Source organism: Seriola dumerili, unplaced genomic scaffold (assembly GCF_002260705.1).
Source record: "Seriola dumerili isolate Sdu_G_001 unplaced genomic scaffold, Sdu_1.0 BDQW01000413.1, whole genome shotgun sequence".
Lineage (NCBI taxonomy): Eukaryota > Metazoa > Chordata > Actinopteri > Carangiformes > Carangidae > Seriola > Seriola dumerili.
The window spans coordinates 715,519-837,865 of NW_019174668.1; the positions used below are offsets into that span (position 1 = coordinate 715,519).

Genomic DNA, 122,347 nt, shown 5'->3' on the forward strand with positions numbered 1-122,347 from the left:
TTTTTTTTTTTTTTTTTTCAACTTGATGGATTCATGGGTATTTTACAAATATGACTATCAGCCATGCTCGAATAGGCTGATGGATATTGTGAAATCGAATAAATAGAAATCCCTGTGCCAATGTGTAAAACGTCTATCACTATTCTTCAAATTCATGAATTTGATATTGAAAATAACCAGATCCTCTGTAAACCAAGAAATAACCTAATTGCAAAGCTTTGGGTGGGATTTTCTCATTGAGACAGCTGCGATAAGTCTCATTTCAAAAAGAACAAAACTGTCAGCACTTTTGACTGTATCCCCAGTGATGGTTTGTGATTTTATTTGGCCTAATTTGGGAGTTATCAGACTTATTTCCCCATGAAATCCCTTCCAGTAACATGAGCACACATTCAAAGCAGTGGGAAGGGGAAATAATGAAGTGTGTGGACAGAAAGCCAGTCACAGGGGCTTGAGAATGTAGTATAAGCGGTTGTTATCACAGCTAATTTCACAGTGATCAGTTCAGAGAAAATTCTGCATGAATTAAAATTGCATCATGGTCAATATGTGGCTCATTATGGTGCGTCGGGTGGAGGACCGAAAGTTTATTTACAGGCGAGAACAATGAGTTAGTGTAAGCAATTCTGCTTGTAATATATTAGTTGGAGCTTAACAACCTGTTTTACAAAAAGGTAATTTGGAATTACTTTAAACTGAATAACATAAGCACAGCTGGGAAGAGTCAGTGATAAGAGAGGATCTGCAGAAGGAAGTGAAAAGGCATGTCATTTAAGTTGAAAATGTATCAATGGGTGTCAATGGGAGTTATTTTTATACAGCGTAGTCCTAATACAACTGCTGCCAAATACGTCCAAACTTTAACATTCAACATAATTAGCAGAAACCTTTGTGGCTAAACAAAGATTAGTCAGGTGTGCTGTTGTGCTTATTGTACTTTTTTTTGTAAGGCAAGATTTTTCAAAATTTTAAATAAAGTGCAACAAAGTCTTTTCATTGGTCTCTCAGAGGAATGTAACCTGTTGTCTACAGCCACACTAGCGCCTCTGTGAAGCTGCACACCACAGTACGTGGAGCTGAAGGCAAACATTACCATGCTAACATGCTGATTTTTAGCGTGTACACCATGGTCACCACTAAGTTTAGTCTGTAAAGATGCTAGCACTTGCTAGTCACTCAACACAGAGCAAGGCTAAGGCTGATGGGAACTTCATTAGTCTGTAGGTTTTTGGTTATACACCATGCATATTGATTTACCTGTTGATGGCACTAGGTGAAAACGCTCCAAAAATCAACAATTTATAATCTAAATCAGTGGTTCTCAAACTTTTTCACATCAATTACCCCTAAACTGACACAAATTAGCCCACAGACCCTTATTTCAGAGGATTTTATCCCAGGGTCTCCCACCTGGTAAGATTTTTGCTTTGATTTGATTTCCTAGATGTTTTATTACAGAAAGTGTTTGAAACGCATCACAGAAATCACACATTCTGTCATTGTGTTACTTATGGATGGAAATATAGTGAAAATAAATGATTCCCCTTTTTGCTGGGGATCCATAGGAACCCCCCTTAAGGGCCCCTGGCGGTCCACAGACACCACTTTGAAAACCACTGATCTAGAAACCTTGAGTGCACAAAATTTAATGGCAATCCATAGGTTTTTCAGGCATTTCAGTCTGGACCAAAGTGATGGACCAACCCAATGAATGTATGTAAAGATGAATGATACAGCTCTGCAAAAGTGAAGCCAACACTTTTTGATCCGCCCCCCCCCCCTGGTGGTTGGCTGCAGTATAGGTCATAAACTCCACCCCCTTCATGTTGGCAGATAGACATGAGCCGAACTAACAAATCAAAGGACACATCAAATACATTTTTCCCAAAGATGGTTTCTGTCATTTTAGGTAGCTCTTACCACACTGTGTAACATCACGACTAACAGCTGTGACTAACTACTACTACTGCACAGACTCTGGCTCCAAATGACACCACCAGCGCAAGATGGCAGCGCTCATGCCCAGGATATTCTGGCTTCATTTTTGTACAGTGGGAGCAAGTAGAAATGCGTTGTCCATCTTTATATACAGTAAATGGACCATCTGATGACTTCATGCCTGGCTAAGGGCTGTGAGCATGATGAGCTAATCATCATGCTCATTGTGTCCCAGCTGAACCTTCGCAGACATTGTCCTCAGAGGGAGTCAGTACTCCTCCTGCTCGTCTAGATTTGATGTTTTGTTTTGAATTTAATTTTGTGTGTGAATCACGAGAGAACCAGCTGCCTGTGATGTGACGAGAATCCATCCTGGACGTTGTTTGAGACCCTAAGGTTTGCACAACTCTTTGTACACAGATCTCATCATCATGCTCATTTGGGATAGGTTAAGCAAACTCCAGGCGCAGACGACTGTTTACACTGAATCATAATTGAGATGTTATGTTGCGCTTGTTATCCGCCGCACTAGCTAAAGGGAGATGGCGAGGATAATCCATTTCCTGGCGTATTTCTGAAAACATTTACAACAAATGGACACGCTTGAAATCATTCTTTAAGCTTAAGATATCAATTTACAGCTCTGCATAACACACCATGAAGAACCAGTTTGTGATGTGAAAGATGTTTTTCCCTCTTTTGTCAAATTAACATGGAACCATCACTTGACCTGGCAAACTGTGCACAAGTCATTGAAAGTCCTCTCCAGATAACAATGCTTAACATGCTTCAGTGAAATCACAGATTCCTCAGGTACTTGGCATGATCTCAGATTGCGCTAACGATGGGTCGTAGAGTGAGAAATTTTTTTTTTTTTGGGGGGGGGGGGGGGGGGGGGGGGGGTGGGGGGGGGGGGGTTGGGAGGGGCTGATATCTACCCAGAGATCAAGCATCTTAAACGAGTTCTGAACCAGAGCGCTTGTCAGTCATAATTGATCTTGAGTAGTGTGGGTGGTGAGAGACGAGGCTGAAGACACGCAGAGAGCGAGACAGAGGAGAGAAGGAGAGAGCGAGCATCTTCCCTGGAGGCTACAAGCACCTTTTAAGAAGCCAAGGCCCAGAGGACTCCTACGCCCTTTCCCTGCCTCAAGATCAAACCCATTTCTCCTCCATCTCTCTCGCCTCTCCTCATCTTCATTATCAAAATTCCTCTTCATTATAATCAGTGTAAAAGAACCTCTTAACAGCTGGAAATGAGAGCCACGCATTAGGCAGCATATGGACAAACTTCTATTCAGAATTCATTCTGAAGTCACAGGGGGGCAGAGAGGAAAATAAAGAATAGACACTGGCTGGCAATGATTCACTTTTATCTACACATTGAAATTCCCCCCTATTTTCTAACAAGAGAATGTCTTGTACAAATGCATTAGCAACTGCTTTTGTTCAGCTGTAGTCTGGTGGAAAAGGCTTATTATCATAGATCTTACACTGTCACTGTAATTATCTTTAGGAGAATCTCCGTCAATGGCTTTTTACCCCCTGGTGTAGTTTTTTTTTGCTCTGTTAGGCTTTTTCAATATACTCTACAAATGTCAAGCTGTAAGAGGGGAACTGTAATAGTGTTATATTGCAAATCTTCCACGATAGGGACAGCATGAGGCAAACATGAGGAGAGGACTGATGACACGGAATTAGAATCTTACAGAAATGACTTTCTTTTTAAGTGTATGTATATTCACTTCTTATAACGCATCCAGTCAGTCATTATGCTCCTGCAGGTCCTTTCTTTCATCTAAGACCTCATCGTTTATGTTAGAGATTCAGTATCTTTATCTCTCTCTATAGTGTATGTCATACACTACATGGCCGAAAGTATGTGGACAACCCCTTTTGGTACATTAGTCCCTAGGAGGTCAGGAAGTCACTGGTCCCGGTCAAAAAATAGTGCAGCACATAGATGCATAAAACCACACCGTGTCCTTTTAATACTTTTTTTTTTTTTTAAACAGATACAACAAACTAAATATAATGTGTTCATTAGTGAACTTTAGGTGTAATGGTAGGCATATTTTGTTATGTTTGGACAGAGCTGGGCTACATGTTTCCCCCCTGGTTTCAGTCTCCATGTGAAGCTAAGCTAACTAGCTGCTGGCTATAGCTCTATATTTAATGGATACATAGGAGAGCAATATCAATTTTCTCATATTTCCCAAAATGTCAAACTATTCCTTTAAGGAAAGTCTTAATGCTACAGCATACTTTTATATTTTAGACAATAATGTGCTGTCAAAATTGTGGAAATATTAGCAGCAGAGTAATACTGACATGATGGATGTAACCTTTGGGGACCCTTCATTCTGAAACCCCATTACAATTTCCCAATCACTAGGGATGGACATCGTGGATAAAAATCTATCAAGGTTTATGTAATTGCATATCTTGATATTGATACACCATATTACATAGTGATATAGTGCATATATAGTACACACTCAATTGGGAAACTGTTTATAGACACAGCAGCCAGATGAAAATGTCTGTTTTTGGCTAAACTACAGAATGAAATTGCTGAAACATTAAGATGCTTCATCTCATTGATGGAAAAAAATCCAATATTTCCATAAAATAGTCCTGCTCGTTCATTGGCACATTGCCTGCAACGGCCTAACAAAGCAAAAGATATTAAAGGGACAGCCACCTACCATCAGTTTGCAGTCTGTTCAGACAGTCTGGATTAAACACATCATAGAAGACAGTTTCCTTTCATGTAATTACTAACAGAAGGTGTCTGGGTAAGTATGATGTGAATCATAGTGCGCCACTTTGACAATGCAGCCTTCATTGGATGAGATGCTGCTCACTTTTATTTCACATTTGCTTTAACTTCACAAGTTTCTTTTTGTCAACAACAGCTGCATGTCAGTACCCACCCCTGCATACGCTGATTCAACATTTGCAATTCAGAAGCACACTCAACCAAAGAATCTGAGCCAAGCAAATGTGTTTCCTTTAACTTTATCTCTTACAATACAGTTGTGTTCAGCAGGTTGTTTTGCTGTTAATCAGGGTGGGAGGTAAACTCAAGGCAGATTCTGGTGAAGTCTGGCGTTGGCTGGAGTTTATTTAGCTCAATGCCACTTTGGCAGGTATCCAGCGCTGGTTTTCGGAGGTTATTTTTAATCCAAAAGGTCAAACATTGCTTGTGAATTTGGGACCTGGAAGCTGTTTTGGCCCATTAGCAAAAAATGTTAATTTCTTGCCTGATGTGAATGTTCATGTATTTATGCAGATGAGTCAACTTGAACCTTCTATGAGTTCCTCTGAGGAAACTGTACCAGGAAATAAGACTAAACTGCAAAGAGAGGAGCTGGTCAGTTGCCAGAGAGCCACACAGAGGGGCCCATTTCATTTTCTTGCGCCCCTTTGCTGTCCCTGACACTCCCTCAAATGAAATGACCACTGGCAGGGATCACGGAGGATGTCTTTTATGAAAGAGTAATACTGTTGCAGCATAAACAGAAGAAAAGTTCCTGCCAGTGTCACCCCCTCCCCAGTCTCTCCTCCTGGTTAATTTCCTTGGAGCCTGCAGGGCCAGCCAGCAGGGGGATTTGACAGAGGACTTCTGACAATCCTGAGGAGAGCTGACACCGAGAGCGCCAGTCTCTCCATCGCTTGCGGCCAGATTGGAAGATGCTCAGCATGCAGAGAGCAGATGAGACAAACCAGAGGAGCCAGGAGGGCTGTTCGTGCAGAGCTGGCTAAGCCTGAAATGTCTGAGAGGGACACTGAGCACACACTGCCACACAGAGGCTGTAACTCGTACCTTGGTCAGAGCCCGCAACTAAAAAAAAAACCTGTAGCCACCACAATTCTGCCTCAATCTGTATGTTGTTCAGAAATGTGATAACTATTGATTAAGTAGCTGAATACGCAAGTAGGGACACCACAAAACCAAGGTGAGCACCCGCTGTGATTTTTTTGGAAACAGTTTAGTAAAATGCAGCTCTGCAGAAATGTCTGGGTGTCACCTTCGTCTGATATCAAAGGCGATATGAGCTCAGTAACTGTGTAATTTAGCTTCTGGAGGCTCAGAAGTCGGGCGCCAATTGGCAGTCTGCAGCTCACATATTTCAGCCGTGTCTTTGTGACCTTTCACAGCAGACTTTACATTTGAATTTAAATAATAGGCAAGTTCACAATTTCAAAGTGATATTCTGAGGCGAAATTCATCCCAACTCTTTTCTCCACTCTGTCCACCATTCTGCCACTTACAATATAAATGGGACAGAGGAATATGTGCATGCAGCCATTTGGCCCGATCAATGTCAAATCACAGCGCAGTATTCCTGAGTCAAGGCAATGAAAGCCTGTGTTTGGTTCACACAAATGTACAGTATAGGGAGAAGAATAGAGACAGGCGAGCTCAAACAACAGCATCAGGAGATGCTGAGGGTCTCTGGGCAGCAAGAGGAAAACATGTCACTCAAGTTTGTTTGAGTTTGAGATGAATTTTTAGTGCTGCGTTGAAGCTTGGCAGATAACAATCTACATGTAATAGAAAGTGCTGTTTTGATTCCTGCGAAGAAAAGTGTGGAGAAAAATCTTGACAATTATTCAAAGGGATATTTTTTCTGTCCCACAAAGTTGCATTCTGTATTCAGTGAACGCCACCAAAAATGAATCAGAAGATGAATAAAGAAAGACTTTGACGTGCCAGACACTCATGAATCTCCAGTCGTCGCAATCATTGCCCGAGCCAAGGACAACTTTATCATAAACCTTGTAGCGGACATACCTATACCCAGTATTTTAAAGCATTCAGACGCCGTAAACTTGGAAGGAGATGGAGGGCCGAATGAGTTCTTCATATCCAGAGTAAATAACAATTGAGTTTCGAGACAGCACAAGGGTTTTTGTGACAAGCAGCAAACCCAAGTGTTGTTGTGTGAAATTTTGCTGTAGTGGTTAAAAGCATGGTCCCAGAACCCCTGCTGGGTCACTGAGAGAATCTAGTCCTATTTAGTAGAAGTTAATGGACCAGACTAGTGATTTTGCAGGTTGTAGCCCATTTACTACAAACAACGTAAACTTTATATTAGTGCTAACCATTTTCCAAACACTGATGTTGTGTGTCCGTTCGTTTCCATTCATTTCCACATGGCCTAAAAACCAGGCTCTTGAAACTTGCTTGAGTTGTATAATCCAGCACAGTGAATCCTAATAGTGTATTAGTTCTGTCTTGTGTCGACTTTTTAAAAGTTCCAGATTGTGCAAAGTGAGCAGGTCTATGTGCTCTATAAATACTGACGAAGTATGAAAATGCTCAAACCACAGAGAAATGCACACAGCCTGTTTCCAAACTGTGGCTTAAAAACAAGCCGTCAGGACGTCTGTAACTTTGTGATGTCACAATGAAACAGTCACTGTCCATGCACCCACCATCCAACCTTGAAGAATTTTGTGTTCGTATGAAATCAGCTATATCTTTTATTTGATCTCTGTTAAAGGGACAGTTAGGTTAATTGTGGGCTTGTGTGAGATTCTTATCTATAGTCAGTGTATTACCTGCTGTAGATTCTGATCAAGAACTCTAAGTTTAGAGAAGAAGACTATTTCACCCTTATCTCACCATCACACAGCCTGTTGAATACTTTCCCTGGTTATGTCATCACCACTAGAACAATTACAGAAGGTTTTGCTGAGAAAAAAAAAAGATTTAGAAAGAGATCCCAGCTGTGTTTGGGCTGGACTACATTTGTAATGTTGCTTTTATATTATGATTGTGTGTCTGGGGTTTAGACTTTAGTCGTTGTTGAACAAAACAAGCGGTAGTATTTTTCTGACATTTCAAAAACCAAAACAATTGATCAATCAATATCTTCATCAGTAATGAAAATAATCAGTTGCAGCCTGAGAGACAGTAAATTAAAAGGGTTTGATTAACTGGTGTTGAGTAGATGGTTAAAGTAGAAAAAAAAACTGAAATATTTCATGTCACAGACCACAAACTAACACATTCCTGTTTGATTTTGTCCCAGAACGACAGATAGCAAGAAGATAGTTGTTGATTTAGTCAGTGGTGGAAAGCAAGCAAAGTACATTTACTCAGGTTCTGTGGTAAAGGACAACTTTGAGCTACTACTTTTCATTTTATGCTAACTTCCAGTCCACTACGTTTCAGAGGGAAATATTGCACTTTATACATTTATTTGACAAATCTAGTAAACAGTTTATTTTAAGATGAAGATTTTACACAGTGGGTAATAACATGCTTTTAAAATAAAACGCAGTGTTAAAGATTAAACCAGTGGTTTCCAACCCTTTCATACAAAAAGCAGTGTGTAGTCATCATCACATTTTAGATGTTGATGAGTAGTTAACAGCTCCACCAAATACTGATTTTCCCTCTATTTTTCTGATATAGTTTCATTTTAATAAATATTCACTCGATCCAGTAACTCACTAAAAATTGTGTATCAGAATTTATTTTCCCTCCTCCGTTAATCATTGCACGACCCCTCAGATCTGTCTGGTGTCCCTGTATTTAAAACTGTATATAGTCTAGTTCAAACTAACTTTAGTCCCCCTGAATAAATCAGTCAGGGGGACCAAACCAGTACTTTACTGGTGTTTTTACTTAAGTGAAGGGTCTGAATACTTTTTCCACCATTGGATTTATTACCGAATTAACTTTGGTCATCATTAATGAGGACATGATAGCAGAGAGAATGAAACCTCATCAGAATACTTCTTCATTGCTCTAATTGTGATCATTTCTAGTGAATTGAATTTCATTTGTTAAACTACTCCTAATCCTACCAGAAACCTCCTGGATCCCCCTCCAGGATCCCTCCTGGGGGTCCCCAGATCCCACTTTGTGAACTGCCCTCCCTCCACCCCCTACTCTCCGCTAATCTGTGAGACTAAATTATTCATATTCAAACCTGATTAAGAGCTGAGGTTGTTTCACATTCAAATAGCAGATAGTGTTGGTAACAGCCCCCATGAGGTCGTGGAGATGTCTCTCTCTCTCCCAGTTCTAATTCTATATATTCACATCTGGCTGCCAAGGTGAGAGAGCTGAAAAGAGCCAAATAATGAAGTGTGGGAGTGAGAATGTGTCCAGGGCAGCCCTGACCACTGTTCCTTCGACTAATGGTGGCCATGTCCAGCCTCTGATTAATTAAACATCCCTTGGGGTCAGGGAGTCATGGAAGGCAATGTAATTTATCATCTGGCTGATGTGTAATGGAGTGTGGCCTACTGCAGAGTCTCTCATTAAGAGTGATAAACTCAGTCGTTGCATCCAAGGCCTCTCCACAATTCAGTGAGGCCAGGGAAGGCACAGCGCAGGGACGTGTCGTCTCACAGAACTGCTGCTATTTGCTAATGGAAACCAAACGAGTGTAATCCTAATCGCCTGCTTTCACCTTGAACTGAATGGAACAATAGCGGCTTTCGCCAACTTCAAGGACTAACAATATAGTCTGAAAGCTTTTGGGGGATGTTTTGCCTCCAGTGGCCGTTTGCAGAGGGTAGAATAAATAATATAAGCACTAAATTTGAAGCAAATGAATCACCTTTACAAACACTGCTACGACTGTGGGTTACATTAGTTTGGATGACAGTTATAGCAACATCTGCATGTGTCTGTCAGATCTCTGTTAAGTTCAATTTGTGAGCAGTCCTCTACTTTGATGTTGCAGTTTGTGTTTGTCATATCCACTCCTGATTTTTGAGACAATTTGACCCCTTCGGAGCCTCAAACCCAATCATGACTCGTCATTTCTAGATTTATTTGACATTAAACTATAACTAATGACTGAATTTTTGCAACATGGGGGCAGTGGAAACAAACTGTAAACAACAATGAGCTATTATCCCCTTTTCGCAGAGGTATAGTGAACTTGCTAGCATGCAGTTGTCAATTTAGACATCTTGCAGTTACCGAGCAACATTATCGTTATCTGTAATTGTGTTTCTGTCCACCTGCTGAGTGCAATTCCAATATTCACTCTCCTGTTAACAGTTTTCAGTCTCCACTAACTCCTGAGAAAAATATCTGGATCTTTAGTTGCTGAATGCTTCACTATGGTCAACAGCTAGTTGCCTCTTGGTGCTGATGCTATAAAGCTCTGTAAAGCTTAGAGGAACTGCAGAAAGCAGATAATTCTCATCATAAAAAGGACCCCTTTTTCATTTCATATATACATATACACTCATTTAACCAATTGTTATCATTAAAAATGTTGAATATATCTGCTTTAAACTTGCTGAACTAACTAGTCCGAAAGTTTCCCGTAATCCAACTACTGCAGGTTTGCCAAAAAGAGGATTAAGAAAAAGCAGGAAAGGTTTAACATTTCTGAACTACGTGTACATTAAACATATGAAGTGGCCAGCTAACAACTAACACATAGCAACCACAAATGCATACAGATATAGGTCGTACAAGCGTTGACGACATATGTGACGCTTTGCATTCGCTGCTTCCACTAGTGTGTCTATACCCTGTATTTAGGTGCCGTCTCAGAAAATTGTCTCTTCTCTCTCTCTCTCTCTCTCTCTCTCTCTCTCTCTCTCTCTGTGGCTCATGTTCTGGATAAACAGCGATAAGCAAGTCCAAAACCACAACTAGCCGTCTTCCTCTGAGACAGCGAGAAGCTGTCTAACTTGTTTAGTAACACCAGATTCTGAAAATCCTTCAGTGGACTAAAGTAGAGCTCAATGATCTGACACTAGCCACGGTCACATTCCTCTCCCCACTTTTCAAAACTTAGCTCATCTACTCTAAATAATGGAAATGTAACAATACTTCAGTTGAGACGAAGGGATGAAGAGGGACCAATATGATGTAACTATTACAAGATAAGAGACTATGAAATCTCTTTCATCTTTGTGTAATGATGTGGTGTGAGAAAAACCTCACCGTGGACTGGAGGTTTTTCCCTGCTCGGGCATTATCTATGATATGAATTATTGAAAATATTGATTATATTGACAGTTTTGCTTTCATATGCAATCACAGATTCACCTGTTGGATTGCTAAATCTCAGCGAACTAATTAATCAAGTTTCACTTTCTGTTTTTCCTCTTTCATGTGGACTCAGATCTGTCAGCCCCCTCATATGAAACAGATTACTTTGTTCTTGTTTTGTAAGGGCCAGAAGCCAAAAAAAAAAAAAGTGCTGCCTTTTAACATCTATTTGCACAGCAGCAAAGCAGTGAGCGAGACGGAGACCTCCTGACACTCTATAAATTAGTACAGTCTGTGATCAGCTCTTCCCTCTTGCCCTCGTTGGTAAATGCAGCAACGTGACCTGAGGAGCATGGCGCCGCTCATCACCTGCCTTTTTCCCGGCTTCTCCTGCTGAGCTGCGTAGGCGTGACTCAACTGAACTTCCCCCTGCCAGGCAGAGAACAGCCATGAGGCCCCGCAGCTATACTCCTGCCGGAATATCAGAGCATCTGTCCCCCCTGCGGCTTGCCTTTCAAACAGCGCAAGGCCATCTTCTCCCAGCACCAGCATTTTTCAAAGGCAGAGCCAACGCTTGGGGAATATATTATCATCACATCCCGAGCCCATCTGGTGGCGCAACACCTGGGAGGGCGTTTTTAACTGATTCTCGAGCCCACACCGAGAGAGAAACTCCTGCCCAGCAACACTAATAAAGAATACCTCTGTCAACGTGAATTGTTAATCATTAAAATTAATTTTCATGCACCCTCTTTTCACCACCTTCCAGAGGTGAAGAGTAAAGGTGACATCTGATAAGAAAATGGCTTTTTTTTTTTGCTTTTTTTTTTGCTTCTTTTATCTGAGTTCTGATAGCAGATATTAAAGAGGATGAAAGGAAGCAAGAGCTATTTCCTTGTGGCCATTGCACAAAAATCACAAAGGTGCGGCAATGAATAGCATGCTGGGTTATAATATGTCAGAAGATCTGGCAAATTTTCATTTAGAATAGATGACAATCATAAGCAATAAAAGCTGTGAAACTCCAATATTTCCTTAAAATGAAACCCCCCTTTCTTTCCTCCTGAAGGATGTTTTGGCTGGATTTGCTGATTACATGGTTCACATAGCTTTGACAAAAGAGGAAATTGGTTTCTTCATTATTCTGTTCCACTGGGACACAATGGGTCTCAAGTGGACAAAGATGGTCTTGACCTGACCTTCGTAAATATTCAGATGTTGTGCATTCCTAATGAGGGACATGAAACAAAGGGACGGGCGACAGAAATCACCTCAGCACATCTGTGCGTTTGTTTGTTTTTTTCTCCAAGAGAGAATAAATTAGCTTCCTCATCACCTTTGCCAAAATGTGTATGTTAATTACAGGATGATGCAGCTCTGGTATGTGAACACAGAAACACACATTTGCTCATTAACAGGTGCACAAGAACTAGAACACTTATTGTGTATTGATCAGCTAAGCTGGAATAGAAATCATTTGTCTTATAATTGACTCTGATTCATTTCTCTCTGTGTGAAATGAAAGAAAGGGACGGAGCTTTCTGCTGTGTGTGCAGGAATGCTGTTAGTTCAGACATGTTGGAATACAAATCAGATGTCAGGGAATCAGTCTTAGCCAAAGTTCAGTTTTCTCATGCACGCTTCTTTACGTCTACACATGTAAACTGCGTGCAGTTACTCTATCCTTCTGTGTCTTCGCGTTTTCCCTTTGTTTGCTCTCCACCAATTAGATTTTGCCAAGTCTGTCGTCAACCACCGCTGCTGTCAGATGTTAAAAATGTTCTTTCTCTGCAGTTTCTAGGTGTCAGCTCTGGGCTATAGTTACGTGACTCACCTCCTGTATTCATCGTGAGCCAAAGTAGAATGGAGCTCCAGGTGCTGCTCAACATGCTCGTCAGGAAGTCCCGCTCCAGGTCTCTCCAGCCTTTCAATTGAAGACCAACACTAGGAGGAGTGTCTCCGCTCAGCACAGGGTCATCAACGTGTTCCCAGGGTTCTCTGTTCACACAACATGGAAAATGCTGTCTATTACTACCTGGGTCTTTTTTCTATCAGTTGTAACATTGTACTCACCAGTTTATTTGGTGAGACACACTGATGGCCACCATCATTTTTTTTTCTTTTGTTTTTATTGAGTGACTTATTTGTTTCTTAATTTTTCCATTCTTCCAGTGATATTAGTTATTATGGAGCATGTTTTAGGTCATCTTATCATCTCAGCCGCTGTTTTTCCTCCCATCATGTTCAACTGTTTTAACAAGTCTGTTCAAATAGAGGTGGACGTGGTGTGAGAGGTAGTCTGTGCTCTAATCATGTGTCATTATTCTCGTATTCAGCAACAGCACAGCGTTTGATTTATAAAAAAAAAAAATAAAAAAAAATGGGAAAGAAGGATGGAGAAAGTAGCAATCCCTGTCTCATCTCCCTGTGCAAAGCAAAACCTGCTGATTATCCCTGTCACTGTGGCGATAGGCAAGTTGTACATTTGCTTTAAACTGTTAATAAATGATTTACATATGTCTGCATTGTGGCAAACTGAAGCTTTTCTGCATCTAACAAGTAAATTGTTCCCTTGCTGGCCTTTGTGTCACATGTGGTTTTACACTGTATCGCCTGCTTGTGTTTATACTGGTCCTCATTTATCATAAATGGTTTAATGGTGTCTATTCTATTAGGAAAGACTTTAATAATTATTCCACTCTCTGTGTTAATAGTAATGGGCAATAGCTGGAGGGAGGTGGTATCTTTGTCAGGTTTTTAACAGCGTTTTACTTCTGGTATCATGCGGGTGTAATGGGATTTTGAAGTGTGATTTTTTTTTTTTATTATTATTATTGTTATAACATGAGGTGAAATGATGGTTTAACTAAAATGTGTCAACATCACCTGTGGTATATTGTATATCACTGCAAATGCACAAGCTGCTGTATGAATATCAAAATGGCAGCATGACTACCAGTCTAAAGCTATTATGTAACACCGCATATATTAGCAACACGCATTTTAAAATCTCCCATATTTTTGTTCCTGATATTTGTGCAACACAGTTATATTTGAAAGCATCTTGTACAGGACATAAAGTTTAAATATTACTTGCATAATATCTATTATACAATTATGTATTTTTGAAATATAATAAACCTGACATATGTAGATTATGACCTTTTGTACCGTATGTTTAGGGAACATGGAGCTGTTCTCAGTTTGAAAAGATAATACATGCACTGGAGGAATACAGGCCCTGGGAATCGTACAGTAGGTGCACTCCAAGAAGCCATATGCTCAGTTTATTCACCACCAGTGTGCAGATTCCAGAGGGATGGAATCATTAACTCTCGATGGGGTCCAATCACTGAAGAGTATCTGTTTATGTCTCTGCACTAATGTCATAAACACAGTCACACATCGCTGTGTACCAATGCAAACAACACTCCTCTCTCCTGTTTGAGATGTAATTCAGCCCTGAATCTGATCTGAATTTTAAATGGTAAATTCTAACAAAAAAAAAAAACTAGAGCGTGTTACTTAAAGCTGGTGTGGAGAAGCTTCTGTGTTGGTTGACGAGGCCTTTTTGATTACAAGTGAGAAATGTCATCTTCTCCTTATTACCTCTGTATTTATCACTGGTAGGCAGACTGAATGAATATCGACTATGCCTGGAATAACAGCTTACAAAGCACAAAGTCTGGGCTATTCAAACATTGCTCCCCTGCAAATGCAGACTCATGAGCTCCACTGAAATCCTCCTCCCAATAATTTAATTTCCCTCCTCCTTTTCCTCCACTCCTCCTTGTGCGTCCTCACTTCTCCTGATCCCTTTCTCGTCTGTGGTGCTGCGAACCCCGTGTTCTTTCCCTCAGGATCCCCCACCATATGCCGCTCTATCCTTCCTACCTTCAGCATCACACTTCTCTGCTGTGGAATTAATATTTCACAGGCGGCTCCTCAGCCATTTTTCTTCCTGACGAATTGGAGGTGAGAAAGAAAGTTTCCGACCAGCCACAGAACAATAAATATTAAAGTGTTTCCCTTGGAAGTTCTCCAATCTAGCGCTCCTTATGTACACTGTCAAACACATGCTCTCGTGCCATTTCTCTCTTTCCCTGTCTTTCTCTCGCTGCTTATCTATCCATCTATCCCTCCCATCTCATCTGCTGCACCATCTGTGCAGCTGTAATAAGCAAGACTCCTCATGTGCTCTCTTTCAGTCCCTTGCTTTCTCTTCCCTCCTGATTCTGGCTCATCCCCCTCTCCAGGCATGGCCTCCACCGCCTGGCTGTTTGACTGACTTGTCTGTGTCCCACGATGGCCCTACCACAAAGTCAGACTTGCCGCGTGTAAAAACGGCTCAGACGCTGCTGTCACACACTACGTTCCTGCCATTACGCAGCAAGCCCCATCAGTTGACACAGCGCTGCTTTCATCTTTGGTTGAAAGAAAGGCTGCGGGCGTAAATGTGATAACCTTACATGTGCTCTCTCTGTGGCACGTACAAGATGCATGATCACTCTCAATTACTCCGGCAAAACAAAACCATCTCCCTCTCATGGTGAAGAGCGAACAGCCCTGGATCTGACAATTCAAGTCCTCACCACCAGCACACTATCGATCCGAGTCAGTCATCATACTGACATCCCACTCAGCTGGATAATGGAAAAATCAGTGTAACATATTGTCTGTGATTCTCTTGGCTTATGGGTCAAACACAACAAAAACATCTTCCAAGACAAAGTCAGAGTATATGATTAGTTTTTTTTTCTTTAACAATGTAAAGTGTCTGGTAAGAGCCTTCCATCAGCAGGCAAGGACACTGTGCCACGCTGCAAATGGCTGATGGGCTTTTGTGGTGTCCATATTGATTGTATGCCCGCCAGAACGAAATGGCATGACCAGGAAAACAAAGCATGTCATCCAAAACGACAAAGAGCTCTGCTGCCTCACAGAGGCACGTTCGGGCAAGAGTCCTAAATATTATGGATTTTAAAAAAAAGAAATTAGAAAAAGAAACCTGAGTTTATCCTGCTGAGATGACGGGATGGTTTTGGTTAAAATGGGTTTGTCTGACGGAGGAAATTGGTTGAAACACAAACACAGCAGCTGTGCAATAAAGGTTTGTTGAGCCTTTTCATTCATTTATTTTTGTATAAATTGATTTCTTATTTTAATGTACATTCACTTAATTTTCAAATGAAGTGGGATTCAAAGAAAGGGCATTAACAAGTGAAATCAAATGAACGCCAGATATAAATTCCTTTACAACAAAGTTTAGTGCTGGAAAAAAGCAAACCATAGTTGTATCCATTTCTAGGTAACTAGAATCTATTGTTCATTGTTTTTGTTTGACCATCTGTCTGCCTGTGGCACTATTGTTCTCTTTTTAGACTGTAAATCCGTATATTTTAGCTAATTGTATGATATTGTCAATTGTGTCATCTCTTTTGTGTTGTTTTTGCTGTTGTATGCGTCTCTTACTATACATAACAATCAATGCATTTCAATATAGTATTTTACTCTACTTTCATATCTGTAGTGTATTCTGGTTGTATGATAATAAAAACTGTGTTTTAATTAAACTAAACATGTAAAAGCCCTATAAAGGGACAAGGGTTAAAAATTAGCAATAGCTACTGTATAAATTCTCTGTGCAACACATCAATTTCATGCTTTGTATGGGAACTATATTAAATTGCATTGCCCCTATCAAATAAATAAAGAAAAGAAAATAGGTTCTCAGGGCCTTTGGTGTATGTGAAAGTGGCTTTTCTTTCTTATTCTGAACGATATGATTCCAGTTAGAAAAGAAGTTCGAAAGGTTTTGTTTATTTCACACCAGAGGAAGCTTTAATTGTGTTGTTGTGTGTCTTCTTCTGGTTGGTTTAAAGTGGGCGAGGCTCAGTTGGAGAAATGTGGTATTTCATACTTCTGTTCACCAATCAGGTTTTAGCTACATTTGAAATAAAAAAATATGACGATAGATGTGTTGTGCTTGTGTTGCGAGTGCTGTCAATTACATTTAATCAAATCACACCCAAACAGTTCTGAAGAAGCAAATTTGCTGCATTTTTGAATGTTAAATTCCTTATAACTAACTTTTATGAATTTTAGTTGTTGCATATTTAGTCATAAATACTTGATGTAATAGAAAAATACTTACAATTTAAACCCACGTTTTCAGGGTCTTTTAAGCAGCTGAAATTTCAAATACAGACAGAAATATAAAGCCAGAATGTATCCATAGCGGCACTTGACAATATTAAACAGAAATAGGTAAGAGCCAGCCAAGAGCCTTGTGAACTGCATAAGCAAGGTGAATTGCTTTTGATACAGTTTTTTTTTTTATTTTCGAGAGGTTCCTCCTAGTCTCAAGTTCAAGGTTGCAGATCAGCTGAGACAATATTGCGTTTTCTCTCACTGATAGCTCCTTCCTTTAGATTGGATTTTAAAATCTCCTCTTAAGCAGGAGAAATTCTATAGCAATGATTCTGCCAGAGTTATTGATTATAAAAAGCCTGATATCTCCGGACAGTGCAGAATCAATATTACTAAGCTATCTCATATCTATCTGTATAACGCCTCCAGTTAGCCAATCCTTCCAGTTTAGAGGTCAAGGAGTTGGTCAAATCTCCAAACAATTTAGCTGCTAAGCCAGAGACAAAGCAATTTTTTGAGGCGGCCGCGGTCATAATTAGGCAAATACATTACACAGGGAGACAGGCATGATCCCTCAATGAGTTATTGATTAGAGCATATTGAATGGGAGTCAGTAGTAGCTGAGGAGCCATCTCTGGCTCTCTCATCCCCACACTGTGGGTCTTCACAGACTGCGGGGATGTGGGTGGGTGGGTGGGTGGGGAAGGGGGATTATCCTGGCAGTGCGGAGCAGGGTTCCTGCAGCATCGCGCGGGACTCAGCGGCACCACGAGGACTCAGTGGATAATGAGCAGTCTTTATGATGTGTGCTACAGGGGCTAGTGAAGGCTGAGCCAGGGAACAGTAATGAAGCGCAGGCCTCCATCTAAAGCAACACACACAGTCACAGATAAGAATGCACCTCTATTGTCCTGCTAGCCTACATTTCTCCCCACTTTCACTGCTCTTTCAGAAGATTTCACACATTTCTGCAAATCATGCTGCATCTTATTCTCATCATGGAAATCAGGGAAAGCCTCAGACACAATAATATGTTTTTACCATACCAGAGGTCATATGTACATACAGTAAAGAAGATGTGTAGAGACATGTAGAATTTTAAAGACACGAATAAATTAAACAGTGTCCTGAATAAAAATAAATAAATAAAAAAAGACTCCCCTGTCTTTAACCACATCAAACATCTTCTCTCTGTAAACTAAACCTTGATATTCTGGGTTTGATTAAACATGTGAAGCACTGTCAGGACTAAAAATTTACATGTTAGTTTGTATGCAGTGGCAGTTACTGGCTGACTGGTGAGGACAAGACAAGACCCTGACCTTTGCTTCCACAACAACATGTAACGCACTTGTCACCGCCACTTTACAATTCATGGGCTGCACATGGAACGTGCTTCTCAGAATAACCTACTCACATTTATGTAATTAAATGTGTACCCACGCTTCACAAACAAGGCACAGTTTTCACCTCATCGCCACTTAAGTGCCGGACAACTTCTTCCACACTTTACAGCTCAATCTCATTAACTGAACACAACACATTTCTGCTAAAACGGCTCAGTAATGTGTGAGTTATCAAAAGGAGCAGGTTCTACTTGAGTTACTGCTGTCATCCACGGCTGAAAACATAATGACTGCTGCTTGCTGCTTAAACCTCTCTAAACACAGTATCACACACACGACTGCTACTGTATGGGTGTCACAGTTATGCATGGGGGTGAAAAAAAAAAATGCCACTGATATGACTTGTAGATGGAGGCTCACAATAGCATATTACTAGAGTGTGATCTGCGGGGTTGCACGGGCCGCTGCACCTATTGGTCCTTTGCCCATTTAAGTTGCACAGTCAATCTGTTGTGTGCACTCAGGCTAAAGAGAGAGATGCAGTGAAATCCCTGCTTGGGCCTCATATCTTCACAGCCAAGAGGAATCCAATTTCTCCTTTAAGAAGCAAATTTCTCATCACTGTTTTTTTCCAATCATTTGAATATCTATATGGACTTAATTTCATGCTTGACCTGCACATCACCATGGAAGTAAGCAGAAGTGGCAAAGAGAGAATGACTTCCTCAGAACAATCAGAAATGAAAAAAAAAACAAAAAAAAAAAAAAACTGCTGACTTGTCTTTGTTTCTTTTTAAATTAACGCTCCTTTTGTGTGAGTTACAATCAAATGTTTACATGTTTTCAAGCCCTGACAAGCCCTGAGTCTGAATTCAAACTGAAGGGAGAGTATTGGTCCATCTAAACCAGTGGTTCCCAAACAAGCAGCAACCTCTGGGGCTTAAAAATGAAGCCAACACTGAAGTGCTAGAAACTGCAGTTCCTCGAATGACCACTTGAGGCTGACTCCAAAAGTAAGTCAATCCCCATAGACTCCCATGTTAAAATGTCCAACTTTAGCTATAGAGACTGAGACTGTTTTTTGTAACAGGCTGTGAAGAATGTTTTTTTCTGCTGTATTTCCCCCTCATGACAACTGTACGGGGATGAATTCTTATACAACTCATCTGTTTAAATTTTATTAAGGCTTGAAGTCATACATAATTGAGGTCGTGCTGCTTTGAGTGACAGGTGGGTAAGCTTATACCTGAGACAAGCTGGCATAAACCGAAGTTTCGGCTTCACACACACCCCACCTCTTTGCCTACCTCCTGGGTAATCAAAAAATGGGTAGAGTAAGGTACTGCCAAGATGGCAACGGTGGAGCAGCTCACTCTGAGCTCCAAAACAACTCTTCAGAAACCTATGGGTGACGTCACATCATTTTAGTCCTGAATGTTCAATCGTTATCATTACAGTGCTCTGAGAATGCATAATTTGGCCTCTATACTGTTATGGGGTAGGATGTGAGGCGCCAATGTTTGAGATTTTTGAGTGGGCCATGAGTTGGAAAAGGTTGGGAACCACTGATCTAAACACAATAACCCATAATGTCAAACTTTAAATGTCAAATTGTGTCACTGTGGTGGCCTTTAGGTGCAACGCTGAACATTTCACAAAATGGTAAAAAATTAGGTGCTGACCATCTGGTCATTCTCATTTATAATACTTAAGATTTTTGATAATACTGTATTTAGTCATCATTTTTTGTGTCTATATAGCAGTCTCCCATTCCCATGCTGGATTCACATTTCTGTCACATGCACCAGGGATTCACACAAAAGGACACGTGCATGTAATCCAGCGTAATTTTATCTCATTGATATCACTCTCACAGTTTATTTTTCACTCTCCCTACACCGTGTCAGAGCTGCATTAAGTTACCACCTAATGCAATCTCAACATCCTACTGCTGCTGTTTAATATTAAAAAGCTTACAACTGAAGCAGCCACAAGAAACTCAATATATTTTTCACTGCGGTTGCCAACGTTGTGTTCTCTGTTTGTTTGCACCACATACGTCTAGTCTGTGCTAGGGAGGGAACAAAAGTAATTTTCACATGCAGCGTTACATCGAGTGTTGTCTAATGAGTTATGGGTTTTTTTTAAGTTTTTTTTTTTTTTTTAATTTGCTGCATTTTTGGTAAAAGACCATTTAGGCCTGATGAAATGACCAAAACACTGCATTTTAAATAGACTTATCAATAACTCTGTGCAGGAATTCATCACTATACAGGATTTAATATGTGACATTACAATACCAACACCATCTAAAACTCTTTAGTTGACTTGCAAAAAAATTGAATAAAAGTGTCACGAGGAGTCACATATAATAAAGGCTACTACATTTTAAACATTATTAATGCATTTCACTTCAGAGTTTATTTCACAAGCTCGTTTACAATGCAAAACAGAAAGCCTCAGTGGGAGTTAGGGTACAATAGAGCAATAAACTTTATAATTGAATTAAGTGAATAACTTTTTGTGATGTCACTTCAATATCTGAGACAACTTAGTGTTGTGATCCGAGCAGCAGCAGTGAGCACTAACAGGCTGTATTACTAGAGAGAGTCCAGAAGTGCCTAAATAATCTGCATCTTCTCATAACGCCAGAGATGATGTAGCCTACCTCCGAGGATAAATACTAAAATATTCATCAAAGCAATTCTGAGTTATGATAGTTAGGATCATATCCTGTTCCTTCTGCAAATAAAATTGATCAGGATGTAGAAAAATATCTGATTTTTAACGTCATTTTGTGTTTGCTTGAAGTTTCGTCAGTGGACGGGAGCGATGTAGTGCAGTGAGACTGAGAATAATAAAAATCCAGCCTCCTGTCAGGCTCAGTTGTCACCTCTGATTCACTGGAGCATGAGAGTGGCTGAGATGACTAAAGGCAGCAGGAGACCAGAAGACACACGTCTGCTTCCTGAGGTGAGAGTTGCCCCATACTGGTCCAGGAGCTGTAACGCCACGCCATTGGTCCAACCAAAGCCCAGCTACAGAAAAGGGCAACACAGCATAAGAGATATTTTTCAGTTTTTAATTTAATTTAGAACATTAGAAGAGCAGCAAAACACAGCGATAAAATCAAGAGATTAAAAACACGAAGAACTGAAATTAGTGATTACTTTGTGCCTAAAATAGATAAGAAAGCTTGAAAATGCAAAATGACAAAGTGAAGAGGAGTGAGAGTATATGTGCACGGGCATGCAAATGTGCTCAAGTTAAGAAGCAGAAGTGAGGTAAAAAGAATTGACAGGGCTTCGCATGAAATTAGAAGGACTAGTGAATATAAGCACATTAGTTTTACACCATCACACACATGAAAGGAAATACCTGAACTTCATATTCTCCTCCACCACCAGGTTTGCCATCTCCGTTCACATCGTACTGTCAGGAGGGAAAATCACAGATTCTGAGCCAGCTGCGCTATCGCTGCGCAACACAAGCCCTGAAACACTAAAACCTTAAAAAGACTCACCTTTTCAAACATGGCGTCATACTTCATGTACGCCAACCAGTTTGTCTTGATCCAATGCTGGGCCAAGTCAAATGCTAGTTGTTTAGCATCCTCTGAAGGCAGTTTGGATAAACCTGGAAATACAGGAGGATTTCATCCAAGAAAAATCTTCTTAAACATGAGGGAAAGTATTAGATGCAACTTGTTTTCCATTGCGTTGGCTCCAGCAGACTGGATACTGAATCTGTGGTGAAGTCATGGCCCTGTAAGGATTGATTCTAGGTAATACATGGTCCCATCAGTTTTAGGGAAATTTATTCATTCAAAATCATACAGACTAAGAAACCAAGGAGTTTTCATTCCCTGATCTCTCTGATCGTGTCAAAAAGAGACGCTGACTACAGCTCAGAGCTGGAAGAGCATCACTAGGGTTCCTTTAAGGGTGTGGAAGTAAACACCTTCAAATTAAACCTGAAGGCCAGTAGCTTTAACCTGGTTCGTTTCATTTCAATTCCAGTGTGCTGGAGTACAAAGCACCAATGTGTATTTTCAAAAAATATTATGCAAAGACAACCGAGCAGCGTAACAGTTGGTGAATCATCACTATGGGTTTAAGGAAATTCTCATGGTGCCAGATAATTCACAACCACCTACCACTGATGAGCACGTGTTGTAAAGGAGGCCATGCGTTAGGATAGTCCCACTGCTGCCCAGACTCTCTCAGTGATGTTGGAACTCCGTTGGGGAACTGTAGAGCGCCACTCCCCTGCACGCACACACACACACACGCGCACACACATACACATACACACACACGAACAGTTAAGAGCAACCAGAGGAATGAGCCCTGTGCAGTCTGTGTGTGCCATCTGCTGGAGCAAACGAACACTGTTCATACAGCACGTTACATCCTACAGGGACTGTGGGGGCCTCTGAGCAGAGGGGCGGGTCAAAATGCTGGTGGGGGAAATCAAATGAGCAACAATCTCTCCTCCCTCAATAAATGTCAAGAAGCACTTCAGCAAAATATTTAAAGCCTGAACTGTGGAGTGGAGCGGCAGTGGCCATTCAGAAGAGGTGACGAGTCACGCTGCGCAGCTGTTTGCAGGGGTGGGTGTGTGCAGCTGTGTTGACATTTGTGGAAAAAAGTCATCAGTGCTCATTCAACCTTATCTTGATAAATACAGGCTAAAGGGTTATTTCACACAAATAGCATAAATACATAATTTCTCACTTACCCCTAATGTTATCCAGCCACACAGTTTTGGTTTTGAAGTATTCTACTGCCACCCATTGGTAATTCCTTTTTTTTTTTTTTTTTTTTTTTTTTTAACTGGAGCCAACTTCCAACTGAAGAAATTGTCCCTTTAAAAACTACTCACATTCTGTTCTGTGATTCATCCACAGCCACTGGAGGATTGCTTGTGTAAAAACAAGTTGCTGGTAAAAAAAAAAAAAAAAAAAAAAAAAAAAAAATTTGAAATGCAGTTTTCGATGCTTGGATGCACCTCAAACAAAACCCTATGCTCTTCCAGTGTACTGGGCAGATGCAGAAATCTCAAAGCCTGTGCAAAATAAAAGCACATCTGCAGTACAGTATCTGCAGAGGCAGATACCATTAGGTGAGTGGGGAAAATATGCATATTTTGTAATTTAGATGACTTGATTCCCTTAAAATAAACAAAACAATCTTCTCTTCCACATTTATTTGAGATTTGAGAGCACAATGAAGCTTACAATGTCCTCCAACCTTCAGGTACTGTACCGCCTTCTCTCCCATCTCAGGCCGAGAATAGCACTGAGCCCAAACAGGTGCCAGGTTGGAGGGGTAAAACTCAAAGTGTTTCGAGTGTGTCAGTAGGTTGTAGTCAAACCAGGCTCCCCTCTCAGCATCCCACAGCACGGACTCCACCGCCTCCAGTCTGCGAGCTGCAGCCTGGTCATACAGTGCAGCTGAGTCACCGTCACCTGTCAGGAAACAGCACATCACAATTATATAATACCAGTAAGGAGCTAAATGCAGTGTGCAGACCAAAGTTAGTTCCAAGGTCAAAAGGCTGCTCATGCACTCACCCAGTATCCTGTGAAATGAAGCGAGAGTCTTCTCATTGAGGCACAGCAGAGCATTGAGGTCAGTGGGCAGGATCTGACTGGTGCGGGTCTCTGTGAGGGTGCCGTTGTTGTGGCCGTCACCATCTATATACCAGCGAGATGTGAAGTCCCAACCAGACTCTGCACCCGCTTTCAGATCCATCCACAGCTGCTCTTTGCGGTCTGAGGGCAAGAGAAAATATGAAATCTCTGGTGGAGACATAACAAACCAGGATATAAAATATTAGACCTATTGGTGTATTTCCTCACATCCAGTGAGGAAGTAAAATATGCAGTCACTGAATAACACTTTCTGATTCAATTTTGTAACATTTTTCATTTCTCTCTCCTAAGGAGGAGGAAATAACTGATTGACCTTGACAATTTCTTTTAATCTTACATAAAAGGGAACAATCTTCAGAAATGAGAGAAAACCCATTTTGGTGGAAGAAAACTTTTTAGTGAACAAAAAAAACAATATCTTCCCTTCAAACAGCTTTTCATAGAAGTGTGGTCAACATGTTCACAGGTGATGTGAAAGAATCAATGTGTTTAACATTAAATATTCATCACAACGTGGTACTGGGGTATTTTCAGAGCAAATTTGTTGTGTACAGATCATCCTTGAATCTGAGGAAATATATTCCACTTTTCTGCTGAGGAGCAATTATAAAATACAGTGCATTCATTCCAGGATTGAACACCCCACAGCGTTATCTTTCTTTCATGGAATGAAATGACCGTAGCAGGGTAATATTTCTCATGCTCATAAAAGGGGGATTCATTCAGCCACCAATGATATGAACACTAATAAGCCATTACCATCAGTGAGCCCTTCAGCTAATTCCAGATCATCCGTGTAGGATTCAGGCCTGGAAAGAACAGAAGACATGTTAATGCAGGTGAAGACATACCCCCACAATACCCATGTTCTTAAGTCTTTTTTTAATCATTAGGTAAATTTCTGTCAGACGTACCTGGGCAAGCCCACCTGCACATCATACCGATTCAGTTCATGCTCCGCCCCCTTTACTTTCACAGCCACAGAACGGTTCTGCATCCAGAAGCGGTACTCCTTCTCCAGAGCCGGTAAAGCTGCTCTGAACCAGCAGGAAGCAATGTTTCCATTCAGAATGCTTTCCACAGTCTTTAATATCATTATACACAAAAGTTGGGGTGTCACATTCTAATTAAGCATGTTAAGAAAAAAAAAAACACTGGAGGCACAGAGAGACACGAGCACTGAGGTTTTTGATGTTCACCGTGTCCTCTTTTCTATTCTGGGAGAGACAGCTGAAGAATGATAATGTGTCTGGCAGGCCATCAGCTCAGGCCTAAATATCACCTGAGGAAATCTTTATCCTTGGTTGCTTGATAGTAGCTCTCCACCATTAGAGTGAGGAATGGAGGCTGACTGCGCCTTTCATAGTAAATCCGCCCACCATTTGGAATGAAGCCATATCTGTAGGAGAGTTATATAAAAAAAAAAAAAAATTATTCCCCAAATCTTGAAGCCCCCCCCCAAGTGCTCCATTTCCAAAGTGTACAACTTCGGTTGCTAAATGACTAATTATTCAAAATGAGTATGCCTGAATCACCTGCAGCGCTAGACTTTTTTTTTTTTTTTTTTTTTATAATAAGAGTGCTATTAAAGATGAAAGGTGCTTTTGAGGATCACCTGTTGACAAGGTAGAGGAAGTTTTGAATCATCCCGTAGGCCGTGTCTGTCATCTCTGACAGCAGGAGCCCGTTGATGACCCAGTAGGAGTCCCTGTTGGACACAGAGCAGCTCACGTCACTGTCTGCACATGGCACTGAGGTGGGCTCTGAACAGAGACCCCAGGCTGGGTCTGGCTGTGATCTCTCCTCGCTCTGACCTGGTGAGACTCCACTTTAGCTGTCAGACAGCTGAGCGACAGGCTTCATTGTTCCCTTACCAATAGTAGAGTTCCCTGAAGCGCCCCCCTGGCACGACAACAGGATGTGGGGTATATATCTGCGAGTAGAGCTCTGGGTGATCTTTAACGCCGGTGTGGATCTGGAGGAGAAATCCCTTTTAGATTTAAAACCCTTGGACATGTAGGTGGGTGTTTGAAATGTAACAGGAACAGTTTGAAAAAGCACATTAAAGCTGCAACTAATGATTACTTTCATTATTGATTGATCATTTTTTTTTTTAAGAATCATTGGGTGTACAAAATATTACAAAATAGTGAACATGCATCACCATTTCCTAAAGCCCAAGATGTCTGATCTAACCAACAGAACAAACTCCACAAATGTTCACTTCACTATCACAGAATAAAACTGTCAAAAATTCACATCGGAAAAACTTAAACTTGGGAATTTTTGGTTTAAAAAAAAAAATGAATTAAATATTTACTATCAATCTGTAATTTTATTCATTTCAATTCTTCTTCCTCACCTTCCTGCCAAGAGACTTCCACAGATGATGTATCTTTTCAGCCCAGTCACGTAGGTTTTGGTCTGCGATTCCTCCCAGGAACTTTGGCCTGCATATAGAAGTCGACTCATGTCAACCATGCACCACTTAACATACAGTACGATCTGAACAGGAGTCCTCAGATAGCTGGATCTCACTTGTCGTGCCAGTCCGGTGGCGTCCATGACTCAAACTCTGTCCCTGGTTTCTCAAAGTACACACTGAGGAACTCCTGCAGTTTGGCAGGCGGGACCTTCATGTCTGACGTCTCATCTGAAAGGTTGTGAAAAGCCGACAACACGACTTCTGCAGGGAACAGAGGCAACCTCATAAAAAGAAAAAACTAAATAAAAAAAATATATAGATCATTTACTTTGACTTACCGGGCATTACCTTCAACTTCATGTCAACAAAGTACTTATCATCATCAAACAGTTTAGCTTTCTGTACCTGATCCAAGATGGGCCCAGTACAGTATATTTGACTGAAATAAATTTAAAGAGTTGTAAATTATTAAACAGCCATCATAAAGGACATATGCTTATTATTACAACACACTCCCATTTTGTTACAGTCCTGCAGGGAAGCAATAAAACCATATCATTTATAAAAAATGTGCAGTTGAGGCCAAAGGTCTGCAGATAACTTCATATCTGCAGGAGGAAGTAATTATACAACACAAACATGAGGAACTTCTGTTTAGTGGCTGCTGTGGATGCTGGAATCAACATATTTTTATAAAGAAAATCTAAAGTCGAATTTTCTATTAAAAAAAAAAAAAAAAAAAAAAAAAAAAAAAAAGTCATACAGTAGGTTAATATTTATGGTGGCAAATCTTAAAGTTGGACAAAGAGAAAGACATGTTTTAGATTAACTGGCCAGTCTCACCAGCATAAATTAACATGAACTTTCTTATGAAAACAGAATATCAAAAACAGGAAGTGATCTCAACACGGTCCTTCTCAGACACAAACATTTCAAGGAAAGTCTTTTATCTTACCTGTCACACGGTGGTGGAAAAGCACTCTTTACACTGGCCAAAAGAGCAACTGATGAAAAGCAAAATACCATCAATCCATGCATTTTGAGGTATAAACTGAGGTGACACCAGAGTATGAGTAAGACTGTGGTCTGAGAACAGCCTCTAGGTCAGAGTTTATATAAACACATGAGGACAGAACAGTGGCGACATACTGACACCTAGCTTTGAAACAACCGTTTAACAGGACACTGCAATGGTAGGCAAGGAAAACAAAACGCTGAGGACACAATAAATTTCAGTGAGCTTTATTGTCAACAAAACGTCCCCAATAATATTCATGACATTCTTTAAACTTAAGTCCATTGTAAAACTAGCTTCACTGAAAATTCTGCCAATTAAGTAAAGACCAATTTTCTGACCAAAAAACAAAAAATGAACTCAGGCTTTAAATTCTTCTCTTAAATTTGGATACTTTAATAACGTGTACTTCACTTGAACATTTCATTTGAAAAAAAAAAAAAAAAAAAAAAGAAAGAATCCAAATCTAAGGGCAACTTTTTCAAACCTTTTTTTATACCCATTATCATAACTTTGGATCGTTAGATCTTGTCATCCTGTTTTGTTTTTTTTTTTTTATGCCCAGAGGCTCCTCCCCATGTTTTTTTTTTACTGATGCATCAGTTTTGAGAGAAATCCCTTAAGGACTCCTCTCATATCCTCCTCAACAGATGATTGATGGAACGGCCAATTTTTACACAAAAGCTGTGTGATCGTAAATATGTCACAACTATCAAGAGAGGATGAACATGTGCATCAGGGCAGCAAGTGCACTAATTTAACCACCCCATAATTTAAAAAAAGACCTTAAAGAATGAGACAATTTGGTTACATGAACTGTCCAATTAGTCACCCAATCCAGGGCAAGATGCTCTTGTCTCAGTCTTTAAGGTTCTCAAGATGCCAGCCACTGGCAGTAAAGCAGCATCCCATCAAAAGGTAGCAATACGCCAAACCTTGAAAGGTCCTTGATTTTAGCCTTGAAAGTATTTGCTGTGGCAATTACTGTCAGTGGGCTGACAAAAAACAGACAGCTGCCAAGTGCCTGCACAATTAGATCCCTGTTCACTTAATTAATGCATAATTAATTTGGATACTTTTAACAGAACCCCCCACCCCCCCAAAAAATCAGAACAGCCAAATCAGATGTGCAAGTATTTCAGGGACAACAGCAGAATTAAGAGAACAGGGATCAGAGTCCTAACCAATGAGAAATAAAAAGGGTTATCTTTAACTAATCAACATTGTCACACTAATCTTTTAAAAAGAGCTTAAATTAAATGTGCAGTAACACTTCTCATTGATTAGAACAGTCAAGAGAGCATCTCACCGTAATAAAGGGAACCTTGTTCACAAGAAGGTTCTGACTGAACAAACAAATGATCAGAGAACCTTAATGCAAATCAAGGTTTTCATGTTGCATAAAAATGCAGAAGGTAAACCCAAAATATATAACCCAAACCCAAAGCAATAGAGGGCAGAAAAATAAGCCATAAACTCAGCAGTCTGAGGTGCCCACGTTTTTTTTCTTTTTTTTAAACAAGCAGTCCGACTAAGTAATTTTGTAATCCTTCATGCCCATTCCCCCTCCATGGCAATTTTTTTCCAATGTTCTGCACCAACATGCACTTCTCTCCCCTCTGGACATGAGTACAAAAAGCAGTGCAGTCAGTGTTATTGCCTGAACCCATCTCTGTGCATTAAGTGCAGCCCAACCTGCTCAGGTTGTTTTTTTTTTTAGCAAAGCATCTTTTGTTAGCTGCTTTTAGGAAAGCCAACTAACTTGCAAAGCACAGAGAATGAATTCCTGCTACATTTTAGGTCAGATGGTTCATTTTGATGCATTTGGCCAACATTCTTCAAAAAGGGGGGGGGAAATAAAACCACAGCATTCTACCCAACATTTGTGAAGTAATGAAGCTGTGCTTAAAGAGCACAGATCAACGTAACAGCTAATACCTCCCCCAGAAAACTAATTCTCTGCCAATTCAGCTGCACTGCAGCAAGTAGTACTACTACATGATAGAATAATATTTTCTCTTCCAATAACGACACTCACTATAACTGGAGATCTGAGTGTGTGTCTCAAGAGCCAGTTTCACAAGTTAACAAGTTAAGGCTGGTGACAACAAAGATTTCACTACTCAAATGCACAAGCTTAACAAAGCCATCTGCCTAGAACACTTGTTAACACTGGTAGCAGGAGAACGAGGGCAACAGTTTAAACAATCTCAGTTTAAGTGCAGCTTTGAAGAATTGCACTAGCCATCAAATTTGGAGGGGCTAAAAGATTGTGAGTGATGAACTCAGCCTCCAAAAACATTTCATGCACAAGGTCATTTAAATGTTTTAGATTCTAATAAATTCTGCAATTTTTAAAATTATAAATAAAGTCACAGGCCAATATTGCAGATCAAACAAACTGGCAGTTAAAGAAACAGTCTCCAGTGCTAACAAGAGAGAAGAGGGGGGGGGCGGGGGGGGGGGAGCTTTGCAGTTTGTCAGCCAGCCTTTTGAACTTGTTTAAAACAATCTTAAAATGAAGGTATATACACAAGGTGTATGGTGCACCCCACGTCTGCTGCACGTCTCGCAGGATTAAGTATGGCCATCCATAGGAAGGTGAAACACAGGGCAAAAAAGAAAAGAAGCGTTCCCTCCAATTATACTCCACCAAAACAGGAATCCTCATGACTCATGGTGTTGAGAGGCTGCTTATTCATTTTTAGTGTTCTGATGCTGAAGAGAGAGGAAAGGGTCTGGGTCTTTTAGAAGCACAAGCTTCTTCACAAGCAACTGGACAGTCTGGCTGTCTCTTGGAAAAAATCCAGCATCTCTGTCCATGGAAAATCCAAGTGTGTCCTCATTTATCAGCCAGACTCAAGTGCATCTAAGCCAGCAAAAGGATAATTCGGACCAGCCTCCCTCCTAATTATCTCCATTCCTTTGCAAACGGATGACAACCAAAAACAGTTATGCATTCACCTGTGTGGTCAGACATTAAATTAGTGTAAAGACTTTTCAATTAGGTGAACGTGTGTGTGGTATGAAGTGAGCAAGATGGTGGATAATGCAGAGTTATTACTTTAGAACGAGTTGAACTGCTTGTTAAGGCACTTGATACAAATTGGTTAAAACTTCCAAACTAAAAGTGGAGAATGGAGGGTGTCATATAGGGGTCTGTTGGTGCTGGCTTTGTGTCATTGGTGGATATGAATCGTCACGATGTGCATTGATATTTTCAACTTGGTCCCATGCTTTCCTCCCGGTGCTTATGTCTTCAGATGTGGTGGTGCAGCAGAGCCCTATAAAAAGGCAAATGAGTTCTTCCGAAAAGCGTCCATCAAAATACACATTCCTTATGGTGGCATCCAAAAAAGGAAGACAGACAGAAACTGTACATTTAAAAAAAAAGAAAAAAGAAAAAAAAATTCCAAGACAGGGGGGCGGGTGGGGGATGAAAAAAGGTACAAAGGGGAATGGAGGATGGACTGATCTGGAGAGAAAGAAAGAGAGAGAGAGAGACAGAGAAAGAAGAATGAACTTAAGTTAGGCCTGATTGTTTTCATGTAACCGTTACTCAAGCCCCATTTACATTACCGTGCCTTATTGTTATTACAGAGCAGTCTAGGCTATTTTAAGTGCATCAGATGAATGTACTTATTCTCATTTTTTATTCATTGCTGCACAGTGAAATCACTGCCACACCATCATGTGTCCCTTGACATAATGATAAAAAGACAAAGTAAACGATCAAATACTGATCCTATCTTGCAATTATCTTTATGTATTTTTAGTCTTCAACAATACATTCATTTTGACTAATAACACACAAATCATTGTATTGTGCTTGTCAATAATGAATACGTCATTAAATATGCTTTTGGAAAAAGTATGTGTATTCCTTGGATAATGACATCAACAAAAGCTAATCAGAGTCGAATCAATGAAACAGGATTGGAGGGGTGGATTAGAGCTACTTTGATTATTTCACTTATAATCACTCAAACATATTGAATTTGCCATTCATAAGAAACATCCTGATGTGAACCATGACTTGCAAAAAACGGATCTCATAAGACTTAAAGTCATCTCAAAGAGTTTAGATATTCATTTTGTTCTCTGGCTATTCTCCATAGGAGTGGGCATCCAGCTAATATGACTCCAAAAACACAATGCAGAATGATCAGTAATGTAACAAAGAACCTAAGAGTAACAAGAGCAACAGCTAAAGGCTTACAGGAATGACTGAAGCTAGTTAACATCTGCTCATGAGTCAACCATCTGTAAATCATGGGCATGGTGTCGAAAGCAGGACAAGCCGCTTTTCTCAAAAAACACAAAAAACAAAACAAAAAAAAAAAAAAACAAACAAAAAATGAACATCCCTGCACTTGATGTTTGCCAAAGAGCAGCTTCACTCTCCACAACACTACTGGGAAAATGTTTTATGTGCTGATGAAACTAAGGTTAATTGTTAGGGAAGAACATACAGCGCTATGTATGATGTAAAAATGTCACTGTGTGCCAACATAAAAACATCATCCCCAAGGTGAAGTACAGTGGAGGGAGCATCATAATGTGGGGCTTTTCTGCCTCTGGGCCTGGACAGCTCCACATTCCCAAGTTTATCAAGGCATCTTACATGATAATGGGAGGGTGGCCATCTAGCTTCTGAATCTCAGAGGCAAGACAGTGACCCTAAACAGCCTACACAATGACTTCAAAGAAAGAAAACCAGTTAGTATGTGCTGGATTACGGTCTGGGCTCTGTGAAATGACCTGAGGAGAGTCAGTCACAGCAGACATGCTGAGAATATGTCTGAGCTGAATCAGTTCTACAAGTAAAAATGGTCCAAAACTCTTCGTGATCGTTGAGCAGGTCTGATCAGCAGCTACTGGAAGCTCTTGTTTCATGTTATTGCTGCCAAAGGCGGATCAACCAGTTATTAAATACAAGGGTCCTCTTTCCACCGGCACTCTGAATGTTTAACGGGTGTGTTCAGTAAAGACACAAAAGATTGCCCTTTTGCATCAGTATTAGCTTAAGCACACTGTGTTTGTCTATACCACTGGCTTAGATGAAGATCAAATCACATCTTATGACCACTCAATGCAGAAAACCAGGTGATTTCAAAAGGTTCACATATTTTTTTCTTGCCACTACACAACTTGAAATGAAGACATGACAGGGGTCATTAATTGACATTGATGCCATGAGTAACTTGTTGACAGAGCAAAAGTTCATCCATCAGGTTTGTGTACTCTCTGCAGCTGTTGTCTGTACTCAGCCAAGGAGTGTTTGTGAGGAAAGAAAACCTACTCTGCAACACCATCCCACAGTTTTAAATCAACCAATTATGACCCAGTAACGGCACATATCCAATATGAAAAAGGACTCAGTTCAGGGCAAAAAAATAAAACCTTGATTATTATCCCCTGGATTTTAGTTTTAGGTTTTCTTCCAATAGAAAACTTGAACATGACAAAGAAAATCCATCCTGATGCTGGTAGAGATTGAGTGTCTGAACCAAGGACGTCTAGACCTAAGGCCAAACACTTTCTGTCAGTTGAGGTTTGAACACAATCTTTCAGGTAGAAAAACTGCAGCCTCGTCACAGCATAGGAACAAATGCATTAAAAGGACGGTTTTAGAACAACAGGAGTTATTGCTCAATTTCCAACATCTTTCCTGTCAAAACTGAAGATCGCCTTTGTCACATTTAAAAAGGTAACACCTTCCTCACAGAGGACCTTTTTACTTGGCAGGAAAAGCAATGTCTAGGTAGTGACAGTAATGACGGATAAATTACATTTAGTTGTGCCAGTAAGTTCTATCAGTGACCCAGCTTGAGCAATAACAGTGTTACGACACAGCAAAATGTAGTGGCTGCCTTTAATCAGTCAAATGATAAAATCTGCCCTGGCCTGTGTGTTTAAGTCGTTACAGTGACATCAAAAGACAGACAATAGGGAAACAGAAAAGCAGTTAAATCATCCTGAAAAAGTAAGTGCTTGTGTGTATTGCCAGTCAGTGTCTGTACTCACTGGCTCATGGCTTGACTTCTTCGCCACTCTCACTGTGGTACTCTGCCACATATAAGCTCTTGTCAATGATGCCAGGGATGGGCTTGATCTCTGTTCCAAGCTGCTCCTCAATCCCTTTCAGGTTGAAGCGATCATCGTAAGTGATGAGGTTGATGGCAAGACCCAGATGTCCGAAGCGGCCTGGATATTAAGAAAGCGAGGGTTGAAATTGTTTATCATCAGCAGCAGCTAAAGAATAATTCTTTGTACTAAATAGGAGGCTCAATAAACATAAGAGATCTGGGCTCTTACCAGATCTACCAATGCGATGAAGGTATGTTTCTCCCAGCTTGGGAAAGTCAAAATTGATCACAACATTCACAGCTTGAATGTCAATTCCTCTTGTGAAGAGGTCTAGAGGAAACAAAACAAGAAATCAAAACCTTCACCAACATCCTACATCCTGACCCAAATGTATGTAATTACCTGCAGAACAATAAACAGTAGTTAATTACAACCCACGTAAATCACTACAAACTGAAAGTAAAAGATGTAAATATTAATAAAGAGTTCCATTGCCACCTCCACAACAGAAAAAAAAAAGCACACCGGCAGAGCAAGTAGAGTGAGAATTTGTGTGCATGTATTGTCACAACTATACAGAGTCTAAATTTCGTTTCACTTTCTTTTAACTCTCACAATCCTATCATGGTAGCAAAACTCTCCATTTACCAAAACCAAAGCCAACAGCACACTCCAAACACAACTGTGTGCTGGTGTGCTCCCCACAGGCAACAGGAGCCCATTGTGAAAACTGTGGCACTGTAAACAGATTTGTGGCAGCCACATCTAGTTTACTTCTCTATGCTGCCTTCAGCCTGAAATTTCATCGACATCATGTATACATGTCTTGCTTCAGTGCTACAGTCTTGTTGGTTTGGCTTTTGTCTGACATTTTTCTCTGTGCATTTTTGTTTATTTTTGTGATTTGAACAAGTACTGAAACTCATGCTGTAGAGGATCCAATAAACAGTTATTTTCTAAACTACACAAACATCACATCTGACATTTCAGACACTGTGTCTAAGAATCAGGGTTGATATTCAAATGGCTCAATGGTGAAGTTCAAAATCTGAGAAGTGAGGTGGTACAGAGCAAGTCTGTTGGTCATAATATGCAAACAGTCTCACAATAGCTGCCTGTTGCAAAAAACTTTAGAGTATTTCACAATCCTGCTTGTAAAAGCAAATGTACATGTCTCTACCACTCACCAGTGCAGACAAGATTCCGACACAGGCCATTTCTGAAGTCGTGGAACACACGGTTGCGATGCTCCTGGAGAGCAGAAAAGAGCAAAGTGCATTTTGAAACCACACACACTCATACGCGCCTACTTCACGTAAGATACACAGCAGCATATAGTGCAAGCCTCATAAGAAGGGTACCCATGTTGTGCATAAACAAGTTCAATGACCGGTGGTCATTTAACACATTCACATTCTTTTTTGATCACTGAACTGAACAAATCAGTTTACAAATGAATGCCGCTCACGTGGTACAACAGTTTAACAGCACGCCGCATGAAGTCTCCAGACACGACTCAGCTTGGCTGGTGGTAGCGGTACAGAAGGTACAGACGCATCTACTACTGCTGAAGCCAGTTTGTTGGAATATTTGAAGTAGTTTTATGAACAAACAAGTGAAGACTTAGAAAGATTATATTTATATACGGATTTTAAATGTAACTCATGTCTGTGATTCTTCAGTGGTATACATTAATTCCTTTAGTTTGGGAGTAGCAATGATTTTGGGCTGGTGATGGGTAGAAGGAGGTTGAAAAAGAATATCGGCCTTTATTTAAAAAAAAAAAAAAAAAAAAAAAATCGAATGAACAAATGACTGTGAACTAGTTCATTTTTGTGTGAACTGGCATAACACTGGATGGTACTAAACAGTACTGCATTGTTATTGTCTGTAAAACTTGACTATATACAGTAAAAGCTGAGCTGCAAAACAAGGTTGTAAGGTGAATACATTTATCTTCAATGTAATCTGTAACAGTACATGACAAATAAAACGGGACAATCCAGAAGCTGTTTGTACATGTTGTTCAGTTACCCAGGTATCAACACAGCTGTTTGTCGTCAGGAAAAAAAAAAAAAAAAAGAAAGCTGGCAGTGGCAGCGGTACTCCAGAAATAGAGCACTGGTGTGAACTGTAGCTGCACATCAAGTAACGGCACATGTACGTCTATTCGATGCACTTCTTTCATGCACACTGAAAGTAATAGTAGCAGCTGTTCTGGCATGTATCCATTGCTACCTGTGTATTTTGGTCTTAAGCTGGTAAACATGTATTTCTGAGGCAGTGCTTTGAGCTGACCTGTCTCATCTTGGCATGAATGTAGAAACATGAATAACCAAGCTGGGAGATCTTCTTGGCAAGGAGCTCCACTCTCTGAGAGGAGTTGCAGAAGATTATAGACTGGTTGATCTGGAGCTGAAAAAAAAAAGAAAAAAAGAAAAGAATATTAAATTCTGGTGAGATCATTGCTTGGACTGTAAGGTTTCCAGCCATTTATTACAAGTATCCAACAATAAACAGTTGTAATGTCCAATACAAGATGTTAGAAAGAAAATACTCAACAATATAAATGACATCATTTTTCAAGTTTGCATTAAAAGTCTGCAGTTTGCTTGGACTTGTACAGTGCTTTGTTCATGACACAGCTAAAGTTAGTTCATTAAAAACTGCATCAAGAAGTGCACAAAGGAAACACTTACCCTGGAGAACAAGGTGTTAAGGCAATGGACCTTTTGCCTTTCAGTTACGTAAGCATAATACTGAGTCACACCCTTCAGTGTAAGCTCCTCCATTAGGTTGATCTCATAGGGTTTCTGCAAGTGGGAATTCTACATCATAGATACAAGAGAGGAGTTATATTCTGGTTTTGCAACACATTAAAAAGGTAGATGTGATAATAAGATAATGGAAAATAATGAGTAGTGAAATGAAAATAGTAAAGTACCATAAACTTCTGCACACTGAGAGGGAAGGTTGCAGAATAAAGCAGAATCTGCCTCTGTTTGGGCAGAAAGCCCAGTATCTCCTCCATCATGACCACGAAGTCCTGGGACAGAAGTTTGTCAGCCTGTGGACCAGAAAGACACGGAGGGAAAGGTATATTGAGAACTATCTAAAGCGAATATTTAAATTCTTTAAGTCACACTGGTTTATTAAGAAAAAAAAAAACACAATAACTTTTTAACTCACTTCATCCAGAACAATCATCTGCACTTGATTGACTTTGGCCACTCCTTTCTTGATGAGGTCTAAAATCCTCCCAGGAGTGGCAATCACCACATGTACTGTAAAACAAATAAATACATGGTGAAAAAAAAAAAAAAAAAATAGGATTTGCATTAAAGAATGGCAGTGTTATGACAGAGTGCAGGATCATGAATGTAAAAATCACATCATATTGGCAATATTCAACCACTGACAACAGTGCAGTTCAGGGGAGATTCTCCAGTTATTGGGCAATATTCACTCTGCCACACAACATCAACACCCTTTGCCTTCCAAAAATGTAGCTGCACAAACAATATTTATAAAATAAAAAAGGTTCAAGACACTCAAGAATAATAAACAATGTAGTCAATAAATAGGGCCTTCAACAAGGAGAAACTAACAACCACCTCATTGTGGTTTTGTGATGTGACCATTAAGTAACAAACAAATGCTTTTTGAGAAACTCAGTGTGAACAATATCCAACCAAATGACATAGCTCCTTTGCTATGTGTGTTAGACTCTGATACTAAGACTTTCCAGACTTAATGCAGAGCCAGACTGATCCATCATGTGGGCCTCAAAATATTGAAAAAATAATAACCTTCATCTTCTGCACAGATCTCAGAGCAGGGTCCAGAGATATAAAACCCCAGCTTCTACTTTAAATTACAATGCCTTCATTTGACAGGAAGCATAGAACAGATGGGGATTTCCATTTGCTTGCACTGAATATTATGTAACAATCAACCAACGCAAACACATTCATTGATTTTCACCCAAATGGAAAGTTTAGAATGAGAGCTTAAGTACCAACATTAATATTTTACTATTTAATAAGTCATTCAAGATGGATATTAACATAGTATTTAGCATGAGGATAGACACAGAAATCATGCATCTCATGCCCCCATGCACAATTTGAGTAAATTGTGAGGTTTACCTGTTTCATCGAGTCTCATGATGTCATCACGTAGGTTGGTGCCACCTGTGGTTGCCATTACCTTCACTCCACCCATGTGTTTGCTGACCTGGATACATATTTGGCTTACTTGCAGAGCCAGTTCTCTGGTGGGCACTATGACCAAAGCTGGAAAAACAGACACATTCTGGTGAGTATTCACACATTAATTAAACCTCAGCCAGCTGCCGCAGCCAGTCTTAATTTGGACACATGAACAAAGCTTTTCAAAAAAAAATCTAGTCACAACAATGAGAGGTAGAAACTACACTGGAGCGTCACACATAATTTTTTTCTTACATACAGTACAAAAGAAACTGATCACTTCACTGATGACCAATTAGTTTCATTGAATATAATCATACAAATAGGGCTACAATGTTTTTCATTAAGGATTAATCTTAAAGTCATTCAGTGTTCTATCACAGAAGGCTTAAAAAAAAAAAAAAAAAAAAAAAAAAAAAACCTTAAAAAAATATGAGTGGTTGGAACCCAAATTTACATACAACCACCAACAGCCTGGTATGATTCAAGAACCACAAAATTGCTGGGAATGATGAGCAGTGGTTAGTATTATAGATTTTATTCTCATTTGTGATTTTTGTTCCATTCCATCCCGTTTCTTCCCCATTCTCTCGATGAAAGACTGAGATTAGATGCGAGTCAATTGTCATCTTTATGAAATTTACTGTGAGTAAACCATAGCAGAAAACTAGCTCTCTCACCTTGTATGCAGTCCTTCTTCAGGTCAATGCGTTCAAGTAAGGGAATGAGGTAGGCTCCACTCTTTCCCGTGCCATTCTTGGCTCTGGCCAAAATATCCCTTCCTGACAGTGCAATGGGAATGCTTTCCTCCTGCACACAAAGCAGTAGTAACATTAATACACAATACTAATTTTTTTGGCTGGGTTTAGTCAGCGCATTTTGGTACCTGCAAATAATGTCTGCTCTAACAAAATATGTTCAAAGAGTCAATACAAAAGGTGTTGTCACTTAAAATACATGAAGAGTGACTGAATTGAAAGTAAATTATCATCAATATAAAATCACAGTTCATTGGTTAGCGAGAGAGAGCACACACAGGTAATCATGTGTGCATGTGGACAGAGGGGTGATACTTATCTGGTAATTATTCTATGTAATTCAGAATTATACTATTGTAATTTTATTTAATGTTTATCAGTGAAGCATAAGGAATTGAGGTTGTACTCAAGCACAGTGGTGCTTTGGCCTTAATGGTAATGCTAGCATGACAAAATGCACAAAGACAACATAATGTTGATGTTTAGCAGGTATGTTTACCAAGTTCACTGATTTCATTTCAGTATTTCACACAACAGAAAATACAGCTAAACCAAAGTATTGTAGAAAAATCAAATTTTTACTCAATGGTAGCACAAAGTCAAAGTCAAGTTTAACCAGTGATTACAATTACTCATCTGATAACTATTAATGGATGTGCAAAATTTTGTGCCAGTCAAAATAAACAGTGATGGGGGAACTACAATTGTCTTGCATTAAATCCTGTACTATTTCAATAACACATTATATGTCATTTAATGTAGTGTGACAGAGTGAGACAATCAGTGGTAGACTGCAATTATTTTGAGTGTTTTATTAATCCAAGTATTTCATATGGTTTTATTTTAGCAAAGGACCCAAAGAACATTTTGGTGGTGTTTAAGGCAAGGCATTGGAATGGCTGCCAGGATGTTTGAAATACACCCAACTTTATAATTATGAAAACATGCACTTCCTTAAACACATTGACACTTTGTTGTTCAGCTGTCAAAGGGGATAAAATCTGAGTTGTGTCTGAATCTACCTGGATTGGAGATGGCTTTTCCCAGCCCATCTCAAAGATTCCCATGAGCAGCTCCCTCTTTAGGCAATAATCTTCAAACTCGTTGCCTTTTGTTGCAGTCACATCCTGTAATCGTCATAAAACGAGTCTTAAGCAAGATTTGTTTCATAAAATGAAAACAGCTCACTAGCTTGTAAAATGATAAACAATGTTCCACAACAATCTATGTCATCAGCTACACAAAGAATGTAGAAATACAGCATTTCTGTAAACTAAGAGCTAAAAGATGTAAATTGAGCACCAAGTTTCTCAGCTCAAGTAGATGCAATGTTAACCGCAACTGTGACTACATCAGTGCCATTTACCATGTAACATTTAATGCATTTTATAGTGAAATAATTAATTTCTAAATACAATTTTTTTTTTTTTTTAAAAAAGGCAAAAGGTTTTTATCATTCAACACCTTGTTTGGAATAACAGTGTGTACAATGAAGCCTTGCTCTATCTGCAATTTCTACATTCAAATTTGATGGATTTCAGAACAGTATCATAACTGTCTTATACCAACCGAAGTTTTCATCCTCATGTCCTTGGGGGGCAATTTCAAATTTTTCTTCCAGTCATCTCCAGGCCTGTGGAAGGTAAAGTTCTTATAAGCAAAAATAATTGACAATAATAATAATAATAATAATAATAATAATAATAATAATAATAATAATAATAATAATAGTGCCAACATGCATAGATCAACCAAGTCCAAATTCTTGGCTTTTCAAATAACTTACTTGATGACAGCATTGGTTGTAGGGGCTGGCTGGGAATTACCATTGTTAATTGTGCCTTTCATCTGGTTAAGTTGCTGTTGCTGAGGGCCTCCTCCACCTCCACCTGGTGCTCCAGCAGGCTTCACTGAGCCTCTGAGCTGTCCGTTCTGATTAGACAAGCCCAAAATCACTGGGTTCTCTGTCCTGGCGGTACTCATGTTTACTTAGCTTAACTTGTCTGTTCCAAAAGCAATGAAACTCTTAACAGTCTCTGGATGAAGTGAGTCCACTCTGCTGGGACCACTCAAGATTGTCCTTCCCTCTTGAGTCTTTAATAATAATCTAAATGTTAAGTGTCCAAATCTTCTGTCTCAGCAGGTTCTTCAGCAATATTGTTTCTTGGACATCAAGTGCCAAGAAACAAATTCCTCTGTTCACTTTTAAGACAACGAGATTCCTTTAGCAAATTAGGTCTTAGCATAGATGTAATCTGCCAATGTTCTCTGGAAAACCATACACCAGGAGGGCTTAACTAGCATTGGCTGACTGTTCAGCTAGCCATCTCATTTAGCCAAACTGTGCCGCCGCGTCCTTACTGTGGTTTTTCCAACCCTGCAACATAAGAGACACAATGTTAGAAACCCAATACCGACCGAAACAATTATGTAACTGAATGACGCTGTGAGGCAAAAGACAATATATGACACTGGGAGGGTAGGGAGACGTATCAAGTCAACATTTAGCTCAATCAATAGCTATAACAGTGGAGGCTGGCCTACGTCAAAAGTTAGCCGACGCAGCGGTGGGTGGGAATGTTATTTAGTTAACCTTTGCTAACAATGTGGAAACTGCGTTGACAAACGGACATTCAAACACATCTGTCTTGAGAATACAGTTACCCCAGATTGTGCCGTATAAGAAGTCTAGTGCACAAATACTCGAATACGTGACTGACCAGGAGCACGCCATGTCTATAAAACCCAACTAACTAGAAAGCAACTAGCCTTGAGCTACCATTCTGCTAGCCACCGACATCTGGCCAACTAGCACATGAAGCTTTAGCTTAATGCTAATGTTGTGCTGCTTCGGTAATCGACGGTACGATGCCGGAGTCAAATAATTATATCCATCCGATACGTTACAATTATAGTAACAATGATAAATGACACATTTTCCAATGTTCACTTAAAAAACAAGAGTAGATATCCACCACCAACTAATATCAGCTACTCCAGCTTATTCAGCTGCCGTGCTAGGTCTGCTAGCAAGCTAACGATGGCGAAATAACATTTAACAGTTAATGTTAATTGTAAAAGTTACCACGAAATAATTACATATCTGATAAAGAACTACCTACAAGTACAAATTGTTTAGATGTACATGCATTTACCTCGGATAACTGAAATAACCGGTCTTCTATGTGGCGTTTGAACGGTGTAATCAATTTTTAGCTGACTACGAAACACTCTTGTCAACCAGCCGTTCAAGATGGCTTCCACTCGTATTTGAACCCGCCCCCATCCAGCTAATCAGCTGATTTCATTTCAAATCAAGGTTTTTACCTTAACCCTTAAATGGGTTCTCTATCCTTGGGGAGGGGGATACAGACATTTGACAGGCATTGGAGATGGACGGAGAAGCATTAAGTGGGTAAATTTTAAGTATTGAGAAACACTGAATGGGGGGGTGGGTCAGGTACTCAGGTCATGTGACTTCATGCCAATATTGAAAAATTTACTCATCATATCAAAATCCAAAATGGAAGCACCTGGGCACTGCCCCTCCACCCCCGAAAATATATTTGATTACAGATAATCAATAATATAAAGGTATGAAATATTGATTACTTTTTATTTTACTCTGTACAGTTGATTCATTCACCAGTGTACAAAGGTTTTCAGGGAATTTCTGTCAGCATCTATCTATCGTTCAAAAAAGAGAGAGGTGAGGTGCTTTTGCCACATGATGGTTTATCGGATTCAGAGGAGTGAACCAGTGAGAAAGACAAGGAACATGAGCTGTATACAGGGGGACAGTGTAAAAGGATGGCAATGGCAGCAGTGACGATTTGAACGGTAGCTCTCGTGATGAGGCAGAATAAACAAGGGAAAATGTTTAAGTAATAATTAGAGGAGTACTAGAAAATGTGAATGTGAATGATGCAGTGTTTTTGCTGTACATATAGTATGTGTCTGTCTGCAATACCAGATTTGTAGTATTGTGATAATGAGAGGAGGGAAGGGACAGGAATGGAACCCTCCCTATTTCTCTCTTTCTCTCTCACACACACACACACACACACACACACACACAGAGAGAGAGAAAGAGAGAGAGAGAGAGAGAGAGAGAATTATGTTTGCATGACTTCAGAGGACATTACACTGACTTACTTTCATTTCCTGGAGACAAACTCCTAACCTTAACCATACTATTTGCCTAACCAAAACCATTATCTTAACCGTAGAAACCCCTTAAAACATTTCACTTGTATAAAAACATATATATATAGATAGATAGATAGATAGTTAGATAGATAGATAGATAGATAGATAGATAGATAGATAGATAGATAGATAGATAGATAGATAGATAGATAGATAGATAGATAGATAAAAAATAGCAATTAATTAATTAATTAATTTATATGTGCTTACCCATTTAGGCGTGTTCTGTGAAAATAATACTTGAAGACTGTCTTACCGTACTACACTGACTCTACTGGACCTATCCATCCTGAGTCTTTGTTGGCATTGTGTGCCCTCTGTGTTTCCTTTAACTCAGTTCAATCAGGAATAGTCCAATTAATAAGTGAATGCGATATGATAACCCTGAATTTTTCCCCAAAATGTATTTTAATATAGCAGTATATATGAGGAGCTTTGTGAAGCTAATGGAACACAAACTCTGTTCTGTTGTTGATTACATATGATTTTAAATGCTTATAAGCTGCATCTGTCAAGACACAATCAAGGAAGTAAAATATGACTAACTCTTATTTTGGCCCACCCAAACATGCAAGTAATATTTTGATTTCTAACTGTAGATCATATTGTTTGAAATCAGGTCGTTTTCTTGTTGCATCATCTTAAGAAAATGAAACAAACACACACTTAAAACAAGAATTATTGAAGTGAATGGTAAATTTCTGTAGAACTATTGTTTTTAAAGGTTTTTTTTTTATCATATTAGCATATATAGTGCATCACATTCTGCTCTAAATTTAGATATTCAAATGTAGCACGTGTGCACATTCAATTTGTAAGTATTGTGATTTAGTCCGTACTCAAATGTTCTTGAGGTAATGAGCAACACGTTTCTGCTTCCTATGATTAAGGAACTAAAGGATTTTTAAATTGAAACAAAGTTGAGAAACATACACCACAAATAACAGGAACATGAATTTAACAGATGTGGGTTTGTCACCTTGAGTGTGAACTGGTTCTTTCTTGTTTACTCATCGGGGAAATAAGCAAGGAATAAATTCAATGTATATACATCCTATATGTTTGTCATGAAAGGAGAGCAGGATGATAGGTTCCATTTTTCTCATTTTCACGGGTTTTAAACAGCTTGAAATTCATTTATCATCACTCTGATGTAGAAGGTAAAGAACACTGATTATATCTAAGTCCACAGTGGTTTACCGTAACACATCACTCTGATGATCTACTTTACTTTCAGTATGAATCAAATGTATATACTTATTTTAGAGGAAATAACTTTATGAAATGCTGTTATAACTCTAATTCTGATATACACTTCAACTGTGAGAGACGGAATCTAAAACAAAAATCCAGAAAATCACATTGTATGAATTTTAAATAATTAATTTGCATTTTATTGCATGACATAAGTTTTTGATCACCTACCAACCACTAAGAATTCTGGCTCTCACAGACCTGTTAGTTCTTCTTTAAGAAGCCCTCCTGTTCTCCACTCATTACCTGTATTAACTGCACCTGTTTGAACTTGTTACCTGTATAAAAGACACCTGTCCACACACTCAATCAAACAGACTCCAACCTCTCCACAATGGCCAAGACCAGAGAGCTGTGTAAGGACATCAGGGATCAAATTGTAGACCTGCACAAGGCTGGGATGGGCTACAGGACCATAGGCAAGCAGCTTGGTGAGAAGGCAACAACTGTTCGCGCAATTATTAGAAAATGGAAGAAGTACAAGATGACGGTCAATCTCCCTCGGTCTGGGGCTCCATGCAAGATTTCACCTTGTGGGGCATCACTGATCATGAGGAAGGTGAGGGATCAGCCCAGAATTACACGGCAGGACCTGGTCAATGACCTGAAGAGAGCTGGGACCATAGTCTCAAAGAAAACCATTAGTAACACACTACGCCATCATGGATTCAAATCCTGCAGCGCACGCAAGGTCCCCCTGCTCAAGCCAGCGCATGTCCAGGCCCGTCTGAAGTTTGCCAATGACCATCTGGATGATCCAGAGGAGGAATGGGAGAAGGTCATGTCGTCTGATGAGACAAAAATAGAGCTTTTTGGTCTAAACTCCACTCGCTGTGTTTGGAGGAAGAAGAAGGATGAGTACAACCCCAAGAACACCATCCCAACCGTGAAGCATGGAGGTGGAAACATCATTCTTTGGGGATGCTTTTCTGCAAAGGGGACAGGAAAACTGCACCGTATTGAGGGGAGGATGGATGGGGCCATGTATCGCAAGATCTTGGCCAACAACCTCCTTCCCTCAGTAAGAGCATTGAAGATGGGTCGTGGCTGGGTCTTCCAGCATGACAACGACCCGAAACACACAGCCAGGGCAACTAAGGAGTGGCTCCGTAAGAAGCATCTCAAGGTCCTGGAGTGGCCTAGCCAGTCTCCAGACCTGAACCCAATAGAAAATCTTTGGAGGGAGCTGAAAGTCCGTATTGCCCAGCGACAGCCCCGAAACCTGAAGGATCTGGAGAAGATCTGTATGGAGGAGTGGGCCAAAATCCCTGCTGCGGTGTGTGCAAACCTGGTCAAGAACTACAGGAAACGTCTGATCTCTGTAATTGCAAACAAAGGTTTCTGTACCAAATATTAAGTTCTGTTTTTCTCACGTATCAAATACTTATGTCATGCAATAAAATGCAAATTAATTACTTAAAAATTATACAATGTGATTTTCTGGATTTTTGTTTTAGATTCCGTCACTCACAGTTGAAGAGTACCTATGATAAAAAAAATTACAGACTTCTACATGCTTTGAAAGTGGGAAAACCTGCAAAATCGGCAGTGTATCAAATACTTGTTCTCCCCACTGTATATCAAAGTAAAATATGACTAATTCTTATGTTGACAGTAACGGAGGGCCCACCCACACAGTGAAACCAAACCGAGAGCGAACACTGTGGTTTCTAACTGTAACTTAAATTGCGGGAAATCAGGTCGTTTTCAGTTAATATCATTTCATTGGAAAAAAAAACAAAAAAAAAAACAGTAAAGCATTTAATGCCTAGTACAACTACAGCCTGACCTGCTGACCTTGCTCTCTTTGGCTTTCCGCAGCCATATTTATCTGGTGAACCCCCTTGCTACTGTAGCAAATTAGAGTTTCTGGTCATAAGCCCACTCCTCTAACCAGAGCCCCTCCAAGTATCTCCAAGATACTTATGTTCAATTATTAATAAGCTTAGGTTAAATTTCCATGATGTATTTGTGATAAATGTTGCCATCGGAAACACAGAACTGATTTAAATGATAAGGCTGGATGATGAAAGGTGTTATTCAAAATAATCTTGTTAGAGCATGGATGAATACTCAGATAAGCTTTGTAAGGATGTGTAGCAAAAAACAAATAAATTGGACTAATTTGGTATAATTGCCTGTTGTTTGTCAAAAGCTGGAACTTACTGTAGGGTGGAGTTACATGGACCTTCATTCCCGCTCTTGCTTATTACAGAGAGCCTGTTATGAACCTTTGCTCTGTTTTGACCTTTTTCTTTTAAATGCACCCGGAGCTGCAACAAAACCCCCAGCAAAGAAATCTGCGAAGCAAATATAAAAGAAGCAGCACTGACAGGAAGTAGAACACATTTCAGCACACAGCAGTGTGAAATACATTCAAGTGACCAGGAATTACCCACATGGCTGTAACACACATTTTTACAGAGTTTGAGGTAAGACATAATTAAAAATTGTTGAAGTGAAAAATTACATTTCTGTAGAACTTTTGTCTCTCAAAAGGGTTTATATATATATATATATATATATATATATAGCGGGTAATTTAATTTAAATTGAGATATTCAAATGCAGCATGTGTGCATGTTCAGTTTGTAATCTCTATAACCATAAAAGAATGTCCTATAGTAAACAACAGGTTGAGTCTTATTGTGATGTAGACTGTAGTCAAATGTTCTTTAGTTCTGTCATTACTTTCCAGTAGTTATAATCTACTATTTAAGACAGTACAGTGTAATTCTAAAGTTTTCCAAGCCTCAGCTGCAGCACCTGGCATTTTATAGCAAGACATTTTAAGGTAATGAGCAACATGTAGCTGCTTCCTATGATTTAGATTTAACTACAAGATTTTTTTCTGTTGTTACAAAGTTGAGACACATAAACCACAAATTACAGAGACATGAATTTCTGATCTGTTAAATGCACCTTAACTGATGTGGGTTTGTTTCATCGTGTGCGAAGTGGTTCTATCCTGTTGACTCATCGGGGAAATAAGTGAGGGACAAATGTTACCTTCTACATCATCACACTGATGTAGAAGGTAAAGAACACATATGCAACTATATCTGTGATTATTCCTGATTCCTAATCACAGTGGTTTACCCCAACATACATATCATCATAGGAACAGGTCCAAGCCCAGTGATAACACTGACACTAAGGGCAGCAGCAAATCAACTCTTATTAGTTTGCATAGTTTTAAAATCTAAAATTTATTTTTATTGGAACAGAATTTTTTTTTCTATTAAAATATATCTAAATATTATAAATATATTTACTGCTCAGTCTTATTCAATCATGCTATTTTTTCTAGTTACATGATAAAACTGGTTTAACTATAGTCCAGAGTATATTTTGTTGCTAATATTACAGTGGAATGCAAAGTGTTATGTGAAAAATTATGAATATATTTGTAAAACGCATTTATATATTAGAACATATATGGACATATTTTTTGGTGTTTTTATGGTTCACTGCTCTAACATTGCAGTGATTGACTTCTCCACCAGATATAATAATAACTTGGTTGTTGCCTGGGGGAAAAAAACTCATTACTATTCATTACTGCTATTATTATACAACCAAAGTGAGATGTTTCAACATATTTGCATTCTCAGTTACTGTGAAGGGGAAGTGAAAAATATCTGGCCTATTCAGTGTTTCCTTCCAAACAACAATTTGACTAAGAAACCTGCACACAGGCAGCAGCACACAAAGCGATTATCTAACTGTGCTGGTCATTAAAACTATCCCCACCCCCACCCCCACCTTTTATATTTTGAAGATGACAGACATGGGAGACCCCGACAATGATACAGACTACAATGTTTGGAACACAACAGACAATCAGTCTGGCTTCTACTGTGATGAAGACAACCTGGGCCTGCAGACCTTTGATGCTGTGTTTCAGCCTGTGCTTCACAGCTTGATCTTCCTGCTGGGTGTAGTAGGGAACGGCCTGATGATAACCGTCCTCCTGAGACGTTGGCGCCTCCTGCGCATTACTGAGATCTACCTACTGCACCTTGCCCTGGCTGACCTGATGCTCCTTTTCACGTTTCCTTTCAGTTTGGCTGACAAAGCCTCTGGTTGGGTATTTGGGGCGTTCCTCTGCAAACTGATTGAGCTGATGAAAAGTCTTAACCTCATCTGTGGGAGTTTCCTTCTTGCTTGCATTGGGTTTGATCGGTATTTGGCTATTGTTCATGCTATTCCTAGCATGCGAAGTCGACGTCCACGAATAGTGCAACTAACATGCATTTTACTATGGCTGGTCTGTTTGGCTTTATCAATGCCAAATGTTGTGTTTCTTGCTGTAAAGGAGGCACACGCAAACACATCCAGGCTCTCCTGTTTCTATTATAATTATGAAATCAATGCACATAATTGGGTTTTGACCAAAAGAGTCTTAGATCACATTTGCTTTTTCCTCCCTCTGGCTGTCATGAGCTACTGCTACACAGCATTGGTGGTTACTCTGTGCAACAGTCAGAAAAGCCAAGCAAAGCAAGGGGCCATTCGACTGGCTTTAATTGTCACTCTTGTCTTTTGCTTCTGTTGGCTCCCATATAATATCACCTTAGTGATACAAACTATGGCAGACCTGAAGGGTATCTCATTTGATGACTGTAAATCTTATGACCTACTGCAAGTAGCCCTTGATGTTACAAAGAGCCTGGGTTTGTCACACTGCTGCCTGAACCCTTTCCTGTATGCCTTTGTTGGGGTGCAGTTTCGCAATGAGTTAATTCGGTTACTTTGTGAACTGGGCTGCAGACGTGTGTGTCTGCCTTTCATCAGAGCTCAGGGTCACAGTCGACCATCCTTTTCTGACGCCGCAACAACCACCAGCGCAGTCCTCATCTAATAAACTCTCATACAATGTGAGCTGTAACTAAAATGCTTATGTTCTGTTCTATATTTCACTTGTAATGATGAAAAATGTTACTATTTTATCAGAAGTTCTGACAATATATTACCCACTGCTAACTTGATTGTAAGACGTTTTATTAACCCAGTCAAGAAAAAAAAATATTGTTGTTGTAACCTGTTTTTGCTTGAATTTTAGCAACTGCTGATTGAATGAAATAAAGATATCATATATAACACAACAACCATGTCCCCTTGCCAGTGTTATCAAACAACAGTAATTGACAACACAATAACCAAAACTAAACCACCTTAGAGATCAGTATTATTCTATTTTTAGACTTCTATTAAAACACAGTTATACAGAACAACTGCAAACAATCACAAATTGCATCTTATATACAGCAAGTATATATTATATTACACACACACACACACACACACACATACATATACATATATTAGATATACACACGTACATATATATATATATATACACACAGTATATGTGTATGTGAGTGTAACTTCTTTGCACAACAGTTTGGTAGTTGGAGAAAATAAATCAATGATTTTAAAACAAATAGAAATTTGAGGCACTCCTCTCCTGACCGCCACTCTGTTCCCACAACAAGTACACACATCTTTGAAATATACATATTTTACAGTATTTTAGAAAATGGCTTCAGATTTGTTATTGAACCATGATACAGTGCTTTTAAATAATATTTTTTTTTAAATCAGCTGTAATCTAAAATTTTAAGATTATCACTGATATATTGTTTTTACATTCCTCTTTTGAAACAACCGCAAGAATAACATTAATGAAAAAAATTGGACACAATGGGAAGTTAACCTAGTGGACATATTTTTTTTCCATTATTTTTTTTTTTTTTTACAGTTTATGTGAGCTGGGTCAGAATGGCATATTGGCCATGCCTCCAGGGCCATAGCCAATGGGACTGTCCAGAGACATTCCCCGCTGTCTGAGAGACTGAGGGCCCATCATACCAGACTGTGGGTGGGGGGGGCCCATTATGGGACCCTGAGGGGACATTAGAGGACCCTGGGGGCCAAAGGGATCCCCTGGAATTGACATGCTTCGCTGCTTAGCCTGCATCATCATAATGTTTTGCTGTGCCATCAGATTGTGTGGATGCTGCTGGGAGGGCATCATGCCAGGATATGGGTTGGAAGGATGGTGGAGAAGGCTGTTGGCCATCATGGCTTGTTGTTGCTGGAGTTGCTGCTGGGGTACCATGCCTGTCCTTCCCATCATATGTCCAGGGGGGCACATAGGGCCCATGCCCCCACCAGAAACCATACCCCTCGAGCCCCCCTGAGGAATGCCTATACTTTGGCGTATCCCTCCATGTGAGGGGTGAGGTGGCAGCTGCTGTTCATCCATCATATTCTGTAGGTTTGCTAAGTGGGGGTTGGATGAAGGACCGCTGTTGTGTGGGGGGCCAGAAGAAGACAGCTGTTTGAGGAGCTGCTGTGGAGTAGGTTGCTGGGATGGTGGCCCCTGGTGTGGATTCTGATGCGGCTCACTCTTGGGGAAATACTGAAGAGTGCTACTGGGCTTATCAGAAGGAATGATGCGGGAGAGATCAAATTCAGGGATCCCCGTATGAGTGGGTCGTATGACTTCACTAAGATCCGGGCCTTCCCCCATGGGCAGAGAGGCAAATGAGTCTGAGGGGTGAGGGGGGCGTTGGTGAGGATGACCTTTGCTAAGCAGGTGTATGTGCTGGGGTGGTAGAATATCTTCATTAGCCTGAGAGAAATTCTGTGACATTCCTCCAATAGGTGAGTGCATGGGTCCATGAGATGGTGGCTGCATGCGAGGAAAACCTGCCATCTGGTTCTGAGACATGGGTGAAACATTGCAGGGCCCCATTCCGTCAGGTGCGCCTCCCCCCATCATGGCAGAATTCATGGCAGGTATGCCCATTTGGTTTGGGGAAGAAAGCACAGGTCCTGAGGCGTCATGTGACAGGTGCTGCTGAGCTTGGCTTACAATACCCATGGGGCTTTGTGGATCACTGTGAGGACCAATGGAGCCTTGGGAGACTAATAACTGGGAGGTTTGGGGGTTCCCCATGTTTCCTGGTGATAAAACAAGGCCAGCATGTGAAAAAAAAATCGCACTAACATCACATTAACATTTAATAGACATAATAGACAGCCCCAGTTCTCAACCCATTAGACTTATGAAATATTAACTGAATGTCTTCATATTATCAAACTGCACTACTTTTTATAGCAAAACAACACATGTCTAAGAGTTAACACGTCATTCACTCAGTCTTTCTCTGATGGCATGGAAATATCTACTGAACCAGAGCCATTCTACTGCATCCTCTCTGCATACTGCCAAACTATGAGGAGTTTCATGTCTATGTAACAATATGCCCTTATTTTCATACCTCCAATGCTAACACCAGATAGAAGAGGTCGATCAGGCAGCATCTCATCATCGGAAGTGGCAATTGTTTTGATTGCATCATGGTAGAGAGGAGTAGAACTGGGCATGGCATACTTGGACATCTGAGACATGATAAGGGATAAAGGATTTTGAGTTGGAGGGGCATCGGGAGAAGAAGTAAATGGCATGCTAGGATTCATGGAGCCTGGCTGGCTAATGGGAGTAGAGTTGGAGCTCCTGGGGGGAAGTGATTGGCCTGCAAAGAAAATAAAAAATTATTAATGTCACAGTAATATGTGGAACATCATTAATGATGATCAAACATCAGAGATACCAATGCTAGGATCTCTGAAGTGTGATTTTACTGGATTCCGAGTGTACCTGTCTCAGTGGAACTACTTCCTCCATTGCCCACTACTTTCCCACTGGCTGGACCACCTGGACTTGGAAGAGCTGTTTTAGGAGACGTCCACCCTGGAGAGCCCACAGCCATGACTGGGGACTTCAGTCGTCCAGGAGAGGCAGATGGAGAGTGCAACCCAAGGTTCGAAGACCCCATTACCTGGGGAGACTTCATGGAAGAAGAGGAAGGAGTCCCAGCACCAGACGCAGGGGGAAGAGGGGGGTGATGCCCTGCGGAGGAGATCTGTGAGGGTGACTTCAGTCCTGGAGCGGAGGGGGAAGGTAGAAGAGGAGATGGCTCTTGGTTGAGGGATGGTGACTTGAGTTGATGAGGAGGAGGCACTGAAGGAGAGGTCAAAGGGTTAACATTGATTGATAGGTCAGAGGAGTGCCTAGGACCGAGGTCTGCTCCCCTGAGGCCTCCAGTCATCGGCATGTGACTAAGCCGCGATGTACCTCCCATTTGATTAGGACCTTGCTGATCAGGCCCAAACATTGCAGGGCCAGGTTGTTGAAGATAGGGCCCTTCCACCTGTCCTCCAGAGAAGGGACCTTGATTGGGAAACTGAAAGGGGCCATCATGTCCTGGGATCATTACTTTATGTCCCCCTCTTCCATTCTGTGAAGCCCTGATTCGTGAAATCTCTCCAGGGCTAAACATCTCACCTAAAGGTCCCCCTCCTGCAGAACCCCCTCGGAGCTTCTGAGATAACATCATCTGCTGTTGTTGCTGAACATTCATCTGTGGGTTCATGTTCATTGTGAGGTTGCTCCCCAGAGGAGAATCTACCAAGTCTCTCATCTGAGGACCCCCTCCAGGAGAGCCCATAATTTCCCGTGAGCTGGGAAAGTCCATAGGATCACCTCGAGTGGAGGGTGGGCCCCGGCCCATTCCCAAATTAGAAAAGTCTGGCCCCCCAGGATTATCCATAATTCTTGAGCTCAGATTGTCCTGTTGCTGCTGTTTTGCTAATCTGTCAAGTTCAAACCTGGGAAGCCCCTGCATCTGCTGTTTCTCCATGATACGAAACATTTCCTCACGTGTTAACAGATGCTCTGGGTCACCCTGTAAGTGCTGAGGAGGTCCACCGGGGTAACAGCCATGGAAAGGACCTCCGCCACCAATATCATCCAGCCATATCATCCCTGGTCTGGTGGGCCTTTGGGGCCCTAGACCCTCCATTGATAAAATTCCCCCTGGACTACCAGGAAACCCTCCTCCTCCAGGTGGCCCTCTCTGCATCTGTCCCAGGAACCTTGGACCACGGGGTCCCTCTTGGTGCATGTCTATCATTCGTACATTTCCACCCATTCCTCCTCCCATCATATTGCCAGGACCCCACTGCTGGTCTCCAGGCTTGCTGTGGTAGGGAGGAGGGGGTCCTCTCATCATCATGGGACCTCCATGTATGCCCATCTCATTCACCATCCTAAAGTGCTGGGGATGTGTGGGGGGTTGCATTTCCTGTTGCCGTCTCTTCTCTTGGTAGTATTCTTCTTTAAGTTTCCTCCACGCCATTTGCTCTGGGGTTAGCCCTTCTGGTCCATGTAAGGGACCCATGTTGACCCCAGGTGAAGACAGCTGGTGATGGGGGTGTTGTGGTAGGTTATGGTGAGAGTCCATTTGAGGGCTGTCAAGGGAAGGTCCCCCAAGGGACTGTGTTTGAGAAATGATGGACTGGAGGGGTTCTTCATATTTCTTCATACCACCCATTGGAGCCAAGGCTGATGATAGCACATTGCTGCTAGTGCAGTTTCCAGAGTTATTAGTACCATTGTCACTGTCTTCAAGAATACCACTCCTATCACTATTGTTGTTGTTATTTAGGTTGGAGGAGTTATTAGTAGCATTGTTGTTGGATCCTCCTGTATCTCCAGGGCCTCCACTTGCCCCGCTGCGCAGAAGCAGTCTCTCTATGTCTCTCAGCGTCTGCAAAGAGCGCTCCCTATGTTCCAGCTGCTCTTTGGAAAGACCGTCTGTGTTCCCTGGGCCACTCCTCTGGCCTATATCACTCTGTAGGTGTGCAGATAAAATGGAGGGACTCTCTGAGGGGGAAACAGTAGCAACAGGAAGAGGCATACCCCCTGCACCTTCCCCATCTCCAGTTCCTGGGACTGGGCCTGCAGGTGTGGTTGTGCTCCCTCCCTCTGACCTATGGGCAACAATGCTATTATTGCTGGAGGCTCCTCCGGATCTGGTCTGAGAGGATTCATTATCTGAGTGTCCTGCTGATGACGGCGTGCCTGCAGGATGCAATGGGCCTCCAACTCCTGCAGAGGCAGGCCGCGGAGTTCCACTTTGGGATTTTGGGGTGCCTGTGGGTGGAGAACTGCTGGAGTTTACCTTCTCAGACATATTAGGAAGCTTCCCTGATGGGTGGCCCTGTGACAAAAGCAGAAAAAGAAACAAGTTCAGGCAATTAAAAACATAATAGTATTTGTTATTATATTATTATATATACACACACACACATTATATCATATCATATTATACGTTGCCTATCAATTTGCCAGAAAAAACACATGCACTTCACTTTCTCAGTATCGTCTCAGTCATAACACATGCTAATGGAAACAGGAACTAGGAGGCATATATGAGACAAATATAGCTAAACAAATCAACCCTCCCACATAGTTTGCACCTGTGATCTTTACTGTGGAAAACACTTTTACTCCCCTTTGGTTCAACAAGTTTCACACAAACTCAACAGGTTTCATTTGCCACTGAGCTGTGGATGTCTGACCTGCTCCAACTTGGTGCCTGGAACATTTTGCTGGTGAAACAGGAGAATGGAATCGGTCTGTCCTTTCATTACTGCCTCTGCAGCACTGTAAAGAGGAATAATACAAAACTAAATGATTACTGCAGTTGCAAAATTCAGCGTTGGAGGACACAATCCAATCTAAATCAAGTTTGTTGAAAATATAAAGAAAATCTAGACATCTGTACTTCTGATGTGAATAATCACCTGCACACAGTTCTCACCTGTTGGCTAGGCTGGTTGTGAAAACATACACCATTTGCTGTGAAGATTGAGGTGGCTCTGCTTTTAACCCTGGTCCCACTCCACATCCCATTACAGGACCCCCAGGTTCAGACATGGGTCCCGCAGACAGTCGATCCGAGAGCCCCTGGATAGGACCTGCAAGCCCACGCTCCCCTGAGAAAAATCATCAGCACACTGGTTTAATTTGCTACAAGTGGTCTCCTCATTTACAATTGTAATACCAGTACATCCTTTTGGCTACATCTAAACACTAGATGGAGCTAAAACACATGTAAAGTCAAATCAGTGGATAGACTGGCCAAGCTAATATCTTCTTCCTTTCAGTGTATGAACAGGACCTGAGAAAAGCAATGGATAATTTATGGCTTTAACCAGTTGTTTGCTTAGAAAATAGAATTGAGACATGGCGTGGGATTTCTATGAGCAATTCAAATAGCCTACACAGTTGCGGCCACAATGACACCATTGTTAGTGAGGACTGCGCTACATTCAATGTGTTTCCTCCCCTGAGGAGGTAGACAGACTCACGGTGGGTCGTAGTGTGTGGCTTGTCTTCATCTTCCTCTGTGTCAGGTCCAGAACACCATTCATCTCCACTGTATGGCTGTTTCTTCTCCAGAACACAGCGCCGCTTACTGCGCATAACACCCTCTACAGAATAACACACACATCAAAACTTGGATAACAACTGTCACAGTACTGTCCCTTTAAAGGGTTTTACCAGTTTTATTTATTTATTTTTTTTACATTTACCATTGATGGTCTACACCCATCACTGTATTTTCCAGAAGGAAGAGGCTAGTGTGCTACTACCTGTTCTAATGCAGTTTGCATTACCTGCTGGAAGTTAAGCTCACACCTGTCTTGAATAATGTAACCCATCACTTCAAATGCCAGAATCACTTTAAATCAATTATCAAATGGTCTTTGTTAAAAAATTGTGTCCAGCTGCATCAAAAAGTCAAAATGGGCCATAGTCATGTCATGAGAAATTATGGACTATGTTAACCAGAGCTAGAATTCTTTTTTTTTTATTTTTTGAAAATGTGGGTTTATGCACCCGTTTTTGAACCATATCCTCTACAAACATGTTGTGACCAGAAAGTGTGCTCATACTTTCATGGGAAAATGTGACATAACACTCTGAAAACAGCAATGAAAAACATGTAAATGTTCTCTCTGCCTGTGCAAAAAGTGAAACATTTGTAAACACTGAAGTACACAAACTGAGCTGACTATAAATATATTTTCTTAAATTAACTAAAGTAGAAGAAATTCACACCTTAAAACATCTAAACTAAAAATGAAACCCACGATCATTTGCAGTTCTACTCATCTCTGTATGTTTTCTTTTTTTTTTTTCCCCCTCATCAATATGCCATGCATGCTAATCACATCTGCAGCATGCAATGTTTTGAGAGTCAGGTGCTGAGCCTTCTCACACGGGTGCACTAATAATTTTGTGGATGCACAAGCTGCTGTGTGCAAACTGCCGCAAGAAATATGCTGCAGCCTTAACATTTCCACACGGTAGCCGGTGCAGTAAGAATCATCTTCTGACAGCAAATAAAGCTGTGGGTTTTCAACTCCAAACGGTGACAAGGAAATAAACAGATTGACAATCAGATAATATAAGCTCTATAAACAAATCAGTGGAGATTTTTTTCAGGGTTCATTACTCAACATGTTACTGAGTTTGTGGCAGAAAACTGCCTTCAAATAAACAGATCAGATGAGCTTGGGAAACCACAAACTTAAAAGACTGAGAATGTACAGTAAGGGAGGAGGCAAACAAGTCTGCAGTGACAGTACAGAGACATTGACAGCAGAGGGAGTACTGCTGCCTCCAGAGGCCACAGAGGCAATATGAAGCTGTATGAAGCACAACAAGCTGACCTCTTGTTTTCTGTCAGTGTTTCTGTTACTGGTTTATCTTAACAAGAAAGTCAGCCATGTTTGCTCCCCCGATCAGACTATTTGTCACCACCTCTACAGGTTTCCAGGTTTGGTAGCGGGGTGATTATTTTTGCATTTCATTTGAATGCACTTTTGTTTTTCCGACACAGAGAAATTAAATCACAGGGAACGCGACAGACAGAAGGAGAGGGGAGGTCAAACAGAGCCAGAAGGAGTTTGCCTTCAAATGATCCACTCTATCTTTCATTCTGTCACTCTTTGTGTTAGAACCACACCTCTCTCTCTTAGTGTGTCAAGGTGTGTGCGTGCGTGTGTGTGTGTTTATGGTTCATGGCATGCACAGGAAGCCCTGATGAGTTTCACAACATCACATTAATGTCATCTGCAGTCAAACCCTCACGTGAACACGTCTAAATAAGTAACAGCAAACAAATGCAAATACCTAACCACATGAACACTAATATTTACTGAGACGCTCACAAAAAGGAACTTTACGCCTTTCCACCCACTTATCATCTCCTGCTTTAATAACAACCTCTCACAGCTTACTAAGTTTTCACAACCTCATGACCTGTCTCTCTCCCTCCGAGCCCACATGCTTCTTCATCTGAGAAACGTCACTGCAGCACAGGCATGGCACAAACTATCAAAAGCCAGGGGGAAATTCTGACGCTTCACTGAAAGGTCAGGGCATTTCAGTGAGAGAGAAAACAACATTTTCTGTCCTCTCAGACCTTACATTCACTTCCTGCTGTGGAGGCGGTGAATGCACGTAATCTGGTATTTCGGGTAAAGATTTGGCTGATAGGAAGGTAAAGGAAGTGAACTTCTGCATACTTAGAACAGAAACGCACTGTCTGTGTGTCCCGGATGCTGTCACAGTTTCTTCTGTGTGTGCATGCCTTACCTCCTTTGGCATCTGTCTCCAGGGCTGGAGGTATGGCATTTCTTGATTCACCAGAGTCAATGGAGACGCTTCGCTCCCGCTTGGATTTGGTTTTCAGCATCCCTCCGACGCTGCTCATTGATTTGCTGACCGCCTTTAGCCCAGGGTTGCCAGGGGAAATCTGGTTGGTTTTGACTCCATGGCTCCCAGTGCCTACGCCCTTTGAACCCAGGTGACCAGCAGCTCCTGGCTGCTGCTGAGCCTGCTGGTTTACACCCGGTATCTGGGACCGGCTGTCACTGCTGACCTGCTTGCCATGATTGGCCAGTTTATTGTCTTGGTGCATTTGATTAGCTGGTGATTGAGGTGGAGGTCCGGTATGGAGAATAGCTGTGCCTGTTTGTCAGTGGAGCTCACATTGCTTACAGCCAACACTGGTGGAGAAGATACAAAACATGATCACAGGTATATCAGACTTAAGTTGAAAGACAAATTCAGATAATTTCTCTCTCTGGGAGTAATACAAATCTGACCACTGCACAAGCAGAGATTTGAAAATGTTAAATGTTAAAAAATAACTCTTAAACCTTGCGCGTGCACTGAGTGGATGATTGACAGCACACTCTGGTCCCAGGTTAGGGCTTTAAAGCAAACTTTTGGGCCTGTTCACTCACCTCATCTCACCCAGATGTTCAGCTGACACACTGCCATGCTGCTCTCCAGTACACTTCACTGACCACACATGGACCTAGGGGGACAACAAGAGAGTAATATCATCAGTGGAGGCAGATAGCAACCTTTACAGTCAGTGCTATCTGTCAGTGTGTGTGTACGTCTTCAGCCTGTGGGTCAACATCAACTTCATGAGCAAAGACAGAAAAGAGAGAGACAGAAGAAGACCAAAAGATTGACAGGAGAGCGAGGCCAGGGACGCTGTGAGGTAACTGTCCCTTTAAGGGAAAGAGAGCAAAGACTGAGTTCAAGCTGGGGGGCGGGGTGCGGGGGGGGGAGGGGCCTGCAACTCAGAAGTAGCTCAACAGTGTTTTAGGTCCTTCCCCCAACCAAACACTTCACAAACCACAAAAACACCACACATTCCACAACACTGTCTGTAGCAATACCTGTGTCTCCCTCCTTCACTCAGAGACACAGTTTCTCAGCTTATCACTTGGAGTTTAAGCACAAACTGACAAAAATTCATTACCTGCCTAATTAGACACACGACGAACCAAAGAGTTCATTAGTATTACCGGTATTTGATTGTTAATCTATTTCAGTGTGAAAGCACAGATGACCAAGGCCTTCACTCTCAGCTCTCGGCTTCGAGCTTTACTGGTGAAGCTTTCAGCTGAGCAGGATTCAAACTCGGCACTAAGAATGACGGACACTTCCCAGCACATGAGGCTTCAATCTGGGTTCAAGTCCATAGCTGCAAGCTGACGCTCTCCTGACACCGCCACCTGCCTGTGTCCGTAACCCCCGAGCTTCTGAGTTTAACCTCTGCGACCGGGGTGCGCTTCTCTGTGTTGAAGAATTTGTGTGCAGTTTGCAAACTAGCTGTGCACTCGTTTTCTTGCCGTCTCTCCCTCAAAAGCTGCTTGCGCACAGAGCATTAAACTGTTCTTTGGCATTTGCAGGTCTCAACAAGACCCTTTCCACACCTGTTGCTAGTGAACAATAGTTGGTCAAAACAGTCATCAGAGCCCGTACAAAAACATCCAGCCCAGATATTTGGCTGACATAATGCAGATCTCATGTAAATATTTCCACTGAGTTCCATTTTTGGCTGATGACACAACCTGAGCACTGCACACGGCACAGTCGGTCGGGTCAGCTGTCCCGCTCTAACAGAACCATCTGTACCACTCACTCACCTTGACAGGTAATGGTAAACACAATGCCGCAATTAGTCATTAACTAACACCGGCTCGAGTCAGCACAGAGAGAAGCCTTGTTCGCTGGCTGAGGACTTCATCACTCATTAACTCAAACGGGGACAGTCAGACATCAGCCCTGTTGACAAAGTGTGACTCACTTGCTTTGTGCAAAACAAAGAGGAGGCGGATTAATCTTGTGGTGAGACGCTGACCTTCGAGTGGACCTTTAAAGAAAAGATAGTAGATATCAAGGAGGCATTTGTGCTGTTTGACATGATCAACAGGGCAACAAGGGAAAAGCCTGAAGAGGTCAGGTACAGTCCAGTTTGGACTGTAAAAGAACTTTAACTAGAACTCATAAATGTTGTGTCTCACTTGAACCTTCTGTAAACCTGGAGTATACCTCACTCTACCATCATCCTCATTCTTTTCTATGTGTATGGGGCCTGTATCTAAGCAATCAGCCACAAGACGACTTCAGAACAGCTAACAGCTAAAGCCATTTTTCAGACTGGATGAGTTTTGAGTGGTTCTCTGAAGTGGTAATACACTTATTACAACTATTCAAACCAATCTGCCCTTAATGAAGATCATAAGACACAATAAATGTTGCTTCTTGACCTTATAGTAGTAGCTAGAAATGATGCTGATGTGACTCACCATTTTTTGGGTGGCATATTAATGTTTAACTGAACTGTTCAAGCCAAGAAATTCTATTTGTGCAGAGCTGTTTACAGGCTCAAAAAAATATTTTATTTGGAAGAATCTCAAGACCCAATTTGTGTTACAACATCTGGAGAAAAGGGTTTCAGTGCACTGCAAACAGGAGGATGCAACTAAAAACCATAAACCATTTTCAATTAGACCTGTGATATGGAAGGTCTGGTTTAAGATTAAAAAACAGTCATGTACAAGTACAAACAATTAACTTGAGTAAACTACAAGTATTTTGAGGGCACAAGCTATTCACTTGGGGCTGATTACACACAGCTGCTCTCCTTTCTATTCATTATGCAACCTCTTACAACAACTGGTTGCACCAGTGATGACTGAGGTGTGTCACAGGGAAGGGTGTGAACATGTTGTACTTTATGTTTTATGTTTGTATTTCACGTCAGATTAATTTGTGACAATTTGTTTTCAATTTCACATTGAGGCCAAATTCCATACACTGTGATTCAGTGCTGTAAAACCACTGAATACTTTTTACAGGTCCAGTGCTATCTACTGAACAGCAGCACAGATACAAGCTAAATCTGATTCTCACTGTTGTTTATGGAAAAGGTGTTGATTAATCAGAAGCACCTGGAGCACAACGACTAAACTGAACTGATGTCATCTGCATTCATTAGATCCTGACCCCAACACACGAACTTAACAAGACATTTCACAGCTAAGCTTGAGAAATGATTAGTACTTAATTATGGTGACATTTGAATGATGAATTAAATCAAATCAACCTGACTGCTGTGCAATTAATTTGCAATAAAAATCAAGGTTGTAAAATCACAGTTAATGTCCCATAAGGGAGGTGCCCCCCCCCCCTTATCTAGTCATACAGTTTCTGCCAAAGCAGGTGTTAACATTCATTTTCAGTCTAGCTTTTGTTTTTCATGTTGACAGGGTTGCAGCTCTCCATCTGCCTCACAGGCTGTAGCTTTCCTTATAAAATGGGGTGTCCTGTAGTTCGTTTTAATGGTTTCACAACTTGTCAATGGAAAAATATGTTGCTCTCATATATTTGTATTTGCAAGTCCAAAATGCTAATTGCACGTTTTCAGCAGAAAGGAACAGAGGTCAAATGACCAATATCTGACATAAAAGTCTTTGAAGAATTTCTCACCCCAGATGAGCTGATCTAGACTTCAGGCCCCCGCAACCCTGAAAGGAAAGCGGGAAGCGGCACCCATACTGACTAGCAGCTGACCAATTACTGAGAAAACACATTAAAAAAGAAACCATGTTAATCATTTCTCACACTGCTAAAAGCTTGAAATATAATTACAGCCAAAGTGAAGCAGGATGACATTTTGACTCTTGGATTTACTCAAATGTACACTGCCCAGTAAATAACAACACGCTGACCTGCAAGCTCACAGTAGCTCGATAAAAATAAGCACATAATAATAAGGCACGAACAGATGGGTGCAGGACTGCAAAGTACTTTGTTGGTTCAATGTAACAAGTGTGAGAAAATGATCATGTACTGTGCAAATAGACCCATGCAGGTCTTTTTATGAAAGTCTGCTGTTCTATTGAAGCTGTTAAAATACTAAAATTTAAACTGTATTTGGGAGATGGCCATCGATGTTGTTAAAAAGTGTCTTCAGTAGATGAAGGTAACAACAGTCGGATCCAAGATTTAAGAACTAGCTGTGTCTGTCCAGGGCACAATGAGGTTGTGAGGATGGGATGCTGAATGGTGCAGAACCAACAAAGAAGATACTCACGTGGTGAAAGTCTATTTAATGTCAAGGAGAGGACTCTGGCCAGGAGCAATCAGAGCCTACTGTCAGTCCACTGAAGGGGTGATCTGCACATATGCAGATGCCCAGGACAAACAGGTAATATACCAGAGATACATTACTTACCTACACCTGCTATGATCATGATCAATCTGTGCTTCTGTCACAAAGAGCTATTTGACTTTGCTGAGTAAAACCCACATCCCCTCAAATTAGACAACATGACTTGAAGAAAACAGAGTTGCTCTGGGTTTTTGATGCTGCAACATGGAGCCCAAAAAAAATTGTAAGGAACAATTAGTAATTATCTGTATTTTCATATTAATAACTTGTGTGCATGAATTACCTCCCAGTATTTGTAGTCATGTACAATACATTTATGGAATGTCAAAGATTGCACAAAGTGTGTTGCACAGCCAGCGACCTCAGTATATTCATGCATCTCAGGGCAAAATCAAATAAAACTGTATTAAACGCATTTAGATTGTCCATGACTTGACAACTTTCACTGTGTTTTCACTGTATTACACCCTGGCATGTGTGCACCCAGCAGCCAAGGCTGGCAAACCAAGAGTAAACACATACGGCTGAAAGAACGCCACATGTAGCATCATGAGAAAAGTGTGTCAATGAGACAAAGACAAATGGAGTGAATGAAATAAAGTAATAATAATTGGAAGGAATTACTCAACTCAAACATAGTTGCTAACTTACACTCATGAGTGCTCCTCTCTGACAGTCCAGATTACCTGTAACAATTTATAACTTCAGTTTCTTCTGCTGAACAACTTGATGGTATTCATTATAGAAACTTAATAAATTATAATTAGGGCTGAACAATGAATGGAAAAATTATCGAAATCACAATATGACCAAGTGCAATATCCAAATCCCAGGAGCTGCAATTTTTTTTTTTGACCAATGTGATGCTACAGAGACACCCTGGCCCACACATCATTTTCCCCAGATGTAAAGGAACATGCTTGTGGTATAAGACCCAACAAAAATCACATCATCAACATAACTTATGTAACTGAAATCATGACTCATATTGCAATCGCAATATCCGGCATAATAATCACAATATGACTTTTTTTTTTGCATATCGCTCAGCCCTAATGAATATTCATAAAAAATATATCTAAGAATACCAATGATTACAGTAATTTAGGGGCAAAAAATACTAGTTTGTGCATACGATCAAACAATGTTACCCTTTACCACTGTAAAGCCAAATGAAATGTTCAGTCATCTGAGAATATCGACAAACAAGAGATTCTGAGCATCTATCTAAACCAAATGTACACTCAGTTGGCTGATACTGACTGACTGAAATAGTGTCTCTTACACGAATTGTCGCAATTCAAATATGTCAGTGTACTAATGCTGTGAAAATTACACTTTGAGCTAAAACTGAAGTAGTCCAATACAACAGTGTTGCAATAAATCTGACTTTCATAATGAGGTTCTGTTGAATCTGTTTTAAAGAGGTGTTGACTCAATTTGAGGGTCAGAGGGACAGTGTATCATAGCGAGGTGTAATATTTAGTCTGCCTTTAAAGATGTAAACAGGGTGGACAAAAAACTATAAACACCAGGTTTGGTCCCTAAAGCTGCAAATATGTGAACTGGCAGCTGAGAGACAGACACTGATGGTCTGTTTACTTCTTGTAACTAACTCTAAAATTAAATTCGATGTAATACCTGTACGTTACCACAGCAGCCTGGACTGTGCAGCAGGTGTACAGCAAAAGATATGGACAGTAGAACAGTTGCCAGCTTTACTTAAATTTCCAGCATGTCTCACACCACTACTGAACTGAACATTTTTCACCACCAAGGGTGTCACGTCAAGGTGGAGCCAGTTCTAAAAAAAGATGTCTCCAGCTGAGGCAGGACAGATAATGGCTGTTTGCTGGGATCAAATGGTATCAAACAAGGCAATGCCTTTGGTTGCAAAAAAAAAAAAAAAAAAAAAAGTTATTGTCTTACACCAAGCAAAGCGAGGTGTGTACAGTTGACATAGACATGCACGCCTTTCAAATCTAATTCATGACAATTGATCACTGCTAATCCTCATGATGTACGGTCCAGCTGACACCTGTGGATGATGTGGAGCACTTTTTAAGTGTCCAAATGTGCAATCACATCCTGAGTAACACATAATGATACGTAGTGTTCAGTGTCTCAGTCTCAGTCATAGCTTCATACACTCCAAATCTCTACTGGTATGGTTTTGCAGTATTGGCATATCCACCACCAGTCACTGTTAGTTTTCTCAGCTCTATTGATTTACAGCAGCAGAAGCTTATTTTTCCTTATTTGCAAAATCTGCTCAGCAGCATGTTGTGGTTTATAAAAAAGGACTTTGTCTTATGGACAAATTAACATGTTGTTGTCCATTACTAAGTTACCAAAGCTTTTATTATTAATACTTCAAAAGAAATGACCTAATTGGCTGTTTTTCAACCATTTATTTTAAAAAGGGAAAACAAAAATATGTGGGCTGGCATTATTATGTTCATGCCCCGGTGGACACATCTTTTTCTTATTGACTTCTTTCAAGGTCCAATGACAACAATCAACAAATGTGTTAGGGCATAAAATCTTCTCCATTTTCCCTTTTCTCATTTGACATTTTCACAAGTTGTTTTGGGAAACAAATTCAATTTGACCGTTGGACCTTGTCCAGATGTGTCCAATCACTGCTTCAAACAAATTAGGGAAATAATTCAATGAGTTTTAAAATCCATAGCACATGGTCTTTACATATGAAGCCAATTCATTTAGGGCCAAGATAAAAAAGTACATATACACACACAAAGCAGGTCAACACACACAAACACACACTCCTTCAACTTCGAGGGAAACAAAGATCAGTGTTCTGAGTTAAGCCTAGAGGTCCGAGGAATGATTTCAATGAATCTGCAGAAAGGTTTTTGCTTTTTACTCTGGAAAATACTAATTTTCTTCAGCTGACCGGGGATGTTGTACTCTAAAACTCATGGGTGATTTGCAACTGTAATATGTGTGTGTGCGTGTGTGTGTGTGGGTGTGGGTGTGGGTGTGGGTGTGTGTGTGTGTGTCAGTTTGCCTACGGTAAGAGGTTGAGCTCCTATTTAGTCCCAGTGGGTCACACAGTACTCTGTATTTTTAGAGTGAGCTGGTATTAATAGACCCAGAGAGCCCTGGGAAGTCAGGGCCAAGAGTGAGAACAAAATACGGAGCCAAGTCCAAAACACAGGAGCCACAGTGCTGCTCTGTGGATCAACACCAGTAAACACTGAGGCCAAAGTGTTTAACAGTACTGATGAATGAATAATGTGTATGACGCAGGAGGGCACACAGTTACACAGAGACGCACAGTTGGGACTTTTTTTTTTGACATCAGCTGGTTAACAAACTGCATTTGCACATGGCGCCAGTCGAAATGTAGCCTAAGAGAAGGAAAATGAGTTAAATGTGCTTGGCCACTCTGCACTGTGACTTAGGATAAGGCCATGGTTAACACAATGTGTATGACTGTTAACAAAATTAATCCTCAGTGAAGGACTAATTGAAGTCAAAACTTGTCCTATGTTCTTCTTCAGTTTTTATTAATAATAATGGAGATCTAATGGCACAGCCACCAGAAATCCATGTCAGGTTCACAAGAGGACATATGTTGGCTTCAAGTTGGTGGTTGGTTGTGTGATGATTTGCTGGATGTTATACTGGAAGTTTAACTTTGATAAAGAAGACTGAAAGAGGCTGAAATGCGACAGGAACCAAACATAAGAATGACAGTGCACTACAGGAATATTACAATGATTTCTCCGAAGAGCTGGTAGATGACTGTTTAAGACACTCAGCACCGTAAGATAATTATGTTTCTAAAAAGTCTTATCCAACCTAATCAAAGATATAAAGGTATATATATATATATATATATATACACACACACACATATATATACACACACACACACACATATACACACACACATATATATATATATAAAAAAAGGTAAATCTTCTCATTTAAGCTCTCTCTGTTTGGCATCATTTTCCGGAAATGGCTTTTTGTCTTCACTGCAAATGACTCCTCACCACCTAAGGTGTAGTTTCCATTTAGCCTTATCATCAGTTTGTTCAAAATATTTCCATACTTCATCTGAATGTCTAGCCGACATCCTCCAGAATGACTGCATGTATATACACTATTTCCCGACAAATATCATTTAAAAAGACCTGCAGAAAATTGCTGTTGAAACTAATGGTTTCCCTGATTCTGAATTGCATTTTCAAGTAGAATCCACTCAGGACTCAAAGAAAGCTCAGCTTGACACACACAATCATGAGCTGCAACAACATTTCCCTGAAACTAATGTCTTTACGGACTTTAGGTGGCAGACAATTAATTTCCCACTGGCCACAAATTAACAATTGGTTTTGTTTTTTTGGAACAGTATTAATATAAAACATGTTTATGCAGTTTTGTTTGTGCTACAACACACCTAAAAAAGATAACATACAGCTCTAGTTTATTACAATCTGCTAAAATTGAATAACACAAAACACCTCTGACAGGCTTTTGTTCCCCATGCTTTTATGTTCCACCCTGTTATGTGGGTGATGTGGCTGGTATGATGACTCCCTTCATGTCCACACACACAGGTTTCAAACAAGCACAAAACTGTCATCTTTATCACCACTGACCACTTTTCACCGAGTTAGACATGCTGCACATTTGCTGCTGTGAATCTACCTTTGGGCCTTCGTTAATCAATTAATCGACTCTAAATTGGACCATGATGAATATCATAAAATCTAATGTGACATGGACAGCTTTAAACTCTTTCATTTGGAACATTAACAATAACCATAATACCCCATGATCACACTGAAGCTGCTGTGAGATAATAGTTTTCCTGGGACACACTGATATAATGTAATAAAATTGGGGGCAAAAAGCTATGAATGGTGTCATTTCTCCAAACTGTCTCGCTAACATAAAAATGTGTTTGGTTGGGCTGCTTGGTAACTTACTTTTGAAATTACCATTTGCGGCAGTAGTTAGATGAACACTTAACAACTGAACAGTACAATCCTTCAGCATATACAGATAACACACATCTCAGAAGACTAGCAGCTTAAACTTCCTCTCCAGATTTGTTTTAAACTGTAAAAATACTCTGCTATGATTAATATTTTGCTAAACATGATGTTCCCACATAAAAAGTGAAAAAAAAATATGGAAAACTGGGACTGGAAGCACATCTACTCTTACTTCCTCACTGACAAATTCTGGATCAGGCCTTATGCCCCGCCCACCACAGCTGCCTGCGCCAGGTTGACAGGTGAAATGACAAGGTTTCGGTGGCTGGTGAAAGAGCAGTGAGTATCAAGAGGTTTAGCGTTAGAGGAAACATCAGAGAGACTCAGCCACATGTTTGAGCCTCAGTCAGACCCAGACTCAGATGAGGAGTCTGTTGTGACCAAAATCGATGACTAGCAGACATGTCAGAATGGTTAGCGTAGTTATATGTTTATGTTGTTTGTTAGCTTGTAACTGGCAGTGGCTGACACAGTGTTAATGCATTTTCAAATGCAAACTGTCTTTGTACTGACCAGGTTTCGGGTTTATTTTGCACGCCCCCCATACGTGCACATTTAGAGGATTGGTTCCGTAGGTTATATAACGTATGAATCCCTGGCTGTCTTTTTTGAGACTCTCATTGGTTCATTGCAGTTCAAGGTGGAAACACTCATGGTCATGGTGTTGACTGCTTATTTCGCTCGATATGTCTTGTATTATATAAAAAACACCATATGGACACATTAACAAGGTTAAAAACTTGATTTTCATTGAAGGGGGTCTTTGAGAACACAAGTGAAAATGAGAAGAGGGTTCTCAGTTTCTCTTCAGCAACACAGAAAACAAAGCCTTGACTAGACAATTGTTGGTATAAGGATTCTTATTTACATTAGACCTGAGGACAGAAAATACAACAGAGTACTGTCACTGTCTCCTTGGTTCAGCTGTTCTTGATTGAATTAAAATCACTGCACTACATGTTGGAGAGGAAAAACACAAAGTTGACGTTAAGGCAGACACAGAATGGTTCTGTCAGCTGTGCTTCTGTCGTAGGAGCGGAATTGATTTGCAAGCCATGCAACTTTAGAAACATCAACAAGGATGATGACAGGCAAGCAGTGCTAGGTTTAAAGATGTTGAATCAGCCATCAAGTCCCTGCCAACTTTCACTCAAGAAGAACCAACTGGGACCAATAATGTGAAACAGCTTCCAAGTGACAGCCATCAGGACATTCTGAGTGATTATTGGTGCCAGCACCCAATAAATTACAGCCTTTACTCTCTCTTTGATGAATGAAGTTTCTGATTTTTTAGGCTGCTGATGGAATCAAAATCAAAAACAAATATTTCACTCACGGGTCTCTTAACAATGTGACCACTGAAAGGTCACTTAATTAGAAAGCACCAACCATCCATGTCTGATAATATACAGTAGAAAATCACTGAGAAACTACTGGTCATCTTGGAGAAATGATCTGGGATTGATGCAGCCAGTGTGAAAACCTTCTGCACAGAGGAAAAATATTCAAAACTCATAACTTTTAACTGGGAGAAGGCTATATTTGTATGCTGTCAGAGGCTGTAGGCAAGGAAAGGAAAGGACACAATTGGAACTTGTTCAAAAGTCTTGCAGGAGGAAAAAAATAGAAAGTATACTGCATGTTTGACATTTTTTGGTCAGAGCACTCCAGTGGGCCTGCTATGAGTATAATAGGCAGGGAAACCCTGTTCATGGATTATTGATCACATTCAACCCAGAAGCCATATCTATTTCTTTCTCTTTATAATCTTTACCATGACATTTTCTCCTCCCTCATTCCTTCAATCATTTGCTTGTTCTTCTCTCCCAACATCCAGTTTGTTTTTCTGCAGCCTGGTGTTGGAGGAATGTATTAGTCTACAAGCATAACAAGAGGTTACTGCAGGTCAACATCCATTTGAACAAACATCTAAAAATGAGAGGGGTTTTTGAGTTAGTCAAAAAATCTATTATGTTTAACCTTTGATAAAAAAAAAAAAGGTAGTTTACTTTTGGGAGAAGTTAATCCAGTCTGCATAGCTGCCTTTTCTGCACACACATTTCTCAGTCTGCTCATAGTACTTGTTGGGGGTAAACTGCAGTGCATTGTGGGACAGTACACAGGTGACAGCCAAAAAATAAAATCTGCACACTAGGGGGGTTGTGGCAGGTTGCTGTGGCAACAAAACATGTCACGGGGCTGAGTAAATATAGGCTAACCAGTAGGCGATGTGCAGAGAGGAGGGCCTGCAACAGAGGAAAGGCCACAGAAAAATGAAAAGTGAGACGTTTGTGAATATCTCAAAGCATCGCAGTCTTTTGATGTAACAGGCCTCTCTGTACAGTGACAACAAAAGAGATGACCTAAGATGCACCTTCCTTTTTACAACGAGGGAAAGCATTATGAATCTTACAAAAAGTAGTGTGCTAAGCGGAGGAGGAAAAAAGATATTTCAGCTTTAAGATATGTGCTTCAAAATGGATTCTGCACATGTTTGTGACATATGTGTTCTGGAGTGGATGGACTGGGAGAATGTCGCTGAAGGCATGGAAATATGTGGCAATTTACACAGGATTTTTTTGGCTACTTCAGACAAACGCAGATGAAGACCTTTGCAACAGGCTGGAAATTAAGTGGTAAGAAGCCTCCAGGCACCTAGTTCATGGCTTTGCCTCAGCTCAGGGACAGAGAAGTACTGGGCTCATTTTGTACATAGGGTCAAAGGTTGTATCCTCTCCAACACATTCTGGGATGAAAGCCAACTAGATCAAGGAAAAAGATCAAACTGCAGTCTCAGTACAGACAGAAGGCAGGCAGTACGGCACAGAGGCAAGTTGGAAAACAGAAGGCTGATGGACAGAAGCCGTTCAGTGTCAAGCTGAATACACACCTCCCATTCTGCTCAGGAGAGGACGACCAGTCGGTCCTGCCAGACACAGCGTCTTGGGGTTTCCCATAGTTTAGGTTAAAGATCATCACCACGAAAAATGAGTGTAAGAATGCACTCCACACATGGTTCATATGCAACATATTCTTACATCAGACCCTTTTTTCAGAATAGGTGAATTAACAAAATAGAACTGCAACTCTTGTTCCCATGGGGAGCATTAGGGGTTGTACACAGCATCTTTTTCCCAAAACAACACTGAACTAACCATAAACAGTGGCCAAAAACTTAGCCTAAAAATAATCTGACTGTAACTGAAATCTCTTACATTAGCAGAATTGTGGGACAGAAGGAGTACGATGAGAGGAATGTCAGAGTAGACATTACAATTAGTATAAGCTGGGAATACCTGAATAATAAGTGGTGAAGATACAGTAGAGGTAGTAGGGTGAGTGTCCGAGGCTGGAGAGATGATGCAAGAGGGGAGAAATTTAGGATGAAAAAGAGATGAAAGAAAACCAAGAGGAAAGTTCACCTGGATTAAACAGGCAAACCTGTAATTACTGGACTGGATATGAACAAGGTGGGAAATTACCTCCAGATCATCAAAGTGTTTGCACATGTTTAGCCTTTGCTAGCTACTTTACAACATCTACTCTACAGTAGACACTGTAATGTAAGCACCCTTAAACGGAAAGTGATGGGTTTGTAAAATAATGAGTGCCTGGGAAAATAATGAGTGTTACAAATTTCATTACTTCATACCCACTGTAAATAATGGTATGATTACAAAAGCACAGGACAAGAAAGCCAAAGAGGATAGAGGTGCTGACAGCTGCAGCATCTGGCTGCAGAATCCCAGTTAGAGCCTGTTTGTGCATTCATATGTAATACAATTTGCAATACACACTGCTTAGAGGGAACAATGGTATTCACTGTTAACGCCATGCTGAGCTCCATGAGACCCTCACAAAGATAAAATACTATTGTGCATTCATATAGCAGGCAGTAGAAGTCAAACAAGCATCTACCAAGCTCTGTAGCTACATACAGCATCAGCAAGTCACTTGGCAATTTTCTGCACTCAATACATAAATTAAAAATGTTATTTAGTGATTCTTCAACAACACTCTACTCCCACTCTTTGGTGGGGAGACGCAGATTATTTAAAGTTAAACTGGTAGCAAACACAAATTATACAAAACTTGGACAAAACCCACGTTTTTTACAATGTGTGAAGTAAACCCAGTCCTTTGCCATGCCCACCCTGAATGACAGGCACACAAAGAGGCCAGCTAAAGATGCTGCCACAAAAGGGCTGGTAAAACTTTATGGATTTTTTGATGATCCACTAAAAAAAAAAAAAAATCTACCTTTCTCTCTCTACCCCACGTGTTGCCACTTCATCCATCATTTCAAATAAAAAGCCCTCTGCAGAGTCATGTAATTGTGACTTCATGACATTGCAGTGGCAGCAATATTTTGCACCGGCGGACCACCGCTGCGAAATGTGTAAGAGAAACTCTGCCCTTGGATTTTAATGTTTGTAACACTTTTATAGAATTATAGCATATGGTTAGAATCTGGTTAGAGCTCAGGCCCCTCTAGTGGCCTCATTGGTCACTAAGCCTGTGATCACACCTTCAGTTGTTTTTGTATCTGAAAAAGTTCACTTTGTTTCATTTTCCTGTTTAAGTCATTTAATTTAACCTAAACACCTACATGTTTCAAATTTGTAAACAAAAGTCACACAGACCCACATATATCTAATACATGTATCTAATATCATAACATATCAAGAGTCCTCTCCCTGTAACTGTAACTATGTATGATTTTCTAGTCTCAGTTTGGACACATGGAGAAATATCCTACTGTACGTATCCACTGAGACTTCATTTGTTACATGGCGCTTTCCAAGCATAGCGTAAGTAAGTGCTGACAAACAGAGGTGAACATCCGTTCTCTTGCACCCATGAAACTGTGTACTGTATCTGAGGGTTAAATCCTGTAGCTGGTTCAGATTACATCCTCACTTCTACCAAACAGCACCCCAGTTTGCTTGGATAAGGACTGGGCCCTGCATGTTCACAAGGTCTCAGTGTGGGTCAAATGGCACTGTTCTCACCTGATCGAGCAAAGTAAAGAGCCTGAATACACTGCTCTCATTCTGCCTGGTGCGACTAAATTTACTAATGTAATTTAAAAGGTTGAGGACCAGTATCAGTGTGGACAGACTATATGCAAAAATATGCAAAATACAAGCACATAGAAAGGCACAGAACCACAATAGACACTGTGACATTAATTTGAACCAGAATGCAAGTGTCATAAAAAATGCTTAGCCCCAACGCTTTCTATTTAGGGATTAGACTGGGGCCTTGCTTTTTTTCACTAGTCCAGCACTTAAGTATCTTAGTATATTCTGTCATGTGGAAACGTTCTCAATATCACATTATTCTTTCATAGCTCACCTTAGCAGCGCTCACTGTAACTCACCCCAAAGTTCTCAGATCACCTAACCAGATAAGAAACACTTTGTCAGCAGCTCACCAAATCTGTCTCTGCTTGCACTGGAGCAGTGTGTGTGGACATGCCGTGGCTGCCGCACGCTTATTCATTCAAATCAACTTCAGACAAAGCAAAAGAGGCAGGAAATAGACTTTACATTCACACCTAGAATATGTCAATATATGCATGCTTACTTTTTGCCATGCTGTGCACTTATAGATACAGTAGCCGTACCCTAATCTGTCATTTGTTTTATCCAAATTATGTGTAAGTGTGCACAAGTTTGTCAAGTGTTAAGCACTAGATGGACTAAAAACAAAATAATATTCAGTCAACTGAGCCCTAGCATACTAGATTAATTGATTTGCACAAAGTTTCCATCATTATCCACTACAACCTTATTTACAGGGGCCTCTGAGGATAAAACACACAAAAACACACAATAAAACAGGCTTGCATAAACACCTACAGGTAGGCAGTGAGCAGTCCTTTAAAAAAAAGTCAGAAAAGAAAAAGACACTCTAACTAACTAAAAGATGAGGGAGATATTTCACTTCCAGTGGAAAGCAACGCACAGTGTACTGTAGCCCTGAAAGACAATTCAGATCAAGTTGCAAACTCTGTTAGGTGCTATATATAGCTCACCAGGATATTGTAGATACACACACAGCATGAAGCGCCTGTGCACACACACACACATACACGGAAAGGCCATGTACCAAAAGAGAAAAGCTGTAGTATCTCTTCCTGTAAACCTATTTAAATGCAGCATTATCACACCATATTCAACAGGCTGAACTAGCAGGGTCATGGGTTGTCCTAAGTTTACTGGACTGAGACCACACACACAGACAGAGAGAGGGAGAGAGAGGGAGAGGAAAAAGGGTGTGTGAGAAAGAATTTTGTTTAAACATTCATGCAACACTACTTTTACAGGCATTATGATAGCATTTAATTATAAAATTAAAGTACAGTTCAAAGAGTGGCACCAAAAATGGCACTAAAATATTAAATTTAACAACTAACTTTAAGCAATATATCATTTCAATTGTCATACTTGACGTCCAGCTACACAGTACACTTGTCTGTGTAACTGAATCACAGCAGGACAGGAAGTGCCTATTAAAATAAAATATTTTGAAATGACATATATGTATATATATAACATTTTTTTATAGAAGGCATTAAGGTAGCTGAGCACGGTAACAGTTAAGTGGCTGAGTGTTAAGCAGCGGCAGTATTAACAGCATGTTGGTCTCCACATGCCCACGCTGAGTCTGTATTGAAGTGACAGGTATCGTTACGCTGCCTGTCACCTACTGAACACGGTTTAGCTGCTTAGCACAAAACCATTCAAATGCTGCTTTGGCTGAGTCTGTCACATTAGCTAGCTGACAAGCTAATAATGGTAATTTACACATCTGGATTGAAATGTTCTTATCGGCAGCCCGAGAAGGTTAATACATAAAGTTGAGCAAGCACCGCATTGTTGTTAGGAGAATTTAAGGACACATGCCCCCGATGTGAACCCCAGCGCTCATGAGCGGAGACTTGCTGCGCCAGGCAGGTCCACGGGCTAACTTAGCATGCTAATTCATGTCTCCGCTAGGCTACTTGCTCGTAAGCCGACGTTGCCGTAGCACACATCTGCAAACGAACCAATGCTAGCTAACGGGATTTGAACTTTGTTATTGGCTTGCTAGCGACCAGAAGACTTCATAAAAAGAGTAGAAAGTTACACGAGTCTACACATAAAGAAGACCGCTCCGAAATATGAGAAGAGCTAGCATGCTTCGGCAGTGACAGTGTTTTGAAATGCTGTGTACTCTACCCCATTTGGCTGGTGTCTGAGATCAGAAGAGGCCGATGTCAGGACTGACGGCCAGTCGACATTCCCCGGAGTGGCCGCCGCCACCGCTTGCTCCGCTCGCCGTAACACTGCGCAAGATGGTCCCGATACCGATGTTTGATAAGAAAGGAGCTGGTGCAGTTTGACGGAGGTTCAGTTGGTGATAAATAACAACGGCGTGTCTAGGTTGAAGTTTCGGTTGAAATCAGAGGACGTGTCACCTTGCAGCGGTTCATGACTCCCACTATTCAAGATGTAGAAGGGCAGGACGTTGCATTTCTCTGCGAGTCCATTCACTCCCAGCCGCTGACAATAATTAGTGTGGCCACACGGGCATCCGTATGTCACTGTACTGATATGTCACACTGGACTTCTGTGCTGGCTGAGAGTTGGATTTTTTTTTCACTCTCTTCAAAATGATTTTATAAATATTTATAATATTTTCAGACGATTGCGATGTCAACACTCGGACATGAAATCCAGTCTTGCAGACTTATAGATACCTTTCCTTAAACTTGGGAAAAATCAGTCAATCAAATAATCAAACAGCAGATGGTGTTTTATTTTCATCTGATTATCTGATCCAGCAAATCGCCCATTCCCTCTCAGCACTCAGATCACATCTCTGATGTACTGGTTGCCATCCTGCAGTAGAAGGATGTGTGACTCCAAATTCAGAGTCGAGGTAAATCAGAGACACTGTAAACTGAGCTCAGACGCTTCATGTTGGAGGGAACCATTATGAAGTTAAACCAGAGTGAGTATCCAGTTGTTGCACTGTTAAACCTGTTCTTTTTTTTCAGATGAATACTCCCTCTGGTGGTATGGGTGGCAGAAGTAGGCTTGGAAACATACCCCTCAAACTTGGGATAAAGGCATTTCTCACAAATATAGGCTACTGACTGTTTTTAAACTGAGATGGGAGTTTAAGTGGTGTTTCATGTGATCTGTTGTCTAAAGGCTGACTCAGCTCGACATGTGCTTTACTCATGCAATTCCATCTATACAGTGGAATCTATACTTCGCTCGAAGTAACTGTCATAATAAAGGGAACATGAGACATTGAGGAGGAGAGCACATCTTATACACTGTCATTGTCCAGATGTTTCCACAGCTGCAAGAATTTGAAACTGCACTGGTTGCTTCTTCAACATAGGATGTAGGTTTCTAGGCCACCCACAAGAATTTCTGTGCTCAAAGGATGAATAAGAAGCCTTACTTCTTTCTTTTTTTTTTTAAAGAGACAACCAGTTGAATGTTAGGGAACTTACAGTGCAGCACAAGTCCCAAATCCTTGAGGAAGGAGCAAAAGTGATTTACACTGGAAAGGAAAGGAATAAAACACGAATGGATAAGGGTCAGAATGGAGCAGTGAGAAAAATCACAGTCCACAGAGATGACTTGCTGCGACTCCCTGACCTGCAGATGTGGAGCGAGGAGCTGGCAGAGCTGACTGGTCAAAGTCAACCAACCAACCACCTTCTGGATGACCTTCTCCTTCCAGACAAGGCAGAGGGGACTGGCATTAATCAGCTGAAGACGCGCCATCACACCTGTTGGCATCAGACATTTTTAATTATTGAGTAATTAAATAGCTTGAGATTTTAATTATGCCATTAGGTAGAGATGTGCACTGCACATTATTCTGTCAGTATATGCCAAATCATAATGGAATAAGGTCAGACTGGATTTAGGATGGAAGCATATTTTTATTTAAATAACTAAATTGAAGGATAAGCAAACATACATGGTTATTTGACAGAGGCATCTTATATTTCTCATTGCTTTTCTTCTTTTTGAGTGCTGTATTGTCTATTTTTGTGTGGGCATACTAATTGCCAAACAATTGTATTTTTAATCAAAGGAAAGGAAAGTCTCATGCACATTGTTTTGATTCAACAATTTTAGGCTCGAGGCATCACTCCTGCCAAATGGATAGGCCTGGGGATATTTAAGAGTCAGGAAAATAGCCCACAGACGGAGTATTGTGCATTTCTATATTATGATAAAAAACATGCATGAGTTGATGAAGTAAGGGCACTAAGGCTGATGTTGAATTTGTTTGATGGTTCCCTCACAACCGACCTAGACGAGTGTCTTCTTAACCCCCCCCCCCCCCCCCGCCGGACGCATATGTCTTATCGGAGTCCATTATTCTCTGCTGGTGTATGGCAGAGCAGAGGAATGAGCTCAATTAGGTGAGGAAATGAGAGGAGAGGAGGAATTTGGACCCCAGTGTTTGGAGAGAAAGAAAATGAAACATTGGAGGAAGGTCAAGAGAACATAAGAAAGGAGCAGTGGGGAATGAGAGAACAGAAGAGAGAGAAAGGAGGGAGATGTAGAGAGTGAGACAGAGAGGATGAGAAAGTGAAACTATGTTGTCATGGAAACTGGCATGGATCTGAAGAGCAAAACAAGAATGTAAATTGGTTTACCCTTAGGGAATGTGATGGCGCTACAGGGAAGAAATAAGCACGCAGATGTATTTAAGGGAGGACCCTCCACAACATTATATCTAAATAAAGAGATTTGGAACAAAAATAGATTTATATCAGTAATGATGATGCAATATGTATAGATCTTTAAATACAGAGGCTTAATGTATTGACTCCCAGCATCTATTAGACAAAGGCAGTTGTGGTCACTACTCATCTCTTTTGGCAGAACAGTTAATTACAAATGACTAATTAAAAAAATGCGTCCATCTGAGAGGCGCAGAGTTCCGTCTGAGTGGGTGAATTTCTTAATTTGTTGCTCGGCTACTGCTGCGTGCAGGGATGTTATATTATTTTAAAAAGGTTGACATTTAGTGACGGAGAAGCACGTTAGCCCTCTCACACAAAATATTACAGATGGCATGATTCAAGCCTAAATGTCTGGTTTCCGTCTTTATAAAGCCACCGGTCAGGAGCTGCAAGAAGTCTGTGCAGACCCACTGGTCATAGGGACTGAAAAAGAAAAAAAAAAGTTGTGCGCGCCTCATCATTATTTTTTTCTCACCTGTATGCTTTTTTCACACTGCCAAAGCCTTTGTCACCACTTTGCTCGCTAACATTCTTCTTTCAGTCGACTGCTGGAATCCCATCATTAGATTCGAATTTAGAGTCAGCTAGACATGATATGAATGTTGCCAAGAAACTAATGGTTTCCGTGGTGACAAATGCTACCCCTGTCATTGTGTGTGGCAATGTAGGAAGTCAAGTCCCTCACCTACAATCTCTATCAGCGCTTTTAAGAGTGAATACGAGTACATCTGAGAACACTACGTACTCAACAGACAATAGTATGTTCTCTAAACTATGTGTTTGTGTGTATGTGTGTGTGCGTCTGTACAAAAGTAGACATCTTCAGTTTGTTTCCTCACGTTACATTCATACAAATGAAACTATTCTTTATGCAATATGTGTGTTTGTGAATCTTAAAATGTTGAAATTGTATAATGTATTTTCAATTTTTCCAAAGCAGTAACATGGAAAATAATTGACACATGATTGACAAATGAAACTACACTGAAACACTGCAGCATATACAATAATCATAATACTAGATACATAGAAATACTTGATAGAAAAGAATCGACTTCTGATGCAATGAAGCACAAAACAAAGTGACAGTGATGCCTCAGTGGCTGACGTTGATAAATAGACTGAATAACCTAATAACCACAAGCCATGTGCAGATTTGTTTGTTCAGTCAGTTTGCCAGTCTGATCTGGTGTGTGTGTGTGTGTGTGTGTGTGTGTGTGTGTGTGTGTGTGTGTGTGTGTTTGGTAAGGAGGGTAATTGTAATTGGGGAGAAGTGGTTGCTGTGGCATCTGGTGCAGGCACTGATGCACAGGGCCGGTATCTCAAACAGGTGGATTCCCAGATGGGCAAAGTCAGCAACAATCATGTTCTCCGCTTGCCCTTACTTTGAAAGAATGCAGGCCTTTGATGGAGGGCAGCCAGCAGACATAGAGATGACAAACTGCTCAGAAAAGGAGGAGGCAGAGCTAAATCAAGCAGTGATGGATGCTGAGCAGATTTTCATCGACAAGAATTTGGACCAGAATTCACTGTGACATGTTTGAGCTGCCTATTTTGAGACAGGAAGAGCATTTTTCAGTCTGACTGGAAATGTTCTCATCTGACCTGAGGGCTTTGATGTACTTAATCGACTCCACGCGCACAAGCCATTGTCATTGATTTCCATGGGGAGATGAGCATATGGATTCTTGCAGAAGTCAATCTAATCTGCGCAGTCTAGTTTGTGTTATGATCAAGACTGTTGGCACACCTAAATACCTATGTGGCCAATCCTCTGCTGTAGATGGCCAACTCATTTTTTCGGATTAAATCCAGTAGGGTGGTGCATTAAGGTAATGTTTAGCTGGTTTAGTTTATAGTCAAGAATTACCACACTGACAGCCGAGTGTTCGCTAAAACATGATAACACACAGGTTCAAATTTTGTAACCATTATTGGGGTGGGATTGAGTGGGATTAAACAAATGGTACTAAAACGAGACAAATAATTATTCTAATTGAGTAACAAATAGCAAAATAAATCATACAAACATTAGGTTCAATTTTACCTTCCAAAAAAGAATATGATTAACTCATCATTGTGTCCTTCGAGACATAAAAAGCACTGTCCCCTGGACGGTAAAATTTCCATGATCAACTGGACGTGCACGTGAGCGTGATCTGAGAACAACTCCTAAAGTTAAACATTAAGCAGAAATCAGAGAATTTCACCAGAGTATTCAGGGGGGACCCGGGCTGACCACATCATTCTCAGTGAGGTGAGTGTAACTCCAGAAGATCTGATTTCAGGTTTACTGCGAGTTTGGACAAAATTATGTGCTCCAGACTCTTTATCATCATGACAGTCAGTTTAAAAAAAAAAATAAATCAAATAGTTTAAGAACATTTACCTGCTCTGTTTTTGTCATAGTGGTGGCCAGAGTAATGTCCTCCTGCCCAAGTATCCACACAGCAGGAAATCTGCACTTCTCACTGTGGGCAGTGACAGCAGACAGTAGATGGCAGTAGAGTCACTCTGATAAATTTTAATCACGTTCACAGTCTTTCACCAGTCCCCACCTTCAGTCACAGATTCTGCCCAACAAAATAAACAGGTATGACACACTGGAAAGCAGTGGTGAAGTTAGATTCCAAGAATATTCACACCAGAGTCCAGATGTCTGTCAAATCCAGATGTTTCTGAATTTGTGTGGCGTATTGGTAGGTTGCCATTATTAAGCAATTTTAAAACAATTTAAGTGAAAAGGTGAAAAAGTACTTCTAACTGAGATATATAAGTATTAATATTCAACACATTGAGAAATGAAGTGGAAGTGAAAGAGAAAGGAAAAAATCGCACCTAAACAGCTTTCTGTCCTCCATTGTCCCATCAATACTTGTGGCAGGATTCCTCTGTGTAATGGCAGGCATTGGAAAGTAGCTTTGAAGGTGTAATTTAGTTTTATATGAAGTAACTGCACTCATAAATGAGGTTTTAATTGAACTCAGCCCAGACTAATCATATGTTACATGAGAGAGGACTAAAAATCAGCATATCACAGGACAATGATGTGTAACATCCGACCAGTTGCAACTGCATGTATTTACAATTTTGAGGGTAATGGGAGACACAGAGCAGGCCATGCCTATGAAGTTTAATGGGGCCACATGAGGTGAGGTCCTGCACTATTTGTGAATTGAAGCTTGACCCTAGAAAAAGGTTATGGGTACTGGAGGTGTTGCTGTGACCTTTTGTGAAGCTGTGAATGCCTGGCCCTGCTTGCTCAGGTCTCCAACACACACACACATACACACACACACACACACACAGTGAGCGTAAACGTAGACATACATATGGCAGCGTCTCCCTTTGAAAAAGTGAGAGCTCAAAACAGCCTGGATCCTATTAAATCTTTTGTCTTTCTCCCATTCTCCCCTCCTGGTTGCACTGTCTGTTTTTACTTTGTGTTATTCATATTCATTCCATTACCAGCCCCCCACCCCCCACCGCCAGTCTCAAGCATCCCACAATGCATTTCGGTCGAGACTGCTTGGCAGATGTTTTCGTGGTGCTGAAGCATATGAATTCTGGGTACAGAAAAGTTAGTCAAAAATGGGAATTGAATATAAATCTGGGAAATAATCCTTAAAATGGAATAATTAACATATCTGTGCGAGACTGTTGAAGCTATAAAAGAGACAGCCAGCTTAGTCTATTGATCCTCGCAGAAATCCTTGCCCCGGCCCACATGAGAGAGCAGCTGGCTGAGAGTGGCCTCATCTGGAACTGCCATCAGTCGCTTGTTAAATGCAGTGTTTGAGCGGGGCGGGAACATGGCAGCATGCGGTCTCAGCCAATCCATAGCCAGACACTGGGAACTGTGCACACAAGCTACAGGTCACAGAGTAGTTTGTTTAGTGTGTGTGTGTTTGTGCTTTGCTGGGCCAGACCATGATACACAATCTGTGTTCCCCTCCTCTCTCTCTCTCCCCCTCTCTCTCTCTCTCTCTCTGAATCCTGTCTATGTAATTGATCCCAGACTGGACATTTGAGTTGCCAGCAGCGATTCATATCGTTTTTATCTTTTAGACAAGTCCTCTACTGCTTCCAGATGGGGAAGGCACTCCAGGGTTCAAGTTTGTTTTTGAAAAAAAAAATGTAATGCTTTAATGTCTTTACCTTATAAAAACCATGCAGCAAGAGGAGAAACCTACACAAGTGTAGTGCAGCCTGCTACAGATTTATGTCACCCGGTGAAACTCATTGGCCGTGCACTGCAGATAATTTGCTGTTTGTTTTCATGGCTACTCTATGTGTGAATGGAAGCATATCACTGCAGGCCAGCGACCGTGTTGGCGTTTTTTTGTTTTTTTTTTCATGTGAGCTTGTGAAAGAAAACGGTTCTATGTTGTTATGCGTGTGCAAGCTTGAACTGCTGATGAAATGACACAGTATCTACTTAGAATTCATTTTATTCTTAACTTTTCAGGCACGTTGGACACAAATGAAAAATGTTGTTGTGTCTGAAAATGGTTCTGCACACACCCAATCTTCCAGTGTGTTTATACTCACTCTACCGCAAAAGCTGCCACCATGCTAGATTTCAATTCCACCATTCTACATTCAATTCATGCATGCTTAATATCACATTACACATTTACATGTTGCCTAATCCACACTGGGATAATTTTTTCTTATGTTGAACCAAAATAAAAAGAATCAAGTTCAAAGTTCAACTTACAAAAATGAAAGACTATACCCAGAGTTTATTTTCCAACTCAAGTCTCTTTCTACTCATCTACAGTTTGAATAATGAGAGGAGGAACAAAAGCAACAACAGTTACTTGGACAAATTACTGACCACTTCATAGTCACCTTTCCATATAACTGGCAGAAACCACTTCAGAATGAGCGAGTATCCACTGTGGAAGCTTGTAAAGTAGCTGAAGAGAACAGGCAACTCTGGCTGATGGTGGGTTTTATACTTTAGTATGACATAGAAAACATCTGTACAGATGTTACATCGAGGTGTTTGAGATTACAAGAAACTGTCCAGCCAAGTCATGAATACAGATCAATGGAAAGTCGACCATAAAGTTTGCTGTTCTTTAAATATCTCAACTTTTCCTTGAGTAAAAATAACAGTGAAACCCAGGGAGATAATCTTTATTAAATATGTTTTTATAATTTACTTATGTAGTTTCAGAAGCTGTATCAATGTCTTTTAGCCTCACACTGTAGTTGAAAATAACAAGCTGGTGGCTAAATGTTAGCTAGCTGGCTATACAGCCATTAATGTGTTAAACATTGATAAAATACGTTAATACAGCAGCCACACAGCCTCTTTTTAGGTTTTTGTCTTATAATGGTAAACAGCTACAGTGCAATTACAAAGCCGGGAGCAGCAGTCACCTCCATGTTTGACTAAGTGTGTTTACTATACATCAATCTTAAAAAGTCACTAAACTCAAACTCCACTGCTGCATGAAGAGAATATAAAAATATAAAGTTTTTTTTTCTACATTATTAGTTTGAAGTAAAATCAGTGGAGCACAATCTCCTGTTCTCCTCTCGTCTCTCCAGATTTCTTAAAAACATGGTGTGTAGGCTCAATCCTGTTTTCACTCATCCAGAGTGACTGTGAAGCTTGAAGGGTAAAGATCAATTGCTTTTGTTCCCTCTGTTGTGAAATGGTGATTTCATTAACGTTATTTCACTGCGTTTCATGAATACGTGTTCGTGTGAAAGCTGATCGCTTGTTGTAGTGGTTCAGACTTGAGCCAACAGGTGTTACACAAATGGTGCTGAACTTAATGCCTTTGGAGACTGAGATAAAGAGCAATGCAGAAAACAGGGATTTTCAATGTCTTAAAGTTAAATGAGGACAAAACTGAAATCCTATTAGTCAGCCCCAAAGCAAAAAGAGAAATTGTTCTTTAATAACCTGGGGAAATTAACTGTCTGGATTAGATCTGAAGTCTTGGTGTTATCTTAGATTCAGATCTAAGCTTCAAGTCCCACATCAACAAGGAGATGAAAACATCATTTTTCCACCTTAGAAACATAGTCTCCATTTCAAGCCAACTCGATTACTGTAATGCACTTTTTACTAGGCTCCTGAAAACAAGCACTGAGAGACTTTAGCTCATTTGAAACTCTGCAGCTCAGATATTAACCAGAACCAAGAGGAGAGAGCACATTAGTTCGGTTTTAGCACCTTTGCATTGGCTTCCTGTTACATTTAGAATTGATTTCAAGGTCCTCCTCCTCATAAATAAAGGCCTTCACGGGCGAAGATCAAGCTACATTGCTAACTCCCTGATTGACTTAAATCATCATCTACTGCTGGTTTATTGAAAGCTCCCAGCAACAGCTGGGGATTCAGCCTTTGTCACTTACGGCCCAAAGCTATGGAACACACTACCTATAGATATCAGAGAAGCACCTCTTTAAGTATTTTAAAGGAAAGCTTAAAACCCATCTCTTCACCTCATTAAACTAGCTTGGATTGGGTTTTTTTATTGCAACACATGCTAAATCTGCATATGAAGAAACTTTATTTTGGTATCCTGACCAAAGTTTGCGAAACTCTGCTGGAAGAACTATCAGACTTCCTCTCCGGCTCTGATTCGTGCCAGTCTTGAATCAGCGAGCATCGTGCCAACCAGCATCATGCACGTTCACACTCCCACTCGCACAAATTAGTGGTGTGCTCGTAAATTACACACAGGATTTTTTTTTTTTTTTTTTTTTTCTTCTAGAAGACGAAGGAGTTAAACCATGTTTGACAACTCCATTACACCAGTGGAAACAAAATAGTAATTTCTCTGTCATGTTTGAAGCAGTTTCGAAGCTAATTTTTGGTTTTAGGGAAACGTTTCAACATTTAAAACATCCGTCTACCATGCTGCTGGGCCTCTGTTGAGAGAGTCTGATAATTTACTGTCATACATCTGCTGATATATTGCATAATAATACAAAGTGTTCCCCAAATGCTGCAGTATAAACAGTTTGAACAAGAAAACAGAAGTCACAGTGACAGTGAAATATGTTGTTCGACACTGAAAAAAAAAAAACAGGTTAGCATCTGCCCAAAGGAATTTGAACACTGCATGCCTTAGCCCATTTACTACACATCACATACTGTACACTTAATATTACTGCTAATTATTTTTGGAGGCATACTATAGTTTTAGGTTTTTACCAGCTGAATGAGTGCATTCAGCCTATTAAGAGTTAAACATTAGAAAAAACAGTAAGTGTATTGCATCGATTATTAGGCAAGAGTCAGGGAAAAAATGAAAGAAGAAACCTCAGGAAGAGCAACAGAGGAGGGTTTCAGGACAGACAGACATGCAATAGATGTGTGTATGTGTATGTATGTACAGAATAAAACAGCAACAAAGTAGATTTACAGTATGGACAATCAGGATGACAACATTAAAGATTGTAAACATTAATGAAGAATATGATCAGGGAGTTTCGCCAACAGGTAGGGCCTGAGCCACAGAACCTCCTCTCCACCATGAAGACCTGGAAAGAGGACAGACCACACAAACACACAAGAGACAAAACCAAGCACATCAATCATACGTCTAGAGTGGCACTGATCTCCTCATCTAACTCTCAGCATGAACGCCAATCAGTGTAGTGTCTTCACTATGGCCCTATAGGCTTTATAAGTATATATGTAAAACAACAAAATGAAATATTCGTTGAGCCCACCACTGTGTCGACCTCTCTGATTAAATCATATTCTGACTAAAACAATTAAACCAGAGAAAGTGTAGGAAGAAAAAGCCTAAAGCACTGGATTATGACATGTTGCTCTTGTTCTCTGCCCTCAGCTGCCATGGCAGACTCAGGAAAACAAAGAGGCCTATGACAAACCAACTGCTCGGGAGAGGGTTGTGGGTATGAGCTACTGTACACTAAACAGCTGAACCAGGAGCAGTCTGAGGGTCCCGAGGGGAGCAAGCCTGGAGAAGAAGGGGTTGGGGGGGGGGCTTTGTTGCGGACGAGGTGGTCTTGTGGAATTGGTTGCAGAGGTCATGGCTGCATGTGGCATATCTGCCCCCTGAATACTGATGGACAGTGGTCAAGTCAGCACTGAGTACATAAATACTCCACGCTACATTAGCCACCAAAGCCCTTCCACATGTTGTTTGCAGAAGGCCTCTATGGCGCTCAAACCCCTGGTCCCCATCTGGCTCTTTCCAGGTCAGCTCATGCAGGACTTCACACACGCTCCCTGACATGGACCTGCTTTCCACTTCACAGGAGGGGAGAGTGCCAGGCCCTCTGTAGTCCTGTGGTTTACATACCCAGCCTAGCATGTCGCAAGCTTGATCCACTCAGACCAGCACACTGTAAAAAATGACCACAGTCAGACCCTGTGCAGCTTCTCACAGAGTCCTGACAATGTGTTCTCCTTACACCAAAATAAAAAACTTCTGTCAGTGGAGTGAGATAACTCCTGTTCGATCCAATGTGGGTGCTCTTGTTACAGGGCTCTGTGAGTGTAAACATCTTTAAACAAGGCAGAATAAGCAGATCTTTCTACTGGTCCCAAGAGAACAACACTTGATTCAAGTAAATCGTTTACACAAGTTGAGTTTAATTGGGAACATGTTAAATAATCTTAGCCCATGACAGATTTTTCTTCTTGTTTTGAGAAAAACAAGATGTCAGCACTAAACATTAAACTAAAGCACTTGCTCTGATGTAACTTTTGTTACAGTGGAAGTGATCAACAAATGCACTTTAGTTTGGCTATGAGAGCAAATTTATCTGGCTTTTGAAAGCCAGTCGAGCTCATCCATTCAAAAGCAGAACAAGTCTTCTCACTTATTACAGGCACAAGAGCAGGACTTTTGTTTTCAGCTATTAATATATATCTCTTTAAGGGTACATTCTTTTCCTTATACTTTTATCTAAGGATGGAAATGTCCATTGGTTGGACCGGTTACCTGTTTCCCCGTGCTTCCAGTCTGTATGCTTAGAGGTATGAATCTTGTCATTAAATTAGGATTTATCAAGGATTTATTTTTAGTATACAGGTGTGTGATGCTCTACTTTAATACTGTTTCTGATGTAAATACCTTGAGTATAATATAATTTCAGCTTCTTCTACAGTAAGTATTTGAACATGTAGTAGGTATGAATGGACTTATCTCATCCCACTGACCTATTTATCTCTTGTTGTAAGAAAACATGATTAGTATACCAAAGTGAAACTGGACATTAGTAGGGAAACAAACTGTGCACGGCAGCAGCGGTTATCCGTAGCTTTTCAGTAAAACGATATTTTGTGCCTGTGTCTCCTGGGGCTCAGTTATATAGAAGAGAGAGGCCCCTTCCTGCTGCCCTTGTCCCAAGGCCAGTCAGCTGTGGCTGTGCTCTGCTCTGTGATTCAGGTAGAGGCCCAACAGGGACCCCTTTGCAGAGAGGAGGCCTGCATGGAGAGGTCTAAGGCTGTGAGATGAGAAGTGAGTCAGGAGGGAAATGGAGGTCATGGGGGTGGGCCGCCGTGCTTTACGAGCACAAGCTTCTGCACAGCCTTGCTTACCTCCGCTCTGGCTGCCTGGCAGATAAATGATGATAGAGCAGAAATATACGGTCGGCTGGCTAATATATGTTAGCCTGTCTACCAGAGTAGTACAACAGCCATGCTCCACCTCCTCAATGTGTGGTCCCTGATACAACTGTCAACTGAAGAAAAAGCAGGGAGGAGGAGGAGGAGGAACCCTCACAGCTGCAGCCAGCAAGAGATGTATCGTACTCAAATTTAAGGACAGCACGGTACAGATTACAGACATGCTTTCAAACAACAGGAAGTCAATATCAGTGGATAACTCTGATAAAACCTGAGCTACAAAAATAAACACAGTGGCTGTACAGCACTCTTTGTCAAAGAGAAAAAGAAAAGAAAATCAGAATCGGATTGGATGATAAGTGGAAACATACATCCTCACTGTAAGCCAACACAGACTATTTTTCTCATCCAGAGACTGAATCATCTGCTGTTAAGCTTTAGTAACACATTCCAATACAGGTGGTCCTGTGAAATGAGAGGTTAGCTTTGCCTTCAACAATGCCCGTGGTAATGACTGATCTAATCATAGGGCACGCTCTAGGAACCCACCTGTTTTGCCAGTGTTGCTCTCACATAAAGTGCAGTGTTGCCAAGCTCTCACAGTCTGGGCGGGTGGCACATGTTGGGGTGGCAGTAATGTGTTACCCAGATCCCTATATAGTCCCAGTGATCTGGGTCTGATTCTGTTCTCTTATCTGCTGCCAAGAGCAAAAAAAAAAAAAGTTGTTCAAGCTTGGCCCGGCCGGATCCGCTCAACGGGGCACTGCACCTGAAAGCTTTTACAGGGCTAAGAGGGTCCAGATAAGATGCAACTTTGTCGCCCAACCCCCCCCCCCCCCCGACCACCATCCAAAACATTTTGTTTTTCAACGACTCACATTTTCCAGTCGCCTGGTCCTCTTCCTTCCCAAATTTTTAAAAAAAGTTGCAAGCAGCCAGGCAGAAAATCAGGCAGGCAGCCAGCAGATGTGGCAGGCCCTTGTGTGCAGGACTGCAGCGCTCAGAAAGGATGTGCTTCACCAGTAAAGAATTTGGTCAGCTTTTACTCCAACAGAAAAGGACTTACTGGTCCCATTAATGACAAATCACACTCCCTCTCCCCTTTGTCATAGCTTGGACATTATAGCCTGGTGGAGCAGCTGCGAGATGCTTGTTTCACAGGCCGAGCTGCACTGGCATGGCCTTACATTTTTACTGTGCACAGAATGAATGTATTATATTGAGGATCATTTTATCGCTCATGTAAAGCCTAATTTATGGTCAACACATACAATATACAGTACATTCACTTTTCTGAAGTGGGGGAGGCAAATGTTAAAAAACCATTTCTGTCCATAAGAAGGTCAACTCACTTAACTATTCCCAGAGCTTTTGACCCTTACCTAGAGCCTTCTTCACCAAATAGAGCTTGATCAGATGTCATCATGTCACTTTAGCCACATGATAAAACCATGTTACTATCTTGGTTCCAATTGTAAACAAATAAAATTTTGTTGTTTGAAAAATATTAAATATTCTTTTTTTGCAGTGTTCTTAAGTTATAAAGCAGAACCAAATCACACGTTCCTATTGGATCTCTGGCAGACTGTAGGCGAGATACCTTTTACTGCTAATAATATGTATTATAAGCCAGGCCTGCACTATAGTGAGTACTGGCTGATGGAGTGCAAATAACTTCAAACTGCCTTCCAACAAGCTGATGCTTCTTTCCAACAGAAAGTTAAGAGTCTCCCAAATGTGTTAATTCCTTGTAAAGTTGTCTTTGTTTGCTGTTTTCAACAGAGAAACACGACATGTTGCACAGTCCTTGGAGCACCATACTTGTATAAAGCACTCTTAACAGTCTCTTTCTACCCCCCTTCTCCTCTGTCCTCCTCTCTTGTTTTGCTGCTCATTTGTAAACATCTTGGTCTTTCCTACATAATCTTCGGGTCAATATGTTCCACTGCGATACACATCTTGGCACTTTCATGAGTAAAAAACATCACTGCGCAGTGTGTTTACTGTCTTGTCAGTGTTTTGTCCGACACATCTTTGACTTCATTTGCCAGTCCACTCTGCCCTCAGACACCATGTTGTTTTATATCACATTTTTATTACATCTGTCTGTCTTCCAGCAGCTTCTAAATATAGTACCCACCTCCCCCCTCCCAAAAGAGCTGAACACTAAGTCCCTACTAATTAGAGCCTTCTCCTCAGTCTGGGGTTGCCTCCAGTATAAGAGCAGGTTTATGGGCCGCTTGCAGGGCTGCGCTGCTCAGCTTCAGCCTATTCTGTTGCAGCTAACAGGCCCAAACATCAACCTACGGCTTCGGGAAACAGAGTTTTTACTGGCGGCTGCTGCGTGGCACCATTAATGATGCTCACTGTTTGTCTCCACCTAAATGTAGTCTAAACATAGTTTTTTTGGTTGTTACAACAGAGATACACAAGTGTCCTTCTTCACAAGCATTAATATCCATACATAAATTATGCAAAAACCCATGCGTCCATGAGTCACACCTGTCCAAGCTTGGAGACGACACACTAACCGTCAACTGTGACAAAAAAAAACTTTATCAGTAGATGACATGAATCAGCCTCTCATAGGATAAATAATAATAATAATAATGATAATGTGTGTGTGTGTGTGTGTGTGTGTGTGTTTGCATGACAGCCCCCGCGCTGATTTCCTGACCTTGCCAGGGCCCTGTTTTCATTTGGCGCTGGTGGTGATGGAATTTCTAAAAAGGCTATCTCCACCGGTTTATTCAATAATATATGAAGCGGTGGCATCATCCAGACACCCTACACCTCTCTCGCTCTCAGGTCTAGCCATTAGCCCAGTCATGAGTGGAGAGCTGGAGAGACAGGCAAAACGGAGCGACAGTGAGCAGGTGGAAACACTGATGAATAATTTAAGGTGAATCCAGTGTAGTTTTGAAAGAATTCTCCCCGTCAGTCCTCCAGCCTCACTCAGCGTGAACAGCAGCGTGGACTGAGGAGAGGAAACACGCTCTTTGCACTGTCATAGGCTTTAAACAGCCTCCGAGACCTGAGATCTCCCGTCGAAGCTTGGCGGCACCACGGGGAGTCTGAGGATGACTCCTTATTCCTGCTTGCTCCTGTGCTGGCTGACTCTCCCGTTACAAGGTAAGGGCTCATTATACTTTAGTTCACTTCAACAACAAAGACTTCAAGTGGGAGACAAGTTGAGGCGAGTAGACTCTCTTTCTCTTTTTATCACAAACTGCTGTCATTATTTTGTCAGATTGCTAAGCGCAGCCAGAGGGAGGGTCATAAAATTGGATCCATCAAAAAGGCCAGAGGCATATAAACTGTGAGTGTATTTAATTATGTGTTGTTCATCCTCAAGAGCTGACGCAGTCCATTCCCAACGAACTGTGAGGTCTTGTAAAAGTTTTTTGAAGACATTTACTAATAAACATCTGCCAATAGGGTGCATACAGAGGAGAGCTTTTGTCAATGTGTAGAAAGCAGCACAAGAGCTTCTCTCTCTGTGCAGTTACCGTCAGTGACTCTGGCTTTCTTGTGTTACAGGTCTGGAGATACTTGATCCGGAGGAGGTGGAATACATCCGCTCCCTTGCTACAGCAACAGTGGGAGGCTCGGTCACCTTGGACTGCGGCTCCGCCATGCCTAACATCTTCATCTGGGGCTTCACCAAACCAGGAACTGACAATAACATAGCAGTGGCTTACAACTACGGACAGGGCCCGAAGCTCCAGTCTCAGTCCGGCAGCCTGGGCCGCATGCAGGTGCCCGTCAACGGCTCCGCTTTAGTCATAGATGAGCTGCAGAGGGACGCAGCGGGGATGTACACCTGCCAGGCTTTGTACGATACGGACGAAGGAGCCAGGATAACTTTCTACTTCACCCGGCTGGATGTGGAGGACGACTGATGACAACTCCATCTTGATTGTATCAGTCTCACCGCTTCAAATTCAGCTCATGAGCATTGTGTGTTTGAGTTCATCCAAATCCCCAAAAACATATTCTCAAACATATATCTCGATGGTATCTAGCCATGCAGATAGTTTAGGTCTTATTCACACAGGAGTTGATGTTTCTGTCTCTGGGATTTTTTAAGCGCTGTCAAGTTTCCTCATCAGGTGATGCCTCGGCTTAGAGACGACAGACTTTTAGTCAGTGATGAGTTTGAAAGATGGGCGTCTCTGCTAGCACAACAATAACAACAAAAAAGTTATTGTGTTACATTATGAAGCTTGATCCATATTTAGGACTTAAAATCAGATTTGATCTTCCACAACATTATGGAATCACACAACAAAATACTCCTTTAAATACTTTACCATCAAGGTCTTTTTAGAAACAATGTGGTGGTGACTCAGGATAATACACAGACCTTGCTGTGGGCAGGTTTTTATTGGAACCACTCTGTACTGATGAACCAGTCCCTAGAACAATGACATTGTGTTCTGTGTATTCTTTTTAAGTTAAGTTTTAAGTTAAAAATTTAATTTAAGTAAAACTAAATTTAACTAAATTTAAGTTTAAATTGAAGTTTTAAATGCAGTGTTTTTCAATGCTGAGAGCACCAACAAAAGGAAAAAGCTCCATTGTTTTGTAGCTGGAGGCAGAGTCGGATAAACCAGGAAAAAATCTACAATCTCCATGACTAAGTATCATTAGAAGTAAATGAGAGAATCCATTTTTTGTCATTTGGATGAACTGTTTTAGCACCAGACTGCACTGTAACACACACTGAAACACTTTGATCAGTGAAAGACTGCACTATTGTCTCTTGCAATCTTTGTAGCCATATAAACTTAGGAAGCGTGACACCATGTAGACCTGAGGTTGTGGTTTCCATTTCAAATACTTCACCAGTCTTGTATTGTGTTCATTATTAAAACCATCTGGATTGCGGGTTCATTAGACAAGACTATTTTTCTTTTTCTTTTTTTTGTTTCACTTGAAATGTACTGTTCATTACGGTTTCTGTTTAATTCCAATGACGGCCCCGCTGTGTTGTTTTTCTTCCTTTAAGTGTGTTAGACTGTGCTAATTAACTACTGTGTGTTGTCACTTCCAGCAGAATAAGAGGCACGTCGGAGCAAACGGACACATCTCAGCATTTTAAAGCTCATCGCTCAAGGCTGAAAACTCTCATTCCTGAATAATTCCTGCGGAACATTTTAGAACTGACGGATACCTTGACAGAAATCCTCGCACATAAAACAAATTCCCTCCTAAATAATTCACCCATATTAAAATAAACATACTACATTACTCAGGGTTGTGCACAGACATCCTCGAGTGGTCGGTGAATAGAAATGACTACACAGCTGATTTATTTTTCTGCTGTTAAACCTGGCCTCAGAATTTCTTCTGACTCATGTGAGCACCATCGATTACAGAGCTCATGTCAACAGGTCCAACCTGCTTGTCATCAATAGGCTCATTATTGATCCGGAGGAGACTGATTACACTGGAATTGTGAAGTGTGTTGACAGGGGGAAAATGGGGGCAGTTGAATGGAAGCAGCTGGGATAAAGATGAGGCTGTATTTTTGTTTTTCATCCTGATTAAATTCAACAGGTACGGTCGACAAATGCAACAATTTGACAACCCAAAATGTCAACTATGTGGGCATCTACACGCACCAAGACGTGAGCCTGATTAACAAATAAAGAGCGGATATCCTTGAAGGAACATAAAAGATTATTGGTCTTATAGTGCACATGAGCTCATCATTCGCAGGGACCCGCTGGAATGCTGTTGGAGTTCATCCAACCACAACATGCTTCACTTGGGGTTTGTGACATCTCAAGGATAAAAACCGCCCGGGGCTGAATCAAGCGAGTTAACAACACACTGTCCGATTCATAAGAATTGCATTCATTCAGGGGTGCGCTGGAGAGGGGAGAGAGGAAGAATGGTGGGCGGAGGGGAGAGGGACTGGCGTTAACAGGTCGGCTCTGCAAGCAAGGGGCAGAAATTCCAGGGCGGACAATGAGTTTTCTTGTTCCCATGGGCTCCTTAATGAAGGGGTGTAGCTGCGTGGGCAGAGGGTGCAGGGCAGGGCTGAGGGAGAGTGCCGACTGACAGACGTGGGAGATGGAGAAGCAGCTCATTTAGAGACAACCCTGCCCTTATCTTTTCCTCATCAGCCCAGCCTGCATCTGTCAGCATCCCCTCTCTCTCCCCAGACCATTTCTCTTTCATTTCCAGCTTCATTTCCTTCCCATTGTTTCGTTCCCTTTTCTACCCAACGGCAGGAAATCATAATGGAGACTCAAATAAGCTACAGCATTAAAATGAAACAAACTTGATGAGACTGTGTAAGGGATGGCCAGCTCTTCCCATCATTCTGGGCCATTCTTTTTTTTTTGTTGTTGTTTTGGCCTCAATACTCAACAAAACAAACATTTTCTTGATCAGTGTACATCTGAAACACCACAGAGTTGCAGGACGGGGAAACACTATTCCTGGGAAAGAAGTGAGTTTAAGTCAAGTCAACTGGGCAAATGCCACCAGCCTCAACAGCACAACAGCCGCCATGAGGACTAAAAATAACAGCCGGAAGAGGCTGTGCCACGCCTCAGCAGCAGGCGAGTAAATCCGTGTGCCAGGAATATCCCGTATGCCATCAGGGAGAGGAGAGATGCCAGGCGAGCCGGGGCCTGAGGACTGGCAGCCGACTCTGGCACAAACACGGGCAGACAGGCACCGGGCATGGAAAGCCTGCAATGCAGTCATCCTCGGTGAAGCACGGCCAGCCCTGTCATCTCCCCCGCTGCAATCCCATCAACTCCAATCAGCCAGCACACCATGGAGATTATTTTAAAACCAATGGAGGGTTTAAGCCTTTAGAAAATGGGTTTGGCTGACTGCGGCTGAAACCTGAGAAGAGTATATTACAACTGTTTTATGAATGGGTTATCTAGAGTACAGCGGGAGCATCACGCAGCAACTTCTGACGACAGAATATCAACACACCTCCTTCTATTTCTAATGAACCACAGTCCATCCTGTTCTTTACGATGGGATAATACAGCTACAACTGGCAATTCAAAATTCAGTACAATGTCATTAAACTAGGGTAGATGGCTTTTTTCTTTCTTTTTTTTTCAGCAAGCTGCCCATTTTGTAATTTTTCCTTTACCAAATCACAATAACACATCTTCCCACTTAGCTCCTGGTGGTATTGAGCCATGCAGATCATTTTAGTTTCATACACCATGGTTTTGTCTTTAGAGATTTCTGCCAGTGAATCAACACAGAGGAGGTCAATTAAATTGTTTTGTGCTGCTTAAATTACAGAAGATTTTTCCTTGAAAAACTGCAGAGCACCGTGTCTCCTCAGACACAATGTCCCGCTTACTCTGGATCATTCAAAACATCAATGTTCACTCATTTCTTCTTTGTCCTTGGTACAATTAAACAAAACTATGTATATATTGCTATATACCACAACAGCTAAGTAAAAAAAACATATTTTTTGTGAAGTGGGTGAAGTGACCCTTTTAGACCAGGACTACCACACTGATGAGAGAATAAAGTTTTCTCTGAATGGATTAGATTAGATTCAGGTCTTGCTAGTAGAATTTCACCTGGTCAGATATAGCTCACCTGTGTGACCTCAAAATCAGAAATGATGTTAAAGTATTCTGTGTTTACCAGCAACAGTTTTAACATATAAAGGTTTGTGTAAGAGGGCTGCTCACGCTTCACAACTCTGTTTTAATGTAACTACCCGACTCCTCCAACAGATTGGGGCCAGTAGGTCAACAGTCCTCTCGAAGCAACAGTGCATTTTGTGCAAAGTGATGAGCTATCAAGTATTCACTGAAGCAAAGAGCAGCAGCCTTAATCTGAACAGTGAGGGGAATGTTCACCCTGTTCAGGGGTCACTGCGGTGGAACAGCCCATCACAGAGCCACATCAAAGGCCTGCCAGAAATATCGATGGGTTTGAACCGAGGCCGGGAAATTCACTCTGGCAATCATTCATCTGGCGCTGCAGCGCGTACAGTCGGGGGAGGAAAGACATTGAAAATAGGTTGTTGTGTACTCTTCCATATCTTCTCTTTATATTATTACAAAACTTTACACAGACAATTGCTAATCTCCACACTTGAGTGGAACACAGAGGGACGAAACAACAAAAAATAAAAGGTTTTTCTCATCCAAAAGGCATAAATAATATAAAAGACAAACTTTTTTTCTTTAAAACAGATACATTCATATGAAATAATATTTTACTACTACAAAAAATAAATAAGTCATCTAAAGAGTTTTTGATCTTTTATGAGAGTCTTCCCTCCAGTGGGATACAGTTTCAGTCTTTGAGCAGCGCTCCCTTTTCTCTTTGTGTTTCTCTCCATCTGGCTTTGCTCTCAGTCTCTCTCCTCCCACGTCGCTCCGCTCAGCTCAGTCCATCAACAGTTTTGTGTCCTTGTCACCGTAACATGCAGTGTCTCTGACTATCGCTGCTCCTCTTCCTTGCTCTGTGGTATTTCCACAACTGTCTCTCTGCCTGGTTGTTCTAAATCCCTCCACACTGCAGGAGAGTGTGTTTGTGTGTGGGCTGCACTCAGACCTCCTGTGGGCCGGGCTGGATCAGCTCTCCTGCCAGGCTGCTGCTAGAGATCCACCCAGGCTTTTCGTCACAGTCCAAGTCTGGCAGGCCAAGACTCTCCCAGCACACCACAGGCCCCTCCGTGTCCACGCACTCCAGCTCCTCCTCAGCTGCGCACACACACAGAGAGAGAGAGAGAGAGAGAGAGAGAGAGAGAGAGAGAGAGGAGAGTCTTTGTTTTAGACTTCATATTAAAAAAGACAAGCATAGATTCTGCAGAGGCCCACAGTGTAATTTGTGGTGATGCTACATAGTTTGTCTGCTTACAACATGAGGACTGGTAATAATATAAAAACTTGCTAGTAAGGCATGTAGAAGAGTTCGATTTCACAATAGTGCTGAACCATGAGGGCGTAGAAATAAATGTTTTCACTTAATTCCCAGGGAATTTGCTTTTTTAGCTCTAATGTCTCAAAGAAATTGTTTGACATTTTATGAAATAAGCTTAACTCCCTTTCTTGCCGAGAGTTGGATGAAAACATCAATGCCACTCACATCTGTCTGGTAAAAGCGAAGCACAAAGACTGGAAAAAGGGGGGAAACAGGCTGGCTCTGTCCAACATAAAATAAAATCTGCCTACCAGCATCATCACCTTTAAATATCACTAATCAACATGTTATAGCTCATTTGTTTTAAGGTCCAACATTTTACACTTTTTCTGTGAGGCTCAGAGCCTCTCTTCTGATTGGCTGACTGTACGGGCTTGGGGCGTGGCTGAGAGTGGTGACTGCTTTGTTGTGACATCACAAAGTTACAGAAGTCCTCCCAGCTGGTTTTAAGGCTCAGTTTCTTAATACAGGCTGTGTGCATTTCTCTGTTGACTGAGGCTTTGATACTTTCATAGTATTAATATAGAACCTAGACCTGCTTTATAATCAAAGAAGACATAGGAATCTACCTTTATACAATGTGGGAGCTTTAATATCTATACAAAAAGAAGGTGAAAAATGACATGTTCTTTTAGTGGGTCTGGATTTAAGACGTTCCCAGTTAATACAAGAAAACAAATAAGTGTATTTCCCAAATTATTCCTTTGGCTGTCTAACTTATATTTACAGTGGTTGTACTGTGGTTGACAAATATGTTGATACTGTGTTACTGTAAAAGCTATTAAGTCTGATTGTCATTTTATTATTCTCCATTATTCCTATATTTATCATAAAATACATCACTGGTCACAAGCCACCATTTCTACCATCCAACCATGAAATGTTGTTCTTGAGATGAAACTTGATTTAAAAGCACTACTACAGTATTAATATCACCTTAGTTTTATTGTGATCAGAAGAGAGTAAGGTCATGCCTCCCTCAAGTTGATCTAGTTTTTGTATGTCCTTTGTCTCTGACTCTAATAAGTCTGAGAACTAATTGGTGTTTTTATTCAAAGATTATTCAATAACTATCTGCAATTATGTGAAAATTTTCTTTTTTTTTTAATTTTTAATAAATAGGAAATTAAATTGTATAACCAGGGCTAAAAAGGTGGTGAGAAGTTTCAGTTCTCTGTGACAATTTCAAACACAAGGAAATTTTTGTGGGGCATAAAAAGTGTCTCACCAGTGTTGTCTGCTGGACAGTTTTCATTGTTCCCGACCAGACAGCAGGAATGCTGCGAGGGCGAGGACTCCTTGTGCTCATCTGGCTGGTACCCTGCGTCGGCCTCCTGGTCACCAGAGTTCATCTGGCTGTCGGGGCCGTGGCACTGCGGTGAAACCTGGCCCAGAGGCACCATCTCCAGCCCGTCCTGCTGGCACGGCGCCACGCGATGCATTAGAGGCAGAGTGCCACTGGAGAAAGTGCCATTGGTCTTGTTGTAACATCTGCTCAGAGACATAGGAAGATGGAAAGAGAAGTGGGACACATACATTTGTTTATAAGGTGCCCGTGTGTTGCTGAGTGCTCACCCACTGACAACACTCAGCAGTGATTCACACACTGTGCCAGCTCTTCCTCTCTGTAGATATCTGTGGGTTTTCCACCAGACACAGACAACCCTTGTGTTAACACTCCTAACAGTGTCCAAAACAATGACAGCTCTAACACAACTGGAGCACTCTCACACAGCTGCAAAAAGCATTTAACAGTTGAACCGGAGATTAAAGGTCCAGTCTCGCTGCCTCTAAATAACTGTGACACATTGTGGTTTTGCTCTCTGGTGAAGTTCCCAAACGCAGACGGTTGCACGCAGCGATCTTCACCATGTTTCCCTAAACTCAGCTTCACTCTAACGGTACATGATTGGATGGTGACCACACCCCCTCTTTTCCCAGCAGCCGGAGGTAAATAAACACAGGGCTCATTAGGTCTGCTGGCTGGGTGCACACAGGGTAAACTGTGATGCTGGGGACCCTTAAGTACATAAACAGTACTAGCAGGAGGGCAAATGTGTGTGTGCATGTGTGCGTGTGTGTGCGTGTTTGGGGCTGGTAGGGGTCACAAGCAAAGTAGAACACTTTGTCTCAGCTGTATCTTATGAAATATGAGTTGTGTTTAATTTTCTCTGGCCAGCTCGTCCCTGTGACATCCATACACCTCATCTTTTTCAGTTTTTTTAATCAAGTATCAGTGAAAATACAAAAAACCCAACAGTTTGGTTTACAAATTTTATATTTTATATTTTATTCCCACACAACCAAATGTTCTGCTGCAATAGGACAGGGATTACTGTGGTTTCTGGTTTGAGCATAGAGCTACAAATTCTACACCCAAATCCCTGAGTAAAAAACTGTCAATTTTCAGGTCTGACTTAAGCCTGCATTTTTATTTTATACATTTTTTTTCTGATGACAACCAATTTTTGATATTCAAAATAAATACAGATTACTTAGAAAAATAAAGACTAATATAATGTGAGCCACATGTCCACAACAAAGCAAAAGATATCCATAAACACAAAGCTCATTTGGATCAAAAAGACTTTTTCTCTGACCTGTTGTTGTTGCAGAGGTTCTGACAGCTCATACAATCAGACGACTCTGTTTGGGGAAGAGCTGTGTACATGCCTCCACCCTGACAAGAGATCAGAAACAACAGATTTAGCCAAACTAAACTGAATTTGTACCAAAGTAAAACACTGTACTTCATATAAAACTTGTACAGGATGAATGAGGCATCCAGCCTCGAGGTCCGGAGCACTTTGTGGTGTCTGAACTGCAACACTCACGTTATGGTGGTGGTGTGGGTGCGAGTGCTCGCAGTCTCGGGTGCTGTGGGGCAGGGTGCCATCGTGGCTGTGTGGGTGGCCAGGTGAGAACAGGCCACCGGAGCCGTTGAGCAGTGCCAAGCCATTGGGGAGTTTGTGGTGGAGGTGATGGCACCCTTGGGGTAACATGGGGCCGCTGTGCCCATAGCCCCCGTGGACACCCCCATTGATGCGGCTGGCGCCAGGCAGCGTGGTGTACTCGAGAACATGGCCGTTCATCTCTGCTGGCTGGTACAGGTAGCCGGGAGGGTCATACTCTACAGCAGAGAGAGAGGCAGAGCGGTGAGGACTGAGGGAGAGAGCAGGTTGAAAATCTGATCTAGTCTTGTTAAAAATCATTATACCTTGCTTGTTAACTTAGCTCGTTAACTAGCTAATCAGCCAGCAAATGAATTGGCCTTCGGTTAGCCTTTGAGCAAGACACCCAGCTGTGCTAACGATGCTAACGGGAGCATATGCTTGCCACAGTTATCAAACCAACATGCACAACAGTCTAGGCTCCACCCATGCTACAAGTCTTTCCCCATTTTTTTGGATTAGCCAGGAATTAGTCGGAGTCAGGCACTGCCAAAATGGCGACGGCGGAGCAGCCCACTCTGAGCTTCAGAACTGCTCTGCAGAAACCTATGGGTGTTGTCACAGAGGCTACGTACATCCATCTATATGTACAGTCTATGGTACAGACAGATGTTTTTCTACATTGGCACTGTCGAAATGTTATTCTAAACTAGCTTGTGTAAAAGTATTTGACACTGCACTTTGAGAAGTTTGGTTTCTTTTGAGGACTGAGGGCAAAACTGTAAATATTTGTCAAAATGAGATTATAAAAATATTGTTTAGTATCAGTAACAAAACTCAGGTTTCATGCTACCACAAAAAAAGCACCTGTGACGCAGTTTGAGCTTTTCTCCCAAATGTTTTAGCTACAAAACTGACTATTTACTGATCCAGCAGGTCTGGTAAAGAGTCCATCCAACAGTTTTGCAGGTACTGTGGGATCCATATCTGCACTATGAACACTTGGAATATGCTGCACAAGCCGTCCTGGGGCCAACTATCTTTAAATATGAGACAAGTGAAACAGAGTTAACTCTTTGTTTGTTTGTTGCTCCAGCAACACTCATTTCAGAGTGAGCACAACATATGAGGACATAAGATGGACACGTTATGCAACATCTTGCAGTGTTAGCAGCAACCATACATTTTAGTTTTTTTTCTATAAACTCACTGTGCATGTTGTGCTGCTGGCGATTCCTCCACAGGCACATGGCAATAAAAGCCAGCAGGATGAGCACCATCACTCCCAAAACACAGCCCACAATCAGGTACAGCAGTCCCCCAGGAGGGCTGGGCGGCTCCTGTGGATGGGGGCCCGGTGGGGTGATGGGGTGCTGGCTGGGCGAACCCGGGGACTGACGTGCTGCAGCACAGAGGGAGGAGGAGACATGAGAGGCAGCTTTTTACCCGCTAGCAGCACAGAGAAATAACACAGTGCCAAACTATAAAATGCAAGCTATTGTTGCTGGTGTCATAAAAGTCAGTACATTTATGTTGTGTAATTATGGCGATCATACCCATCATTAAAGTTACAGCCTTCGCAGAAACATGCCTGGATGTCTGATAAAGCGGAGGTTTGGTCGACACGTCGATTCTGATGCGGTACAGTTTGTGTTTTCTTACCTTTAGTCTCACAGATCATGACGTTGCTGTACTCGCTCTCTCCCCCATCATTAAAGCACTGCATCTTGATATCATAGGAGGTCTCAGCCTGGAGGTGTCCAATCATGTGCCACTGTTTTATAGCTGAGAAAGTAGGAGAGGAGGAGGAGGAGATAAAGGGGGAACAAACAAAGGTAAGAAACAACTTCCTCTTCAAATCAGTGTTGACTCACGTTGCGTGTGTAAATTCACACTCAGTATTCCCCGCCTTCTCCTCCACCTCTTCATGCCTCACACCGTCGTGGAGGTCATGTTCTTTAATACTCTCTCTCTCTCTCTCTCTCTCTCGCTCTCTGTCATTCACCCTCTCTCTTTGCTTCACCCTCCCTCTCCCCCTTGCCACCCTTCTCTCTTACTCCATCAGTCCCACGAGGGCCCAGACGGTGGCTTTACTCTAGATGAGCTCCATATATGGCAGCTTGATGTTTGTCCTGGCTTACCTCCAGTATTCCCATTCCACACACACGCACGCACACACACACACACACACTGCACACTGCACACAATCACACTACTACTGCGTGCTCTGAAATCACAGATGAGACGACAATCTCCAACTTGGAAATGCTACATTTCCAACAAATGAGGCTGAAATATGCTGCTGTTCTCGCTGTGTTTTGTTTAATATGAAGTATAATAAATGACTGCACATGTGTTACTTCTGCCCCAAGGTGGATTTGAACCCTTGTAAGTGGGACCACTAAAAATAAAAAACCTGCTGCTAAAGCTAAATCTCATCTGTGCCGTAAAAAACAGAATAATACAGAGGCTATGTTTAATTCACAAATAAACACCATTTTTTGTGCTCAGTCAGTTTTAAACAAGAGATGATCTAAGGAGCAGGCATGTAGGGCCGGGTGCTGAGCCTCAGTACTGACTGAAACGTGTCTGAATCACTGAGAATCAAAAACAGCCATACACAGACATATATTATTCATAAACAAAAAAAGGAGTTATATAGAAAAATGTGTTTGTATTCCTCAAAGTATGGCACTAAAACTAAAGAAAAAACACCTGGACATTTTCAAATTATTGTCAAGTTTTAGCAGAAATGTGAAATATGTGAATATATTAATTTTTTTTATGCTGTAGTTGGTTCTAACACTGAACTGGCTGAAAAGTGTTTAGGTGTCTAGGATACACATTACTGTTCTTCTTCAACAGCATTTGAATAATCATCATCCTCATAATTACACACTGAATTACAATCATTGAAATCCAGTGGAAACACGGTTTTATGTTTCCTGACATCAAGACAAAAAAAACAAAAAAAAAACAAAACTGAAAAACTAAATTCAGTCAAAAACCTTCTGACTGAATTTAGTTCTGACACATCTTTGACCTACAAATCACCAAAACAGTGCCGACTGGGAACAAACCCCTGCACACATTTGTCTCCGACAGTGAGGAGGCTGTGGAACGATGTTAAAGAGTTGGGCAGAGTAAAAAGACATCCCTCTTTCCTTTCCAGTACCAGGCTCCACTGTTAGCATTCCACCCAACAACCTGAGCCCCTCTGCTTTGGCCGTGCTCATATTTCAGCTCTGGCCCATTAGTTGGCAACCATTTATTAAAAACAGATTTCAGAAAGCCCTGCTGCCCAGGGACAGCTCTCTCTATAAATCAAGCAGCAGAAATGCCCCTCTTCACTACACCCCTCTCTTTAACGCTGAGTATCCATTACCCTTCCAACTCCCAGTTTATCTGCACAGCGTGAGCTTCACGTCCGGCACCGGATGAGGCTGTCGACAAACACTCCACACCAGCTACACACTCAATTTGCAGTGGAAACGCACACACGCAAACATGAAAAATTGCATTGCAACTTACCATCGACCACATCCCTTTTGTAGTCGCTGTCATTGTCGCTGTCTGTGGGCCGGTAGTAAATGTAGAAACCTTGGATTGGAGTGTTGTTGTTACTCGAGGGACTATACTGCATGGGGATGGAAAAAAGATTATGTTAGACTACAGCAATCTGGTGGGCAATTATTATACAGAGAGAGGAAATTTTCCAGCAACTAATGGCGCTTGTTATCAGCAGATGTACCGGACTGCGAGCGAGCGAGATTGTGATTGCACTGTCTGTCTGAAGTTCAGGAAATAATGAGACTGACTGAGGTTAAGTAACTGCGGGGAACTATCTGCATCCATCTGCAGCTCCAACTGTTGTAGGCAGGAGAAACAGCTTTGAAGAAAAACATAGACGGACGGGGCCTCTTAATCTCTGTTAGAGCCGAGCTCTAATCAGCACAGCCGCTCAATTAAAGGTCTGATTGAGACTCGACTGCCAGAGAACCACCAGCGGCTCAACACACAGGTGAGCCAGCTGCAAAACACACTACATACTGTAAACCAGTGGTCACCACATCATTCTGCCACTGGCTGGTCTTACACAGTGGTCAAAAGTGACTTAATACTAGAGTTTTAATGTTCTTATACTTGTACTCCAGAGCTGCAAACCTGACACTTAACACTTGGGTTTGAGTCGGACTTAAGTCTTAAAAATGGAGGACTTGAGGCTTGACTTGTTGGCTCCATGATGTCATGAGACTTGAAACTTGAAAACAAAACCATTCAAGTGTCAAGTTCTGACCTTGTGAAAACACAGAGCAGTGTTAACACAGTCAGATAGGTATTAAACAAGCCAACACTTTATCTCAACAACTTCATTCAAAGGTAAAACTGGCAGTGAACGCATCTGAAATTCTAGCAATAATCCCTCATTGAACTGGAAAACTACGGTAAGTGCAGCAGGTCATACCTGTGCCAAGGCAGTTTGCCTTTGCTCCCAGAAAAGTTTGTTTAAAGCCTTTATGATCTTGTCATTGCCCCGTCTGCCTTCTTCCTCACGTAAAGGATCTATAAACTCCATTCATAGTAAGCGTAGTGTGTGTCAGTGGTGTACTCACAGTCCAGCGCAGCATGATCTGTGTGTCGCTGATGGCGTCCGTGGAGGAGATGTGAGGTCCGACCACGGGGCGGTCTGCCATACGCGGGCTGGCTTGCGGCACCTGATACGGCTTCGAGGGGATGCTGTGGGGACTCTCGCCGTACATGTTCATGGCTACGACGCGGAACTTGTAGGTGGAGCCTGAGAAAGGGATACAATGAGGAAGGCTGTGTTACGGTCCGGTGGCGCTGAGGAATGACTGAACGGCATCGGTAGGCATCTATCAATGAATCACAACCGGTTATGGTGATGCTCAAGTCTGAGCTTCTGAGTCATTTTAGTCTCATCATTTAGCTGAAGATGAGAGGTAAGAAGTGTAAACAAATCTTTGCTGCTTTGCTTGTGGAAGATGACGATGTATGCTTTGAAATCTTTGGGACAACAGTTGTCAGTCACTCATGAACTAAAACAGTCAGATATCAGCTGGATGAATGAGTCAGTCCTGTATGCAGCAGTGAGACAGGCAACATCAGTCTGGATTAAGGCTGACTGATCAAAATCTAGGCGGGAAAATAAAGTTAAAACAGACTAGTCACTGGATTATGACGACTGGTGTTTTTTTTTTTTTTCAGTTTTTCTCATTCGGCGAAGGATCAAAAAACCCTTATCTGGGCAGAGGAATCACGTCACGCTCCACTGGACTGTAAAGAAAAGTTTTCAACTATGTGAAAACTCACCAGGCTCCAGGTTGCGAACTTCCACAGACAGTTTGAGAGGCGAGATGTTATCCGCAGCCACAACCCACTCTGCGCTGCGGCCGCGCCTGTACTCGACGCGGAAGGCCGTGATCGGAGAGCCGCCGTTCGCCCTCGGGATCCAGGTGACATACACCGAGCTTTCGGTCGCCATGGAGATGGTTGGGCGATCGGGGGCCTCGGGCACTGGGACAAAAAGGGACAAACTTTGAGTGGTGCAGACTTCTGTGAATCCAATTACAAAAACACACAGAGAAGCAATGAGAACTGGCATCGCCGTGTCCCATCTTCAGGAGAGGATGGAACAAGTTCACAGAGGCAGCAAAGAGGACAGAATACACATCACAGTGAAGTGGCATGCCATGGAAGAATGTGTACTTACTGCCTGAGCTCTTAGCCACAAAGTTAGAGAGGGCAGGAGAGAGTGAGAGACGGAGGAGAGAGGGTTAGTGAAAAGAATAATGTGCGTTTCAGCTTGTAATTCGAGTAAAACATGCACACACGCGTACACATACACACACACACACACACACACACACACACTCAGATGTGACCCTAAAGTTGTGTGAAATCTCTCAGCTTTCTGCTTACAGCATCCTTCATCCATAGAGTCATTACAGGGTGTCAACTATCGCTTCACAAGAAACAACGCAGACCACATCTAAACATCAAGCTCAGAGATCGACTCAGCACGGTCTGGTCATGAACTATCGACGCGACAGAAAGCCCCGTTAGAAACATCCCACAGTCAACATCTGTGCACAGGGCAGCAGCTGCAGCAGCAGCAGCAGCAGCAGACTGTGTCTACATTTACCTCTGTCATGTATGATGACTCCAAAGTGTGTGTTGGGGGTTTTGTCCTCCGGAGCTTTGGGCGGCATCGAGACGACGGGAGGCTTGGACGGATTCTTGTTGGAGGAGGTGCTCTTCTCTGAGAGAGAGAGAGAGGAAAAAAAGAAGAAGAAGGGCTGGGAGTAAGAAAACAAGGCGCGACAGGTTTTCAGGGCTATCAGTTCCACCAAAAGCACATGGAACAGCTCCGGATGTTGGCTCTGAAATCTAAAATTTCCTCCCTGGGTTTCAGAGCTGTACTGGTTTTATCAGGGTGGGGTTCAGGTTTCCACTTGACAACTCCTGACAGCTTGGAGGAGTGTGTATCCAAAAACAGAACAGTCACATGAAACTTCATGATAATTATATTAAGCAGATTCTTAAGTAAAGATTTAAAAAAAAAACATCAATTTAGCAGAAGCAGTTGTCACTGAGGATACAGAGTTTCTGTTCTGGGTATTTGGAGGTTTTTAATGTCTGCAGATTAAGAGTAATTACATGTGGGGGCTTTTTAAGACTCTTGACTGATATTTTTTTCCCCTCCATATTTTTTTTTTATTTGACTGTTTTAGAGGGAAAAAGTATTTGGATTCAGTATTATATTGCTGTCAATGAAGAAGAGGTTTTGAAACAAGCATCATTAAATGAGATCTATTTCACAGAAAACTGAACAGGTGAATTAATAAATACAGTTTAGACCCAAAAAATTCACAGACCTTTATGAAGATAAGTCAAATATTTCTTAGGAGGATGACGTTGGCAAACTCTGAAGCCACATCTGGACATAAGAGCCTGGTTTTTGGACTGGGTGGCATTTCTTTTTCTTTTTTCTTTTTTTTTTTAGTTCAGGACCATTTTGTGAAACAACCACCCTTAGGATACAATCATATCTGTGGTTTTTGGCAGTGTTTTACATACTTCTGACTGGGGAACATTTTTTTCAACCCTGCTGCAGTACAGCATTATTGTTAGTTTTCAGAACATTTGCGGTTGTTCTTATTTTTATTTGTCTAAAAAGCACAAAAACCTCGATCATTATGATTGCATCAAGGACTATAACTGGATATTGGATGTGATGGGCGTAGTTATTTAAAGAAATAATCTCCTTTAAGTTTCACTGTGTGGCTGTGTGCGATACATTTTTAATCATCTAGCAGTTATTTAGTGATGAAGTGTGATAACTTCATGCTTTGGTGGATCCACTTCTCCTCAGCCTCTCTCATCATCTGCTTCTACTTCAGTTATTGATCTTTCTCAGTCCACAGTAACTGTGACCTGACTTCATTTCGCTCAGCGCTCGAGCCAAACGTTATCGTGGCTGAAAGTACTCTGTTGTGCTTCCTCTTCTATAAATCACAAACGTAATGTGATTCTGCAGGGTTTGCTCTGGAGGTAGAAAACACAGTGAGATTCGCTGCTATTGATGGAAAAAACGAAGCATGTTTCATTTCTGACATGTGTCATAAATGACTTCCTGAACTTCTGCTGAATGTCAGTGTAAAATGTTGAGTCATGAAATGAGCAGATGCTCTTTAACTCAGAGGAAGTGACACCAAAACCTGACATTTACTGTTGATGTTTGAGGCAGCTGAAAATTTTCTTCGTTCTCTTGAAGCTTTGTTGGAAAATGTGGAATGTGGTGTCTTCCAGCGGTCAGTTATTCCCAGGAATATGACAAGAAACACTAAACAGCCTAATGTTAGACTGGTAATAACTGTTATTTTAACAGTGTCTGAGTGTGTTTGTGCACGTTTGAGCCAGAGGTTGGACTGACCCTTGCCGGTGCGGAAGGTGAGCATGGCTGGCTGGCCCTCGCCTGCTGTACTTCGAGCCACCATCAGCACCTCATAGAGACTGGAGGACTCCAGCTCCGACAGCCGCAGGGTCTTCTCGCTGCCAGGGACACGAACTGTATGCCAGCTCCCCACCACTGTTCCCATTTCATCGACCTGACACACACACACACACACACACACACACACACAGACACAGACGCAGACAGACGGCCACACACACACAGAGAGACAAATACAAACACATGACTCAAAATGACAGAGAGAAAAACAAAATCATCTGTCGACCCATAATCCTCCACGGTTCAGCCTCTTTCCGAGCCTGGACGACGACAGGGAACGGCCTCACAAACAATGCCTTAGAGATTTCTGTCACAGTTTCCAACTCCAGCAAAACGGAGCCCTGCTGCCAACAAAGTCTTAACTAGTATCGCTGAAGTTTTTATAGTCAGAGTGAGCTTATTACTGAAGCACATACAGGATTTTAAAGAGGAAATGACCAACGTTCAGTCAGCCCAGCCCTGGCCCTACCTTCTTTATTTAATGGAATAATTACATTCGCCCATTCTCAGCTGGTTTAATGTGAAACACTTCAAGGAAAGGTCATGTGTTTGTGGTAAAACTGAAATCAGTTTTTTAAGACAATGGCAAGAAATAAGTGAAATGTGGCGCATGCTATTCCCCACCCCCACCCCCCCCACCCCCCGCCCTCTCACCTTACGGTACTTGACAAAGTAGGCGATGATTGGACTGCCTCCATCACGGCCCGCCCTCCACTCCAGATCGTACATGTCGGGCTTGTGAGTCTGCGGCGGGCTGGTGATGATCGGCGCCTCCGGAGTAGGACGCTCACCGCTCCTGTCAGCTGGCAGGCTGACTGTGTCGCCCACGCCGTCGTCGTGGCCCTCGTCGCTTTGCATGGACGGGAGAGATGGTGAAGCCTCCAGCAGCACGGCGGCAGTGGAGCCCGGCTGGGAATCTGTCAGTGAGCAAATGTGAAATATAACTGAGGTCTGACGACACAAACAGATCACAGTTCAGTCGCATAAACAATAGTTTTAAAAGCAATATTCCCTCAGTATTTATAAAATACTGTCGTCAGGTTTCACCATTCTTTCTTTTTAAACAGCCTGTCTGAGATGTGTAAAACACAATCAATAGTCTCATTTAGGCGAAAAAATAAAGCTGCTTCTATGCAAACATTTCTTTGTCTAGATAAAATTATACTGACAAAAAAAATGTCTCAATATTTAGAGCAAATGTCTGAACCTCACTTGTGTAACGTTATCCACGTGTAAACATCTTCACAAAGACTGATTCTAGATTTGTGAGATAAGACGAGCATTTTATGTAAGTCTTTGGAAGAAACCATTTCATTTTGGGATAATGCAAACAAAACTTCCTGCGAGTGACAACCAAGCAGATTTATTTAAGTTATTGAAGGTCCATATTTTGCACTTTTCCTGTGTTTCATTTTAAGTATTGATCCATAAGAAGATATATTTATGGATTTAAGAACCAAAAACCACCTCAATGTAGTTTTCATCTCCTCTCTCAGGCTTCTCTCTGGTGCAGATTCCAGGTAAACCAAATGGTGCAAGGTTGGACGGTGGGTCCGGGTGGGCGGGGCTTGGGGCGGTGACTGACGGCTAGATTTAAGGCTCAGTTTCTGAATACGGACTGTGTGATTTTCTTTGTGGACTGAGCGCTTTGATACTTTCACAGTATTAATGTAGAACTTAGACCTGATTTATGATCAAAAAGGAGATGGCAAGCTACCTTTATAGAATATGGGACCTTTAAGTAGTTTAGTTATTGCAATCAATTTTTAAGCTCTAAAACATTTTTATTTACATCCCTAAATGTAAATGATCAATCATATATGAACACTGCAAGTTAAAAAAAAAAAGATTCTAATTAACATCCTCTATTTCCTGCTAAAGATAACTGTATATAATTCATTTGACAACATATTTTTACTGTGAATATTTAGCTGCTTTATTGAGAACTTGGTTCTGCTGAGTTTTGGACGCCCATTGCTGGAGGAAGCGCCGTGTAATAAAAGCTGAAGCAATGGCACCAGTGTTACTCAGTCAGTGACTAACAGAAGTGGCCCTCCAGGTCCACACAGGACAACCAGTGCTGGAAAGTTTTACATTTGGAACAAGCCTTTGAATCTACATAAAATAACAAGAAAAACCTGGATCTCGCCAGCACTACATAATCATGCTTTGTTTGTTTTTCTCATTAAATCTTCACCAGAGCCAGAGAAGTCCACCTGGGCAAATCATGCGAGCTGGGAGCCTTATTATGGCCGAAGCCGGTTTGGCAGAGCCCGGGTGGAATTTTTCACAGACCTTTGGAGGACACACAGCAAGGCCCACGAGAGCAGGAACCTCTGGACTCTGAGCCACACCGCGGAGGTCAAAGAGCAACATAATTGAATATCAAAATCTAAACATGTGAATAAGGAGGTTAAAGCAGCGAGGCTGGCCACAGGGTCACGCTGCAGGATCCTGGGTCCAGTTTCGGGGTGTTTTAGGTGTGTGCGGCACTGGTTCACTTTGTAAAACAAACAGGCCCGGAGCTGGTAACACTAGACCTGATCCTGGGACTGTGGCCAGCTGCCACACATTCCACACGCCAACCATTAAAATACCAGAGAGAATCAGACCCCAGCTCTACACCCAGTCCTACACACTCTCCTGCTCGTTCCCTCCCTCGGCCCTCCAACGCTCTCGCCTCTCCACAGCTCTGACTCATAGCCTAACCACAGACGGGGCTCCTCCTCCACAGACACTGATGCAGGAGGAGGCAATTAAGGCCACGGCACCCTCATGATGGAGAGAAGCGATATATCTCCAGTAAGTGCTACTACACCTGGACAGAGAAACCCTGCCAGGTCCTTCCCAGAAAAGGTCAGTCCATTAGAGGAGAACACCTGGGAGTAAATGTGATAGTAAATCACCAAGGATTACCAGCAGAGACAAGAGCCTCAGATTAGACAGAGCTTTACTTATTAGGGGAAAAGTCAGTGTATGTTTTTATATTGCAAAAGTGATAGCTCCTTCCTGATGTAGCAAAGATTTTACAATTAATCTATCAGCTGTTGTTTCAAAGTCAAAACGTCTTCAAAAGACATCCAGTTTTCAATGATTTTAACAAAGAGAAGCACCAAATCTTCAAATTTCAGAAGATGGAACCAGTGTATGTTTTGGCATTTTTACTCAATAAACAATCTATTAATCAATTATCACGACTGCTGATTGATTTTCTGTCAATCACCTGATCAAATCATCTTTTTAGCACTAGTTGCTGCTATAGTGTGGCTGTTAGCTTGACCATTTGGGAGCAGGGGGAGCACAGTGTGTGTTGATGGGAACGACAGGGAGGAAACATCCAATCACATGACAGAATAAGAACAACGCATCTCCCCTGTGGTACGTCCCACTGAACGGATGGAAGCAGTGGGTTGTCACGGTGATGGAAACAACGATACCAAACATAAAACCAAACATATTTCAGAGTGCTCTCCGTGATGAATTACAATAACAGACTACACACATCAATGATACTGTTTACTTTGAATGTGAAGGGCATTCGATAAGCTCCGGTGCCTGGTACCTGAAAAACAGGTGAACACAAACTGACCTCAGAGTGTTTACCTCTGCTGGACACATCCTGCTTATCAGCTCCACGCTCTGTTTTTGTTTCTGCTGCAACAGATATTAAAGCTCATTCTTCTTCCCGTGGTCTGTGGAAGGGGAGCAATTGTTTTGCAGTGAACTATCCTGATTTTGTCTGATTCGCACTCCCTGTGTACCACATGTAGCCGTATTAATCACTCTGCAGATAGAGGGGCGAGCTGAGGAATGGGGCCCTGGCGTATAGCGTTTGGGGGATTTGGGGGAGAGTGGTGGGGGAGGGTTGTGATGTGTTAATAAATAAAAGGCAGTTGTGTATGATGTTGACAGCTGGGTGGTCTGGTCCTCGTCATAACCCTCCACGGCTACTCCTTACATTCCAGCGTCCGGGGGCTTATCCCCGACGGCGTGCACAAAGCTCACTCTCACGCTCAAGCTCAGTTCAAGGCTCAGGAGGAGGGCGGCCTTGGCCAAGCCTCTCCTACCAGCCTCAGAAAAACACACACACACACACACACACACAGAGCAAGGACTCCCTGCAGATACTGTATGCGCAGGCCCACAGAGACCATGCCTTAACCCTTTCTAACACTAGCAAGAATTTCTGTAACACAACTCACACAGACTCATGTCGGAAGGAAAAGTGTTGCTCAAACCTAAAAAACTTGGTTTTTCGTTTTAAACACAAAATGTATTTTGGACAAAAACAGGCTATTTGACTGGCTCTGTGAAATTGTCTTTTTTCACTATTTTTCTGACATGTTATAGACTAAATGTTTGATTGTTTAGTTAAAGAAAACCACCGTGCCAAACCTATGAAACAGAAAAGTGTCTCGGACATTCCATTATTTGTTTCCTGCCTTCTGTAAACCCACAATAAATAATACAATAAACCCAAACAACACATAAGTAGAAGATAACTAATGGATACGTACCTGACTGCGTTGTAAGCGTTCCATATGAATGTGCCGACCCAATGCCGTTGTCCAGCAGACACTGATAGACGCCCACGTCCTGCGGTGTCACACCTGTAATAACGAGTGAGGACCCAGAGATCTGAAAGCGTTGCGTCAGGGTGATGGGGTCAGCGTTGAACAGCCACGTGATGTTCGGGGAGGGGTTTCCTCTTGCTACGCAGGTAAAACGAGCAGAGGAGCCAGGAGAGACGAGCTGGTTGTTCAGGCCCTCCAGAACAGACGCCGGCTCTGTGGAGGACAGGACGAAAAACATTAACCCCACCCCCATCATCTGCTGCAAAGACTCTCCATGTAACTTCTCTTTCTTCGTCTCTTTCTCACCAAGAACATTCACAGTGTAGTTAGCGCTGATCACAGTCCCCTGCTCCGTCTCAGCAGCACAGGTGTAGCTCCCTTCATCACTCCTCGTCACCATCACAAAGACCAGGTTGTTGTGCTGCCGTTGGTGAAAAGGCCCCGGTGTGACCTCCTTGCCGTACTTAAACCATTTGGCTGCCGGTGCAGGGCTACCGGACACGATACATTCCAGCGTCAGCGGCTGCGACTTCTGCACCAGAACGGTCCTTGGGGCGGTGGGGTAAACTATCCGCACTGAGGGGGAGGAGTCTAAATCTAAAACACACAAACCCACTATGTTAGTAGAAGATAACAGAAAACATGACTGACACAGGAAAACTCCTGAATCTTAAATTAAGCGTCATCAGACTTACCTTTCACTGACAGCTTGGTGCCATGAGGCTGCACGACGGTTTTCCCGGTAACAGGGTTGAAGGCACCACATTTATACATGCCCTGGTGCTGGACTGACGCTGACATAATCTGAAGGTTTCCAGATGGAAGAACTAAAAAGTCACCTGAAAAGAGGAAGATAAAGCAGTCTCAGTGATAACACAGACAATGGATGAATTCTTGAATCATGCTACATGTGATTAATATCAGGCGATATTAGGTATGAACGATATTCAAAAAAACAAATCGTACACAATTTTAGTTGGAATGGTCATTATTGCATTTCATTTTCACTGAAAAAAAATGTAAAAAAGGATTATGATGTGATTTTTTGGTCCTTCACGTCTGGAGAATATGATTTGTAGGTCGGGGCGTCTCTGTAGCACCACAATCTTTCATTTATGGTATATTATAACACATTTTACCTTTATACAATACAAAAAAAAATGCAGCCCCTGCAATTTGCTGTTGTCTCATTTTGTATAGAATCACATCATTAAACTCTAGTCAAAGTCGTCCCTCAAAAAATAAAAAAGAAACTGCACATTTATTCAGTGGTTTCTTACCTGTTGACTCTTCCATCCACTCCCCTCGCACTCTTAGCCTAGGAAGGGCTGGAGGGACGCTGTGCGGTAGAGGACACTCTATAAGAACAGCGCTGCCTTCCTGCACTGATAATGACCGCCGTCGGCCATCTTCATATTCTGAAATTTCTGCACGGACAGAAAAAAACACATGATTTCTTTAGTTAAACTGACTTTCTGTGCAGAATAGGAGACAGCCAATACACACCGAGTATGAGTGTAGTCAAGAACGAAGGCCAACAGCGCTACTTGAGAGTTGAGCTGTTTGTGTTGGATCACTGGGTTTGTTTATTGTTGCAGTGAGTGATTCTATTCAGCTTGATACAGTTGCAGATCGGGGTCAACCCCTTTGGTGTAGTGTCCAACAGCAAGCAGCATCCCAGCAGGAACATAACACACTACACAGGAAAGCCCAAAGCTCATTAAGGATACCGGTCAAGAGGCATCTGGAAGAGTGCCCGAGTAAAAACTCCTACTGCTTCCTTCCCCTGCACCACTCAGCAGCAGGCAGCTGAGGAAAGGCTTTCTCTCTAAGTGTTCAACACTCACAAAATGGCCTTCCTTTTCTCAAGGCAACTTCCTCTCTTTCTTTACCCGCCTGCTTTGAAGTGAGTAGAAGTGTGCACCGACCTGCTATGTCCACACGCGCCAGGCGACTGGCGATGGCCGGCCCGTGGTCCAAGCGTGCCACACACTGATAGACGCCAACATGGCTGGGCTTAAGGGAGGAGATGGTGAGGGAGCCCCTGTTGAGCTCCACGCCAGGGAGGGTGTCCCGGGCCAGTGGACGGCCTCTGAAGCGCCAGGAAACCGCAGCTGATGGAGGACTTACTAAGCAGTGCAGATGAGCTACAGAGCCTTGACTCTGAACCAAGGAGGCGGGCTCAGAGCTAAAGGAAGGATATTGAGCTGGTGAGGAGACAAGAGCAAAGAAAAATAGGTTCAGAATCTTCAATCAGTAATTTTGTCATAGATGGTTCGTTAGATCAAATTAAAAAAAACATGCAACACATCCTCATGCAGATATATTTTTGCCTCCATCCAGAACAATACAATGGAGGTGCTCAAAGAAAACCACAAGACACATTTCTCCTGGCTTTGAGATGAGTGAGAAATAGTGAACTGACTCTTTAACTGTGCAACGTCTCAGGTTCTGGGAGATATTAGCTGTGTTGTTTTTGCCATACAAATTGAAAACATCTATTTTGAGTAAAACCATGTTGCTAGCGCCGATGTCTTCATCCTGATTACGTTTGATCTTCACAAAGCACCAGCCCTGTTTTGCCTGCTGTGATGGCTATCAAGCTAACCCTTCCTGCTCCTGTAGTGGACCTGCCCCAACACCTGATGTTTTCAACTGAAATTAGTATCAAAAAAGTCACAAATTATTACTTTAAAGTTGTAAGAATTAAATTTCTGCCCAGCTGGGAGCAGGAAACTAGACAACAAGCTGAAACCAACCCTGCACACACACAGCAACATTAGTCTTAATTTGGAGTTATGTTTATGGCCCCCTGGTGAATGCAAGTCCTTTTAGCTCTGTATTCGTCTTTAATAACTGCTGAAAAACAAATTTGGGTCTTTAGCTGCTGGATGATCCACTTTCTCTATTTGCTGAAAACAGCTCCTTGCTTGAGAGCGTAGTTTGTAGTCAAATATCAAGCTAAAACAGGCTAAAAGGCTGTGTCACTATGAGCAACATCTGTCACATTAAAGGTGTTGTGCTTCATTATTAATATAAAATATTTCTTCGTGGAGGTTTAAAGGTCCCATATTTTACACTTTTGTTGTTTTATTCCAAGTTTTGATATTGATAAGACGATATATTTGTTGTTTTAAGAACCAAAAACCATCTCAGTGTAGTTTTACATCTCCTCTCTAAGGTTTCTCTCTGGAGATCTAGTAACAACAGGTCAGTGAGCAAAGTGAGCAGGCTCTGAGCCTGGCTTTAATACTTTCACAATATTAATATAGCAACTAAAGACCTGCTTTAAAAAAAGAATTGGAAATCTCACTTTATACTGGACAAATATTCAAATATTCATATAAACAAATATTCATAGCAACTGTCACTTCTAGGAAGTTTACTTTTTTCAGGAAAAGAGATCTCATCACTTCCATCTCTACACAGCTCAAAGCACGACAACAACTTACATGAGCAGCTGATAAGCAGAGACTGGCTGAGACACAGCACAGTGGACAGGAGGACCCTTAGGCCACTGTCCATGGTGCACTTTGAACCCTGTCAGCAGCCGTGTTGCCCGGCACGAATACCTTCGTCTGTTCAGCAAACCTGCAACACACAGAGGAGATAAGAAACTCATGAAACCACAGCCCTGCCAGGAAACATGACAGCATGCACATGAGGGGAAGAAGAGGTGAGCCAGAAATAAACAGCAAAATAAGCAGGAGGGAGATTTCAGAGGCGGATCTGTGCAGGGGGGGGGATCCAGTAGGTTCCAAATGAATCCTATACGACAATCCTTCTAATCTTCACGACACATCCTCTTTACACACTCCTTGATCTCCACCTCCCACCCTCTCCTCTGACCCTTCTTCTCACCCACTTCAGTGTCTCCACGGAGGCTGGAATGTCCCCCCTGCTCTCTCCCACTGGGCTGCTGAGATCTCCCGCTAATGGAGTGGCTGTGGAGAGACTGTCGCCTCACTCTTAATATCACTCTCTTGTCACACTGTGTTGCTTCCTCATAGGTTCACTGTAGCCTGAAGTGCAGGCCCAGACACACACAGGGAGACAAGAGAAGAGCCAAAGTGAGAGACAGAAAAGGAGTGGAGGGCACGTAATTAGGAGCATTCCTCTATCCTTTTCAACCCGACCCCCTCCGACTGCGGCACCTCCTCCTCCTTTTTCTAAAAGTAATCCGGGCAAGCTTTGATCCCAGGTTGCTGGTTGGTAACCAGGGTTTGAGCCTGAGGCCAGCGGGACAATGGCCGTCCAGCTGTGATATTCACACTGGCGCTTCGGTGGCTCGCAGACGTTAGCGGAAGGGCCGACCGGGGCTGAAGGGTGGGTCAAATTAAAAGGATGATGTCTGGGTGGGATCAGTGAAGCTGAACAGGTTTCTAACCCTCATTCTCAAACCTAAACATTGTTGCATCTGCTCGACAATCGAGCGGGTCAATTTGTTTAGCCTCCTCTCGAGGTTGTGGTATGGTAAGTTGGTCGATTATTTTCATTATTGGTTAATCTGTTGATTACTTTTCTGGTGGAAACTGGCCAGCAGATGGAAAGGCGACCTCTTCAAATTGCTTTGAGCAGAATTTACAGTTTTATAAAAAAAAAAGACAAAAACAGTAAATGTGGAGAATCGAGAGCAAGCTAACGCTCTGAACTTTGCTTGATAAATGAACAACTGATCGACTATCAGCTGTTTCAGCATTAGGTGAGAGTGATGCCCGGCGGACGTTTGCTCATCTATGATCGAACCGATGAGACACAGATGCTTTATTCACGTTCTCACTCTCACTCTCTTCATCTTTCTCTCTTTCTCTGTGACAGAGGGCAACATGAGAGGATGAGGAGAGAAGAGGCAGGAAATAATAAACTCTCCCAGCTCCTGGCTCACGCCCCCTTCTCACCCTGAGGTCAAAGGTCAGGGAAGAGCAGAGAGAGAGGGTGAACCAGCGGGTGTCTGGTGGCTCTGGACCAGCCCCCAGAGGTCACCCCAAGCTCTCTCTGTTTCACTAACACACACACACACACGAACATTTTCTTTACACACATTACCAAACACTCCACACAAAACAAGAGCTTTGAAAGAGACATTAAGAGCCACTAAAAACAATCATGCTGCTTTCTCAGTAGTTCAAATTTCAGACTGAACAATGACAATCTGTAATTTTGACTGTAGGACTGAACATATCCTACATTATGTATGTGGTGTACGCTCCGCATTTTAGCCTCCAGTTTAAAGTGTGTGCATTCTCATTCGGGCACATCAAACCCACATCTTGCAGGCTAGCGTTTCTCCATCCCACGAGTTGCAACAGGCCCTGCACACTGCCCCCATGTCATCAGTGGAAACTATCTTTCTGTCTCTGCCGGAATAATGATATATAATTACAATAATTAACAACAGTGCTATAAAAATGCACAGCCAAGCGCGGGCACATTGGCACACGGAACGCTGAGAAACCAGAGCTGATTCCGTAACTCCCTCTCTCTTTATCTGCCGCTCTCTCTCTCTCTCTCTCTCTCTTTTACTTTAACCATTTACTTCCTCCAAGTGGGCGTAGCCATTGGGCACCACAGCCCCGACTGGGTGCCCTTGTGTAAACACACACACAGCTGCCTATCTGTCCCATCGATCTGGCGCAACGAGGAAACACAGGGGCATCATTCCTGCCTCTTATCTTGTTGGCTTTCCTCTGACATCCGCCACCATGAGGCCGCCTCACTGGAGACAGACACTGCGAGGATATCTTGTATCCCTCATCACAGAGAGTCGTCCTGATGCCGGCAGCGCTGCCTACACGGAACGGCAAGTCCTGCTTCCTCCTGAGCAGACGCCCGGACAAAAGCTTGGAGTGGCCCTTTAGCAAAGAGGAAGTCCCTGTCAAATGAAGTCCGATCAGCCATCTCCCCTGGTCCACTGTTGATCTCTGGCCAGCCCGCTCCCTCACTCCTCTGCTCTACTCAAAACTCCAGACTATACAACTTAAAAGGGAAAAAAAAAAAATCCTGTGTTCCAGATTTCCCCTTTCCTATCCCAAATCTGATCTTGTGTTACTCTCTGTTTTTGCACTTACGTTGGAGATGCATGGCCATTCTCGACCGGCTATAAATTGAAGAGACATCCTGCACACAAAACAGACGCTGCGCTGTTGAAAGCTGATACACAGACACAGGGACAGTTTATGAAAATAAATGAGGTTAGTGTCATTGAGTTCAAGTGGAAAAGTTCCTATTTTTTTGGGTGCGGGGGTTGACCCATGTATGTTTGGGAGATGTTTGACTGACACCTGGCTTAAGTGTGTGAAAGCGAGAGAAAACAGCAGACTTCTTAGACAGCTTGTATCTCTCTCTCAATCTTTGTAACTCAGTTTGTATTTGATCTGTCACGCTCTCTTCCAGAGGAATCCATAGTAGAGATCTACTGTTCTGTTGAGACGCAGAACCTTTATTTTTCCATCTTGGGAGTAATACAAAACTCAAGACACAGGAATAGCACCATCCATCCCCTTGTAGGACAAGAGAGATCCCCGGTGATGACACAGGAGAAAATAAACACACTGACAGGCTGCCCTCAGGGAAGGGAAAGGGGTTCGAGTTTTTGGGGGGGGGGGGGGTGTTAGCACCTGTGCTTCTTTTTAGGCCTCTTCGCTACAGGAACTACTTAAAGCCCCATCTGCCCCCATGTGGGGCTGGCCCATATCCCTGTCATATTGGGTAAACAGGGACAAAAGCAACGCGGCGGTGCATCAAAGACCTGGAGGGCAAAGGAAGAACAGGTCACAACTGGTGCTGGGCCTGGCCTCTCTGGCTTCACACGACTGCACAGCTGAATGAAAGCCAGCAGCAAACATCATGAAGAAGCCCCGGCGCTGATTCGATAACAGGGGCCGATCCTGACTGCTCCGACAATCAATACCACAGCAGTGTAAATCCAATACACTCAATAAAAAAAAAAAGAAAGAAAAAAAAAAAGAAAAAAGAGAGGAGATGTGACAATTGCGGCGGGACTGAATGAAGAGATTGGAGATCAGAGGTGGAGATAAAGACTTTAAGAGGTGAGGGAGCAGTGGGGTGTAAGAGAAAGAGCAAGTCTTTTCTGGTATGATGGTCTAATCTGACATGTGTGCTGAAGCTGATTCACATGCTATACCCCAAACCTGTCTGCACTCGCCCCACATCTCACTGACAGAGGATCTGCAGCACACACATTCCTCAGCTCCACAGAGAGAGAAAGAGAGAGAGAGAGCGACGGACACATAGAAAGAGACAGAGAAAGAAAGAGACACACACACACACACACACACACACACACACACACAACTGTTTGGCGACACATTACACAACACAGAGATGGGAGATAAATTCAAAAACAAGAAGATGAGAGGCCATGGGAAAAAAACGTAGGAAGAGAAACTAGGAAGAAAAGCTCTGTGGGAGAGAGGTAGAAGGAGACGGGGGTATAAAGAGGTGAAACATTCACAGTGAGGTGAAAAGTTGCCAAGCCTCGACTCATTTCTCCTCCCTTTTCATTTGGCTCAGAGATAGAGACGTACAGATAATGGCTGAGTTCGCATCCACGTCTGCCAAAACTGACTGATGATTCAGCCTCACTACATTCACTTCAGCCCAGAAACTCGGGAAGAGCCTCGGGAGAGAAGAGTCTCTAGGGACCATTATGGGCTTCTTCTATTGGTCTGGGTGAGCCCACTGAGGCAGCCCGGGGCCACAGAGGAAACTAATGAGTGGAAACGCTGGGCCTCTGGTATGGCCTAACTCTGTCTGATTAAAGACTGAGACGTTATTAAAAGTGGGACAGACTTAGACAAGAGGATTGAGCTAAAGAAAAGGAGAGAAGAGAGAAAGAGAGACATGATTTGGAATTAACTAAGGGACTTAGGAGGGTAAAGAAGAGAGGTTCCTTTTGTTTTCCCTTGAGACGTAAGGAGAAAATCACACTGGAGAGGTTCAGTCGATCCATAATAGAAAATGAGCGCCCTTGTCTGAACCTGACATCCTGCAGAAAGTTAATGCGAGTCTCCTCAGTAAGTCATTTAAACTGAGCGAGACTGCAGAAGACAAATGAGATACATCTTCAAGGACAGTCTGCTGTTAAGACACTGCTGTCTGTGTGTGTGTGTGTGTGTGTGTGTGTGTGTGTGTGTGTGTGTGTGTGTTGTGTATGTGTCTGTGTGTGGAGGACAGAGCATTAGCAGTCCGGGAGGCGAGGGGTGATGGCGGGGCCAAGCGGGTCCCAGAACTCGGCGACGCCGCAGCCCTGACGACAACACCGTGGTGTGGATCAGACGAGAGGAGGAATGAAAGGAGAGGCCCCGGGATCAGACAGTCACATCCCACAAAGCCCTGTTTACCAAGGACACACATACCCCCCACCTCCTCCCAACGCTCCGTTCACCAGAGCCCGACCCTCCCGAAGTGCCAGGGCCGGGACCTGGGAGACAGCGCTAATACTGCCCCGAGGCTAGTTGGCCGAGGACACAAACAAGGGAGCTGAAAGAGAGGAAGAGGAAAGGGAGGGAGGTAGAAAGGCTGAGGACGGAAGGGAGGAGAGAGTGGGGACTGAATGGTACAGTATGCAAGACCCATCTTAATTGGAGATTGTTCTGCAATGTCTTGTTTTTCCTGGGAATCTGTGAGAGGTGGGGGGCGGGCTGGCGGGCGGAGAGGTACGGTTGTTTCCCAAGGTCCTGAACAGCGGATTAACCACAGGGGCGAAACTCAATAGCGGCCTCGGACACTGGAAACAGATCCCCGGGTATCGCCACCATACAAAGTCCACCTCGAGACCTTTTGCAAAGCGCATGTAACTAACAACCCTTCCCCATTTGTCAGAACTCTCTGGGCCCTTCCGGCTGATTTCACAGGCCTTTCAGCCCACAGGGAACGTCTGTTCAGACGAAAAGGTAATTCTGATGGAAAGGAGGAATGCACAAGAAGGCCCTCTTGCCCGCAGGGTGTGTTATAACACTGATTCCAACATGTGCCAAGAGTCTGATTCATCACGCCAGGCGAGAGGGAGGTGGGATTGTGCAGCCGTGGCACCGGGGCAGAGGAGGCCACAGATTCACATTCCTCAATATCAGCCTCAATTAGGGAGATGAGAGAAAAAAAAAAAAAAAAAAAAAAAAAAAAAAAAAACACACTGATGGAAGGGAGGAAAATGATCCAAGTTTGTCAAATGTCCACCTTCTCCGGGGGAGTCCAGACACTATCTGTGTTTTGAAATGTTTGCCGTGTCGGCTGTGAACTATGGGCATGCAGTGAGCTGATCCAGCTGCCCCACCCCTTCCCCTCTCCCCTCGGTGCAGTCTCCCGTCCCTCCCCAACTCTCCTGGATTCCATCACGCTCTTGTCTCTCCGGCAACAAGCAGCAGAGACGCAGACAACAGTTTCTGTTCAGTCTCCTCCTGATAGGTCTCTGGCTGCCGACCAAAAGCACTTTCAAACTAAAACATATATTAAATAATGTAATTTCAAACATGTGCACAAAAACAAATTGGCAGAGAGTCCAAACAGATACTAACAAGAAACTGTTTTACACAGTGAGGATTTAAAACCAAGCGGGAATAAAGTAATTTGGGTTACTTTAACAGGGCGTGTTTGCCTTTTCTTTGTTTGTTCACTGGAGACGCCTGAGAAAGAAAATACGCTTTTTCATTTCTCAGAATGATAAATGGGACTCTACAAATATAATGGAGGGATGGTCATATATATTCAACAGAGGTGGGGGTGGGGGGGGTCGGGTCATGGCGACAGACAGCCTTGCCTGCATAAAAGCCTGAGCTCCACAGTTCGCCGGCAGAACAAAAACAAACACATGTAAAAAGGTTAAAATATAATTAGTTCTTCTCACCAATTCCCACAAATCTCTTGCAATAACCCAAACAAAACACACCAGCTGTTCTTGTATGTACAAGTCTGAGGACCCAAGATAAATACCAGTCCCAAACAGAGTGTGTAAACGCTTTATTTAGTTTGTCTAAATGTTTATCCGTCTCGCCTTGTAACACTCCACGCTTGTTGTGCGGCAATCAAGTGATCGCAAAACAAACTTGTGGCGATACACGAACGTACACGAACGTACACACACACACACACACACACACACACACCACCACACATCATCTGAGTTTTTTCACTTCTGGCTCATGGTCAAATCATAAAAACCTCTCAGACATGTTTAGGGTCGCGGGCGCTGGGCTCAACGCAGAGGCGCTGGAGGTGAGAAGAGCTTTTGGCAGATGACGTATATGTGCCACGATGGGGCCAAGAAAAACACAACTTCATGACAACAGCCAAACACAGGAATAATCATAGACACCGTGGCGCATGTTAACTCGGTGCCATTTCTTTGTGCAGGTTTGTGTGACTTTGCTTCCGTGTGGAGCATCACAAAGAGATGACGGCGATTCATTTCAACAGATTACGTGTCAGTCAAAGCAGAAATGTGTTTCCATCCATCACAAGGCAGAATACACACAGCTGAGTATCTGCTCCATCTCAGACACTCCAGAACAATGTCAAGAAGGCCGGACCGACCATACACGACTTAAATTCCTCCACTCACTTTGGATATCTTCTAAAAAAATAAGGGGTTCCATTGCTCCCTAAGGGGCCACATCTTGGAGGAGGGAAGGCCCAAAATGGCACCCAATAAAACCACAAGTCTGGAGGCAGGCCAGGCGCAGCAGGCAGCCAGGCAGCAGCAGCAGCAGCAGTACCCACACTGCCTCACACTCTGATCTGTGAGAAAAACAGCCCTTCAAACAAGTAGCCTGTTTGTCAGCCGGAGGGGAGTGCCAGCCACTAGTTTTGCCTTAATATAGTCTTGCTGACCTTGCGCTTGGCTTTTTCAAACAGCGCACACATTCTGACAAAAAAAAAAAAAAAAAAAAAAAACCCATGTCAGATGTGACTTATTGGTTCAACATTTTGAAATAGAAAGCTGTGGTTGCTCCGAGTTTCTAGAAGAAAAAGACTCTTTAACTCTTGGGGCCGCGCTGAGGCGACGGACTAAGTCAGGCATATTTAGTAGGGTCAGTTGCAGGAAGGGAAAAAGAAATGAATCTTGCAAACAGGAAAGACGCTGAGGAATGCAAAAAAAATAAAAAAATCCCCTCACATGTTCTGAAAAACTTCGCTGTGTGAGCATGTCAGCGAGGGTGGTTCAGAAGTTCACCCCCTGAAATCTTCCCAAGGCTGCGGAGTCATTAAGCAAAAAAAAAACTACACAGGACAATAACAATGCGGACAATGGTCTCATCGGTGTGTTTTGCTTGACAATGATGAGGAAATATAGTTGCTTTGGGAGAGAGGCGGCTGCCTGGATATAAAGTGCCACGTCGAACCCTCCTGGGGAACTTTTGTTCTCTCCCATACATGTGGTGTTCTGCATCATGTTTAAGGCACATTATTTACAGCTACACAAGCCAAAGAAACTCCCTCAAATGATTATGAAGCATATAATAAAAAGGCATCTAGAGAAAGTAACAGTGCAAACCATAAGAGGAAAAAAAAATGGTGCTTCTATGGAGCTGCAGGCTTGATGAAAAGAGCAAAAGACTATGACAGACTGCAAATGATC

The 122,347-nt window shown here is 41.9% G+C and overlaps 5 protein-coding genes across 7 annotated transcripts in view; 1 reads left to right on the top strand and 4 right to left on the bottom strand.

Moving 5' to 3' along the window:
• Positions 1-20,628: 20,628 nt before the first annotated feature.
• On the bottom strand, positions 20,629-29,965 carry treh (trehalase). 3 transcript variants are annotated; one of them, XM_022761517.1, is made up of 15 exons: positions 27,451-29,965; positions 26,834-26,934; positions 26,609-26,756; positions 26,433-26,520; positions 25,945-26,045; positions 25,686-25,778; positions 25,353-25,469; positions 24,985-25,107; positions 24,830-24,879; positions 23,990-24,190; positions 23,667-23,884; positions 22,571-22,682; positions 21,938-22,050; positions 21,793-21,846; positions 20,629-21,452 (listed from the first exon to the last, which is right to left on the bottom strand). In XM_022761517.1, exons 1-15 carry the CDS (start codon positions 27,531-27,533, stop codon positions 21,315-21,317), a joined length of 1,740 nt encoding a protein of 579 aa, XP_022617238.1. In that variant the 5' UTR covers positions 27,534-29,965; the 3' UTR covers positions 20,629-21,314. The 3 variants fall into 3 exon arrangements, with proteins under 3 accessions (XP_022617238.1, XP_022617239.1, XP_022617240.1); XM_022761518.1 differs by having other exon boundaries at positions 20,631-21,452; positions 26,609-26,793; positions 26,901-26,934; XM_022761519.1 differs by lacking the exon at positions 26,834-26,934 and having other exon boundaries at positions 20,631-21,452; positions 26,609-26,776.
• ddx6 (DEAD-box helicase 6) lies at positions 29,957-41,821 on the bottom strand. Its single transcript, XM_022761520.1, has 14 exons — positions 41,725-41,821; positions 40,356-40,946; positions 40,139-40,202; positions 39,592-39,696; positions 38,492-38,621; positions 37,749-37,895; positions 36,790-36,884; positions 36,545-36,667; positions 36,300-36,428; positions 35,899-36,015; positions 34,788-34,851; positions 33,829-33,930; positions 33,538-33,717; positions 29,957-30,985 (listed from the first exon to the last, which is right to left on the bottom strand). Exons 2-13 carry the CDS (start codon positions 40,550-40,552, stop codon positions 33,542-33,544), a joined length of 1,449 nt encoding a protein of 482 aa, XP_022617241.1. The 5' UTR covers positions 40,553-40,946; positions 41,725-41,821; the 3' UTR covers positions 29,957-30,985; positions 33,538-33,541.
• A 4,443-nt stretch (positions 41,822-46,264) lies between these two features.
• On the top strand, positions 46,265-49,364 carry cxcr5 (C-X-C motif chemokine receptor 5). Its single transcript, XM_022761494.1, has 2 exons — positions 46,265-46,464; positions 47,814-49,364. The coding sequence occupies exons 1-2, from the start codon at positions 46,432-46,434 to the stop codon at positions 48,894-48,896; spliced, it is 1,116 nt and encodes a 371-aa protein (XP_022617215.1). The 5' UTR covers positions 46,265-46,431; the 3' UTR covers positions 48,897-49,364.
• A 36-nt stretch (positions 49,365-49,400) lies between these two features.
• bcl9l (B-cell CLL/lymphoma 9 like) lies at positions 49,401-74,534 on the bottom strand. Its single transcript, XM_022761496.1, has 9 exons — positions 74,201-74,534; positions 58,211-58,284; positions 57,558-57,970; positions 55,262-55,384; positions 54,712-54,886; positions 54,470-54,554; positions 51,705-54,108; positions 51,325-51,579; positions 49,401-51,004 (listed from the first exon to the last, which is right to left on the bottom strand). Exons 3-9 carry the CDS (start codon positions 57,880-57,882, stop codon positions 49,812-49,814), a joined length of 4,560 nt encoding a protein of 1,519 aa, XP_022617217.1. The 5' UTR covers positions 57,883-57,970; positions 58,211-58,284; positions 74,201-74,534; the 3' UTR covers positions 49,401-49,811.
• Positions 74,535-94,354: 19,820 nt separating this feature from the next.
• cdon (cell adhesion associated, oncogene regulated) overlaps positions 94,355-122,347 on the bottom strand; it is a 40,802-nt gene continuing 12,809 nt past the window's right edge. The window contains exons 2-19 of the mRNA XM_022761499.1: positions 114,204-114,342; positions 112,680-112,958; positions 112,032-112,178; positions 111,447-111,590; positions 111,058-111,348; positions 110,695-110,964; positions 106,832-107,094; positions 106,097-106,271; positions 104,306-104,422; positions 103,474-103,677; positions 102,756-102,937; positions 101,674-101,779; positions 99,805-99,927; positions 99,353-99,544; positions 98,086-98,381; positions 97,852-97,931; positions 96,480-96,742; positions 94,355-95,031 (exon numbers count right to left, since the gene is read on the bottom strand). Of these exons, the coding sequence (XP_022617220.1) occupies positions 94,877-95,031; positions 96,480-96,742; positions 97,852-97,931; positions 98,086-98,381; positions 99,353-99,544; positions 99,805-99,927; positions 101,674-101,779; positions 102,756-102,937; positions 103,474-103,677; positions 104,306-104,422; positions 106,097-106,271; positions 106,832-107,094; positions 110,695-110,964; positions 111,058-111,348; positions 111,447-111,590; positions 112,032-112,178; positions 112,680-112,958; positions 114,204-114,276 (3,360 nt within the window). The 5' untranslated portion in view covers positions 114,277-114,342 and the 3' untranslated portion in view covers positions 94,355-94,876. The remainder of the gene's footprint in view (positions 95,032-96,479; positions 96,743-97,851; positions 97,932-98,085; positions 98,382-99,352; positions 99,545-99,804; positions 99,928-101,673; positions 101,780-102,755; positions 102,938-103,473; positions 103,678-104,305; positions 104,423-106,096; positions 106,272-106,831; positions 107,095-110,694; positions 110,965-111,057; positions 111,349-111,446; positions 111,591-112,031; positions 112,179-112,679; positions 112,959-114,203; positions 114,343-122,347) is intronic.

What these genes read in the sequence shown, in the direction of transcription:
- cxcr5 (XM_022761494.1), top strand. Translation starts at nt 46,432, where the DNA reads ATGGCTGTAACACACATTTTTACAGAGTTTGAG. An exon ending in ACATTTTTACAGAGTTTGAG is followed by an intron (nt 46,465 to 47,813) that starts GTAAGACATAAT and finishes TATATTTTGAAG; the next exon opens with ATGACAGACATGGGAGACCC.
- bcl9l (XM_022761496.1), bottom strand. Translation starts at nt 57,882, where the DNA reads ATGCACCAAGACAATAAACTGGCCAATCATGGCAAGCAGGTCAGCAGT. An exon ending in CAGGCACCAAGTTGGAGCAG is followed by an intron (nt 54,109 to 54,469) that starts GTCAGACATCCA and finishes CTTTTGTCACAG; the next exon opens with GGCCACCCATCAGGGAAGCT. An exon ending in ATCTGGTGTTAGCATTGGAG is followed by an intron (nt 51,005 to 51,324) that starts GTATGAAAATAA and finishes TTTTATCACCAG; the next exon opens with GAAACATGGGGAACCCCCAA.
- ddx6 (XM_022761520.1), bottom strand. Translation starts at nt 40,552, where the DNA reads ATGAGTACCGCCAGGACAGAGAACCCAGTGATTTTGGGCTTGTCTAAT. An exon ending in TCGGAATCTTGTCTGCACTG is followed by an intron (nt 33,931 to 34,787) that starts GTGAGTGGTAGA and finishes TGTTTCCTCTAG; the next exon opens with ACCTCTTCACAAGAGGAATT. An exon ending in TCATCGCATTGGTAGATCTG is followed by an intron (nt 33,718 to 33,828) that starts GTAAGAGCCCAG and finishes CTTAATATCCAG; the next exon opens with GCCGCTTCGGACATCTGGGT.
- treh (XM_022761517.1), bottom strand. Translation starts at nt 27,533, where the DNA reads ATGCATGGATTGATGGTATTTTGCTTTTCATCAGTTGCTCTTTTGGCC. An exon ending in CCACCGGACTGGCACGACAA is followed by an intron (nt 26,521 to 26,608) that starts GTGAGATCCAGC and finishes TTCTATATGCAG; the next exon opens with GCCAAAGTTCCTGGGAGGAA. An exon ending in TTCATTTCACAGGATACTGG is followed by an intron (nt 23,885 to 23,989) that starts GTGAGTGCATGA and finishes GTTTCCTGACAG; the next exon opens with GTGACGGTGACTCAGCTGCA.